Source organism: Alligator mississippiensis, chromosome 1 (assembly GCF_030867095.1).
Source record: "Alligator mississippiensis isolate rAllMis1 chromosome 1, rAllMis1, whole genome shotgun sequence".
Classification (NCBI taxonomy): domain Eukaryota; kingdom Metazoa; phylum Chordata; order Crocodylia; family Alligatoridae; genus Alligator; species Alligator mississippiensis.
The window spans coordinates 115,364,166-115,507,468 of record NC_081824.1 but is presented as its reverse complement, the minus strand read 5'-3'; the positions used below and the strand labels follow the sequence as shown (position 1 = coordinate 115,507,468).

At 43.8% G+C, this 143,303-nt stretch overlaps 5 protein-coding genes across 9 annotated transcripts in view; all 5 read left to right on the top strand.

Annotated features, from left to right (window-relative positions):
- Positions 1-15,169, top strand: part of SLC18B1 (solute carrier family 18 member B1) — a 23,636-nt gene extending 8,467 nt beyond the window's left edge. The window contains exons 5-14 of the mRNA XM_006270534.4: positions 91-238; positions 4,198-4,354; positions 5,556-5,692; positions 7,986-8,087; positions 9,393-9,484; positions 9,688-9,783; positions 10,608-10,682; positions 14,089-14,182; positions 14,281-14,330; positions 14,595-15,169. Coding sequence (XP_006270596.1) covers positions 91-238; positions 4,198-4,354; positions 5,556-5,692; positions 7,986-8,087; positions 9,393-9,484; positions 9,688-9,783; positions 10,608-10,682; positions 14,089-14,182; positions 14,281-14,330; positions 14,595-14,682 — 1,039 coding nt within the window. The 3' untranslated portion in view covers positions 14,683-15,169. The remainder of the gene's footprint in view (positions 1-90; positions 239-4,197; positions 4,355-5,555; positions 5,693-7,985; positions 8,088-9,392; positions 9,485-9,687; positions 9,784-10,607; positions 10,683-14,088; positions 14,183-14,280; positions 14,331-14,594) is intronic.
- Positions 15,170-24,464: 9,295 nt separating this feature from the next.
- Positions 24,465-35,499, top strand: LOC102560408 (pantetheinase-like). The gene is made up of 7 exons (XM_006270535.4): positions 24,465-24,764; positions 24,840-24,970; positions 29,118-29,310; positions 30,587-30,875; positions 31,890-32,263; positions 33,904-34,074; positions 34,393-35,499. The coding sequence occupies exons 1-7, from the start codon at positions 24,552-24,554 to the stop codon at positions 34,510-34,512; spliced, it is 1,491 nt and encodes a 496-aa protein (XP_006270597.2). The 5' UTR covers positions 24,465-24,551; the 3' UTR covers positions 34,513-35,499.
- A 14,363-nt stretch (positions 35,500-49,862) lies between these two features.
- Positions 49,863-69,302, top strand: LOC102558568 (pantetheinase-like). 2 transcript variants are annotated; one of them, XM_019479678.2, is made up of 7 exons: positions 49,863-50,348; positions 50,432-50,562; positions 53,136-53,328; positions 53,769-54,060; positions 59,572-59,885; positions 68,579-68,749; positions 69,028-69,302. In XM_019479678.2, exons 1-7 carry the CDS (start codon positions 50,136-50,138, stop codon positions 69,157-69,159), a joined length of 1,446 nt encoding a protein of 481 aa, XP_019335223.1. In that variant the 5' UTR covers positions 49,863-50,135; the 3' UTR covers positions 69,160-69,302. The 2 variants fall into 2 exon arrangements, with proteins under 2 accessions (XP_019335223.1, XP_006270589.2); XM_006270527.4 differs by having other exon boundaries at positions 59,572-59,945.
- Positions 69,303-77,628: 8,326 nt separating this feature from the next.
- On the top strand, positions 77,629-85,723 carry LOC102560855 (pantetheine hydrolase VNN2). The gene is made up of 7 exons (XM_006270536.4): positions 77,629-77,940; positions 78,014-78,144; positions 80,128-80,320; positions 81,371-81,662; positions 82,021-82,394; positions 83,097-83,267; positions 85,125-85,723. The coding sequence occupies exons 1-7, from the start codon at positions 77,728-77,730 to the stop codon at positions 85,242-85,244; spliced, it is 1,494 nt and encodes a 497-aa protein (XP_006270598.2). The 5' UTR covers positions 77,629-77,727; the 3' UTR covers positions 85,245-85,723.
- A 19,274-nt stretch (positions 85,724-104,997) lies between these two features.
- Positions 104,998-136,155, top strand: LOC106737303 (trace amine-associated receptor 1). Of its 4 annotated transcripts, XM_019479679.2 has the most exons (4): positions 104,998-105,699; positions 106,993-107,122; positions 108,290-108,439; positions 133,050-136,155. In XM_019479679.2, the coding sequence occupies exons 3-4, from the start codon at positions 108,409-108,411 to the stop codon at positions 134,177-134,179; spliced, it is 1,161 nt and encodes a 386-aa protein (XP_019335224.1). In that variant the 5' UTR covers positions 104,998-105,699; positions 106,993-107,122; positions 108,290-108,408; the 3' UTR covers positions 134,180-136,155. The 4 variants fall into 4 exon arrangements, 3 of the variants coding, with proteins under 3 accessions (XP_019335224.1, XP_059569135.1, XP_059569144.1); XR_009454989.1 differs by lacking the exon at positions 133,050-136,155 and adding an exon at positions 109,431-109,796 and having other exon boundaries at positions 104,998-107,122; XM_059713152.1 differs by having other exon boundaries at positions 104,998-107,122.
- The last annotated feature ends 7,148 nt before the right edge of the window (positions 136,156-143,303 follow it).

Genomic DNA, 143,303 nt, shown 5'->3' with positions numbered 1-143,303 from the left:
CACTTGTAATTGTGTGCTACAGCCACTAGACCATGCTGCCACAGATATTGAAGAGTCATGTTTTAAGGATTCTTTTGTTTACTCTTTCAGCATGCTGGACAAAGTGCCTGATGGACCAGTATTCATTGGTTTGTGTTTTTTGGTTAGAGCAGTGGACGCAATAGGTTTTGCTGCAGCAATGACGGCATCATTTTCTATCCTTGCAAATGCTTTTCCTAATAACATAGCTACGGTACTGGTATGTACAAAACTGGACATCATAGCAAATTATATCAAATAATCAGAGCAATGTGTAATCATACTTGCAGTCAGTATAAGCAGGATGGATAAAAACCTATTTTGTTACTGTTTTATTTATATAAATAGCAATTTTAACAAACCTGTTTTGAAATTGTTACCCCAATGTAAGTAGAGGCTTTAACAGAATCTATTGAAATAATTTTTAAAAAATTCAAGCACTGAGTGCTTACTGCTAAACTTTTAAAGCAAGTTGGACTAGTGAATTGATGGAAATCACTGGCTAATCCCTAGAATCAGAGTATATTCTAGTGCCAAGCTTCTACAGGGATATCCTCTTCAAGTGCAGAGAGAACATTTTTAATTTCTGTTAATTCAGTCAGTTCAGTTTCACTACTGATAAAATAAATAAATAAATAAATAAATAAATGGACAGGGGTTGGAAAGACAAAACGACTCTTCTTCCTCCTCAATCTATAAATAAAAATCAGATGCAAGGGGATGAGATCTACTACTTCTGAAATCTTGAAAGAGATGGTAACCAAAGACAACTAGCTCACTTTACTCATTAGAGTTGTATTTTGCTAAATTAGTTTAACATTTAAAATATTTTGGGTTTTTTTTCTTATCCGTTACACACTTTTTTACTTATTTTAGTTAATTATGACCCTAAAACACTGCTTTAGGGCATTTAAAATTGAAAATGGAAGTATAATTTGCTACTTTGGGTAGCCAAGAGGAAACTATGTTCACAACAGTAATTATATAGATTAAAGCGCAAATGCAAAATAAAATTAAAAAATTAAATCAAGATTTTCTGCTTTTCACTTGGATTTAAACCAATCCACCCTGGTGTAAATTGTCTACAAGCTTATCTATCTTAAACAAAACAATATATATGAAGGACTAGTTATGAGACCAGTGCAATAAAAATCATGCAGGTCTGGGTGTAGAACAATAACGATGCAAGTTTGAACTAATTTAGTAACACAAGAATATTAGGAAGAGCCAGGAAAGCAAAAACTCTTAGGAGTTGTATAGATTAATCTGTTTTTCATATATAATATAATATGTTGCGCTAATGGCCTTCTTCAAACCTGAATAGAATATTATCGGAAAGAAACTGAAATAGTTTTTTTTTTAAGGCAACCACATGAATCTGTTGATAAAAACTGAAGTAAATGACTGGAGAAAATAGTTTGTCTTGTTTTCCATCTTGTACTTTAACTAGTAGGGAACTAAGCCTCCTCCTCCTCTTTTTGAGGGGGAGGAGGGGAGGGGTGGAATGGGGTAGGGATGTTTTCTTTAGACCACATGGGTTCTCATGGGACTGATACAGATTACCTATACTGTTGGTCAGTTGCAGCTGTAGAAGATACAAAGTATCTTGCTTTAAAAGCAAGCCAACATCAATGGGACAAGGGATGTCAAAGTGAATATGGCTAGAGACCTGGAGTAGGATTTCACCTTGCAGTCTGAATTCAATAGTAAACTAAAAAATGATTAGATTATTTATTTTTAGGAAAGCCAAATAAGCTTAATTTAAAAAAAAAAAGAAAAAAATCAAATTTCTATCTTAGAAAAAGAAAACTGATATCCCTCTATATTCTGATATAACACTGTACTCCTCACTTCTAAGCACACAAATACTGCCCTCATCTTAAAAACCAAAAAACCAAAAAACCCAACCAAAGAAAAAACCCAAATAACAAAACAAAAGCCCAACCTTGGAGTTAGCTCAAAAGAGACGAAGTGGAAACTTAGTGACCCAAGTCTCCACTTAAGTTGCCAATATAACTTTGGCAAAGGATACATTGTGGGTGGATCCAGGATTTCCTAAAGTGGGTGAGGCATATTGCCCCTTAGACTACAAGGGGATGGGAGTGAGGCTTCACTGGAGCCCCTAGGTCAGCAGGGGACAATCAGGAGGAAACAGCCACACACAGGTGGGGGAACTGCCTTAGCAAACACTGCTGCAGCTATCCCCAGCTGACCTTGGGGTATGGGGCGGGGCGGTGGCTGTTCCTATTGCTGCCCTACTCCAGCCAGGGTCTGTGGGGAGTTGCTGCATGGTGTATTGGGCTTAGCCAGGGACAGTGGTAGTTGCATACAGTTTTTTCCTTTCCACACCTGTCCCTCTGCCCCCATTATCCTTTGTTGGCCAGGACCAGGAGCTGGGAAGAGAAACTGCGCTGCTGCTGCTGCTGTCCCCAGCTGAGTTAAGCTCCTTTTATGGCTGCTTCCTGTAGCACAAGGCAGGAGTTGGTTAGGAGTGGCTTGGGGCTCCCCCTGTGCCTGTATCAGCCAGGGACAGCAGTTCCTCCTTCTACACCCTGCTCCCAGTCACTGGGGGATACTTGTGTGGGAGGGGCAGGCATGGAGCAGGTGGTGGAAGAAGGAACTTGCTCATTGTTGTTGCTGTAGCCTACCGAGCCTGGCACCCTGTGCAGCCACAACTCGCAACTAGAGTGGGAAAGGAGCACCCGGATCAGCCAGGGACAGCCATACTGGCTGGGGGGCATGTCTGCACCCTTCCCGCACTTCTGCCCTGCATCTGTCCTGATGTGTGTATTTTTTTTTAAAGCCAATATTGTTATGCTGGTAAAAATCCTAATTTAGAGGTTGTTTTATCATTAAAAGGTGCCTTTTTAATATTATCTAATATTTATTCTTTAATACAGTAATATATACATTTAAAATAGTTATTCTCCTTCCTATATAGGGATAGCTGTCCCAGTAGAGTACCTCTGCTTTCACTCTGCTAGTATAGCAATATCAATTACAGCTTCTTGTGTACATTGTATACATCATCTACAACTTGCAAATACATATTGTCTTATTTTCCTTGGTAGTATCTTTGTCTAAGAAATTGTGACTAACATATTGTAACCAGAGGAGACCAGGTCTATGTAGGTTACTATCATTTTGATCTTGTTCTGCTCCCATGGGAGTAACCATATTATTCTGTCTCTATAATTTAATGGGCCAAATGTATCTGTGTTGTAACTTAGACTTTCTGTATTTACTCAATTCTAAGATGAAGATTTTCTCTACAGTTAAGTCCCTCATCTTAGAGTTGCATACAGGGGTGGTGTGGGGCCTGGCAGCTGCTGCGGCTCTGGCTCCAGCCCTTTCTTGGGGACAGGAGGAGCAGAGGGGGAAAGAGGTCTGGAGGCTCCTCCTGTCCCCAAGTTAAGGGGTGGGGTGGCAGGGGGGTAGGCATAAGCAGAGGAGGTAAGCTGCCTGACCTCCCCATACCACCTGCACACTCACTGTTTGTTCCTCTGCAGCAGTGGGAGGGATGAATTAAAGATGACCCTCCCATAATTAGATTCTATATGTGGAAAATTATAACAAATGTATACATTTTCCATGTATAGAATCTAATCATTGGGGGGGGGGATCATCTTAAATTTACAGTAGTTGGATATGTGCAGGGGATGAGCTGAACAATTCTATAGAAACCTTTTGGGCAACTTGTAAGAGCTAGTTTGGCAAATCAGAGCATGCTTCATGCTTCTCTCTGAGATTCTGATGCCATTTTATTCAGAAAATTTGTATTCAGAAAATTTAGTTATTTCACTCTTGGCTCTCAAATAGATGTACTAGGTAAAGAGGATAGCACTGTGGGTGTGCGGTACTACAGGAACCAGGCCTGTTAGGCAGCGAAGTGGCTAAGACTGAAAGCAAGAACCACATTTGGGCTACAGTGCAAGCTAAGAGGCTCAAATAGCTTTTTTCAGAGAATGTTCGTGTTCCCTTTGCTTCCTGGCCTTTAAGTCTCTTGTTGCTAGCTGTGATTTTACTCCAGTGACTAAGAATCTGTTTTCCCTCTAACCATGCTAACCACATTGAATTACTCCTGTTAGAAATAGTTTTCCTCATCACTGTTGTGTCTGAATTCTTCAACAAACCACAAACTGACACTTGTTCTCCTTTTTCTTTCCCCACTCTTTTTAGGGGAGCCTTGAAATTTTTTCAGGGCTTGGACTGGTGCTTGGCCCACCTCTAGGGGGGTTTTTGTATCAGTCCTTTGGCTATGAAATCCCTTTCATAGTGCTAGGATGTGTAGTGCTGATCCTGGTGCCTCTGAACATGTACATCTTACCAAAATACGGTAGGCCTCTCTTCCTCCTTGGGTCAGCGATTCAAGCTTAAGACAGGAAATTAAAGACATTTTCTATCCCTACAGCCTGATCAAGTTAGTGGCAAAAATCCAGCTGACTTCAATAGAGCAGGATCAGGCACTTGTTTGATGTAACTGAAAATAATGGATGTAGGTGACTTGAAATGAATCTAACTTTTTGTGTCTTGTATGCAAACAGTAGTGCTCTTGTATGAAAATGCACTTTCTCAGCATCATGTGTCTTAGCTTTAGCGTGTGTAAATGATTGGTTGGCTTTGCTCAGTATCAGCAAGGCTACTCTGAAGCATGTTGTTGTTGTAATTAAGAAATATATACCGTAGATAGCACATGAGTAACAAAACCTGGAAAAATCAGACCTGCGTTAAGGGAATGAGAGGTTCTTGGGTGCTGCAATACATGAACAAGAATTTGCTGCATTTTGAGGCCCAGGACTTTAGAGTCTGTGAATCAGTTTCATTAGATCAAGTCTCAGATGGCCCAGTTTTATGATGAAATGTTGCTTGACAGTAGTTTTATGTAACAATAACAGTCTGGTATTGAAAAAAGGTAATCTCCACATTGCCAGGGCATGACACTAATGACGCTTTCATTATTGCATAATGGTGGGCGGTAAGTTAACTATGACTAAATGTTCTAAGGCTCTGTAGAAAGTTCCTGAACGGAAGTGCTTGCTTTTGTATCCTGCTTACTGTGGTTAGTAACACTTTGACAGTTTGTCTGTCTTCAGATGATGTCCATATTTTGAACACAGTACAGATTATGTTGTATTCAGCTTTGGGTTTCTGTGACCTGGAAGTTTACTGAACCAGTGATATTGTTGGTGCCTGTAAGCAGTAGTCACACTGAACATTGTCTCACTGAGCCCAGTGAAACTGCACACACGTTTAAGTGTTGCAATATTAGAGATTCAGGTAGGAAAAAGTAAGCCTGGACTTTTGTTAATATGTCCAGTTTCCCTGGCTGGCTGGAAACCCCTGATCTTGACATTCTATGCAGAAATGACCCTCAAAGATTTTTCTTTTTTTTGCCTCCATTTGTTTCTGAAATATCAACTTTTATCAGAGTGGGAGGGCAAGTTCATTAAATCTGGGAAGAAAGAAAATGGGTCATGAGTATCTCCAATAATTTGAACTACCAAAAAAATATTCTTTATTTTCTTCTCTTGAGACAGATTCAGCCCCTAGCAAGGACTCATTCTGGAAGCTTATTCTTCTGCCAAAAGTTGTACTTCTGTGTCTTGCTATATTTTCATTAAGTGGATGCTTGGGTTTTCTGGATCCCACAATGTCACTGTTTGTTTCGGAGAAGGTGAGTCATCTTAATGTGCAAGATGAAATTGATTAATGACTTGACAAACTTGAAGTATTTGATTTTATGATATTCAGATTAAATGTCCTAATATATTCACTGCTCCTACTGCATAATGGGGGTGTGCGAAGCGAGCCATATTCAGTTTGGATTTGGATTCGGCAGGATTCGGATGGGGGACAGTAGTTCAATTAATTGATTCGGATCACTGTCCCAATTTGATTTGGCTGAATCTGAATCTGAAGATTTGATTCTGATATGGAGAATCAGTGATTCGGCCATAGACAGAGCTTTAAATGTTTTTTCTACATACCTCAAAGTACCAGGCGTGGCTTAATGAATGCTGCAGTGATGGGACAGATGGAGCATCCCACAGGAGCGTGGGGGGGACCCCTGTGTGCTTGGTGGTGGCTCCCCCTGAGCCCTCCAGCTCAGTGATTGGCCACAGGGTGACCCCGGGTGCCTCCCCAGACCCAGGAGGCACCAGTCATGGGGGGGGGGGATCCCCCTCGTGCTCCACAGTGAACCCAGAAGTGGACTGGAAGTGCTTCTGGTCCACTTCCAGATCCACTGCCGAGCGCGCTGGGGACCCCCCTGCACTCCTGTAGGACGCTCCATCCCCCCACCATCTCAGCATTCACAAGTCATGCGAGGTACGTGGAAAAAACATATAAAGCTGTGTCTATAGCCAAATCATCGAATCTCTCCAAATCTAATCAGAGGCTTTCTATTTGGTTTGGAGAAATTAATGGGTCTCCTGATTTGATTCAGATGTAGAGATTCAGCCACCAAATCTGGCCGAATCTCCTCCAAATTGAATTAGCAACCAAACATGTTCACAGCCTTACTGTGTAAGTATTCACTTAGCTTCATACTATATGGGTAACTCACTATTTAGGGTTGTCCTATATTACTGACTTGACATCACAGGCAGCTGACACCTATGAATATAGGGTCCTAGGTTCCCTTAAATGTGCTTTTTCCAGTTTACTAAGCTTTCAGTTATGTGAGCAAATCAAACTAACTTTCACACAGCAAGCAATTGTTGTACTCATGTACTTTATCTATCAGACAAAAGGAGTAACTCCTGTATCTGTGATTTAATGAAACTGATGCTTTTTGGATCCATATTCATTTTTAGCAAGACGAATGGCTTAAGGTGTTGCAAAACAAACAACAAAATCCACGTGTTAACAGATTTTAACTTCCCTAACATACAGAAACATTTTTTTGTGTCTGAGGTGTTTGAAATTAAAGTCTGTGTTAGTGTGTTGGATACATATTGACTTGACAACTCAGTTTTTGTACTATTTAATGACAAATGCTAATATTTATGTCTGGAGAGAGAACTTCCAGGGCCAAAATTACAAAACTGCTTTTGGTGGAGAGGCTTCTGCTATTTGTTCCCCTTTGTTTCAGTAGCACAGTGGCCACACGCTCACCTAGCATGAAGGTGATCAGGTTCAATTTGTTCTTCTTCCTGAGGAATTTTGAACCTGCAATTTGCCTCCATACATAATTCCTTGACCACCATGCTATGGTATATTCTTGGTTGGTGTGTTGTCAGTCTCTCCCCCATTCAAGAAGAGTGGAATGAGATCAATAAATATTTAGTAGAGCTAGATTAAGAGGTTGCTTCCAGTAGTACCCCCACCATCAGGCTGAGCAGTGTCATTCTTGCTCTCATGCCCTCTGTCTGAATGAATGTATTCCATGCAAAATGGAATGCCTCAGAATACTTTGTAGAGTGCTGGTTAGGGCTGGAGATCTTATTCAAAATCTACTCTACCTGGTTTTTAAAATGGGGATTTTAATCCTGGATTGGAAAGGGTAAGATTTAGGGTCCCTGCTACCTGGAGGTCCCTTTCAGTTCCTCTCTTGAAAATGCGTGCCGTTTTAGAATCTAAAAGGAATATATCAAAAGCAAGCAATGCTGTAACATCTACTTGGTTGGAAGTGATGAACTTTTGTCATGTATCATTAACTAACAGCAAAACTGAATATCAGATATAATTCTGGCACCACTTAAATACCAGCCTCAGTAATAGAGATTTCACACATGTGAGAGTTAGAGCTGGCAGCGTAATGGGCCAGAGGCAAATCTTGAACTGTGTTTGTCTTTGGAGTGGTAGAAGCTGAAGGGGAGAATGTGGCTTGGAGCTGATATCACATTACTGGAAAACATAATTTGGGCAGAAGTAAACAAATGCTAGACTTACCACAGTGATTTCTGCCAGTTAAACTAAAATGTGGTTCTTGTGGAATACTTTAACACTCTATGATGTTTTTACAGTTCAAATTACCAGCTGGCTATGTGGGATTAGTGTTCCTTGGCTTGGCACTATCCTACTCCTTGTCTTCACCATTACTTGGGGTCTTAAGTGATAAAATGCCGGTGAGTGTCATTGTTTGTTGCTTGGATTTATACCACATACATAGTGCTTCACAGCTTGCAAGGTAGTCTTTGCCAGAAGTGCATATGCAGTACTTTCCTACTAAACAACTAGCCACCTAAATAGTAGTTCCCAAGGACAAAAGAACAGGCTTCATAAGCTCAAGATGTATATTGTCACCTCTGTGGCAGAAAGCAAGTCGTGAGAGTGAGAGCCTTGAATGTCATTTCGGTAAACCTCACCATTGCACGCAGGCTTTGGAGCCACATCATTTTGTTGGTAGAACACAGGCTTCCTGTATCAAGCTTAAGATGCCTTCAATTTCCTGGTATTCCACCTCAAAGGCTCCCAGCGAAACCCCCTGTCCAACAATACTTGATTGGGTAGAGGTCACTGGCACAGAAATTGATAGATTCAGCACTGGCAAAACATTTATGGAGTCCCAGTCTTTCCCCACAAACTACTTCTGTAATAAACTCTTTTGAGGGGGGGGAGGTGGCGGGAGGGGAGGTGGGATTGAGGTAGCAAATTCTAAAATCTCATCTGGTAACTATAACAACTGCAGCATCTTATACTTGAAAGAGGCAATATTGTGGTACCATAACTACAGCTAACTGGCATGTATTAAGCTTATAATGACCTTTACTGTATTGTGACAAGGAAAGAATATTCACTGTGTCCAGGAAAATTATTCTAAATCTAGCTTCTTTTGGGAGAGGAGCAGGAAAGTTTCTGCAAAAAGAAATATTTCCAACTAAGACCTAGCTCCAAAAAAAATTATTATAATGGCATGGTAGCCATCAGGGGCAATTTTACACATGCAAGCATTGCAGCGCTGGGCACTATGAAAAGCGCCTGGCACTGTGTCACTTGCAGTTGTGTAAGTGGTGAAACGTGAGTCAGCATACAGAAAAAGGGGGCAGTGAGCTTTTTGAACTAAAACATCTTCTATGTGTTTTAGTTCAAAAGCATGCTACTGCCATTTTCTGCGTGCTGGTGTGCATTTCACCATTTATACAATTGCAAGCGACATGGTGCCATGCATGTCAGCTCACATGCAGAGCTCGATTATTTGAGTCTGCTCCGATGTGCCAGATCTCCATCATGTCCAGGCATGAAAATGTATGTGTATAAATGCCTGTAGGTGATATACCTGCCTATCTCGCTTACTTTTTTTCAGTTGCCAGAGTGTATGTAGATGATAGATAGATAGATTTAATATAAATCTATTATTTATAATCTATATTTGCATACGAGGTAACTTAAATTTGCCATTTTTAAGCGTTTTTTGCTTTTTTTCCTCTCAGCACCTAAGGAAATGGCTAATGGTCTTTGGTGGCTTACTGACAGCCGTGTGCTATTTCCTGTTAGGACCTGCTCCTGTCTTGCACATTGAAAGGTACACTTTGCTTGCTTTGTTTCTCTGAATTACTCTTCTTACCATATTTTCTTGCATACAACATACAGATGGCTTTGTCAGGAAATAATAATAGATGACTATTTTGGGAGTCCTAAATAATTGAACTAGGACTTTTATCTGGGGGAAGAGGGAAAGTAAACAGTTTTAATTTACTAAATCACTTTTAAATGCTTATTTGACAGTCAACTCTGGATGTTTGTTCTTATGCTGGTTTTGATTGGCTTTTCGCTTGGGATGACTGGTATCCCACTATTCCCTGAAGTAATCAGCTGTGCATAGTAAGTATTCCCATCTCCCACACCTTTCACTGTTACTGTTATGGGGAAGCTCTGCAAATTTAACACTTCTCAAAGGGAATGGTTACCAGCTGTCTTATTTGGTAACACTTTCAGAAGTACACAAGTCACACTGTCAAATGTGTTTGTGTGGTGTTTTGAAATAAATTACTTGAATGCCAGGGGAGGCCCTGAATCTCAAAAGCAGTTCTAAAAATATAACCCATTTTTAAAGGAATTTGGTAACATCACTGAGTTCCATCTGACTCTCATAGCAAGGCGCAATACTTGTATGACTAGTTCATATCCATAAGAAGGATAATGGCCAACAAATACCATTGGCTCTCTAGGTAACAGTGCACCAATAATTCTACCAACAGGAATCAAGATTACATACAGTGCAGTCTCACATGCCAATATCATAGTAGACTGAGATCCTCCTGGTTCAGTATCCAGGCAAAGGGGCACAAAGGGCCCCCCTCACTTTTAAAGTCCATTTCACTGCCAGCCCATCTGTTTCTGCTGTCCTATGTGCCTCATCGCAAAGCTAGGTATGACATGGGTAATCAAATATCATACGGTCAAAGGAGGCAACACTATTGCTGAGAATATCACTTCTGAAGCCCTAGAGGTAGCGCTGCCTTATCTTCTTCTGGGAGATGGTGCAAGGAGCCTTATAGGCATGGCTCCAGGATGTGAAGGGGCTTCTGTCTGCTGTAATGGGTACCCTTGTATTTTCCTATTGGAATAATACACCTATACAATTCAGCATTTAAAAGGCAATTGATTGCACTTCCTGCAAATAACCTGTGTCTATCTTTCTGCAGTGAGAATGGATTTGAAGAAGGGTTAAGTTTGTTAGGACTGGTATCGGGGCTCTTCAGTGCAGTGTGGTCACTAGGGTAGGTATGCAGTTACTCTCTATATGCTAGTAGTGTTATGCTTTTTCCATCTTATAATACTATTGCTGGCCTTTAAATGGCGACTAAAGAAAAACACCTAAATCTTTCCCTCGGACACTTTGGTAACAAGACTTTGAACCAAAGACACCAAAGTGCTGCCAGTAGTCATGGTCTGACTTGAGTCATTTCTCAGTCAAGGGGATTCTGAATACCATATTTACCCAAATCCAAGATGACTTTTAAGTTTAAGGCACCCCCCCCCCCCATATTAGATTTTGTACATGAAAAATTCAGAGTTCCTTATTATTTTCCATATGTAAGGCACGTCTATGCATATCTCTTTTAAGCAAGTTTAGCCTAAAACCACCATTTTTAAGGCACATTAAGGGCATGTGTCTACACATGCACGCCCTTAATGCGCCTTAAAAATGGCAATTTAAGGCTACGTGAGCCTAAATTTGATACTTGCATCAAGCAGGTATCAAATTTAGGCACGAATAGCTAAGTCTCATTAGCGTGCATGTAGATGTGGTAATGCGCAGTAACACTGTGTGCGTCAATGGATATACACTGTGTTAATGTGCATTAGCACATCTGGACATGCACTAATTCAACGTAGCTATTTGTTCCTAAATTTAATGTGCCTTAATGCACAATAGCGGGTCCACATGTAGACATGCGCCTATATTGCCTTCATGTACCTTAAGCAAAGGTGCATTAAATTTAGGCACACATAACTACACGTGTAGACACATCCATAGAATCTCATTATTGGAGGGTTATCTTTAAATGCTATTTAATAGGTATATTTTGGGCAGCTTGGGAAGCCCAAACACAGAGTTCCTCACTGGGATGCAACCACCGAGTAACTAGAAGCTGGAGGAAAATGAGGTTACCACTGCCAGGGCCATGCCCAACCTGCATACATTTGTCCTGTTGTTAATACTAGGTTTGGGCAGCAGTTTCCAGAGTTATAGCCTACCCAATTCATCAGCAATGGCACCTCACAGGATGAAAGGACATGCGTGCAAACACTTCTCCCATAGTGACTGGGATGCTGACTGTTCTGGTCAGTGTGGGTCATAATAAACGAAGTACTGCATTGCCCCTGAGCAAACCACTACTGTTTCTAGATGCACATTTATAGTAGCATAGGGACATAGCCAAGTGCCGAGTGCATAGGCCTGTGGTGACTTCTGGTCACCACTGTAGTCACAATTGCAATCGCATGCCTGCTGGCAGCAGCCACTTTTTATTGGCACTACCGTTGCTGTTGTACTGCATCTTTAGGTGACATATGTTGAAGAGAGGACTTGACACCTTTAGGGCCACAAAGTGAAATCCATAGCAGTTACGGACAGACATGTCCATATAGTTCGTTGCTAAAAGCAACCTCATAACCCTTTTGCAAATATTTTCTAACTCCTGGATTTACTGTTGGTACTGTGCCATATGTAGTATCGGCCTCTTGAAGGCTCAGATCAGGTGTAGTACCTGCTGGCAAGACTCATGATAAGTATCACTCAGTGCCATCACCCTCCTTCCCACCCCAGACTCTCTTTCTCTTTCCACCTGATCTATCTTGTTTCTGTGGTACAGTCTGTCAGCACCTTGATTGGAGCCCCTCGGCCTCAATTTAATACAAGCAGGATGTTTTATGCCTCTCCAAGCTTTAACAGTGAAATAACACTGAGTTCTCTCTCTCTCTCTCTCTCTCTCTCTCTCTCTCTCTCTCTCTCTCTCTCTGTGTTTATCATGCATTTCTTGTTCTCACGCAGTAGGATGCTATTTGTAATACCTTGGTGTATTAGGAGCTCTGCCTATGCGCTAGCATTCTGCTGTGCACAGTGGTGTTCTAACACAGAACAAAAATGTAATACCTGTTTCCAATAGCTTATCATCAAGGTACAAGATATAGCAGATGAATATAAACAGACAGGGGAGTACAAAGAAACTGAGACAATATGTGTATGGTAGGCAATGGTTGCAACATACCAGTAGACTAACTGTTGTCTAGGGTGTGTGTCAGGGAGATAAAACAGTTGAGGCACTTGAAGGATAATAACGAAGTGTGAGGTGTAGTTTGAATGTTTGTGGGGCCACCATGGGGGAAAGCTCCTTTGCTCTATGGAAAAGTCTAGTAAATAGCTGCTGGTATGGGCTGATCAGAGGCAGGAGTTGACTTATGGTACCAAACAAATAATAATGGATAAGCATGAAGGGCATTCCTTATTTGCAAAGGGAATGAGGAAGCCAGTGAAGGGATACAAACAAAATGGTGATAGGGTAGATGTTAGGCTAGGAAAGTGGCTTTTGTGGCAGCTTTCTAAATGTCTTTGAGCAGGGAAAGACTATTTGTGAAGACCAAAGGCAAAATATGTTGCGTTAACTGAGATAATGAGAGTCTGGACAAGACTTGTCTAGACAGGAAAGGCTATACCTCACAGGCGTTCAAAAAATCTCTACGAGATTTTTGTAGTATGTCCTGTGATGGCAAGGGATGAGGTAGGAATCAAAGTTGATGCTGAAGTTAAGAGTACTAAGTGATGGCCAGGATGCTCTGGTTGTCCTTGGTGGTGTGTGTTTAGAAAAGGAGGAAGGGAGGAGGACGCTTAACTGTCAAAGAAGAGACACATCAGAGATATTGGTTGAGATTTAAGTTGAGGCAGAAGGAGTTCGGTATGGTGTAAAGGGGTAAATGGTGGCTGAATTGGGTTTCTAGATGAATTACCAGAACTAAAGAATAGGGTTTGAGAGTAGAGTTGTATGCAAACTTCACAAAAATGTAGGGTTAGAGATGAGGAGGCTCTTTCAAAAGAAATGTTGAAGGAATGATTAGGGGTGAACCAGGAAAGGGTAGGCTTTCAGAAGGCAAGGGAAGCCATGATTTCTAGAAAAGCATGGCCTACTATCAAAGGAAGCTGTCTTGTCAAGGGGATGAGGCACTGGGGATATCAGCAAGAGGAACTTTAGTAGACCATTATGGATGGAAGTCAGATTGGAGTAGATTCTAAGATGGTGACTGACATAAACCTAAGAACCAGCTCCTGTACTGAGGTCTTAGTGCAGGCCCTGACAGCTTCTAGAGTGCCAGTGAATTTGGTGGGACTCTACGGATGCAGAAATCCAGAAGATCCAACTCAAAGGTAAACCCTTATGTACAGTAACTCTCTCAATGAAACATGACATCATCTCTGTTTAGGTGTTGAGTTTCCAAGGGAAGAACCTCTATTTAAACACCTTTTGTGCTGATGCATCACTTCTGATGTCTGCCAGGGGATGTCTCGGCAGTAAACAAGCTAGATATCTGATAATCGTGTTTTAGCTATTGATGAAAAATAACTGCAGTGCTTTTAATATTATTTTTTATGAAGTATTCATATTTTTTTCCTTTTGATATGTTCAGGTCTTTTGTAGGACCAACACTTGGTGGATTCCTCAATGACAAGCTGGGTTTTGAATGGGCTGCAACCATACAGGGAGGATGGCCATTACTGAGTGTAAGTGATCAAGTATTTTTGCTGGTTTTCTCTGCTGTGAGTGTAGAAACATATTACATTAATTAAAGTTTTAATAACTGATGGCTGTTTTCTTAAAGGGACTAGGAATTGGAATATTCTATATTCTTGAGACTTCGCAAAGAAAGAGGTACTGTGAAACTCTTATTATTGTCTTCCATTTTTCAAATCAGGTTTTATTTTGTCCCATTAAGAAAAATCAGGATTTCAGTTGTGCTCTTTTTTCAAAACTAGCTTAGTTGTGAAATAATTTCAAATATTTCTTGTGGCACAGACCAAACTTTGTTGTGTATGTGGGTTATTTATTTATTTATTTTTTACCTTTTAAAGGAACCATTTTAACATGCTTCTATTTTTCTCTCCTTCCTTCTCTTCTTCCCTGCCCAATAAACAGGTCTAACCTGCAAAATCCTCCTGATACAAATGAAGAAAGAGCTCATCTGTTGGGCAGTGAAACACAGCCAGAAATATTATTGGACTAGCTCTTACATTTGTGGCTAACCTAATGCTGAGACCAAGTGGGCTTAACATGGTATCAAACAATTCTAGTGGTGCTAAGGTGCATCTTCGCATAATAAATAGTGATTTGGTTTATTTTTAGCTGCGATACAACTACACAACTGAAGAAGCAATCATTTGACATTAAACACCAAATGCCTTTCTCTTCAACAGTCCTTCTGTGGACTGCTTGAATTTATAAATAACTGAGAGAGGTCACCCTGTTCAACTCTTCTTTGCACTGTACGCTGAAGATATATTAGGCACCTTGTAAAAAGCATGTGTTTCACAATGTTAAATTTATACCTGCCATGGACTGTTTCTGGACCCTCTGTCACTCCAGTTTTACTACGTTTTATTATAATTTTTTTAAAGAAAAAACTTTCAAAACTTCTTAACTGAGGAACTAAAATGTTGAAATAGCAAAGCTGTAAACACAATGCTCTTTTAAATAAAATAACTAATTTCTAAGTTATTGAGTTTTCTTGAGCCAAACAAGATTACGTACTCCCATTGCTGCCAGTGCTTGAAATCTCCAGAGCCTTCCTAACAAATAGGGAGTGGTCAGCAGTGACCAATCTTGGATGATGGGAGGATGAAATGTAAATGTTATGTTCCTATTTAGCTTGGAAACTATGTATGGTAGTGGGGTTTTTTGTTTTGTTTTGTTTTAAATACCTGGGCTGAATTTCCCTCTTGATGGAGGGAGAGTTTGTAGAATTGGGGCCTAGGTGCTCTGCTATTATTTAAAAGTTGCACAGCTTATGCCTACATCTAGTCCTACCTTGCCTCTTGAGAGCAGCTGGAAGCTTTCAAATGATAAACAAACCAATATTTCAGATTTCAAATTGAGTAGACTTTTGATTTCACGCTAAATTGAGGGCATTCCAAACTTGAGAATAATGAGCATCAAACTGAAGGAGCTCTCACTGAGATCGCCCTGCCAGCAGCTGCCCCCTGGCTTTTTAATATCATAGGATTTCTTAATCACCCCAGCATAACTGTCGTATTGAACGGAAAAGTCTCAGGTGTTGTCAGGATTGGGCATAAACAGTCTTGAGGAATATGGGGTTAAACAAGTACTTGAGCCTCTGGGGAATAACCAAGGAGTCAGTGGCTGCATCTACATGTACACTTTACTGCGGAGCTAATTAGTCAACTCTACAGTAAAGTGTCACCATCTACATGTACTGGTATTAGGGCGCAATAAACAAATTCTGCTGTAAAATAGTACTATTGGGGACAGTATTATCTTACGGTAAGGAAATTTATTGTACTGAAACACACATGTAGACAGTGATTGGGCAGGAGCCAAACTCCTGGCTGCCGCTTAGCCACACAGTTCTGCACTTTCAACACTCTTGTACTCCAGCCAGCCCCTCTGCCACATGATGCCACCACCTGGAGCCTGGGGCTGGCCCTGTGAGCCTCACCCTGGCAGCTGTCCTAGGCATATGTGTAGATGTTGCACCCAGGAGCAGTGTACTCCAGCTTAGAGTGCTCCACAGTTATCGCTTCACCTTAACTGCATGTGTAGATGCACCCAGTGTTATGTTCCTAATGTGTAGTGATGTCCATGTTTGTGGTCTAGGCCAAGCTAGAGGTCAGGAACTGGGGAGTTCAGAACACACAGTAGGGTAAGTTGGGAGTGAGGTACTGGGATCCAAGGCCAGGGCAAGGCAGGAACAAGGCATCAGGGTCTAAGGTTGGAGCACCTGTGGAGTGTGAGGCACCAAGCAGCAAAAACCCAAATGAATAGCTTGCACTTATACTATCTGTAGCCTATCTTGCAGGCAATGAGCTTAACCTTTGCAGCTAGTGCCACTTTGAGACCAGGTGGTGCTGCTGATGGCCCAGATTTTCTTTTAACAGTGTTCTTTCTCACTATGGATGCCTTCCAAGGGCCCTTGGGCCTGGCTTTTATGGATGTGCCAGGTACACATCTCTAGGTAAGAGGAATGAACACATTCCACGTGTATCCCAGACCAGGCTACTGGGCCTTATCTCTCCTAGCCTATAAAGTTTTAAGTTTTACCCCTTCTTTGCCTAGAGGAACCACATGCTTATTGTGCCCCTGGACTGTGCTTCTCTCTGGGAAGGGGTTTGCTACATCTAGTTTTGTAATGAACACTTGAAATATGGGTAGACCTTCATGATATCTGGGAATCCAGAGATTAAGTCATGGAGTTGAGCTGTTTGGTAGTGTGGAAAGGAACCAGCTTAGTCAATGGATGGACCAGTGGGATATTCTCAGTCAACAGCAGGTTTGGTCCCTAGTGAGAATACAGAAGTGGCCTGGCAACCTTGGTCAACCTACTTCTTGTAAGCTTCCTTAGCAGCTTGCAGATACTCCTTCAGTTCTTGTGCTGTACTTGGAGGGGGGTGTGTGTGTGAGTGTGTGTGTGAGAGAGAGAGAGAGAGAGAGAGACCAAGTCCATAGCTGCTGGAACCAAAGACATGGCTGGGACATCTGAGGTCTGGGTGTACGTGAAGGTGGGAACTGTAGGCAATAAAGAAAGGGCTCTGTTTCCTGGTGGCATGAAGGGTTTCTTTATAGATAATTTCTGCTATGGGCAGGAGATATACCTAGTTGTCCTGATGGTGATTTGTAAAGCAGTACAGATACTGCTCCAGGGTTTGGATAACCCATTTAGTCTCCCTATTTGTCTGTGGGTGATGTGTAGAGTGGGTCAGGAACCACATGTTTAGAGCAATTCCTTCCAGAACTGAGAGAGAAATTGGGCACCTCTACCAGAAATTACCTCTGCTAGTAGGTCATGAATCCAAACAATCTAATTTAAAAAAACCCTAAAATCTACACTCTTTCCTGAACTCTTAGCATGTTCTAAATGGCAATTAAGTATGTCCTTTGGGTTAATGAATTGATTATTACAATAATAGTGGTGTGTCCCTTAGAGCAGGATAATTCAGCTATGAATCCTCAGGACACTGTAATCCAAGACTATGATGAGATATGCAAGATTTTATGGGCCCCCAAGGGTCTAGCACTGGAAACATTTGTCCATGCACAGGTGTTACAGGACTTTGTACACTTAGCGTCTTGGTTCATTTGTGGCCACCAAAACTGATGGGAGATCTGACTCAGTGTCTTGGTACCAAAGTGCACAGTTGTAGCAGCATCATGACACTGTTGCAGAACTTCCATCCTTGGTTACTCTTCTGTGACCTACATGCCTATGGTACAAGAATTCATTGTGGATTTGGAAGTCTGACCAGGTGAGGGATCCTGGATTATGCAACTATTGTTGGTCATATTGATTTTGTGTACAGGTGCTGCAAATGGAGGTGGTGCTGTCCCCTATCCTGGAGGTCTTCAAGAGGAGGTTGGATAGATATATGGCTGGGGTAGTATGATCCCAACACTTGTTCCTGCCCAGGGCAGGGGGTCAGACTTGATGATCTGTTCAGGTCCCTTTTGACCCTAGAAACTATGAAACTATGAATGAAAATCACAGTTCATGGACATAAATTAGGGCAGTGGTTCTCAACCATTTTGGACTCAAGACACCAAAGCACCCCTCTATAACTTTTGTGAATTGAGTGGCACCCAATTTCAAAAACGAACTCATGGATTTCAGAGCTTATTTCCATGCAGAGGGGCCTGGCAGTGGGAACTGGAGATAGTCTAGGCAGGACAGGTTAAGAGAGCAGTTGAGGGCTGTGGGATAGGAGTGGAGGGGCCATGCTAACCTCTACTCAGGGCTCACTTCTCCCTTTAGCACCCTCAAATGGCTTCTCTTTTCTGGGGCATGCAGCCTCTGTCCTCTGACTAATCAATCTCTCTCCCTGGAGTCTTCTGTACTGCCCCCCACCCCGAGAGACTTGACAGTTCGTTCTCTGGGATCTCCTGTGCTAGCCCCATAATCAAATACTTAGTGCCTTCCCTTGGCTCCTGCCATGGTCCCCTTCTCACTATAGACATGCCTATGCGTTGGGGCTATACAAACTAAAATCAAACACATTCACACAATATAGGTTCTTAGTCCTCATTGCTTTATTATTTTCTTTTTAGCTAAGCATCCAGAAATAAAGTTCTAGAAGCAACTTTTTTGTGCAGGACCTTTATGCCTGTGTACAGAAAGCCTTTTGAAAATCTTGAGTGTAATTTTAAGAGGAATTAAGCGAGTCAAAAGGTTCTCTAGTCTTTAATGGGCTTGTGAGGCTGTGCCACGTGTTTGCTGATGCTTGGATGTTGACATTTTATCACTCATTATTTTCTGTAGTAAGTTTGAGTAGGGTGGGCTGCAAGTTTTCCATCAGAGCATATTTCCATTGGAGGAATGTTGATTTAATAAAAAATCAGTATTTAGAAGTAAATGCCAGTTTTGACAAGCCTTCAATAGAAACCAGGCAGGCAACAGAGATCAAGGTTCCCAGGTTTTCATTTTGGAGGCAACCAATGAGTGGGCCTGATACGTGGTTGAATAAATCCCAAATTCAGGTCTAGAAGGATTTTTTTCACCAAGTCAGATTGGCATGGACCATATCTGCCTTCCTCTGTAGCACAGAACATGGTCCTCTTCCTAAGGTAAAATATACTTGGATAATCCTAACTAATTTTCTGCTGCTGTGCTATCAAGATACTACCAATGCCCTTTTCTTCCCTGCTCTTTATTTTAGGTCAGCATTTCTCAAGCTACAGGATTCATAGTTGGGGGCTTGCAAGAGACTCCTGGGGCCCTCTAACCTTAGGGGGAGACATTTTAATTATAGCATCCATTGGTGGTGCTCCCATACTTCAGTTACTCTCATGCTGCACCCCCCCCCCCCCCTTCAGCTGCCATGACATACCTTCTGAAATTTAAATTCTCATTGCATGGGAAATTCCAAGGTATCCAGTCAATTCTCCCAGGCAGTCTTACAGATATGCTTGTATCCTGAATGTAGGGCAGTGCTATAAACCATGCACAAACTCTTTGCAGGGCTTCAGCTAGGGATAGGAGTTCAATACCAGCAATGTGAATTTCTGGGCAAATTGCTGTGCTGGAAAGTCTGGTGAGAAGAGGGAGCATACAGGCACTCCAGGCCCTTGGAAGGAGAGAAACAAAGTCACCTCAAAGTTGAGCTCTCTAACTAGGGGTGGCAGGCAGCTGTCTCTTTGCTCCCCCTACCCCTATGACAGAGAGGATGCCTGCAGCTGATGCCACATGGGTGAAGCTGGGGGAAGGGTGTGCTCCCTGCTCTCTCATCAGGTGAACTGGGGTTGTGTTCATAATTTGTCTCAGGGCAACAACTGGGGCTGTCAGGAACATGGAACAGCACCAGGGAACCTAGCTTATTAGTACCCTTTTAACAGGACTGGCTTCACTGGAAAGTTAGTTGCTATTTAAAAGGCATCAGGAAGCAAGGCTGTTTCCAGGGTTTCTGCAGGATGGGAAACGGCTCTGCTCACTGCTACCAACTTCCCAGGGACTGAGCTGATACAGCAACTGTGGTGAAACATGGAACCTGTGTGCCCTTGGCCAAGTCTTTAATCTCTGTGTCTCTTTCCCAGTTCTGAAATGGATATATTAGCACATTCCTGTCTCAATTGGTTAACTGTAATGCCCAGATATTATAGTAACAAGAGTCATACAACTTGTTAAATTAAGTGCCTATTTAAACATAGGTAGAAGCAGTGTCAAAAGAACCTAAAATCCAATGTTTGCAATAAGGCTGGTGTGAAGCCTAGGCTCTTAATTTCCTGGGTTTTGTGGTGGTTGACGCACATGGCTGATGCTGTATTTCTCCCATTATTACATGTCTGTTTGATTAGGATGAAAGCAAAACAACAGGGCAAATGAGATCTGCTGACCAGTAGGTGATGTATGTAATTAATCTTAAAGTAATCAGTACTTCAGTAATCCAATAATGATCAGGATTAATGGTCTGATTTTTCTCCATATTGAAAGAGCAGGGGAGGGAGGGGAAAGGGGGGGGGGAGGCGTGCAAACTATCTTCTTTTGCAACGAGGGCAGAACATGAAGCAACTGGTTTAAACTACAGGAAGGCAGATTTAGATTAAATGTCGGAGGAAAGAAAATTTACTGCCAAAAGAGTAGGACGATGGAACAAGATACCTTGGGAAGTTGTCAAATCTTCTTTCTTGGAGGTTTTCAAGAAGAGTTTAGATAAGCATTTGTCTGGGATAGCATAGGAATAGCTCTTGCATTTGTGAAGGGGTTGGATTAGGTTACTCTTCAGGTCCCTTCTGACTATGATTCCATTAAATTCTGTTTTTAGAACAGACTGAGCGGTCTCCTTTCTCTTCAGAATTTAGTGAACAGCATGCTGACTGATTTACTAAACAATCCTCCTGCAGTAACTGTGTCATTAGTATATATGACTGTAACGTAGACCTATCCAACCTGGCTTTAAGCCAGTGATTCTCAACCAGGGTGCCACAGCACCTTGAGATCCTCTCAAGGGTGAAGTGGGATGCCAGATTATTAGGTGTGCAAACATAACTTACATAATAAACCCAGAGATTTCAAATGGGACTAGTAGGCTAGGGACAGAACTTGCATATAAACATGTTTAAGTGATTAGAAACTAGTTTAAACCTGTAACAGGACAGAAATTCAGTGCACATAAAACACTTTCAAAATGCCTGAAACTGATTTAAAATAAACCTAGTTGCATGTAGCATCAGATTTAATTGATTTAGGTCAAACCATTTTATGGAACTTCTGTACCAGACTCCTTCCTGGTTTATGGTAACTCACAGTACCCCAGCATCCCAGCATGCTTTGCAGCCCTGGGCTGAGCTGGGCTGCGGCAGCAGGGCTGGCACTACCCATCTCCTCCCTAGTCAGAGCCCTATCAGTGCTCTAGCTGGCTGAGGAGGGGATGAGAGTGGGATGAGCGGTGGAGGGGAAGGTGTGGCCAGGTGCTGGTCCCAGGCCTGAGGTGAAGGGGGAGAGAGAGGGGCCTGCCAGTGTTGTTGCAGGCAGAAATAGAGGGGAGACAGGCCAGGGGGAGAAATGCCCCTGGAGGAATCCCAGCACTGCCTGTCTCTGCAGCAACAACGGGGAGAAAGCGAGGTATTTGGAAGTGGGCACCAGCCCCGGGGGCACCTGCTAAGTTGCTTCTCCTCCCACTGAGGCCATGCATGGGCCCAGGCCTGGCACAGGGTGGGTGTCCCCAGGGGAGGGGAAGGTAGTGGCGCAGGTCAGGAGGTGAGTGGGGATCCCCCTCCCTCAACCCATGCTGCCAACTCCACTGAGTCACTCTCACCCACCTTCAGGCAGCCCCGGCTACTGCCGGGAAAGTTCCCAGCGTGGGCCCACAGAGTTACCGGGTACTGCAGCTGCCTGATTGCAGCCTCCTTTTTCAGACAGCCTTGATAGCTGGGCCCACCCCTGTGAGCAGTGGCAGGGCTCAGTGTGGCCCGGAGCAGCAGTGGTAGGTCCCCCTGGAGGAGCCAGATGGCCCCCATGGTACTTGGGCCACCCTGCACCTGGCCACCTGGCAGCACACCTGGGTGCAGTGCCCAGAGCAGCAGCCAGGGCATTGCAAGCAAGGAAGTGGCCCTGCCAAGGCAAGGCCCAGGGAGACCCTGGGGCCACTTTCCTGTTTGCAATGACTTGGCTTCTGCCCCTGGGCCCTGCATGGCTGTTCCAGGCACTGTGCCCAGATGTGCTGCGCAGCTGGGGCAGCCCCATGGCAACGGCAGAGCTGCTGGGTGGCCAGGTGCAGGCTGGCCCAGGTTCCATGGGGGCTGGCTGGCTGGCTCCTCTTGGGGGTCCTGCCACTGCTATGCTCCTGGCCACACTGAGCCCTACTGCCTCCCTGCTTGCAATGCCCTGGCTGCTGCCCCTGGGCCCAGTGCGGCTGATCCAGGCACTGTGCCCAGGCATGCTGCTTTGCTGGGGCAGCCCTGTGGCTGGGGTGGAGCTGTTGGGAATCCAGGTGCAGGCTGGCTCAGGTGCCATGGGAGCCGGCTGGCTCCTTCTGGGGGACCTATCGGTGCTGCTGCTCCCAGCCACGCTGAGCCCTGCTGCTGCTCACAGTGGCTGACCCAGCTGCTGGATGGTCTGAAAGAGGAGGCTGTGATCAGGCAGCTGCAGTGCCTGGTAACTCTGTGGGCCCATGCCGGCAACTTCCCCAGCAGCATTTGCGGATCCCTGGAGTAGGTGAGAGTGACTCAGGTGGAGTTGGCAGTGCAGATTGGGGGAAGGGGTCCCCACTTGTCTCCTGATCAGTGCCACTACCTTTCCCTCCCCTGGGGTCACCTGCCCTGCAGGAGGCCTGGGCCCAGGCATGGCTCCAATGAGAGGAGAAGCTGCTTGGCAGGTGCCCCAGGGTCAAGTGCCTGCTTCTGAACCCCTAGTGTTCTCCCCACTGTTGTGTCACAGAGATCAGGAAGCTACCGCCCCCATGCCAGGCACTCTCAAAGAGACAGCAGGGTGTGTGTGTGATCCTCTGCTTCATGCAGTCCCTCATGCACGTCCCAGCATGGAGGTGACTGTCCCAGCAGCAAACAAGCCCCAGACATATCCTCCTCTTCTTTCTGCAGTAGAACAGAGGTCTGATACTCTGTTCTTGGAGGAGCACTGCAGGGGCTTCCTCTCCAGATCAGGTCACAGATTCCTAGAGGAGTAGGGCTGGCAGGGACCTGCAGGAGTCACATCTAGCCTAGCCCCTGCCTGAGGCAGGAGCATCCCTGTCCAGACCCGGTTCACACACATACTCTGAACTCCATGAGACAACCATCAGCCCTGACACAAGGCACCCCTGCCTCAGCTGCTCGATCAGTGAGTGGGGAAAAGCCAGGCACATCCTGGCTGGTGACCAGGGTGGGGTTTAAACCCCTTCCCAATTATATTCAGCCTGCCAGGGCCTGCCCCCGTCCCCCGGGTCATTTTCCTTCTAGCCTTGTGGCTGTTGCGGAAGAGAAAGGATGGTTTGCTAGTGCCCTCCTGCTTCTAGCCTGAGCCACTGCAGGCATGTGCCTGCATTTCTGGAATCAAAAGTGAATGTCTATTCACTTGCAATTTGGTTCAATCTATGCAGGTTAGACTAACCTGTAAAGATTGAATCAATTCAGGATCAGGCTTTTTGAATGTCTGTATTTAGCCATAGTGTTAAAAATATTCTGACCTGTTGTGGTCTTTTTAAGTTCTTTGCAACAGAAGAATTGCTCTATTATTTTTCTACAGTAAAAAACAAACAAGTGAAAACTAAGAGCTAGCACTTTCCTAGAGGTATCTCAAGGCTATCTAGGGTTGCCTCAAGACTATCCCAGGCTGTCTCAAGGCTAAAAAGATTGAAAACCACTTCTTTAAGCTAACAACCTCAGGTTGTGACTGCAGTTTAGCCACAGCACTATAGAGTTCAATGGCGCGGAGTGAAGCATGTATTTATCTTACATTACATTGCAGCCTGTCCTGTGACTGAAATGTAGATATACCCTGAGGTCAGAAGGTTTTAGTTTAGTATGTGTCAATAAGCAATAAGATAAATATGATAACTGGACCATGTTGTTGTTTTCCAGTTCTCCCCTCTTCGTTTTACTATTGTGAGCTTGACCAGCCTTGAATTCACAGCATTTTTTCTGCCTTGGATATGTTCTATTTCCAAATTTGCAGTGCTGTACCTTTGCTTGGCTTTAGCACAATTACTTGTTTGTGAGCAAAGTGACTCAGCTCCGGGATTTCTGCACTTCTATGTCCTTTCTGACCTAAGATTTTCTAGATGTGGCAATGGTTGCACAATATTGGCTTCCCGCAATAGGATACCTTGATTTAAAAGCAAATGGAAATTTCCAAAGTTTGTCAATCTATTTTCTTTTTTAAGCTTCTACCTTTGCCTGCACTTGCATACATTTCTGAGCACCCAAGAAGCTTCCAACATGGGCTGTTCCCCTCCTCATTTTTCTGCCATAGTTTTCATTCTGTCTGTCCTTAAGGCCTATGCTTTGGACAGCTACATCGCAGCTGTATATGAGCACTCTGTTATATTGTCTGAGGAAACCAACTTACCAGTTTCTCCTGAAGATGCTTTGGTGCTGATGAACAAAAATATGGATGTTTTGGAAATAGCCATCAAAGCAGCAGCCCAACAGGTATAGTCTGATTGTACTGTAATTAGAGGTATTTATTTTGGTGAAGATTGTTTAAACTTCATCTGTTTTTATTAGGGAGCACACATCATTGTGACCCCTGAAGATGGCATTTATGGCTGGGTCTTCACAAGGGAAACTATTTACCCCTACCTGGAGGATATTCCAGATCCACGGGTGAATTGGATTCCCTGTACTGATCCTGAAAGGTATTGCCTTTGCCACTGGAAAGAGGATTGGATTTGTTGGGGAAAAAAAAATCTTCATTCAGCAGTGTAGATCTATATTAGCACTGTAGGATAAATGCTAAATAGATATTATGAATTTATAATAAGTCATCTTTACTTCATCTATTCTTTTTCCCCTCTCCCTCTTGCAGTTTAGTCTAATTAAAATGTCTTGCTTATTTTATGTACTTATTGGGGTCAATATTTAAGAAAGAAATGAAGAAAAAAATAAGTATGATACTGAATTAGGCTCTATTTATTCAGTGTGTTCTATGCACATTCCAGCATGAAAATGAGGCATAAGAGATGCTAATTCCTAAAACAAGGGGAAACCTGCCCAGAAGTTGAAAATACACAAATTGTGGTATTTTTTTTTTTTAATTTGAACCTGATTTGAGCAATTACACATGATATAGTAAACTTCATAGTACTCTGAAAACATGCTTTGACTGCTACCTAATTGTTAAATGACAGCTCTTGTTATCATTTCTAAATAGATATTCTCAAGGTCACATTTCCTTTAATTGTTGGAAACATTAAATATATATTCTAAGAGGGGGAAATACACTTATTTGAATAAGTATTAGATTACAATTGAGGGAACACAGTCTGATGTAATTGTATAAGCTGTAGTACTAAAAACAAATCTTTAAAACTGAACTTTAATTTCTTTAGTGAAGGACTTCTGAACCCTGTGTGTATTTATGTTAGCTGCTTCTGTGTTTCATCAATGGTCAGTAAGATTTTTCCAAGCAAGGGAAGCTTGCCAATTTTTTTCCGTATAAATAAAAAAAAGATTTGTGAGATTTGAAATCATAATATTCTTCTTCAAAATTTATTTTTTTAAATCCTCAGACATTATATCTAACAGTATTTTAATACAGCAAGATTACTGGGATCTTGATAGATTTAATATATTTCATAGACATTAGGGCTGGAAGAGACCTATGATCCAGCCCCCTGCCCCAAGGGCAGGAAGTCAGCTAGGGTCAAAGGATCCCAGCAAAATAAGCATCCAAACACTTCTTAAAGGAGTCCAGAGTAGGTGCTTGCACCACCTCAGGAGGGATACTATTCCAGGTCCTGGGGGCTCGGACAGTAAAGAAGTTTTTCCTTATGTCCAGCCTAAAATGGTCTTAGAGGAGTTTGTGACCGTTGGTCCTTGTCATCCCTTGGGGCGCTCTGGTGAACAGGCGTTCCCACCAGTTCCTGATACACACCCCTGATGTACTTATAGGCTGCCACCAGATCACCCCTGAGCCTGCGCTTTTCCAGGCTGAAGAGTCCCATGGCTCTCAGCCTCTCTTCACATGGCCTGTTTTCCTGATCTCTGATCATGCGTGTGGCTCTCCTGTGGACTGAAAAGTAGTTATTTAATATTGATACCTGATAACAGTTGTGCTTTGAGTTCCTGAATGATAGTGTTAGACACTAGCTGTGTTAAAGTTCTGCCACTAGATGACACTAGAAGCACATTTTTGTTAATTCTTTTCATGTAACAAGGGTTTGTTCTCAGCAGGTGCATCTACACAAGATGCTATTGTGCAGTTGTTACTGCTCATTTATTTAGTACTTGTACTAGCAAATAATAAATGCACAGTAACTGGAGTTACTGCGTAGTAGTGCCAACGATTGTCTTTTAGATGACGTTACTGCACAGTAATAATCAGGGATCCTGGTTTTCCATGATTTACATGAAACACTACTAATGTATAGATATATATATATATATATATTAATGGTGTTTCATTTAAATCATGGAAAAATGTGGATTCGTGGTTACTTTTTTTAAACCAAAAATTAGGGATTTTTTTTAAATCAGAGAAAGCCAGGATCCCTGCTAATAATACTGCACAGTAGTGTATTGCCACCATCCATACTGTGATGCACTACTGTGCCATATATTTTGGCTACTGCACAGTCAGCGCCTCATGTAGATGTGCCCCGCATGTAGAAATGCAAGTTTCCTGTATCACTTGGTGGTAGATAAAGCATGAATTTAGCCATTCTAATCTCTGAAATCCACAACCATATTTATAGTGTTTATGAAATACATTTTTTTTCTTTTAATCACTGTGTTTGTTTGAGTAGTGATTGTCAAATAAGCACTGGAAGGAGACAAGGGATCCACTGAGGTCCCTGCCAAAATTTCTAATGCTTTCACTGGTGCCAAGGTTTTGTCCATGGTCCCTGCCTCAAAGAATTCACAATCTAGTGCAGGCACACTCAGGAGAGCTTCAGATGTTTTTGACTTGTATGTTTAGGCTCCAGTCGGTCATGTTAGTATGGGTTTCTAGAATAAATACTTGAGATATTTTGGACCTTTTTTTTTTTTAAGTTTCAGGAATCTCTTTTATGAAACAGATTTTATTTATAAAAACAAACAAAAAATCCAGAATGAAGTATATTTATGTATGACTAAGCAAAGAAAAACTAAATTAAGCTTAAGAGTCATATTAGTGTGAGGGCAGAAGAATCAGAATTGATAAGATTATCCCCCCCAAAAATCAGAAAGTCCAGAGTTTGTTTTTTAGAAAATGCATAAAACTTTGGGGATGTTAAAGTATGCTTGTGTGAAGCTTAATACTGGGCTGGAGAAATGTTCCTCATTAAAATAAAGGATGCCTGCTCAAAATGTTGTATTTTTTTTTCATTCCATCTGTAGGTATGTATGAATCCAAATTGATCAATGAACCTTGTTAGTGTGCCTTTATAATGTTAATATAAGGCTTCAATTAGGTAAACCCCCAGATTTCAAATATAAAAGAACCTGCATTTAAGGACAAAGGAGGTTTGATTTTTCTCATGCTTTTCTCTCTTCTCAGAGTTCTCTTAATACTTAATTTTGACATTTCCTAACTTATGAGCACCAGGCTTTATAATCTTCATTGCTCTTTTAATGCATTTTTTTATATAAACTGATCTCAGTGGGAGGAAGGGCTGGGTTTTAGTTAGTGAGAGGAAACTGGGTGAAGAAGAAAAGAGGAAAAGAGTGGGGATTGAGAGGAGGCCCTCCAGCTCTGTCAATTAGCATAATACATGGTGATGCAAGAATGACTGTTTTCCACAGTTCTCCAGGAACATAGAAATAAAAGGGTCCTCCTGGGCCATAAGATCTAGTCCCCTGGGTTTGTAGGCAACCATTTTTCCAGAAAGGTCCCCAACAGCATTCACTTAAGGTCCTCTCACATGTCCCAACCATAAAGCCTCCCTTAAAAAAGAAAACCCTACCATATAATAAAGATAAAGCTTAGGGGAAATATGGCACAAAATTTGTTAAGTAGGCTCAGAGGATCCTAGGAGATGGATCATGCTCTGTGCTACAGAGGGAAGCAAAAAATCCACGGTCTTTGCCAATTTGACTTGAGGGTAAAATTCCTCTCTGTTTTGACCCAATCTCATGAACAGAAACCTCCAGCCAGGTACCTGAGATGTTTTTAAAAAAACAAGTAGCACACCCCAGTGAACTCTTACCCCTAGCTGTGGCCAATGCTTCGGGGGAAGGAAAATGAGACACATTATACATGTGGTAATTATGCCTCCAAGGACACTTTGTCCTACCACATTAACCTTCTGTGAACTTGTCAAACTTCTTCTTGCAGCAACTGAAGTTCCTTGTCCCATCTGTTTTGTCTAGAAGACAACAAAACCTTCTAGCTTCTGATGTAAATAGCCCATAATTCATTTGTATCCATTCGATCTTAATGTTATTCTTTAATTTAAATATCTCTTCTCCCTCCCTTATAGTGGCATCCCAGATGTACTTTAAAAAGTAATAAAATTCCCTCTTCATTTCATTTTTGTTAGTTTAATCAAGTCAAGTTCTTTTGATCTCCTTTGAATATAACAAGTAAAGCTGTTTTGATTCCCTCGTGATATAGGTCCAAAATAAATAAACTAAACTAGAAAAAGTACAAAGAAGGACTAATTAGAAGATTGGGGAAATAGAGATGTTAAGTTATTAGACTTGTACACAATGTTCTAAGTGCCAGTAGTCTTATTTTTTGGCCTTTAGCTTGTCACCAAATACTCAGTCTTTTATTTCAACGTATTGATTGACTTAATCATTCTTCTGATACAAAATATTACATTTAGAATTTGTACTGACTTTTTCTTTTCTTACAATTAGATTTGGTCCTGCCCCAGTGCAAAAACGACTCAGCTGCATGGCGAGAAGCAACTCCATCTATGTGGTTGCTAATATTGGGGACAAGAAGCCCTGTAAATCCAGTGATCCCAAGTGTCCCAAAGATGGTCGCTATCAGTACAATACTGATGTTGTCTTTGATTCAGAAGGGAAGCTGGTGGCACGTTACCATAAGGTCAGAAATTACTTTGCAATGTTCAGTTCAATAATGGATTCCTTTCAATTGTACCCTAATTGTAAATATTATTTCACCATAGTTTTAGTGCCATGTAAAAGATCAGTGTTTAATGCTTCAAGAGAGCATAGGCAGTCACTCTTTTTTAATGTGGAAGTATGATGAAATGTGCTCTTCCCTTGTCACCGTGGTTGCACTTTACCTTTCAAAAGTTAACCTTCTACTTTCTTGTTTGAACTAGCTCTTCTTTCAATGAGCAACCACAAGTTGCTGCTTCTTCACAAACAAAGAAATGAAGGGCAGCCCAAGGTTGCCCACGAACTGTAGACAACATCTATTTGGATTCCTACTGTGCATACAAACGTACTAACTTTCTGACTGGTACGCTGATTTAACTTTTTAAAGTCAACTTAACTGCCAGAGTGTACACACGTGTGCAGTGGAGTTAATTTAAATGTGGTACAAGATAACACACCTTGAAGGTGTATTATCTTGAGTCACATTAGTTAGGTCAACTTCACTCACAAGATGGCTTCCACCATGTCAAGGAGCTGTATGTGTGTATAATCCGACGTGGCTTAACATACGTAGGCTTAGTTAAATTGAATTAGTTAAGTCGCCTTATTTTGACTTAGTACTTGTGTATGTACCTATAGGTAGTGAGCTAATCTTAAGCCTTGAATTCATCCCAGTATTAGTTCAGTGTAGACTGGGTGGACAGAAGCCTATTTTTGATGAAAAATCTGATACCTGCAAATGGGAATATTGGGGATATCAGAGCCCCTGACATCTAGTTATCAGAGTCAACAGCTACAAAACCTATGAATCTCTCTATAAAGGAAAGAGTTGATTGACTGCAGTATAACAGAATCCCTCTCACTGTACCCTCCCATCCAATTTAATATGTTGATGCCCTCAGATAGAAATAAAAGAGGAATAAGGATGGTGTGGGTGAGAACAAAGAGGACTGTGGAAAAAAGTTTCATACTTAGAGTCCCTAGCATGGTGGCATGAGGGAAATTTGGGGCAGACTGTTCCTGCAGTGGAGTAAGAATACGAGAAGGACTAACAGAACCCTGTCATGGGTTTTAGTCATATTTGACTTCTCCTGTGTCCTATATTTTGGCCTGACTTAAAATGGAATTTTAGAAGTGTAACAGAAAAGTAGACTCCATTCCCTATTTATATGACCATCTTTAAGTGTACTACATTCTAATTTATATGGCTCAATTTCCATCTTAATTTTTTTCTTTCCTTCCTTCTTTTCCATGAATAGTACAACTTGTTCGTTACTGAAACGTATTTTAATTATCCAGAGCCTGAGTATGTGACTTTCAACACGTCCTTTGGAAACTTTGGTGTTTTCACCTGTGCAGACATACTTTTCCATGATCCTGCTGTGGTCCTGGCAAGTAAATTACAGGTGGATACTGTGCTGTTCCCAACAGCTTGGGGGAATACTTTGCCACTTTTGTCAGCTATTCAATTTCACTCTGCCTGGGCTATGGGAATGCGTGTCAACTTTCTTTCAGCAAATACACGTAACTCCAGTGTAGATATGACAGGTAACTTATGATGAGTTAACTGATTAGGTACCTTAACTTTCTAAATTTTTGCAAGGAAGCAAGTGTTTGTAGTGTCATGGACTTAGTAATGAATACTGGTACTTACAATCAAGTTAAAATGTTAAACTTGAAAATTAAAATGTTTTACATTAATTTTAGACGTTTAAACCTTTGGATGGTTTTAAATAATTGATTCCCCTGAACTCTTATATTTGTGTTCCAGTTCAAGGCTGCATTGTTTTTTAGCGGTGTTATAATACTGTCTTGTTACTTTGAAGTAACAAATGATCATCTCCACTAGATGGAGACTCCGTGCTTATAAATACTTTTGATCAAGCTGCAATGGGTGATTTTCACACACTATCTGTTTGTATACATTGAGACAAACCTTTCTTTACACACTTTTTTGTTGGATTATTTTCCAGATATGCTAGAATTTATATCCATTGAAGTCTTGTATTATGTTTGTAATACATAAAGCAGTATTATAGAACATGAGCTGATATATCTGAAGAATGAAGTTTAGATTTGCAGAGTTGGTAAATAAAAATGAACTGGCATATCTTTCCCTTTCCAACTACAAGGCTTATCCAGGTCATTATTTTAGCATTACTGGGGAGAGAGAGCGAGCAATTCCAACAGTGTTAATACTAAACTTTTTATCACTGGGGCAAGTTATGCAATTTTGAACTGTTTGTACTTATTTCTAAAATAACATGGCATATTGTTTTAGGAGGATGGTATATTTTGTGGTATTTAATGTGTGGCTATTTTATTAATATCAGCATCAGAATGTAGCTAGCACCAATTTAGTGTCACAAAACTATTTTTGAGTTTGGTTCAGTTTTTATTGATTGTAATGACTAGTGGATTGAGTTTATTGTTTATAAAGGTGCTACTTTTATTTTTATTCCCATGTAGTTTAGTTTAATATTGTCAGAATATATCTTGCTGCTAAAGATGCAATCAAAAGTATAGAACAATTGATTGTTTTCTCCTACATGGCATTCACAGGGAGTGGTATATATGAACCAAATGGACCCATAGCATACCATTACAATACAGAAACAGAGAATGGTCATCTCCTTATTGCACAACTGAACTCACGGCCTCATCTGTCTCCCACCTACCCTCCTGCTGTCAATTGGAGCTCATATGCCACAAGCATAAAACACTTCTCACCAAGTGACCAAGACTTCACTGGAGTCGTTTACTATGATCTGTTTACCTTCATGGAGCTTACCAAGATTGAAGGAAATCATACCATTTGCCAGAAGAACCTTTGCTGCCATTTGAGCTACCGAATGGCGGAGAAGCGAGAGGATGAAGCTTATGTGCTAGGTGCATTTGATGGGCTCCACATTGTTGAAGGAGAATATTATTTGCAGGTAAATCTTTTTACTACTTATTTTTGGGATGGAGGGCTGCAGCATTCCTTCTTCATATACAGCTTCTTCACACCTATTCCAGGGGGTATGTAGGAACATCATCAAAGTGCTTTCCTAAAAGCAGTGTTTGAAAAATAAGAACTTACTTTCTTAAGAAGTCTTAACAGACTTTAGGATCTTGTTTCTCAGTTCTTCCTACAGTTTTGAAGTCATCTGAGGTCTGCAATGTCTTTGACACCCCAAGCACTAAGGGTGCTTATGTAAGTTTACATTTTTTGCTCAATCTGGCCTCTGAAAGTGCTCTACAGCTGTGACATAACATACGTTCACAGCTGTAGGGCACTTTTAAAATGGCCAATTGCATGAAAAAATAACCCTCACTAAATCAGCTACTTGCTGAAGGCATTCTAGAGCAGAGTGCATTAGGGAACTTCTGTTCAGGTTTCCTTGAGGGTTCATTTTTTGCATGCACAGGAGGAGAAAGTATCCTCTCTGTGCAGTGGGTGGAGAAGGGGAAGGTAGAACCTCACAGTCACCCATCCCAGCTACCCAGCTGAGGTATTGTGGGGAGCCAGGCCAGGCCTGCGAGGTAAGGGGGCTGTGCTCTACCGCCTGCCCCAAGCTCTAACTATGGCAAAGCCCAAATGGCAGCTGCATGCTGCTGCTGTCAAGAGGCTCAGCACAGGGATGGGAAAGGGAGACCCTCTTCCCCTGGTCCTGCCTGAGCCTCTTGAAAGGGGCAGTACACAGCTGCCAGCTTGGCTTTGTCGTGGCTGGAGCTGGGAGGGGCAGGGCTGGGAGGAGTGGTGGTCTGGCAGCCCCCTGGGAGGCTGCCGGATCACCCCTGCTTGCTGGCCAGGACCAGTGAAGGCAGGATCCAGGCCCCACAACCCAACATCTGTTGGGTGAAGGAAGCTCTAACTCAGGGCACTTTGTATAAAGTGCCGTGAGTTAAAGCACTTCCCCCAAATGTCTTGAGTTTGTCCCTATCCTTTGGGTTCAGAGAAGTTTGTGTTTGTAAAAAGCAACACATGCTGCTCTTCTAGAACACAGTTTAGCTTTAGTAGAACTACAGTTTGGCTTTTACCCTGAGCCTGTATGATGAATGAATGAATCTAGAGCTTGTTGACTTAGCATGTAGACTGAGTAATGTGGAAGAGCTGGTTTTGACGATAAATACTAGCACCATCTGAGATAAAGCTCATGATGAAGATCACAGGATCATTTATTTGTGATAACAGTATCAAAATAAAGAATCTAAAGCATGGATGTAATCAAGTTAGTCCTTGCCATTTGCTTGGTGCTGTGTAAACTTAAATGGCTCCTTGCAATATTACCTGTAAGGCAAACAAATATCCTTGTGTTTCTGGGAAACTAAAACAGAGCTGCAGGCCACAAACCATTCCAATAGCAGATGAACACTTGTGTATATGAAGGGTTATGAAGTGTGTATGTAACATTGTGGTACTGGGTGTAGAATTCTATTGTATTGCAAAGCTTCAGAGAATCTATAACTGGCTTAATTAAGTGTGTCTGTACTTTTCCCAAAAGCTTTGCAATGGAAGATTTTTCTGATTGCTTTCAAGGCTAGTTCTCAATTACTGTAAATTCCCTAGAATATACCCCTGTCTTCTTCACAGATATGCACACTGCTGAAGTGTAAGAGTACAGATTTAAAAACTTGTGGACAGCCAGTGGCTACTGCTCAGACCAGGTTTGAGGCGTTCTCCCTCAGTGGCACGTTTGGCACTAGTTATGTCTTTCCAGAAGTCTTGCTCAGTGGGGTTCAACTGGCACCAGGAGAGTTTCAGGTAAGAGGATGTCCTCAAACTGTTTAAATCTGATTTCATATGTGTCCTGTGTCCCTATTCTCAGAGAATGCGGGCCAGTACTATACAATTTTCTTTTAATTAGACATTTTGGGTGTATTAAACACCCTCTACTTTAGTAATTGGATCAACTGAGAGATGGCTGTTGCTGTGGCTTCCTTTTTATTCTTTACAGCAGGTGTGCCTTTTTCCAAGAAGGCAATTCAGCTGAAATACATTAATAATTTGTTGTTGCCTTTCACAATTCAGTATTACTGGAATGTTAATAGTCTTGTTTACCTTTCTTCTTTCTCTAACTAGAAATTAAGTGATGGACGTCTGGTAAGCCAGAATGGGACATCCAAGCCAGTCTTGACAGTGGCACTCTTTGGGAGGTGGTATGAGAGAGACCCACCACACCCACAACAGGCTTCCCCATAATGTCACTATTGATGCCTTCTTAGAATGTACATTTGCATAACACTGATGAATGTTAAGTACTATCATTATCTCTCCTTTTCTAAAATCTAACTGTAGTTTGCCTACATTGGTTTGCTGTCACGATTCCATTTCAATGCCACTGAATAAGTCAGTGTCCATCAGTCATTGTCTTCACTGGCTGATGGCCCCTCTCTGCTTGTGACAGGCCTGATCCTGCTACCATTTGGGTGAACTGAAAAATTTGATGCTTAAGGCTCATGCCCTATCTCAGCAGACATTGGCCCAAGCAATAAAATTTCCCTTTAGAGCCTGATTTCTTAATACTCCATATAATTTCTGTAGTAGTTGGAGTACATAATAGCATATCTGGGATTTTGTTAGGTACATATTAAACAAGTCTTTAGAAAAAAAAAAGTTTAGGTAAATAATTTATTAGATCAAGTATTAACATCTTTCACAAACACAGATTTGGAAAAGAACTATGTTAATATATTGCCAAATATACTAATATGACTTTCAAATAAGTGTGCCTTTTAGTAGGTTATCCCATTACATTAAATTGCAATTTAAAAAAGCTGAGTTTTCTGCATGAGGCATATTTTTCCTATGCATTGTATATTATGGGCACATTTTAAATGTGTGGGAAATGCCCTTTTTAACGAAATGGCAGTCATTGTGTCATGGATTTCAAAGAGTAATCTATGCCGAGGTTCTAGGTTCTATGTTTTAGGTTTTCATCCTGAATTCAGTTTATTATGGTATATGCTTAACTTGTTTGAATTAGTAGACTGACTAGATTCACTGAAAGCATTTGCATAAGTGTGTGCAAGATTGGGATGTAGTACTTAAATTATAGTGGAGTGCTATTAAACTAGGTGTTTTTGGATTAGATTACTTTGTTATGTAAGAACAAATATGGGTATGTGTAATTGTAATTCAGTATTGTTCTGAACATTTTGTTTTTAAATAAAATACTGCTTGATTCCATTTTTGTTTGTTTTATGGACATACCTAAGCAAATATTAAATATTGCAACTAGATATTGCATAAGATAAACTAAAATACAGTTTTATGCTTATGCATTGTCACTAAAATGTAACCATTCTACATAGGGTGACCTTATGTCCTGGTTTAGGTGGGATTTCAGAGGCTGGTCCTGGCCACCTGTTGAGAATTTATAATAGGTGTCCGAGAAATGCAGGGGCACTGGGTGCAGTCTGGCTGGTAGGTGGAATGGTATGGAGCACCTTACAGGTCTGCCCGGCACACATCTTCACCCCAAATGATATGTGAGAGCGCCAGAGGAGCAGGGGGTGAAGGCGTGGGGAGGGGAGCTGTCTCCCAGATTTCCTGGGTGATGTCAGGGATTTCTGGGATTTTCATACAGTCATCTTAATTCTAGATAATCTCAAGACAGCCATAGTAAAGGTAAAGGAAATACTTATTTTAACTCTGCTACTGTATGGAAATGCATGGTATATGAACAAGTCACATAACAGATAAAAGAATGGAGAGCATTAGCAGGAAAAATATCCTATTTGAAAGGATGAAATTCACAGAAATTTGACTCTACAACCTTTTAAGAAACTGGGAAGTAGCTTTAATAAAATTCTAGTGAGTAATGCACAAGAAAGGCTTCAGGTCTTGTGCTTGTGGGTAGCAAACCAAAATGTGATTCTTTTAATTCCCATGAATTTGGGTGCAGGGAAGGTTCTTGTCATGCTTTCTTTATGTCTGGAATGGTATTTAGATCAAAAAAGAGTTTTAGGGATAGATTATTTCCTTTTTTGTGCCTTGCTTGCTGGTTACCATGATACCCTTGGCCTGCAGAAAATGTTGTGTGCAAGAATGGGTAGATTTCACCTTTTTAAATTGTGTAACCATTCCTGTTAGCAACATTGGGCTGAGAGATGCCTTTCGGCAAATTGTGTGTCCATGTTTCTCTTCTGCAGTTCTTAAAAGGCTCTGGGGCAAGGTCAGGTTTTTCTGTTCTGTTTGACTTGGTCAGTACAAGTGGGAGATGCAAGAATGTAAGTAAACAAGACACTCGACTGATGTAGCAATAGTTTTCACAGTCAAGCCAAACTATATAACAAGGTGGAAATGGCTGAATAGACTAAATCACCAATAAATAAACCAATAAATGATTAATGTAAAGTTAAACAGAGAAAAATAAACTAATGATATCCAAAGCCAAAACTATTCATCACAAACAAAACTCACTAACTACAAAGTGTAATACACAGACACGCATACACACATATGAGTAAATGAACAGGGAAAAATGGCCACTCAAAAGAAGCAGGAGGTCTAAGGAAAACTTTCCAAGTACAACCAAGGGGGAAAATACTATCTACAGGCCCTGGGGTAGGGAACAAGTAGCAACAGCAGTAGTGATATATCTTCCCCCTGTTTTGTCCCCCCCCTGGACCTTCTTATTGCTCATTGGGTGCATGTACCTGTGCAATTAATTCAAAGCAATAAACCCTGACACACATCATTGTGTTTGCTGCAGTTCTGGGAACATTTGCACCTTGAGCTGGGTCGGAGTAGACCCAGCTAGTAGGGGGCCCAGGGGATCAGCCTGCCAGCCTGAGGCTGCTCTGAGCTAGCTCAACATGCTACAGAGGGGCTATTTGGGCATAGGTAGATTAACTCGCAGGCCAGCCCAGGCCCAGAGACCCCTGCCAATCAGGGCCTCTCAGAGGCCTGGAGGGCAGGCGCTGGGGGGTGGAAGAAGGGGGGCAGCTAGGCACAGACAAAACCAGCAGCCGGGCTGCACCAGGTCACACATGTGACACAGTGGGCCATGGCCACCAGGTACTGGGAGAGGAGCAGGGCACAACCATGCCAGAGCCCTAGGAACAGCTGGAGCTGCTGGTGGCAGGGAGTGGAGCCAGGCATGGTCTGTGGCTGGGACCTGTTGGTAGAGGGGTGACACCAATGCAGCCAGGTCCCTGGCCTGGTCTGGCCGCAATCCTGTATGTTGGCCAGGTACTGCTGCAGCTGGGGTGAGCAATGGCAGGGCAAGACGCCACCCCCAGAGCTCAGTCCATGCTGTACACACCCAGTGGGCAGTGGGTCCATTCCCCTAGCAATGTCCTGCCATGATGTTGTGTGGGTCCTGTGCGATTAGCCCTGGGCTCTGACTCCTGCAGAGACCTGTGGGAGGGGGGTAGCTGTGGCTCCTGCCCTGGGCCTGGGGAGCAGCATGTCCAACTCAGGCCACTTCCCACTGGGGATGGAGCATGCAGCTTCAGGGAAAGCCCAGGTCCTGCAGGACAGCACGGGTGGGTTGAGGAGAGGAGACCAGCACTGTAGCCTGGCAGGAAGGGCCTGATGGTGCCTGCAAGCTTTGGCAGGTGCAGCAGAGCAGCATGGAGGTTGCTCCAGGCTTGGCTCCATAGGCAACTGGTAGGAGCGACATGGCGGGGGTAGAGGGGGGCATATGCCCGTCCCCCCCCCCCCCCCGCCGGGTGGCTTCTCTGGGTTCTCGCCAGCCCCGTCTCCACTGCTGTGCTGCCAGCAGCTTCTGCAGATGCTCACCAGCCCGTCCCTGCCACCAATGCTTCCATCAGCTTCTGAGGGTGCTCGCCAGTCCCGTCCCCACTACCAATGCTGATGTTGGCTTCTGTGGGTGTACCCCCCCCCCCCAACTCAAGAGGCACCAGTTGCTCATGCTTGGTTATCTCCTCCTGCAGTGGTGGCAACCCAGGACCATCAGGGCAGGAGCTGCCTCAAAGCCAGCATAGCTTGGCCCCTGCTGCCCCATGTTCTGGGACTGTTCAAGCCCTTCCCCATTGGTCCAGTCTAACTCAGTTTCCAGGTGCCCCATCCCACTCCTATCGCACTTCCCTGTGTTGCTGCTGCATGTGCTCAGTCCTGCAGACTGACAGCAACAGTGGGACCTGTGTGAGTGGAATGGCCTGCACTGGTTACACCCTGGGACCAGCTGTGGCCCCCGCCCCTGGGGCAGCACATGGCTTCAAGTGGGGCTCATGGTGCCTCGTGCTCTGCTCCGGGAGCCCTTGCATGTCGCCCCATGCACTTTGCCACTCAGAAGCCTTTCCCCCCCCCCCCAAGTCACACCTCCCCATGTCCTAAAGTGGCATGGAAGTGGCTGGGGGGCCCCCTCCAATTTTCTGTTTGCCCAGGGCCCCAGTAAATCTTAATCTGCCACTGTGTTGGGCATAAGGGTGCTCCAGTGTGGGACTAACTCACAGGCAGACCCCCAACTGAAACACTGTTGTGCCCCAGTCATTCCCATCTCTGTCTACACGTGTTGTGGCAAAGTAATTTACTTCACTGCAGGATACTACTTGTCTATACAAGCAGCATCCTGTGGTGTAGCAAATTAGTTTACTCTGACCTAATAGCTTTGCACATGTAGATTCTGAAACATTTTCTGGGTGCATATATGTGTTCATTAATGCGCTGTAGTTACTGCGCATTAAGTTTAGTACTTGTATAACCAAATATTAAATCAATGTGCACTAACTAGTGCTACTGTTTAATAACCCCAGTACATAGCTTTTTAGTGATGCTAACTGCGCAGTAGCCTGATACTAATGCGCAATACATATTAGCAAGATTTTTGCCACATGCAATGTTGTTAGGCTACTGCACAGTGTCATTAAGCTACTGTGCAGTTAGTGTCTTGTGCAGACGCGCCCACTGAAGAGCTAATTAGGCAACTCCACATTAAATGTCTCATATAGATGTGCCTATTGAGACATGAACAGGGGAAGAACAGGAAGGGGTGGGCTTCCTCCTTATCAGGTCAAGGTCCTCTGAAGTTCTGTGGACTATAGGTGAAGGGCTAAAGAAGCAATACCTGCTGTTTTATTATTTAGGAGTACCACAGTGAGAGGCACAATTCGGGAAGTGTGTAGTTTCTCCTTCTGCTTTGAGACAAGTGAAGGAATAGAGCCAGGGCCTGTGTATGGGGCTGAGACTGTCATCTGGAGAGTTCTAGCTTGTGAGCTAAATATCTAAGTGACAAAACTTATGAGCTTTGGGGCTTGAAATCATTGGTGCTTGCACCTGATGGTTCCTAAAAGTTTTTGTGGCTGCCTCCCACAAGAAGACACCATCCCATTCACTGTCCCGTTGTGATTGCCACTTCTGCTCCTTCTGCTGGCAGTGTGTTCCATGTTCCCACTACTGTAGCTCCTCCTGCTGATCTGTGATGCTACTTAATTCATTGCCTTGACACTGCAGCTCTATCAGTATCTCACTGATGGCCTACTTCCTGCATGCCCTTTGTTGCAGCATCTTTTCTATCTGGGTTAAGGAGGGCCATCACAGATGAGCTCTTGCTTGGGATCCCAGCCTTAACACAGACTCTAAATAGCCCTTGAAGCCAGCCCAGTCATAGCTTCTAGAGTGGGCTTGCTCCTTGGTCTTTGGACTCTGAGGCCAGGCTTTTAGATCTCACTGGGCGCATCTACACAAGATGCTATATAGCTTGTCACAACGACAACATAGCATCTAAAAATAACCATGCGCTGACAGGACTGCTTTCTCATTTAGCACTGCTTTAGAAAGTACTAACTGTGCAGTACCAAATGCACAGTCAGGGGCACATGTAGAAGAACAGGAGGGGACTGGTTTCTCCATTATCAGGTCAATGCCCTTGCACCATGTAGTTATTCATGGCCTGCTTTGGCACAGCTCCTGGAGAGGGATTTTTACCTCTATAATGGGACAAAGTGCATCCAGAGTCACAGGCAACAAATCAGGCAGCCCATCTTAAACAAAACAGCATGTATTAACTGCAGTACAGCAGATGGAGTCCTTGTGCAACAGTGTTAGGTATAGACTCCTCTCACATCCTCTCAGCTGCACAAGGCTACACTGCAACTTTTATTGTAGCTCATATGCTCACCCTTGTTATTTTCTGAGATTATATTGTGACGGGCTAACTGGCAGTGACCTAGCCCAGGGGTTTTGAAAGGGCAAAAGATGATTGGAAGACTTGGGATTCCCTTTCCTCACCAATCTGGTAATGATTTGGTCCAGGGGTTTTGAAGGGGTAAAAGATGATTGGAGGACTTGGGATTCCCTTTCCTCACTAATCAGGCCCCAGAGACTCACCCTCCATGTCCCCTGATTGGCCTCTTGGGTCACCTGGAGGTGAATAAAAGAGACAGCGCAGCTGACTCGGGGGAGACCAGTGAGGGACCATGAGGAAGGAGCTTCAAAGAGCTGAGCCAGCAGGGCAGGAGCAGTTGCCCTAGAAGAGTCTGAAGGAGCGGGACCAGCAGCCAGCAGTTAGACCCTCAGCAGCATAGCGTGTGATTTCAGGAGAGGCTTCCTGCTGGGCTCCAAGATCACCTATGAGAGGTTGAAGCCAGCAGGAGAGGCTCCCTTGCTCCAGCAAGGATCTGAGCAGTAACCTGAGAGGTTCCCAGCTCAGCTTCCAGCTCCTCCAATCAGAGACCAGGCAGCTCAATGTGAGGCTTGGGCTCCAGGAAGGTCAAGACCGCTAGTAGTTTGGAGCAGTGGTACCAGTGGTGGCTGTGTAGCAGTGTTTTTTGCCTACTACGTGGGAGATCTGACTTCAAGTCCCAGTCAGGGTGACTTGGAGTGAGTGAGCTAACAAGAAGCAAATCTTCTTGCAGTGGAAAGGGGCCATTGTGTTTTCCCCCTTTCTCCCCCTCCAGGTACCTAGGCCCTATATTTCCTTGTCATTTGACATTTTGTATTTTGTGCCTTTTTACATTCCACCAACGAGTATTGTTTGCTCTGCTGTTTTATATCTTGTTAACCTTGTCTTTTGTCAAGGATTGTAAGTGTCTAACCTTTGTTGAATCCTGCCCCCTTGAGGCATTTTAGTGTCCAGTTGCCCCCCTGATTTATGCCTGTTATGTTCCTAGTATTGTTCCCTCATTAAAAGGTATATGGTTAAGTTCCCATTGGTGGTCTGGCTCTGCTCTATAGGGGGACGAGAGTCCCTACACCTCCCACAGCACTTGTGCACCTGCTCTGATCCCTTCAATTGGAGAGGGGGTGCCTCTTGGAGTACCACCCAGGTTACATTTTGGGGGCTCATCTGGGATTCCCGTGTAGTGGGTGCTAGAATATTATTCAAGCGCTCTGTACTCCTGTAGAGAGAGAGCTACCAGGAGACATGTCCAATGCCAACCAGTCTGCCGTACCCTCCGGGAGTGATGGGACTGTGTAGCAGGGAGTGGGGCAAACATCTGGTACTGAAGCTACCCTGGAATGGGTGAAGGTTTTCCAGCAGATTCTGCGGGAGATGACACGTTCCTCCAGTGACCAGGTGGCCCATAAGAGATGCTGGAGTTTCTCAGAACCCTTCCAGTCCCTGCAGGGGAGGAAGGATTTGACCCTTGGCTCTCCCATATTCAAGAGATTTTACTGACTTGGCAAATACTTGATGAGGATAAGTGATGCCATCTGCTGGAGGTCCTGAGGGAGCCTGCCTTTTGGGTTGTGAGGACTGCTAAACTCCAGAACCCTGCTATCACCACCCAGCAATGCATGCAGGTCCTTCAGGATGCTTTTGGCCAACCCACAGGGAGTCGGGGGGGGGGGGGGGGCGTACTATGAATTGCTGGGAACTTTCCAGTGCAAGGGCAAGACTCTTTCAGCGTATGTCCTTTGCTTAGAGCTGGTACTACAATGCCTGGTGACCCAAGGAGCACTTAGTGTCACTGACGCCAATCAGATACGGCTCTGGCAAATTCGTATTGGGGCATGGTATAGCTTGGATTTACTCTGGAACCTCAACTTAGTGGGGAGCAGGAGCATCCCACCTGACTTCAGTCACCTCCTCCAAGAGATTCATGAAGAGGAAGAGATATCCAGACTCCAAGAGACTGTGTGGGTCCCAGGGGATGTTTCCCCCTGGAGAGGACCCATGGGTCGGGTGCTAACTGTGGCTCCCCATGAGGACACCTTGTTGGGAGTGGAGGAGGAGCCTGTGGCTCCAGCACTAGCAGCTGCCATGTCCAGAACCACCCCCCTCCCCCAGGGGTCAACCCTCGCCCCGTCCTTGTGCCTCGGGAGGACCTCGGCCCCATACCCGCTCTAGGGCCCCAGGGTTCTGCTATAGATGTGGGGAGCCAGGGCACATGGCTCGGGAGTGCACTCAGCCTGAGAACCCTGGATTGGTATTTGAAAGGTTAAAAGGGTAGTGGGCAGCGGGAAACAGGGAAGGGACAGAGCAATGGAGTCGGCTCCACTCCAGACCCAGACAGACTCCCGCACATTACCCACAGTAAATTCACTGCCAAAGGGGCTAGTGGGACCCTGTGCAGAGGTCCCCGTGATGGTGAATGGTTGCCCATACTGGGCCATTCTAGACAGCGGGTCCCAGGTTACCATCCTATTTTAATCCTTCTATGAGGAACATCTGAGACACTTGCCTTTGCTTCCCCTTACGGGGCTGGGACTTTGTGGCTTAAGCCAGGAACAATATCCTTACAGGGGTTATGTGAATGTGAGGCTAAAATTCCCTGCTGAAATAGCTGGGATGGAGGAAGAAGTGTCAACCATTGCTCTAGTGTGCCCTGATCTGGGGTGGATGAAAGCGGCCACTCTCATTGTAGGGACCACCCCAGCCTTTTCCAGGTTCTTGCTCTCTGCTGTAAACAACATGCTGGCCCAGATTACCAACAACAGTTAACGATGCATGCCTTGTGCTCAGAGGCATATGACCAATGGGAGCATAGAGAGATGTGGGGTCACCCTGAGGTTGTGGGGACCCTGCACGTCTCTGGAGCAAAGCCCCAGCTAGTCCCTGCACAGGGCCAAAGTGCTTTGCAATTGGATTGAGAGGGATGACAAGAATAAGCTGCTGGTGGTGGAGACCCACCCTTGGCGGAGAGAGACCCGGTGCGCTCAGGGTCCCTGATGGTGTGATCGAGACAAAAAGGCTCAACCAAGACACGGTTACAGTGATAGTGGTTAACCCAACCTTGAAAGATATTGTGGTCCACTCTGGACAGAAGCTGGTCTTGATAAAGGAAGCTGAAGTGGTGAGCCCTGAGCAGGAGGGAAACCCCCCTCCAATTGACCCTTCGAGGTTCTTTTTCGGGAACTTCCCAGTGCCTGAAGCCTGTAAAGCTCAGCTCAGGGACAAACTCGGGGCTTGAGCCCATGTTTTCTCCCTGCATGATTGGGATGTGGGGGAGGCTAAGGGGGTGGAGCATCACATTCGTCTGAGCAACCCACGACCCTTTAGCGAAAGGTCTCAGCGCATTCCCCTTGCTGAGATGGGGGAAGTAAGATGTCATCTGCAGGAGCTCATGGACCACCGCATCATCACAGAATCTAAGAGCCCTTATGCCTCTCCCATTGTGATTGTGCAGAAGAAGAAAGGTCGACTCCATATGTGTATTGATTACCGGACTTTGAGTGCCTGGACCATCACTGATCAATACACTGTCCTGCGGGTGCAGGAGGCTTTGGACTGTTTAGTAGGGAGTACCCTTTAGTAGGGTTTTTGGTACTCGACCTCTGCAGCGGCTACTACCAGATACTTCTGCGGGAAGAGAACAAAGAGAAGACTGCTTTTATTTGCCCCTTGGGATTCTATCAGTTTGAGCAAATGCCCCAAGGGATCTCTGGGGCTCCCGCCACCTGCCAGCGACTAATGGAGAAGGTGGTTGGGGATATGCATATGACCCAAGTGCTGGTTTACTTAGATGATATTATTGTTTTTGGAAAGACCCTGGAGGAACATGAAGAATGGCTACTCCAGGTACTCCATCAGCTAGAAACCACTGGACTTAAGTTGGCCATTGATAAATGTAAGTTCTGCCAGGCCTCTGTGAAGTACGTAGGACATATTGTATCACAGGAAGGGGTCAGCACTGATCCAGAGAAAGTAAGTGCTGTGACCACCTGGCCTCAACCCAAGAACTTTAGGGAATTGAAAAGGTTCCTGGGATTTGTGGGTTTCTATCAGCGATTCGTTAAAGACTATGCTACAATAACTGGAACTTTAAATGCCCTGACTCTCGGACACCAGGTGAGAAGGTCACCCCACAAGAAGGGTGAAACAATGGCTTAAATGGGCTTCCTGGGACACGAAGCCCCATAGAGCCTTTTGGTCCATGTTGGGACTCACGGTTTGAAGATGCCTTCCAGGAGGGGATCTGGCAGTTGACTCAGGCACCTGTGCTGGCATATGCTGATCCCAACCGCCCTTTTATTTTGCACACGGATGCTAGCCTGTCAGGACTGGGGCCTGTACTGTACCAGGAACATGATGGACACTGGCGACCAGTGGCTTTTGCCAGCAGGGGATTGTCACCCAGCGAGACGAGCTACCTGGTACATAAGCTTGAATTCCTGGCCCTCAAGTGGGCCGTCACTGAGAAATTCCAGGACTATCTGTATGGGACTACCTTCCAGGTGTGGACAGACAATAATCCCCTTACCTGTGTGCTCACCAGCGCTAAGTTGGATGCGACCGGCCAACATTGGATCTCAGCACTAGCCAAATACACCTTCAGCCTGCACTATTAAGCAGGACGAAAGAACGTGGATGCTGATGCCCTGTCTCGACAACTCCCCAGCAACCCCGGGAGTGTTTGGAGCCCCGAGACAGTGAAGACCATTTGCGACCTGCAGATACAAGACCCTGTGGGGATGAGGGAAAGTACTGTTTGCATGGCTGAGGTGTTGGGGTTGCCCCCTGAGGGGATCCCACAGGCCTGGGTTCAGTATTCCACACTGACTTCCTCTTTGTTGCCCCAGATCATGGCTACAGAATGGTGGACAGCGCAAGAATAGGACCCAGATGTGTGAGAGGTGCTGCGTGCCCAGAGATCAGGGAATACCCGCCCTGTGACCCTTAATAATGCTACCCCAGCAGCCGACCTCCTGTTCAGAGAGTGGCCTTCCAACAGGAGATTGGCTTCACTTGTTTGATGGAGTGCTGCATCGGGAGGTGCAGGATCGAGAAGGACGGAAATATTGGCAGCTGGTCCTCCCTCAGAAGTATAAGGCCCTTGCGTTATGGGCCTTGCATGATGACTTTGGGCACATGGGGGTGGACCCTGACGCTAGCCTGTGAGTAGTTCTTTTGGCCCAAAATGGCTGAAGATGTAAGGACTAAATGCTCAAACTGTGATTGCTGTGTGCGGAGGAAGACCCTGCCTGCTCGAACTGCCTATCTACACACCATCCAGAGTTCAAAACCCATGGAGCTCGTGTGCACGGATTTCCTAGCCATTTAAGGGGAGGGGCACCAAAAGGGGAATGTGCTGGTTGTGATGGACCGCTTCACCTGATATGCCCAGGCCTTCCCTACGCGAGATCAAACAGCAAGAACGGTTGCTGAAGCACTGCAGGAAAAGTACTTCTCTGTGTTTGGGCTGCCTGCAAGAATCCACTCCAATCAGGGGCAAGATTTTGAGAGCCAGTTGTTGCGTGAAGTTTTGACAGTGGCTGGCATACAAAAATCGAGGACTATACCCTACCACCCCCAAGGGGATCCCCAACCTGAGCGCTTCAATCGCACTCTCTTGAACATGCTGGGTACCCTCCAGCAGGAACAGAAGGCTGCATGGAGCCAGCATATCGCATACCTGGTGCATGCCGACAGCTCCAATAGGAATGTTGCAACGGGGGTCAGTCCGTATTTATTTGTGTTCGGGAGGGAGCCCTGGTTATGCATAGATTTGTGCTTTGGGGTAGAACGAGTCTACCAACAACATTTGACTCATGTTCAATATGCACAACAGCTTCAGGACCATTTCCGTCCTGCATACTGACTGGCAGCTGAAACTGCTGGAAGAAACCAGCAATGCCATAAGTGGCTTTATGATGCTCAAGTGCGTGAGCAAGGGTTACAAGAAGGGGACCAGGGTGCTGCTGCGAAACCTGGGGCTAACTGGGAGACATAAAATCGCTGATCGGTGGCAGGCTGAACCCTATACACTGGTGCAACAACTGGGAGACCTCCCAGTATACGAAATCTCCCCTGAGTCTGGACCGGGTTGAAGTCACGTGGTCCACCGGAACCTCCTGCTGCTTCTCCACCCGAGAAAGAGCAGCGAGAAGAGAGGCCTAGGTCTCTTACAATATAAATATTTTTAAAATGCTGACTATATAAGTTGCAGCCCCATCATCACTGACTGCTGAGAAATTCCTCTAGAAATCCTCTGAGGAAACTGGGAGAGATGAATACCTTGAAGGTTGCTCCAGTAGGCAGTCAAGTAGCTGCTTCCTCTGATCCCTCAGGTCTATCCTTCTGTCCATCTGTCACTCTGTCAATCACAGCCACTAGTTCATCTGTGGGCTTAAGGAGCATAAGTGATGCAAGCATCATTGAGCACCTCATCAAAGTTCACATAACAGTAGCCGGATGCTTGATGATTCCCAGGCCTTAAGCATGATTTATATTCCTGAACTTTGCTTTTAAAAGACAATTGTATTTTTCATATGTTAGTCTACCCTAGGTTATTTTGAGACCCTGTCAACTCTATGGACTTGGATTATAGACCAATTCAGTGCCCTTCCTTATCATCTTACAAATTATATTTTTAATTTTCATTCTGAGGGCAGCTGTTACAGTGGCATTTTAATTAACCAGTCTTCTGAGGTTTAGGACTGTCACTGAATGGTACTTCAGAAGATCTCCTTTCACCTGAGCAGTCAGTTTTTACACTTACTAGTGTAGCAGGCCTTTCCTGCTTTCTTTGCACTTTTTAGCACAACAAATGGGTTTACTCGAGTATGAAATCTTCCCCTGGCCCATTTTGCTTTATCAACTCTTCCTTTGGTGACTTCATAATTGCACTCACTCAATTTTTGTGTATTTCCCTTAAGATTTTTTATTTATGTTTCTATTTGTTCTGCAGTGTGGCACATGCCTATTGCCCTTTCTAGTGTCATATTTGTCTCTCTCAGTAATCAATCACAGACTTGTTACGTTTAACTGTTAGCTGCACCAGAGGCTCAGGCTTCAGTAGAATGACTAGGATTAACTCCTAAATTCCCCTTCCAGAACTAAGAGTTACCTGACTGAACTGAGTGAACAGAACAAACAAAGACCTTTGTACCGAGCAAGATAGCATTGCAACGTGCTTACTTTAAAGGATCACATGTAACATGGTAGAAATCAAGTTGATAGTGGCCGTGTCCACACGAGACATTAACTGTATAGTTGTTATTGCACCAAAAAGGTGACAAACACCTTGTGATACTACTGCACAGTAGCCTAATACTACTGTGCAGTGGTGTCACATAACGGTTGTTGTTACGCAGCGCTACTGCTCAGTAGTATTGGGCTATGGTGCAGTCAACGTCTCATGTAGACACCGCCAGTGGAAATTAATTAACTGAAACGTGGTTATATTTGTAATTGCTATCTTAGCCTGTATGGTGTTAGTGTGATTCAATCATGTTATGACTGGCAAGAAAGCAAAATGTAAAGGGTTTTTGAACCCAAAAGCTTGCTTAATAACTATTCTCCAACCATTTGGGTTGGTCTAATAAAAGATATCAAATTCACCCAAGGAACCTTGTCTGCCAAATACCCAATATGCACCCAAAAAAATGAAATTAATCTATCCCTGCTTTAGTCTCTGCTACCAACAGTCTGATTAGTTGTCTGATGGTGATTAAAGGCTATTCCGGTAAAATAAAATCATGGCTTCTGCTTCCTGTGTTAAAAATTATGACCCAGGTTATGCTGGCTACAGCAGCTGCATCCCAGGGTAATCTGGCCTGTTATGAGAGTCTCTTGAGTGTTTCACCTTCATTGGCACTGACTTTTAGATTCAAGTCTGTGGCAAACTCCTCTACTGTTTCTCCTCCCTCCTGGGCTCTTATCCTGAATGTGTACCTTTCATAACTGATATTTTTTCTAGGAGCATGATAACCCTTAAAGATGTCCTTATTTTTGGATGTGATTCCTTCCTTTCTCCTTTCCCTGCTGCATGAAAGGCATTATATTTATTCACTCAGTGCATCTTTGCCTGAAACTTGTTAAGAGCAGAGCAAGCTTTTACTCTTGCTCTAATTTATCTAGGTTGTAGCTTTCATGTGCAGCTCAAATTGCTATGTGAACCTGTTCCATGATATCTTCTATACCCTTTGATGCACAGGTATAGCAGGCCAAATCCTAAAACTTGAATCCTGCTAAATTAAATTATGTCTCTGGCCCATATGGACAGGAGGGTTAGGTTAAATTAGGCTGACCAGCAGTGTTGGCATCCCTTAGACACCGCCAGGTGGGAACCTGACCTGACTTTCAATGGTGTATTAGAAACAAAAAGAAACAAGATTAGGGGTAGAAAATATAAAGAAATGTACGAAGAACAACAGGGGAATGAAAATAAAAAGGGAAAAGATGATAATAACAAGGTGGGTAAACAATGAGAAACTCATACAACAATGATGCAGCAATACTTTATCAGATATCAACAACTAATGAACGGCAATCAGCTCAAACTGGTCAGAATAACAGCAATGTCAAAACAGTAGCAATGCAAAGGTCAAAATTGGTTAATCAGTCCAAGAAGTTCAGAAGAACCAAACAGGTTGGGGGGCAGTTAGATCACCAGATGCTGGACCTCTAAGCAAAGCTGCTTCTCAACCTCCACAGGGAGTTAAAAGATCACTCATACCACAGTCTCACAGAACCAAACGCAGCCAGGCACAGTTTTCTCTTTCTCAGATAGCTTCAGACAGCACAGCCTCTCACTTTTACACACACCACTCAACAACCCAAACCATTCAAACACTTCAGGAGCACCAAACTGCAGGTTTTATTCATTCAAATCATACCACTTTCTCCAACCAATCAAGCCTGGGTAAAGGGCTGTTAATCACCATTAATCATGCATTTACCAATCAGTCTCACTCTTATTAGACCCATTCACTTGCCACACAAGCTCACCTTTACCTAGAATCTAATCATATATTTCCCACCTAACACTCTGACTTATCTGCACATGCCGATGCTGTCTAACAAGGTCAGTGGGTCAGGTTCCAAGTACCAGGCTTTTGCTGGTAACTGTAACTGCGCATGCTCAACTTTAATTGTGACCTCAACTAACTATTAGCAAGCTGGCACAAAACCTTCCACTGCTACACAGGGACTGTGGTGTGTTTACTTGCATCTCTAAGAATCATTTTGCATTACATCTCCAGCACACTGTGCCTTCTCCTCCTTCAACTATGGAGTATCTTTAAAGATGAGTCACATGGTGAAAACACTAACTATGCACAGATATGAGCTGTATGTATTAATGCTGCTTTGAAGAAAAGTCAGGCAACCTTTGTCCTGTTTTGCAACACAAGGCAGTGTAAGCTAGCCCAACCCCCAGGTTTCCCTTCGAGATGCCACACTTCCTGAACACACTCCATTTCCAGGAGAATTTGCTCTATGGCACAGTGACTTAGACATGCACTATCTGCAGCTCTTCATTTTCACCTTTGGCACTGTAGGCTGTTTGTAAACAGGACACAGTTTGATCTTTGCAGTTTATTTGAAATTGCTACTATACAATTTGCTAGGCGTGGCAATTTTGAATCATTTGGCATTCCACAGAAGACTGACTTGATTTAAAAGCTAAGGGACTTTCCAAACTTTGCCTTCTGTGCTTGCGTTCATTTTCAACAACTACAAAGCTTCAGTCATGGTCTGTCTCTATCCTTATGTTTCCATTATTGCTTCTCTTCTCTCTGCCTTGAAGTTCTGTGCCTCTGACAGCTATGTTGCAGCAGTGTATGAGCACGTTGTTATATTGCCAGACCACACTGACATTCCTGTTTCTCCTGAAGAGGCTTTGGTGCTGATGAACAGAAATATGGATGTTTTGCAAACAGCCATCAAAGCAGCAGCACAGCAGGTATTGTCCTGTGATTATGCTGTAATTATAGGTCATCCTGATTTTGTTGACAGCTGTTTTTTATATTAGTCTCTTCCTGTTAGGGAGCACATATCATTGTAACTCCTGAAGATGCTATTTATGGCTGGAATTTCAAAAGAGAAACCATTTACCCCTTTCTGGAAGATATCCCAGATCCACAGGTGAACTGGATTCCATGCACAGCCCCTGAAAGGTATGACTTATGTAGTGTGGTAAGTAGATTTTAAATCATGGGTAATGGCTCCCAAAGAACTGGACTAATGAAAAGTGCAAAAGATCAGGCAGGTCTTTTCAATTCAAGAGTTTTGTACACAGCAGTTAAATATCCTAATGGATAACATTTCCTGATCAACTGAACAGGAAATTCAGATGGAAACAAATGCTTAATAAATCAGGTGTCATGTCAGTGCTTAATCAATGACTGATCCCATGGGTACCTGTCACAGGACCTCTTCCCCAACTCACCTGCAATGTCTTGATATAATTAAATTCTCTAAGTAGGGGTTCAGTGGTATAGATGGATATGTTCCCTCTAAGGGTACTCATGGTTTGGATGTGGTTGATGTTGGGGCTCCACCTCTCTTACACCCCTGCCATGCACCACCCACTGATGTTGAGGCTTTATGATATTGTACTGGAGCTTCAGCCTTTTTGGTTCCACTCAGCAGTGATCAACTTATGACCGTTCTTCTAGTGCTTTGTGGATTGCTGCTGGCATCTGAAGGAGTTTACAAGGCCCTCTCTTGGCCATTCATTTACTCCCTGCTTCTCTTGGCACTATGCCTGAAGCTGGCCCTGACTAGAGGGACCAGGGATACACTAGCCCAATTAAGTTATTCAAATTATGAATAAAGAAAATAGCTTCCTGTATGGAGGAGTTATCTACAAATGGGCTCAGCATTGCCCCTTTTAATTTATATTATTTTTCTTCCCTAGTTCAGGGGATCACCCCTGAGCTGGACTGGAGCATCCCCTTCTGCCTCTGCCTAGTGGGGCCTTCCTGCCCCTTGCTAGCAGGGCCCTCATTGTCTGAGCACCTCACTGCCTCAGTGCACCAAGGCATCTTCCACCCCCTGACCTCCATTGGCCTGGTGGCAGCCTCATCCCCTCTCTACGGCACTCCCAGTACCTTTTAAACTTCCATGGCAGTGCCTCTGGCTGACATCTTCAGTCAGGCGCTACCTAGTTTGGTTGAGATGGTGCTTATAAACCGGCATGGCAGCACTGCATGTTGCCTCAGCTCCAGCTCTCCCTGGTCTCCTGGTAAGCTTTTCTCTCTCCTCTCTGCCTGGCTCGTTCAGGGTCAGCTGGGGCTTCCAGGGTCCTCAGGAGTTTTGTACGGGCTCCCCATCACACCAGGTATTTAGCAAGATGGACTTCTTAGTTTGATTACTATGCACTGCTTGTTGAAAAGTCTTGAGGCAACGTTACCATAAGTGCTTGAAGAAGTTTGCCTGTCACGATTTGCCACCTTTATAATCCATTCTCCTTCTTGTGTAGTACTTTGAATAAAGGAGATGATCAGGCATTTTGTGCCAAAATAATTTTCGTCAGAAATTGTTGATATTAAATCTTTTTCTTTTTTGGGAGGGAGGGTAGTGAGTATGTACAATTTTTGGTGAGGCTGAAATTTCTGGTCAAAATGAGAGACAGACCAGTGTCCCGTTACTTAGGGGTTAAAACAGTCATGGGCCTGTGCATGACCAAAGCTTAACATGTTGTCTGATGCAAAACCTGAACCATTGAAGCTAAGTTTGGCTCCCATCAGTGGGCTTTTGGTAATTATGGTCTATTGTTTTTCACTTCAAGAAGCACTGTGTGCATCCCAATTGGAACACAGGTTTTGAAATCTTAGTTTTCCACAAAATGGGAAAATCCTTTCCTGCTTAGCTCTGACTGTTAGTATTACTTATCAGTGTGTGCTCATAAGATACTCCCACGTGGTCATCATAGGCCTTGGTGGGAGAGATGTAAAGAATGTCAGAAGGCTGTAACAAATTGAATTAAAACATTAGGATTTTTTGTGTTACTTTAGTACCCATAGGCCACAGCAATCATTGAAGAGAGCAAGCTTTACTCTTAGATTCCTTCCCATAAGTAGAAAAAACATCAGGGAGTGGGGAGTCAAGACCCATTTATTTGTATTAAATGTTTATTCTGTAGTACTAGAGGCACAGTGGCAAAATAGAATGCCATTAGTGTTCTTGAATTTAAGCATTGTTTTGGATCGGAGCTGAAAACTGATGTCAGTGATCCTAGTTCTAAAGCGGTGTTTGGTTATTTGGGCTGGGAAGTCATTGAAGTCTAGATGTGAATGCTAGCTAACCCAATATCTTGTTTGCTTTTGGCCAAGGAAGACTGGTATGTCAATAGGCCATCTGACTGACTGTAATAAATCCAGTTCAATTTTGGGCCATACTTCTAAGGTCTCTACGAATACATGGGAAGAACTAGACTGTTCCAAGTTATTCAAAATGTATTGCTGAAATTCTGCATTGGATAGATGAGGGGAGACATGTGATGAACTGCACTCCAGGGACTTGGACACAGGCTTGAGGAGTCTGCCTGCCCTGCTCCAGTCATAGGATAAGAAAATAAATATTTTCTTTTGGGATTTTTCTTAATACATGCTACACTTAATTCCAAGTTTTCATGGAAATGTGAACTTGTAGACCTACCTCATTCCTTTTACATTCTGAAGTTCTGTTTCGATTCTCAGTTATTTTCTTTATTTCCCATTTTTCCTTTTCTCCAAAAATGGACTAGATTTGGTCCTGCCCCTGTGCAGGAAAGGCTCAGCTGCATGGCAAGGAACAACTCCATCTATGTGGTTGCCAGTATTGGGGACAAGAAGGCCTGCAATTCCAGTGTTCCCCAGTGCCCCAGAGATGGTCACTATCAGTACAATACTGATGTTGTCTTTGATTCAGAAGGGAAGCTGGTGGCACGATACCATAAGGTAAGAAATAGCCTTGCCCAAGTCAGTCACTGAAATTTTTTTTCTCAACTCCTTAATCTCTAACTCTAATTCTGGCGTACCTGAACCATATGAATGTCTGATAGCTGGGTATGCACATGCCTGAGTGCTTTCTTTCTCATGCTTGCTTTTCTGTTAATTTTTTTTAATTACTTCCTCATGGCACAAGGTTTTTTGTGGGTGATCTATTTTCTTGAACCAACTGCATGTTTTGGGGAGATTTAGACAAGCTTTTGAGTGCAAGGCACTCTTCTTCTGCAGTTTGGCCAATAAAAGATGTCATCCACAAAAACCTTTGCTTCTCATATATCTGGCTACGACACCCCTGCAACACTACTAAAAATATCTTTACCAGGTTATAGGATATTTCCAGGCAATGGTACTAGCAGCCTTTAATGACTTTCCTTTCAATTTTTAAATAGTATAACCTCTTTATGATGGAAAAGCAGTTTGATTACCCCAAAGAGCCAGAGGTGGTCACATTTGACACCCCGTTTGGAAAATTTGGCATATTCACATGCTTCGACATACTTTTCCATGACCCAGCTGTGATCCTAGTGAGCAAGTTACAAGTGGATACTGTGCTGTTCCCAACTGCCTGGATGAACGTTCTACCACATTTAACTGCTATTGAATTCCACTCCGCCTGGGCGATGGGTATGCAGGTCAACTTCCTTGCAGCTAATACACATAACACCAGCATGGAGATGACAGGTAAGTGCATGGTGAGATACCTCCTTGGGTCTGGGATTCTAATTGTGTAGATTATTATGTGTAGAGTTATATATTTCTTCTGGAGTCAGAGTTGTGGTTCACTGTCTCCTACCCCTTACGTGGCCTCATCCCTAGTTTGCAGAGTGACTGCAGAGCAAACACACAGAGATCATTTTGATTTTCCCCTTCATTGCTTCCTTTGTTCCTTTTGCAGTGTCTCTGGTGTTGCCCTAAGAATGAGGGGATATCTATCTGGTTCTCCTCCCAAATGGCGAGAGAGCAAACAGCAGGATCGATATCACCTTAAAGTGTGCTTCAGTTTTCTCCAAACAAGAACCTATTTATCTCTTCCAAATGAGGACTCGGTTATCTATTTCCTGCAAACAAGGAACCAGTTATTTCCTCCCAATGAGGACCCAGTTAACTGTTTAATAAATCAGTTTTATTGAGTCCTATAAAGTATTAACTCCAACCATGCATATAGATATAATCTTAGCAAGCAAGTAATTGCATATTATCAGTCCTAATAACACAACTTGAGAGGTCGCCAAGCATCTCCGAGTGGGCTCTGGTTCTTTGAAAGGACAGGAAATGTCTTCAGTTCTCAGGCATTGTTAGGGGGAGGGGGAGGGAAGGAGAGAGAGGAAGGGAAAAGGGGGATAATATTTATAGTCCTTTAGTCAAGTAGCTTCCAATTAGGCCAATTTTTCTGCTTTTCCTCAACAACTTGGGGTTTGTTTTCACTTTATCATTGTTTTTCTCTTCTTGGTACCAGGAGCCATTTACTTCAAATATGGGTGGAATACACTGTAACAAACCTTTTTTTTATCCATAACAAGCATTTTTATCATCAGACTCTTACAGAAAAACAAGCTGCATCAGACCCTTTTCTCTATAGAGAGAAGGTCATACAATCGCATAAGTTCAGTTCAGTTAAGAGTGCATTCATGGCTGCAGCCACCCCTGTCACCCATAACCTCCCTCACAGCATCACTGCCGCAACCCACCCCCAGCATAGCATGGCCACCACACCAGGAAGAGCTTGGCACAGCCCTGGCCCTAGCCCACAGTGGCAGCCCACCCTGCCTGTGCAGATCAGGGTATGCATCCACCATGCCTTCCAGGGTGCATGTAGCAGCAGAAGCCACTCCCCCATGTGGGCCTCGATCTACCCCCTCCACACTCCTTCTCCACAACAGACTTACCTGCTGTGCTGGGCAGTGCTCCACAAGCAGCCAGGCTTCTCCAGGCTGTGGCTGTGTGTCTGTATGCACCCCATTTCACAGATTCATAGATTCATAGATTGTTAGGAGTTGGAAGGGACCTTGTAGATCATTGGGTCCAGTCCCGCTGCACTAGACAGGAAAAGAAAAGTGAGGTCAAGTGACCCTAGCGAGGTGACTGTCCAGTATCCTTTTGAAGATTTCCAGGGTAGGTGATTGCACAACCACTGGAGGGAGTTTATTCCAGTTTGGACACCCTGACTATGAAGGAGTTTTTCCTGCAATTAAGCCTGAAGCAGCCTTCCAGGAGTTTGTATCTATTGTTCCTGGTCTTCCCCAGGGGTACCCTGGTGAACAACTGTTCACCGAGTTCTTGATGTACTCCCCTGATGTAGCGGTAAGCCACTACCAAGACCCCTCTCAGCCTTCTCTTCTGTAGGCTGAAGAGGCCCAAGTCCCTCAGCTTCTCCTTGTATGGCTTGTCTTGCAAGTCCCTGATCATATGGGTGGCTCTTCTCTGGACCCTCTCAAGTTTTTCTACATCCTTGTTGAAGTGCAGTGTCCAGAACTGGTTGCCAGCTGTGGTCTCACCAGTGCAGAGTACAGTGGGAGTATCACTTCCTTAGTTTTGCATGAGATGCAACCGTTAATGCATGCCAGCATGTTGTTTGCCCTGCTGGCCACAGCATTGCACTGCCGGCTCATGTTCATGCAATGGTCAATCACTAGCTCCAGGTCTCTTTCAGCTGTGGTACAAGTCAAATTGTTGCCACTGAACTTGTAAGTATGTTGGGGATTATTTCTCCCCAGATGGAGTGCCTTACACTTCTGAGTGCTGAACTTCAGCTGGTTCTGGTCCACCCAACTCTCCAGCCTGTCCAGGTCTGCCTGTATCTGCAACCTATCCTTTGTGAATTTTTTCTCAAGGACATCATGGGATACTAGATCAAAATATTTCTGGAAGTCTAGGTATATAATGTTGACCTTCTCTCCCATGTCCAGGTGGCCAGAGACCTGTTCATAGAAGGAGATGAGATTGGTAAGACAATTCCTACCTGCAATGAAGCCATGCTGGCTGTCGTTCAGAATCTTACCCTCAATGAGCATATTGCACATAGATTCTTTAATGAGTTTTTCCAGGATTTTCCCTAGGATGGAGGTTAGGCTGACTGGCCTATAGTTGCCTGGGTTCTCCCCCTTCCCCTTCATGAAGATGGGCACAAAGTTGACCCTCTTCCAATCCTCAGGGATCTCCCTTGTGTGCCATGATTTCTGAAAGAGTTTTGCCAGGGGTTCTGCAATGACCTCAGCCAGCTCCATCAACACTTTCAGGTGAAGTCCATCTGGTCCTGCTGATTTATAAATGTCTAGCTTTTCTAGTTGATTTTCACCAGCTCAGCATCCACAGTGGGAAGGCTATCATTCCCACCATGCCACCCGTGATACTTATCTTGCTTTTTTTTCCCCTTGGTTGGTGAAATACCAAAGCAAAGTGGGCATTCAGGAGTTCAGTTTTTTCCTGAGTGTCCAGTACTAGGTGTCCCTAGGTGTTAGGTAGAGGCCCCAAACTTCCATTTGTTTTCCTTCTGCTCCCTACATACCTAAGGAAGGACTTCTTATTGTCCTTGACTCCCTTGGCTACCTTAAACTCAGTTGCCACCTTAGCTTTCCTAATCATTTCTCTACAAGTATGGACCACTGTAGTGTAGTCTTCCTTGAGGACTGTCCCTAGCTTCCACTGTATGTACGCCTCTTTTTTCTTTTTCAAGAGGACCGTGATGTCCCTGTTGAGCCAAGGAGGGCTTGCCAGCTCTTCTGCTACTTTTCCTCTTCATGGGAACAGTTTTCTTTTGTGCTTCGGGGATCGTGTCCCTGTAGAACGACCACTCTTCATGCACCCCGTTTGCCTTCCATCCCTGGTCCTGTTTCGCCTCCCCTACTAATGCCCTAAGCCTGTTAAAGTCAGCATTTTTGAAGTCCAGGACTTCAATCCTGCTAGTTGATTTGTCAGCCTTGCAGCAGACAGTGAACCTGATGAGCTCATGGTCACTGTTACCCAAGCTACCCTCAATGTTCAAGACACACACAAGATCATCTCCTTTGGCCAAGACCACATCTAGTACCTCTGGTTGGGCCTTGCACTTCCTAGACTAGAAAAAGCTCCTTAATTACAGTTAAGAAGCTACATGACTGATCTGACCTGGCCAAGCGTTCCTCCCATTCTATGTCCAGGTAATTGAAGTCACCCATGACAACCAAGTCCCTTGCATGCATGGCCTCTGTCAGTTCTTGAGAGAACTCCAGATCAAGCTCCTCCCCTTGGTTTGGTGTCCTGTAGTAAATGACCACAGTTAGGTCTCTCTCATCTTGCTCCGCTCCCTCCAGCAAAGCTTGACCCAGAGCATTTCAACCTGCTTATTTTTGGAGCCAATGTCAGCCTCCAGAGAGGTGTACTGCTCACTCCCATGCAGAGCTACCCCTCTGCCTTTTCTCCCTGCTCAGTCCCTTCTGTGCAGGGTGTAACCCTCTATGGCTATGCTCAAATCATACAAGAAGTCCCACTAGGTCTCCATGATCCCTACCAGGTCATATTGCCCATTAGAGAGCGAGAGGGCTAGCACCTCCTGCTTGTTCCCCATGCTCCTGGAATTGGTGTACAGGCAGCTGAGGCCCCCAACTGACACCCTAATTTTCCTGAGATGCTGTGGGAAAACTGTTCCATTAGCATTTTCAAAAACAGTTATCTTAGTGTCCTCCATGCGGGAGCTTTCCTGTGTGCCAGTCCCCAGTCATGCTCCACTTTTCATTCTATGAAACCCCTCCCCACAGTGGCGATGCATAGGGGCTGCACAGGGGTGCACAAGCACTCCCTGATAGGCAGCACTCCCCACTTAGGTGACTGGCAGGGGGGCAGGTGGGAGTGCCGGTGCCCCCGCTGTGAGCACTGGCTGGGGAGTGGGGGCACCAGGTGAAGTGCCACTGGCACTTCTAGGAGTGCTTGTGCTTCCTGGCCAGAATGATCAGCTGTGGGGGGACCTGACTGGCTGCTGGGGGGGCATGTGCCCCCCAACTCAGGTGACACCAATCACCCATGCCTCCCCACCTGCTGCAGCTGCCCAGAGCCTGTGCCTGGGCTGCTCCGTAGCCCTCTCCACTGCCATCACTGCACCATGTTTGTGGAGGCTAAGTCCCATTAGCCTCAGCATTCTGCCACCTATGCTGAGGGTAATGATTCCCCCCGCACTCCCAGCTGCATTGGCTTGGCTGATAGATGCAAGCAGGACACAGGGCTATGGAAAAGGGGCCTTGCTGCCTTAATTCTGTGACAACCTGGGGGTGGGGTGGGGTCGGCCCCACACTTGCCCGGAGTAGATGAGTGCAGGCCAGGGCTAGCCTGCCCACCCTGCAAGTGGGAGTTAGAGGGAGAGCCACAAAGATACCTCGGGTGTTGGGGGACTGCAACCTAACTTGAGTTGGGAGGAGATTTGGTACAGAAGTTTGATAGACCAGACTAACCTAAACCAATTAAATCTGATACTACTTTCATCCAGGTCTATCTTAGACCAGGTTCTGCCATTTTTAAGCTGGTCTATGCACACTGAACTTCTGTTCTGTTACAGGGTTCAACCAGTTTCTAATCTCTTATACCATTTTATGTGTAATGTCTGTACCTAGCCATAGTCTCTCCCGTGTTAGGCATGCTAAATCACCTGAGTAGAGGGCTCCACAAAATTATATAAATATGCCATGGAACCCCCTCTGCTCATATGTTTGCAGGACTAGTACCTCTTTTTGAATTGTCTGTATCTAGTCAATCACTAATTTCCATCCTCTCAAAGATTTTTGAACTGATGTAAAACCAGTCTAGTCCCACTCCTACTCATTCCTATACTTCCACAAGTATGGCCCTCTAGCTGTTCAGAACTGGTGACTGGTCCTTTGGGGCTCATGTTCATCTTAATTTAAAGCAAACCTCAACCTACTCTCTTCTGTGTAAGGGCCAGAAGAATAAGGGAACCAAATCTGATTCCTCGACAACACCCCACACTGTTCTGCTGTGTTGAGCAGATCTTAGCCCCAACAGGAAATCCAGCCCACTTTCTCTGCAGAGACACTAGGCAACTTATACACCTACTAGGAAAAGTAAAAAAAATGAGTCAAGTTCATAAAGCAAAGTTTTTATTATAGTATTGTATATAAAGGTAATAGAATAATATAGGGGGGAGTTGGGGGGAATGAATAGGACAATACAAAATATGGCTCTGCAAATTCTGTTTCTAATTACTAGGAAGTGGAATTTATGCACCAGATGGACCCAGAGCATTTCATTACAATATGGAAACAGACGATGGTCACCTCCTAGTTGCAGAATTGGATTCACGTCCTCGTCTCTCTGCCACCCACCCTGCTACTGTCAATTGGAGTTCATATGCCACAAGCATCAAACGATTCTCCAGTGATGAACATGACTTTCCAGGAGTCATTTTCTTTGATCCCTTCACCTTCACTGAGCTCACCACACCTGAAGGAAATTGCACAGTTTGCCAAAAAGACCTCTGCTGCCATTTGAGCTACCGAATGGCAGAGAAACGCAAAGATGAGGTATATGTGCTAGGTGCTTTTGATGGGCTTCATGTGATTGAAGGAAAATACTATTTGCAGGTAATACTTCTTTCTTGGGGACTGTGGAACATCATATTATTTTTAAGAAGCATCCTTAGAGAAAGTTGTTTTTAGTAGCTTGGTGGGAGGCAAAAAGGACATTGGTGGCGTCTTACATTTTCCTCCCCAACTCTGTTTGGGAGTGGTGAGTTGCTGCTGAAATTTCTGATGAATTGACTTCCCCCTTGTGACAAAAAGATTAATTTTGAAACAGCCTTGAGTACAAATGCAGAGTTTGTTTGAGAGAAGAGTTTTGTCTTTTCTGGACAAGAATTCAGTAGAACCTGGATTTATCATCTAGAAATCATCTTCTTAGCTCAGAAGTATTTGTTGAGTTAGGAATGAGCCACTCAGATCCTTCTCTGATGACCTGGAGTTCTGGTGTACTCCTATGCAGCTAACTGGAGAAATACTGCTCTTTCAAATAAAATCCACAGCAAGCAACTGGAGCATCAACTACAGCATCATTATCAATTAACTCTTCTATATATTAATAAAAGGGCCTATGTGTGTGTCAGTGCCATAACTCCAAGGCCATGATACCTAGAGACCTGAAACTTTGCATGCGTACTAAGAGGATGCATACCTGGGGGTATGCACGTGGGTGCTATTTTTTTATTTGGCTCAAAAAAATTTCACCCATCTTTTAATCTATACTGCATAACCCCCTGTGACAGGTCAGCCCCAGGAAGCAGAATAAATTTGTATGTGCAAACCATTCTTTAGCAAAGCTCAAAGATCCTGGCCAGGGTCAACTGTTACAGCTGGAGAAGGCTCCACATTTAGGAGTATTCCCCTAAGGACTGTGGTTGGGACTGGTTAACAGGACCTGGGAGCACCTGCAGGAGGAGTGAGGGCTTAAGAAAGGTGCAGGGAGAAAACTGTACTGGACCTTCTCAGGGACTGATTAGGAGGTTGTGAGAGGCATTCCCTATAAGGCAATCCACAAGAAGCAAACTTGCCAAAAATCAACTTGCAAAAGCTGCAGCTAGAGCAGCTGAGACTCCAGAGCAGCAAGTTGTAAGATGACAAACAAACAGAGCAGCAATGGCTGCATCCAGAGCAACTGAGACTCCTGCACAGCAGGTTACAAGACAAGAAACAAACAGAGCAGCAATGGCTACAGCCAGGATGGAAAAAGAAAACTCTGCATTGTTCTATAATCCAGCCTTAGATTATGCTTCTGATCCATTAGTTGCAATTAGCTCAATGGTGACTTCTTGCAGCCAGTGCTTTGCAATGAGATGGAAAGGAGAAGCTCCAGGGATATGCTGCAACATTGGCAAGGTCCAACTGCCCCAAATGAATAATTCTTCTGAGCTCCTTTACACATTGTTGACAGGCAACACTCCAGATACACATCATTTCCAAAACAACATTCAAAGATATAACTCATGCTTCCAAACAACATCTTTTGGCACCACAAAGACATGAGAGAATCTGGCTACATGCACACATTTAAAGTGCAGGGCCAGGTTTATGATCGGATTGGCAGTCTGATACCATTCCTAAATGAAGAGCCCAAATTGCTGCAGATCTACTTCATGGGTGACAATACAAAGCAGGCTGAGCAGCGTTACAACAATGTCATTTGTTGCAAGACATGCTCCAAAAGGAAAACAACTATGTTCACAGTTTCAAGTGTGCCATGGAGAAGATGACTTCAGAGTACAATGTTGTCATTCAAGCAGACAAAACTGCTGGTGAGCATGAGTGGCTTCATTGCACCCACAACATTAGAAGTAGCTGTCATTCTGGCTGGTGAGCAACATGGCAATCGAGACATTGTGTTGGAACTCAGGAACAACTCCCTCCAAAGAATTGCTGATACACACCAATCATATGATGCACTTCAGTATCCACTAATTTTCCGGCAGGGTGATGATGGCTACCATTTTGAACTGAGACAAACAAACCCAGCAACAGGGCTGCCAACTCAAAAGAAGATTTCTGCCATGGACTTTTATGCCTGCAGGATGATGCTGTGAGCTAGAAGTTTCAATCACATCTTGTGATGCAAAGATCTCTTCCACCAATTTGCTGTGGACACGTATGCCAAAACTGAAGCAGAAAGGTTGAGATTCATTCAAATGAACCAAAAGAAACTTTGAGTTAAAAACTATATTCACCTCAGGGATGCCATGAACAATGATGGAGATGCTGCCAATGTTGGCCAATTGGTCATCTTGCCTTCCAGTTTCACAGGTGGGCCTCGCTACATGCATGAGCGTGCTCAGGATGCCACGACATATGTGCAAAACTATGGCCACCCTGATCTCTTCATTACCTTCACCTCCAACCCAGCTTGGGCAGAAGTGGCTAATGAACTGATGCCAGGCCAAAAACCACAGGATTGGCATGATTTGCTGGCAAGAGTATTCTGACAAAAAGTGAAGGCATTGATGAATCTCATCAACAAGGGAAAGATTTTTGGAGCCATTCAGTGCTACATGTACACAACTGAGCTGCAAAAGCGTGGCCTGCCACATGCCCACATTCTGCTGTGGCTTCAGGATGAACTTCATGTCCACAGAGTGGATTACATCATCAGCGATGAACTTCCAGATCCAGAAATTGATCCACTTCTGTTCAGCATTGTCATAACACAGATGGTGTGTGGTCCCTGTGGAAGCATCAATCCAAACTCACCATGCATGAAAGATAATAAATGCACAAATAGGTTCCCACATGATCTTCTGAAAGAGACAGACTGGACAAGATGGATACTCACTATATCATTGGAGAAAACCAGAAAGCGGTGGATTCACAACAACCATCAAAGTTCATAGTTCTGAGGTTCAAGTGGACAACAGATGGATTTTTCCATACTGTCCACTCCTCTCATGACTCTTCAATGCACACATCAATGCTGAGTACTGCCACTCTGTGAAATCGATCAAATATGTCTGCAAGTATGTCAACAAAGGATCTGACATGGCTGTGTTTGGCTTCACAAGGGATGAGACTGTGCATGATGAGGTTTGGCAATATGAATTGGGGAGATGCATCAGCACCAGTGAAGTCATCTGGAGGATCCTGAACTTCCCAATTCATGAGTGACATCCCACAGTGCTTCATCTCTCACTGGGGTTGTAGAAAGGCAGCAGCAAGGTGCCAGACTTCCATGCGTAGACCCTGAGATGGTGCAGAGTCACTTGGAAGAACTGGATGCCTTTAAGTCGGCAGGCCCGGATGAGCTCCATCCAAGGGTGCTGAAGGCACTGGCCGACATCATTGCAGAGCCACTGGTGGGAATATTTGAACTCTCGTGGCGCACGGGCCAAGTCCCGGAGGACTGGAAAAGGGCCAATGTGGTCCCCATTTTCAAAAAGGGGAGGAAGGAGGACCCGGGCAACTATAGGCCAGTGAGTCTCACCTCCATCCTTGGCAAAGTCTTTGAAAAAATTATCAAGGCTCACATTTGTGAGAGCCCGGCAGGACAAATTATGCTGAGGGGAAATCAGCACAGGTTCGTGGCAGGCAGATCGTGCCTGACCAATCTAGTCTCTTTTTATGACCAGGTTACAAAACGCCTGGACACAGGAGGAGGGGTGGATGTCGTATACTTAGACTTCAGGAAGGCCTTCGATACGGTATCCCACCCCATACTGGTGAACAAGTTAAGAGGCTGTGACTTGGATGACTACACAGTTCGGTAGGTGGCGAATTGGCTGGAGGGTCGCACCCAGAAAGTCGTGGTGGATGGGTCGGCTTTGACCTGGAAGGGTGTGGGCAGTGGGGTCCTGCAGGGCTCGGTCTTTGGACCGATACTCTTTAATGTCTTCATCAGTGACTTGGACGAGGGAGTCAAATGTACTCTGTCCAAGTCTGCAGATGACACAAAGCTATGGGGAGATGTAGATACGCTGGAGGGCAGGGAACAGCTGCAAACAGATCTGGACAGGTTGGACAAGTGGGCAGAAAACAACAGAATGCAGTTCAACAAGGAGAAATGCAAAGTGCTGCACCTAGGGAGGAAAAATGTCCAGCACATCTACAGCCTAGGAAATGACCTGCTGGGTGGCACGGAAGTGGAAAGGGATCTTGGAGTCCTAGTGGACTCCAAGATGAACATGAGCCGGCAGTGTGACGAAGCCATCAAAAAAGCCAATGGCACTTTATCGTGCATCAGCAGATGCATGACAAATAGGTCCAAGGAGGTGATACTTCCCCTCTATCGGGCGCTGGTCAGACCGCAGTTGGAGTACTGCGTGCAATTCTGGGCGCCGCAATTCAAGAGGGATGCGGATAACCTGGAGAGGGTCCAGAGAAGGGCCACTCGTATGGTTAAGGGCCTGCAGTCCAAGCCCTACGAGGAGAGACTAGAGAACCTGGACCTTTTCAGCCTCCGCAAGAGAAGGTTGAGAGGCGACCTTGTGGCCGCCTATAAGTTCATCACGGGGGCACAGAAGGGAATTGGTGAGTATTTATTCACCAAGGTGCCCCCGGGGGTTACAAGAAATAATGGCCACAAGCTAGCAGAGAGCAGATTTAGATTGGACATTAGGAAGAACTTCTTCACAGTTCGAGTGGCCAAGGTCTGGAACGGGCTCCCAAGGGAGGTGGTGCTCTCCCCTACCCTGGGGGTCTTCAAGAGGAGGTTAGATGAGCATCTAGCTGGGGTCATCTAGACCCAGCACTCTTTCCTGCTTATGCAGGGGGTCGGACTCGATGATCTATTGAGGTCCCTTCCGATCCTAACATCTATGAATCTCAGTGTGCAACTTGAGCATGGCCAAAGAGTGTACTTCACTGAGGAAAATGCACATGAGCACACCCAAGTTCCACAAGACACAATTCTCACTGCTTTCTTCAATCTCTGCAGGGATGATGAACTCACTTAGACACTGTTGTATCATCAGGTACCCATACCATCAGGTACTACATATAGAATGTTGGCACCAAAGAGTCGGCCTGCCGCAAATCAGGACAAAATATGCCAGACCAGCCAGACATCAAAGCCAGTGATGCACTTGGCCATGTGTACACTGTGAATCCAAACAATTTTGAATGCTTTTACCTGAGACTGCTTCTGCATGAGGTCACAGGTCCAACATGATTTGAGGACTTGGGAACAGTGGATGCTACAATCTGTGAAACTTACAAAGAGGCTTGCCAGCTCAGAGGACTCATGGAGGACAATACACACTGGAACAGCACATTGGAAGAGGCAGCTGCAACTCAGTCACCATGGATGCTGTTTGCCATCATGCTGCAGACATGTGCCATGTCAAATCCTTAGCAACTATGGGACAACCACAAGGAAAATCTGGCACAGGATATTTTGCATCCAGCATGAGTGCAAAATCCAAACCTTGAACTGGACTACAGTGATGACATCTTCAATCAAGCTCTCATTATCACTGAGGACAAGATCAAGGCTTTGGATGGCTCTGACCTCAAAACTTGTGGCCTTCCTGCCCCACAACGAGACAATGATAATGAGCTCATAAATTACATTTTCAGGAAGACCAACTACAACATTGACCAGATTACTAAATACATACAAGATAATGAGCCAAGTCTGCAAGAGAAGCTTTCAACAAGATTACTCAAGCAGTTTTCAATGACAGTGGTGGCATCTTCTTTCTGGATGCTCCAGGTGGAACTGGGAAAACTTTTCTCCTTGATATTCTTTTGGCCAAAATCCAGTCCTTGCAGTGGCATCATCAGGCATTGCTGCCACACTGTTGACAGGAGGAAGAACAGCTCATTCAGCCTTCCAGTTGCCCTTAAATCTGGCAAGTGCAGAGGCACCAACCTGCAACATTGCTGGGGCACTGGCAAAGCAAAGGTCCTGCACGAGTGTCAGCTCATTGTCTGGGATAAGTGCACAATGTCTCACAAAGCTGCTTTAGAGGCTTTTGATCGCACCCTCCAAGATCTTCGACATAATGACAAAACAATGGGAGGAGTGACTGGTGTTGGCTAGGGATTTTCGACAGACACTGCCAGTCATTCCACATGGAACCAAAGCTGATGCCGAAAAAGGCAGTTTTTCCAAATGTTGCACATCACTTCCATAACCACAAGTGGCTATGCCAAAAAGCCATCCTGGCATCACAAAATGATGTGGTCAATACCATAAACAAAGACTTTCTTTCTCAATTGCCTGGCACTGTGCAAAAATACAAGTCAGTGGACACTGTCCCAGACACCTATGAGGCAGTTAACTATACAACAGAATTTCTCAAGTCTCTCGAACCACCAGGTGTGCCTTCACACAATCTGGAGCTCAAGATTGGTGCACCCATCATTCTTCTCAGGAATCTGGACCCATCAGCACTCTGCAATGGAACACAATTGGCTGTCAAGAAGCTCATGTCACATGTCATTGAAGCCACCATCATGACTGGCTATGCAGCGAGACAGAAAGTCTTCATTCCATGCATTCCAATCATTCCCTCTGACCTGCCATTTCAATTTAAATAGCTCCCATTCCTGATCTGCCTCAGTTTTGCCATGGACATCAACAAGGCACAGGGACAATCACTCAAAGTTGTTGGCCTCAACCTGTGAAGCCCATGCTTTTCTCATGGCCAACTCTATGTTGGTTGTTCCAGAGTTGGCAATGGCAAAAAACTTTTCATCTTGGCACCAGATGACAAAACATGCAACATTGTCTATCCTGAAGCTCTACACAGATAAAAAAGTGTCAAACACCGTCATAAACTGGGATAGAAAAATGTGATGTGAAATACTCAGTGCTATGCTAAAGCCTTACGAAGTAAATAAATAATTCTACCTTACAATTCAGTTGTTTAATACATTTAAATGTTCAACTTCTATAGGCTTTTGGTATGACCAAAAACTTACAGTGTCAAGCTGTATCACACAAGTAAAATAAGGTACAAAACTAAACACATACACACAGTTTATTACTAGAGGCAAATAAGATAGAATGAAAATTTTTTATTTATAAAACATTAAAATTTGATTACTGCAACCCATTCAAAGCCAGGTACTTTGGCTAGTATGTAATATAATATAGCCAAGTTTTACTAACAATGTCTTACTGTGTTGATAAAACTTGAGGAAAGCAATTATTTACTATCAAGTGCTATCTGTCTGGAGGAGTTAGTTTGCTTAAAGCCATGTCATGTAGCAGGGAACATCCTTTGTATTTTTATCAAAGTCACTGAATGTGCAAATAGTCTATTTACTTTCTTCTACCTGCCAATATTCATTTCCCATACCAGTGGGTGCAAAGTATCATTTAACTTTGGATTCCATTTATACATTTATAAATGTATACATTTATAAATTTGTAGTCCATTTATAAATGTATACATTTATAAATCTCTAATAAAATTCACGTCCTTTTTAGTTCACATGATACATTTATTTTTATTCATGCGAAAGTCACCCAGTGAACAAGACTGTGAACCGAAGTTGTGTATTATTCCACTAAACAGGGCATCATAGTTCATGTTTCCTCCCATTGCCTTCCAATGTACACTGACCTTGACCTGAAGGTTGTATGTCTGTGAATGAAAGGATAACTTATTTTCCATACTCATTCCAAACTCTTTGCTGCGGCTGTCACACAAACAGGTCAATTGTGGCAATGTCTTTATTGTGTGGATGTTACTGGCTCCGAATTTCCCATAGATCTCCAGAAATACACCAAGTGATTTTGTCATTAAGGGCCGTATTATCTTCTAATAGACACTTGGGTGCCTACAGGCTAAGAGGACTTGGGTGCCTAAGTGCAATTGTGTCCCACCCTACTCAAGTCCCTGAAAAATAGCTAAAGCAGATGAATGGATCCTCTTCTTCCTCTGCGTGAGTGGATCTTCTTCCTCCTCTCTGCTTTTTGTGACTCAATCTGAAGGATTAGATGAAGGTATGTTATTGAAATACATGCATTAATGAATTTTCCAGGACTTAAACAGGGTGGAATGGAATTGCACTTAGGTACCTAAAGCCACTCAGATGCCTAATAGGTTGCTCAGAACCCGGCCTTCAGAGCCTGTAAAGGATACCAAAACTCTACTGAGACAGGAGAGTGTGCTATATCTCCTTTACTTACGTGCTTGAGTCCTTTGTCAATGAACCCATCTTAATTTTCCACATAAAAAACTCTCTGCTACAGCGTGGAAGGGGAAGAGTTGTAGAAGTCGTCTTGAGAGAGAAACTAAAAAGGGGGTGGAGGAATTGAATCATGTGAGGATGGAATGGGACAAATGGGGAGAGAAAACAGGAGCAGAAGTCCCTGATGGGTAGGCAGCTGAATCTGGAGAGACCAAAAAAACCATAGCCAATTTCTCCTTGCTAGCTGGCCGAAGGGAGTTGCTGTCTTTGTGTACTGAGATGAGGAAAGGGCAGAGGAGCAGAGAGAACTATTTAGGCTGGAAATTAGCAGGAGGTTCCTAAATGTTAGAGCAATGACATCTGGAACGGCTTTCCAGTTGAGATAGTGGGGACAAACAAGCTAACCAGTTTTAGGATGTTGCTTAATACTTTGTGAGGTGATTTATGATAGCATGGGACTGAACTTGGTGACTCAGAAGGCCCCTCTCACTCCTATGAAGTTGTTTTGTTTTGAAGAAAATAAAGTCTTGTTTTGCTAGTAAAAGCACAGCTCTCTTTTTACATTAAATTTCTCCTAAAATCTCTTCCCTTCCCCATAGATATGCACGCTGGTGAAATGTAAGAACTCGGACTTGAAAACTTGTGGGCAGCCAGTGGCTACTGCTCAGACAAGGTTTGAGGCATTTTCCCTCAGTGGCACATTTGGCACTAAATATGTCTTTCCGGAGGTTTTGCTCAGTGGGGTTCAATTGGCACCAGGAAAATTTCAGGTATGGAAATTTGCTTCTGTCTGCCTTTTCTTGGGCCTGGTAGTAGAGCAGAACAAGTCATTGCAACCAAGTCAAAGCAAAGCTGAGGAAAACTTGCTAGTGGTGGGAAGTCAGATGTATATGGTGCCCTTTTAGGAAGAGATTAGGCTTGTATGTCGTAGTCCTAAAACACCTAGTATTAAACTGTGTCCTCTAAATGCTTAAAGTTTAAATCCTAAATGCATGTCTCTTGTATCTGCTGATAATATTAACAGTGTTTTTTTAACTTCTTTAATTAGGTGTTAAGTGATGGGCGTTTGGTTAGTCATCATGGAATATCTGAACCAGTCATCACAGTGACACTTTTTGGGAGGTGGTATGAAAAGGATCCCCCACAACCACAGCAAGCTTCCCTATATGGCTATATTTGAGGCTATCTACCATTACAGTCTTGTCAGAATATGTTTCTCTCTTAATGCTTTAACCATTGCTATATTGCTTGATTCCTATCATGGAAACTTCTAATTGTGTTTTGTTTGATAAATAAAACATTATATTTCTTTGCTATAATGTACTATCAAATAAGTCAGCTATCCCAATCATTGTTAACGTTGATCTTTTATCAGTTTTAAATGCCTATGCCTTTAGCTCACTTATCTGAAATTTGTTTTTCCTAACATCCAAGAAGTTAGACAAGCTTTTGAATGCCTGATGAAGAATACCTTGCATTCAAAGCTTGTCTAACTTTATTCCAACCATGCAGTTGGTCCAATAAAATATATCACCCCAAAATATCCTTGCTTTTAGCATACATTTTATAATTTTAGATAATTCTGCAACTAGTAGGGGAAAAAAAAAACTTAGTGTGTTATTTCTGTATAAGATGCAAGGACATAATGCCAGACTCATGCAGTCAGTTAAGCTAATCAACTAGTACACAAGCGCAGTTCTGTAAAGCACATCTATCAGGATGCTTGAGATTTTTGTCCTGTCTACTTGTCAGGAGTGTAATTCCATGGGCATAGAAATCAAGACATTTTGATAAATCAGCATATATTATCTAAACCAGTCATCCCAGGTAGGGACATATGTAATGTTTGTAGGAACCTCATCAGCCTTTAAAACTCCCTAAACATTTGGGTACAGGTGACGCACAGCAATAAGCCACTATTTATCATCCTGAAAAAGGATCATTGATAAAAGACAAACAATTTTGAAGTGTGTCACTGTTAAGTGTGCCATGTTATATTTGTGCCCTCTAGTGTAATAAAGGTGGTCAGGCTCCAGTCCCACCTCTGTTACTGAAAACCCTGCTCACTGGCTGAATCAGCCTTGGTCGCCACATCCAGATGAGCATGGACATGCAGTATGTGGTGCTGCAGACCCATCTGCAGCACCACGCACTGCATGTGCAAGTGTTCTCCCTTTGCTACCTTGCAGTGTGGCGGGTTATTTTGAGCCTGGGGTCAAAAACACCCACACAGAAAAAAGTGGGGCAGTGCACGTAGTGGCATGCAATGCCCAAAACCAGAGCCTGGCTAGCTGGAGCCATGCTGCAGCTGCCAGCCAGGCTTCCTGCTGCCAAGAGCACTATGGTGCAGCTATCCGAGGCCCCAGGACCCTTGGTAAGGCTGCTGGGCTAGCACAGTTGCTAGTCTCAGACTCCCTTATCCCACCCAGGGTGACCTGCTGAGTGCCAGAGTGTGCATGGCATGGGCATTCCCCGGCTACAAGTAGCAGCAGTGCAAGGTATGCTGCTGCTACTTGTCCCTGGGGAAAGAAATGCTCCCAGTCATCTGGAGGTGCCCAGAATGTCCAAGGATCATCTACCTCTGATTTAGTCCCAATAGACTGACTGCTCTGCCAAGTCAGTGTCACTCAGTGATTTAGCTCAGCTTTGAAGTCAGATCAGTGGTGCTGCTGCCACCCTTGATGGTACAAAGGAATGGAACATGGAATCATTTCTTCCAACACGGAGTCATTTCTTCACCATTTTCTGCAACCAGTTCAGTTGGTTCTTGCCAGAAAGCCAGCTCTCTCTTGCTGCTGTGGATCCTACTAGGCCTCTTCAGAGGCTCAGAGTTCTGCTGTACTATTGGACCAACCACATCACACTGTGGAGGTGGTTTTGCTTCACCAAAATGGCCGAACCCATCATGGTTGTCATTCAGATTTTTCTATACAAAGCATAGGGACTTCCGATTGGCAGCCTTGTGTCTTTAATACCCAGTCTTGTGCTTTTATGCTGACTCCATACCCAGGACATATTTAATAGAGTGAGGCTAGATACTTATTATCACATACACACTAAGGGTTCCTGTACATAGATTTCATAGATTTCATAGACATTAGGGCTGGAAGGGACCTCCTAACAGCTCGGGTCCGGTCCCCTGCCCAAGGTGCAGAAAGTTAGGTAGGGTCAAAGGATCCCAGCAAGATAGGCATACAAATGTTTCTTGAAAGTGTCCAAAGTAGGTGCTTGCATCACCTCTGGGGGGAGTCTATTCCAGGCCTTGGGGGCTCAGACAATAAAGATGTTTTTCCTTATGTCCAGCTTAAAACAGCCTTGCAGGAGTTTGTGACCGTTGGACCTTGTCATCCCTTGGGGTGCTCTGGTGAACAGGCATTCCCCTGGATCCTAATTCACACCCCTGATGTACTTATAGGCTGCCACCAAGTCAATCCTGAGCCTACGCTTCTCCAGGCTGAAGAGTCCCATGGCTCACAGCCTCTCATCATAAGGCCTGTTCTCTTGCCCTCTGATCACGCGCATGGCTCTCCTCTGGACTCTCTCAAGCTTCTCCACATCCTTCTTGAATTGTAGAGGCTAGAATTGGATGCAGCACTCCAGCTGCAGCCTAACCAAGGCCGAGTACAGCGGGAGGATAACATGTGTGAGGAAGCTGCTCACTTGTAATTACAGTGCATTGGAGCAGATTCAATTAATCGAGTCTGCTGGAGCATAGCAATCACCATGCTCCAGCCAGCCTCCACATCTTGTGTATCAGTGTCCCTGCACTTCAAAATAGCGGTGGGGGAGCTTTATCTAAAATTCACTGAGCAAGCTTTAGTTCAAGCCCCCCCCCCCACCATTCTGAAGCACAGGGACATTGATAAATGAGATGCTGTGGTGCTTTAATTAAAGCAGCTCTTGGAGAAGCTCTAATTCAAGCACTGCCCCCTCCCACCACCAGAACACATATAAAAGCACCCTAAGCCTTAAGGAAAATAAATTATAATGAAAACTTAGATGGTAGAATTATAGGGAAATTAATTTGACCATAGTTGGTGGTTTCCCTTCCCTCCAATAGAATGGGAAGAAAGTTTTAAGTCTTCTGGTCAAGGGCTTATTTTTTTTGCCCAACTTTTGGTATTTATTTGGACCCAGAAATTTGGTTCTGACCTCTATTGCAGTATCCATTTTAAGACAAATACATTCCAAATATACAAGACCAATTTATATCAGAAAAAGATACCCCAGATATATTACAAATGTACTCCATATATATTTCTTTAGAACAGCTAATAAAAGTTAACATAGTTTTTAATAAGCTGGGCACTAAAAAACTTGTTTGTCATCAAGAAACAACTTTTGTCAAGGAGGCAAACAGATAAAGAATCTATAAGTTCTCGCATTAACATACCAGCCCTCTGTATGAGAGAGTGACAAAAACCCAGGTGCTCCCAGAGATATATTCTGGGTTTGTGTAAGCTTATTTGTCCTCACTCTCTCAAATGGGTATGTCCACGTTACTCATTTGTCTAGAAAACACAATTTATCACAGGCACTTCAGTCAAATAACAGAAAATGGTTTATTACACGGAAAGAAAAAGTGATCAAATGTTTTGACTACAGACTATGGTCAGACAAAACTAATAAAATCTTCACCCTGTGTTTGGACTACCATCCAGACCTCATAAAATGTCTATGGAAATTCCCCGGGGGTCAACCTCCCCTCAATCACAGATAGCTCCCTCCACCAGGGACCTCCCATCCATGTCTCCTCACAGCAAGCCTCTTCTAGCTATCGCTCCCTCTAGAACTTTCATTTTTTAAGCTGACACCCCCCACCTGTCGGCTTAAAAATGGTATTTAAAGGGGTTTTTTTGGAAATTGGCTTATAGGTATATGTATATGCATTAGAGTGGTTTAAGATGGACAGCCTGGATTAACTGATTTCTAAAAAACTTGGGTCTCACACATAATGTTTCTCATAGCCCTGGAAGCAGACAGGTTGTCTAACACAACAAGACCAACAAGGCTGGGAACCAAGGGATTAGGTACCATATTGCCCATAACACAAGATAAGTGGCACCAGCTAACAAGGCACCAGAGCAGGCAGGGACGGGGCTGAGTCCTGGTTTTGGGGGAACAGAACAAATTAGGAGAAGGCCCGGAAAGACAAAGTTAATATGTGTGCACAAGAGGGGCTTGGAATCTGTTGATGACACAGTACGTGGACTATGACAACCACAGAGCGGGACCAACCAGAGATAGCTGCGGATGAAGAGTCATCAGGAGTCATCAAAAGGGAAGTAGAATATGAAATTAGAAACTTGAGAGTAACAAAAGAATACCTCCCTTTCTCCCATCCCTCCTCCCTCCCTCCTTGGTCCCTTCCATACCTCCTTCTCCTCCCTGAGAGGGGTCCCCATCCCCACCCCTAGAGAAGGGTCCCTGAGGCCACCATGGAGGGCATATGACTAGCAGCCCGTCTCATGTACTCCACTGGAGTGGGGAGTGGGCCTTGGCATCCCACCTCCAGGTTGCTGGTATGCTGACATCTGACACAAAAGAGAGTGCCTCAGAGTGAAGACTGCATCCTGACCAGATGCACTTTAACTCTGATGACAGCCCTAGGATTTGGCAGATATATAAAATTGTTTCATTGTTTGTATTGCTTCTTTTCTGTTATCACTGTGTATCAGTAAATTTGCCTATTATCAATAGAAAGGTCATGGCTGGTCTGAGGGTGGGCCCCCACTCCCTGCTTCCAAAACAAGGTGTCTGGATCCTAAATCCAGACCCAACACCACCATCCTACTTTCAAGGGAGCCGGAGAATCCTCTCCCGTGTCTGCCTATGGGGCGATGGCAGAGAAGTATGTTTAAAACCAGTGGTATTATTTAATGCCTCCTTCAGGAGAAAATACATAAAAAATGGAGTTCTGGAATGTATGGAACACAAGGGAGACAGGTTGTCACAAACAGGAACAGAATCATGCATCCACCTTTGTGCTTTTTAACACAGTAGAGGTGTAACTTGATGCATTGGCTGTACTTGAACAATTGCACAAATGTCAGTAGGCTGCAGAGATGGGATAGTGAGAGCAGGGTAACTCTTGTATTTCAGTTTCCCCAGACTTTCTAATAGGACTCTGCTGCCTGTGTAGAGATGCAGCATTTTGGATTAATCTCTCTGTGTGTTATTAGCAGGGATCCAGGTTTTGCATTTCCCACGGAAAAACGGAAAGAAATGTGGATTTTCCCTTTAACCGAGAAAAACATTGATTTTTTTATTTTAACAGAGAAACGCTCAGATTTCCCCCTTTTGTGAAGGGCTGTCTGCAGACATGCAGAGTTCCAGCCTGCAAGGGGCTGGGGGAGAGCAGGAGAAGGGCGGTCAGGCAGGGGATGCCACGTGCATGTATATGCACATGGCTACCAGGCAGCCTGGAAAGCAGCTCCCACAGGTAAGTCTGGCAGGCTGGGGTGAGGGGAAATTGAGGCCTGCACAAGAATGGAGGGAGGGAGGGAGGGAGCTGGGCAGGGCTGGAGCTGGGCAGAGCTCAGGCTGCTGCTGCTGCTCAGCCCAGGCAGTATGTGGAGCTTGGGGTCCAGGACCAAAATGTGCGGCCACAGGGCCCCAGCAGAGACTGGGATGGGGCCACAGGCAACTCATCCATGGGGTGGGGGGTGGGGCTGGCTCCCCCCTGTTGCACAGACTCCCAGGAGGGCAGGGGGGCATGTGCCCCCCAGATCTGTTCACAGGATGGATACAGCTGCTTACTACAGGTTTGGGCTTTTTGCTCTGCTGCCCCTGGGGCACAGCAGGTGGGACCTGGTGTGGCCGGGCAGAGCCGGGCCAGGCAGGGAAGCTTGTTGCTGCTGTGAGCCCTGTGCTGCCTTGAGAAGGTGCCACTTGCTGGGCTGGCAGCACTGGGGGTGGCAGCACAGAAGTGGACCTCTTGCTGCTTCTGGGCAGTCAGGGGGCACTTCACCAGGGCAGCGTGGAGCTTGCAGCGGCAAGGATCTTCCCCACCTGACCCCACTCTATCCAGCTGTGCCAGGTCCTTCCCACTGGGCCATGGAGGGGGAAGGCAGCAGGGTAGGGAACCCAAGCCCACAGTGGGCAGCCTGCATCTACCCCCATCTATGGGCTCCACTCCAGCCATGCCTCCTGGAGCCAGGGGGAAGGGGGAGCCAGGCTCCACATTCCACTCTGCTGCAGCAGCCACTGCCACCCATGGGCAGCAGCTAGGGCTCAGGCACTGCTGTGGGGCCACGGGGCTGTGGACCCAAGTCTCTGGCCCCATAGCCCTAGCAGCTGGGGGGGCCCTCCATCAGGGCTGGGAGGTGGGGAGGGGCTGTGGATGCGGCGTGAAGAGCACCATCAGGGCTGTGAGGCTATGGGTAAGGAGTGAGGGGCCTGGACCTGCATACTGGTGAGCTAAGGGGCCAGGAGGAGCTCTGATTTTCCACAATAAAAAACCCAAAGTCAAAACCAAGATTTATAGGGACTTTGAATGTATTTTATTATAGTGATTGAAGCACTGTTAATCTTCCAAATTGCTTTAAAGTTGTAACTATATCAATAAAACATTGTGTTTAATTGATATATATATATAGCGGTATTTCATTTTAATTGTGGATTTAGGGTTTTTAAATGAGAGAATTTGTGATTTTTAAACAGAGAAAACCACAATCCCTCATTATAAGAGCAGATGCATATACTGTAACTTAGAGAGAAGGACTGACTCAGCTGTAGCTTTAATAGCCCAGGATAGCTTTGGGCTGCCTTAATCTGGTGCATGAAGAATTAGTCCAATGAGTTGCAGAAGGGTCAGAAGAGTGCAAAGAGGGGATTTATATCATGACTCTTTGCAGTCCCATCAGTGTCTATTTGCTTCACTAGTTATATGTTTTCTCTGAGAGGCATCTCATGATTTTTTTTCTCCTAATCTAAAACAAAGGTAATTCTGACCATGTACTTTAGAGTTTATTTTTCTTTAGGGGAAAATAATAGCAGCATATAACTATGACAATATCTGGACTTCCCTTGGGGTGATAAAGAGATTCAAGCCCTTTCCTCAATATCTTGCTGTGTATCCTTGGGGCTCCACTGGGTTTATCTTATGAGAGGCTCATTTCCCCCCAGCAAATCTTGGTCCCACCAGCAACCTGAGTAGACCCTACAGCTTATGGAATGAGAACCCTGTAAACTCTTGGGGGTTTCCTGAGGTTGTAAAAACAGGACTGCTATTCACATAGGAATGGAGAGACTGCTTCTACCAGCTACCTCCAAATCACTCTTATCAGAGGACAAACTTAAAGATAAAAACCAAAATAGTCTCACTGCATAAAACTGAAAAAAGAGTTGTTCGGTTTAGAAATAAGTATACAGCAATTCAACAAAACTCCTTTTCTGCTCTCTTCCAACTTAGAGCTGCCTCCAGATGGTCTCTTCGCTTCAAATGGCTATCAGCCCCAGTCATTTCTGGGGTGATATTTTTAGCCTCTCTGCTGGGTTCCCTCACCTCCTTTCATCCTAAAAATCTAGGTGTGTCTGATCCTCCCAGAGACTCCCACCCAAATTCCATGGTTTATTTATCTCTTCCTCCTTTCTGCATTCACTTCCCTGAAATTTTGTTCATGTTCAGCTGAGGATCTCCTCCCAGAGTTTCCAAACCACTTAATACATATGCTAATTAAGTTCCCATAGTTATGGACTCAGCTATCATTAAGTGGCAATGCCTTGGGCACAGACACAAGTGCAGTTCCCTGCTGTAACTGAGAACAATTTGTAGGAAGCATTCTAAGTTACAAGGATCCCCTGGATCAAACAGAAGTTCATTGTTGTTTCCAGTGGGGAGGGGAATCTAACTGCTGGCTGCTAGCCTGCAGCCAGTTTCCCCAGGCAATGGCCCCTCCTCTCTCCTAGTCTGTGCTGTGAAGTGCTGTGGAAGCCCCCCACCCCAGGGGCCTCCAGTACTCCCACCTCACCCTCCAGGAGGGGATAAAAAACCCCAGACTGAAATCCCTCCACTCCCTTTCCTCCTTTCCATTCCGAAAACAGCAACAGGCTGGGAGGCAGGGCAGACACAAGTTACTCTGTTTTGAAACATCTTCATCTGAACCATCATACAACGGGTTTCCTCATTTTCACCTGATTGGTCATTTTGTAATTGGTCTGCAGCCATGCGCTTGTGTTTGGTCACTACTATAGACCGCTTTCTGGGGCCAGATCAGGCAAAAATTGTCACTTCTATCTGTGCCCAACGTCTCACACCACAGCATTAACAAAAAGACAATTTGTTGATTAGGTTTCCCTCAATCACTACAACGCAAATTTTATATTGAAAACTATATTTCATACAAACATGCAATGATAAAAATGAACACAGCTAGTTATTAGTTGTTGACTGAAACCAAATATAATGGTTGTTAACCCAGCTTGGGAGGATACCTGGTTTGCTATTTCTGTTATGTTGCTGGGTTTCTAGCTCTGATTAAATTGAAGTACTTGCTACCTTAGGTTTATTTTTGTCTTGTAAATTCCTTGTTATACTTTTGGGCTGTGGCACTCTAGTTATGTAATGTTATAGTCTCACCTCACAGTATTGTGTTGTAATCTTGTTGAGTAACGCTGGGTTTTCACATGATGATGATGCAAGTCATTTTGATAGACAGTGGCTTTCAAAGTAAACCAATAATAACTTCAGCACCTGAACTCTCTAGATTCCAGCTCTCAGTTTTTCAATGACTTTCCAGCTTCAGCTATGATGTCCCTCCAGCCATATCTATATGCTATGATTTCTACACTCTCAGTTCTTCAGGTGTTTGCATCGGACACATACACTGCAGCAGTGTATGAGCATGCTGTTATTCTGCCAGATGTCACTGACAAGCCTGTGTCTCTTGATGAAGCTTTGGTACTGATGAACAGAAATATAGATGTTTTGGAAGTAGCCATCAAAGAAGCTGCCCAGCAGGTATTGCCTATTGACTCCCTGGGTTATTTTCTTGACAGCGATAGCAAGTGTTTAATTTAGCCTGTTTTGCCAGGGGGCACACATCATCGTGACTCCAGAAGACAGTGTTTATGGCTGGAACTTCACAAGGGAAGCCCTTTACCCTTACCTGGAAGATATCCCAGATCCACAGGTGAACTGGATTCCATGTACCGATCCCCAAAGGTATGATTTACATTGTGTCCACAGCTTTAACATGCTGCAATGATCTTGACAGAAATGGTCTAGTAACAAAAGCAAAATACTTCCCAGGTCTTTCTGCATTCAGCCCTATAATTTTTATATACAGCTATTAAATAGCCCAAATATATCCCATCTCCACACCAACTAAAAGGGAAATCCAGGTAAAAATAATTGCTTTATAAATCAGATGCACCAAACTCCTTAGTAAGGCAATAATATGAAACACTGGCTGCCGAAAGGTCTTGAGATAACCTGACTCTTAACTTGTACCCAAGGAACAGAGTGGAGAAGCTTCAGGCTTGATTTGCCACGTTCTGTTTTTTTGCTTTCTAATTTTTTCTTTTTTCCCCATTTACCTTATTGCCTCAATTGTGTTATGTGAAGATACTGTGTGACATAAGCTAAAGGCTGATCCTCCCCTACATGGGAGGCTTTCACTTAAACACATTTGATTTCAAAGAATTGCTATTTTCAGCCTTCATCTGGACTATGATTTTTGTTGTTATAAGGAGAGGTTTTAAATGGTTTACCAGCAGGTGGCACCCTGATGATATGCTTTGACTTTTGTTTCCATCACTAGGACTATTGTACTTTTCTTCTATTCTGGTATTGTCTGAAGCATGAATTCCACAGTTCTGAAGGGTGTAAATTGTGTGACCTCTTGCTTCAAACTGCTAATGCTGCCCTTGTCAAGTTTATCTGTTAGTAATATGGCTGCTTTGAACAGCAGGTGATAGAACCACATGGATGTAAGATTATTTGAAAATGGACTAAAATTTGACCTTTCAGAAAATATTTTAACTTTTATTATGCTATTACATGTCTATATTATTAGTCAGCTCTGGCCACATTAATAAACTTCCTTTCTTCCTTCCAGATCTCTCCTAGGCAGACATACATTTATTTAATTTAGGGAGAAATTGTGCTTCTCTCTTTTTTTAAAAGGTTCTGCTTAACTCAGATATAGGGGTCTGCAAGATAACTGAACATGCACAGAGATTCTGCTGCTATCTCACACAGCAACACAAATTAAGCTGTTATTTGCCAAATTACCAGCAGCCTAGTGGCTCACTGGGGAATCCAATTTGTGATGGACAAGAGTCAAGGCCAGTAGAAAGAGACAAGAATTGTTCTTGTGCCACTGTAGTTCTATTGTATGTTAGTACTGGGGGAGGGAATGTGGTTATTTGATTCTCTGTCTGCTCTTCTGAAATTCTGTCCTTTTTAGCCTACGTGAAGAATTTGGTATCCCCCTTTGCATCTGAAAAATGAACCCGCTTAATATTTCTAAGAGTTGGGGAAAAACTATTTAAAATATGAACAATTAGAAGTCTTTTTTCAAACTAGAGAGAGTAAGGGTTTTATATTATAGTAAGGGCAAAGCAGACACGAGGCTTAAATCAGCCAAGTGAGTCTTTGGGAAGTTAAGGTGTGTACAGAAGTGCTCCATGCATGTTTTACAGCACTGTAATTTAGAGCACTTTTTATAGCAGTATAAAGTTACAGCACTCTTAAACATTGCACTGGGAACAGGCACCACATCTGCCAAGCGGCGAGGCAGCAGCTTGCAAAGCCCATGGGATACTGGTGGAATCACCAGAAATTTGACCAGCATACAGAAGTTATTTGAAGTGCTGTAGGTTGCTAAACTGCTGCAAAATACAGAGTTTCAAATTTAATATCTCATTTAACAGGGATTAATTTAAAAAGCTGTAACCATTTCTAAAGTGCTGTAAAGCTGTGCACTTCTGTTAAGGCATAGCAATAAAGTGCTTTAATTGGTGAAAGAAATACCATCTGTACACCCCTTAATTATTATCATTAAGTTCCATTTGATCAATCCTGTTTGTATCACTTGGGGGGTTTTCATCCATTGAAATAATAATGTCAAGTCTATTTCATCCTCATTCATATTCTTAATTTGTTTTGATCCTGTTGGTTTTCCTTTCACCACTTACAAACTAGATTTGCTCCTGCACCAGTACAAGAAAGACTCAGCTGTTTGGCAAGGAACAACTCCATCTATGTAGTGGCAAATATGGGGGACAAGAAACCCTGTAATTGCAGTGATCCCAAGTGCCCCAGAGACGGTCATTATCAGTACAATACTAATGTTGTCTTTGATTCACAAGGGAAGTTGGTGGCACGTTATCACAAGGTAATGAATGCTTTTATTACCATTTCTATTTTAGCAGGTAATTAACTGATTCCTTTTCATCATGATGTTGTTGGGTGACTGGTCCGAGGGATTGAACAGGGAGAAAGATACTAGTGGAGGGTTCTCAACTCTTGAATTTGCTTTTCTTGGATACCTAGACCTAGAGTTCACTCTCATTACAAGCTCCCTCATCATTTTGGCTGTTTCTTGGTGATGGCTCACACTTCCTTTAAAAAAAAATCTTATTAGCTAAATTTGGGAATGAGCCTCTTACTTAGTCAGTTCTGAGGCAAGGAACATTCTGAGACTTGCATAGAGCAGAACAAGGTCTCTTTCCATGTCTTGGACTGCTATCTCAATACAATTATGTATTAATAATACTTGTGTAATTTTCAAGACCTGTACCTGTGCTCAGAAAATGAGAAGAACCCTTGTAAAACTGGAAATTAAATTAGACCTCTTTCTCAGCTCTTCTTCAATCTGTCAAATATCTCTAATGCCGTGAATGTATAACTAGTATCACGAGCAACTGGTGCCACCTTAGTCAGGGGGGGCATGTGCCCCCCCACAACCAGTCAGTGACCAGGGGGGGTCCCCCTGCAGCCAATCTCTCTGACCAGGGGTGGGGGTTCCACTGTGGCCAATCTCTCTGCAGCCAGTCTCTCCAATTGGGGGGACGTGGCCAATCTCAACAGACAGGAAGTGGCCACAGCACTCCTGGAAGTGGCTGCAAGCTCCCTTTCCCCGGCTGGCACTCTTGGGCGGGGGGGGCACCGGCACTCCCACCTGCCCCACCCACCGCCTGTTGCCTAAGCAGGGAGCGTGGCCTGTCAGGGCGTGCACCAGCGCTCTCAGGGTGTGAACATGCACCCCTGTGCACCCCCTACATGTTGCCACTGACTAATGTACTTAGTCACGTTTTATTGGCATAAGCCAGCAGTTCAATAGCTTATAGTTCAGGGATGATTTTTTCACAGTTTTATAAATTTGCTGTAAGCAATCATTGACATATCTTAATTTATATATTTTTTTTTTTTTTTTTTTTACCAGTATAATCTATTTAGGTCAGAAACACAGTTTGATTACCCTAAAGAGCCAGAAATGGTCACCTTCAACACATCTTTTGGAAACTTTGGCATTTTCACTTGCTTCGACATCCTTTTCCATGACCCAGCTGTTGTCCTAGTGAAAAAATTACATGTAGATACTGTGTTGTTTCCAACAGCTTGGATGAATGTTCTGCCATTTTTGTCTGCTATTGAAATCCACTCAGCTTGGGCTATGGGGATTGGTGTCAACCTTCTAGCATCTAACACACACAATACCCTTATGGCTATGACAGGTAATTTGCAATTTGGGGGGGGGGGGGGGGCATGATGATTTATCTTTAATCTCTAATTCTGTTCTGAAATAGATATTAATTCCAAACAAGGACAATCTTACCTAATCAGATCAGGGGTTCTATATTTCTCTTCAAAGGTATATGTTTTTCTCCTATGTTCTCTTTGGCAAAGTCCTTTCTAGTTTTGCTAAAAAGCTGATTGTTTTTAATTTATGGATTTAATTTGCTTTTACTCCAAACAATGAAATGCTTTTATAGTTGTAATGGTTGTATAGTTGTAATAGTTGTAATCCATCTCTCTCACAGATACGATATGACCACTCAGCTGGTTGAAAGGCATCCTATTTGTCATTCACAGGCAGTGGTATCTATGCACCAGATGGGCCCAGAGCATATCATTATGACATGGAAACAGAGAACGGTCATCTCCTAACTACACAATTGAGCTCACACCCTCATCTTTCTCCCACCTATCCTGCTGCTGTCAATTGGAGCTCATATGCTACAAGCATCAAACAATTCCATGTAGATAAAAATACTTTTATGGGAGCTGTTCGCAGCGATAACTTCACCTTCACTGAACTCATTACTATAGCAGGAAATCATACAGTTTGCCAGAAAGACCTTTGCTGTCATTTGATCTATAGAATGGTAGAGAAGAGAGAAGATGAAGTTTATGTACTGGGTGCATTTGATGGACTTCATGGCTCTGTTATAAAATATTACTGGCAGGTAATTTGCCTCTATGGCTGTGTAAGAGGCTTGTGGCCACAGGGGTGGCTGTGATGTCCCCTGGTAGCTGTGTGGCTCCTGCCTGGCTCTGACTCTCATATCACTTTCCCTCAATTGCTTTCCTGCCTCACCTTGTTCTTATTGAAAGCTGGGTAAGGGAGGCTGCTCATGGGCCTTAGAGTGAGACTTAATCTGAATTATTCCCACACTGGATGTCTCCTGGACCCACTAATCTAAATCCTGCCCTCAGGCCTGATAGCTCCCTCTTGGCCTACTTATGCCCTTTGCTTGTGTAATACATGTACAGTGAAGTCTCTGAGCTCACTGGCTTGTCTGCACAACTCCTGATGGAGCTGCTGTTTCAGTGCAGTTCCAGAGCCTAGGGGGGAAAAGCTGCCATTGGCATTCAACCCTGACCTGCTTCCCTGCCACCAAATTTTGCAGCAGAGGAAAAGGAGGGAGAAAGCAGTGGCCACCCCTTGGGTTCTAGAATCAGCTTTTCGGCAACAGCCCTGACTGAAGCCAGGCTAAGAAGCAAGCTAACTCAGAAACCAATGAGCTCAGAGATGTGTGGTTGCACCGCCTCCACCCTTCTAGCTCCTCCTCCAGGACACACCCATGCAAAGAAAGCTTTTCTTGGAAGTAAATCCCTGGCTTTTGTTCACTCCAGGTTCTGTAAGAGTTCTGTTCTCTTTCCCACAGATATGCACACTCCTGAAGTGTAAAACAATGGATTTAAAAACTTGTGGACAGCCAGTAACAACTACCCAGACCAGGTTTGAGGCATTCTCCCTCAGTGGGACATTTGGGACTAAGTACGTGTTTCCAGAAGTCTTGCTCAGCGGGGTTCGACTAGCACCAGGAGAATTTCAGGTAGGGAGATATTCTTGAGCTGCTTTGAGCTAACTTATCTGTACCCTGGCATGGGAATGGAAATTGATATTGAATGAAGTTAAAGAAAAGCCAAGTCCAACTTTGAACTACAGACCCTGTCTTAGGAAAGCAGCGAAGTATGCATGTAAGCCAAATCCTATTTCACTTAACTTGCCCAAACAACAGTTATCCAGCTCTCTGATTGTATTTTGGCATTGACACCCAGTTTAGACTCATATCCACATGAATACAGACATGCTTTTCCTCTGACATTGAATATCCACAAGTGGATTTTTGTCTGGCTACAATTTTATGAACTATGCTCACCCATACACATGTATGGAGCCACCTATCTTCCTGCACACAGTGAAGCCTACTGTGCATGATTAGTTGCTGGGTGGATGCTCCCCATCAGATATAAAGCCATAGTATAAAACAAAACAGAAAAAAAACCCCAAAACTCCCCAAACAATGTTGTTAAGATGAAGCACTCCTGTTGACTGAGATACTGTCAGCACTGACCATAGGAAAGTTTGGCTGAAAGGGGCCTCAAGAGGTCATCTAGCCACCCTGTTCAAGACAGGATCATCTCTGATTAAACCGTCTTTCCCAAGTATCTCTCTCTCCCACTGTTGAAAATGTCTAGGCATGGAGATTCCACAACTTTTCTAAGTAGTCTGTTCCAATTCTTGACCACCCTCATAGAAAAGTTTTCCTAAATTCTAACCTCAATTTCCCTTAAAGTTTGAGGCCATTGCTCCTAGTCCTGTCCCCAACAGCCACAGAAACATGATTTATGGGGAAAGGTTGAGACACCTTTCAGCCTTTCCCTATAAGTCATGTTTCCTAGGCCTCTGATCATTTTTGTTGTTCTCCAAAGGTGATCATTGCACTATTCTTTCTCTTTTTTCTGGTTAGTATAGCCTAAGTTTTAAAATGATTTTATTTTCCTCAGCTTTCATGTCCCCTATCAGAAAAACATTTTAAGAGGGGCTGGATTTTAAGAAGCAGTGTCTCAAACTGAGTTTCTGAAAAACAGACATCTACAAACCCTAGTTGTTATTGAAAATTTAGTTCTATAAGGAATATCTTGGTCAGTGCAAGAGCTGACTGTATTTTCTCATCTGTTTAGTGCTGGAACACAATGTTTGCCTTTAAATAAAAATATACTGTATCAAGGACTAAAAAAGTTCTCCCAGTATTTTCAAGGTCAAAGTAACAATCATAGATATGTGACTCCTCACTTAATGAGGTTTATGAGCTGCAGCTATTGTGCTATTACCATTCCAGTCTGTACAACAAACAAGTTTCAGAAGCTTCAGGACCTAGTGAGATTTTATTACTTAGTATAGTGGAATGTTTTGAAAATTATGATTGAGATCCTTTAGAGATCGTGGATCTTTTTGCTAATCTGTCCTCAGAACTTTGAATGGAGCCTTCTAAAATATTGCCAGTGTAGCAGTCTATTCATCTAGGCATTTATACAGCTCAATTCACCATGCAATGAAAGCACCCCAAGAAAACTGAAAAGGAACTCATTTCCCTTTCCTGTGGAACTGGAGAAGAGATTCTAGAGACCTGGCTCATAAACGTATAGGAAGGCTATAACAGAGGTGGAAATCAAACCCCAGATATTTTGAACCCATTCAGTGATTCAACGACAGAGGTATCCTGACAAGTTAAAATCATAAGTGAACAAGAGGGATTTGACTTGTGTGTCGTTTTTCCATGACTACCTTAAGAGAAATAGCTGCATCAAAATATTTAATATTTAATTTATAACTGTGCCTCTTTTATATGTCATGTAATATTACTGCTCCATTAAAAGTGTATTTGGATCATTTTCTTTTTAACTAGGTATTAAATGATGGATGTTTGAAAAATAATAATGGCCCAGCTAAGCTAATCCTAACTGTGACACTGTTTGGGAGGTATTATGAAAAGGATCCACCACACCCACTACGGAACTCCCCATAATGTCATTACTGAGATTTGACACCACTGCCATCATCAAATGAAACTTTTTTCCTAATGCATCCTGTCCTTAAGAAAATGGTAGAAATGTTTTGATTGCTATCCCAGAGAAGAAAGTAGTTCAATTAAAAAAAAATTCTTATTTGTGAGCATTTATTTCTATTATCCTATATACAAAATGCATGCTTGAGACTGCTGGCAGTGTTCTTACATTGTACCAAAAGCACATGAACACACAATGAAAAAAAATGTGACTGGGGATAAACGAGAATAAATTAAGCAAGCCAGAACTGAAAAGACTTATTGACATTTGTTCGATAATTAGTAGGTTTATCTTTCTCATATCAGGGTAAACTTTCCTAAAATATCCATGCTATAAGAATCAGAATTTGCTTATTAAAACATCTGAGTGAGGGTTAATGAAACCGGGTCTTCTGGGAATTAATTAACTCTTAAATAAACATTTATTTCATTCAGGAGCAGATTTTCTGTCCTGTTCCATTTTGTCATCACTGGTCAGCCAGTACTAACTGAGCACAAACCCTATTGTGCCTCTTCTGCCAAAGGGCTACGTATTATGAGACTAGCAAAATGCCCATCATGAATGATGGGAGGTGCGGGGATGGAAACTAGCATCTGGCCTTGTGCCCTCCTGCCACTGCTCCGGGTCTAGCCTTGCTCCCCACCACTCCTGCTGCCACTCTGGATCCTGCCCCGCTCCCCTCCACCGCTGCTGCTCTGGGATTTGCCTTGCTTCCCCCCACCCCCATTGCTGCTTCAGGTCTTGCCCTGCTCCCCCTGTCCTCCCACTGCCTCTCTGGGTCATGTCCTGCTTCCTCTGGGTCCAGCCCTTCTCCACTCCCCCTTCCCACTACTCTGTATGCAAGGGAGCATGACTAATGGCTGCGCAGGAGTGGGGTAACACGTAACCACAGGGTGTGGCACACAAAGCAGCCATGGCACGGGGAGTACCCAACAGCTGCGTGGCAGGGGAAGTGGCCCCGGGGTGTGGTGCAGGGTACATGCAGGGGGGGTGGCACACAGCTGCAGAGCGTAGCGTGGGGAGCAGCCCTGGGGCATGGTGCATGGGGGGGCGTGCAAGCCATGCCTGTTGCACAGGTGGTCCTCCCCCCACCCCACAGCAGGGAGCACAGCCTGGCCTCACCCATGTCCACCCCTGCCTCTGCCTCCGCCTGTTTGTCTCTCCATCTGTAAGGCTCCGAGCGCATACCTGCAGTTGGTCTGGCGCGTTACAGACAGACAGACACGCCGCTGGAAGTGGTAAGGCTTTTATTATATTAGAATAATTCTGTGCACATGACTGGTTGGTTCCTGCACCCCCTGTCTCGAGGCGCAGAATGGAAAAAGGTGGTGGTAAGACAGCAGTGCAATCCAATATTTCCCAGTTATTTAGAACATATGGTATTCAGGGGACTGGTGTAAGTATTTTATGTGATATTATTTTATGGTGTCAAGGACAAAACTGTCATTAGACATAGAAAAGGGGTTAACATTTGATATTTCTGAAAAGTCCTATTTGGTTATTAAGTGTCATCCTCACGTATTTGCTCAAAAGGCAGCACAAGGGTGAGAGGGGATGGAATGAGGACCAGAAGAAGAAAAGATTAGGGCTTGCTGGCTAGAGGTGGTTTGGGGAGGGGGGTGGTGTGAAGGGATCTTGCTGAAAGTATTAGAAAAGAACTCTCAAGACTTGTCCATCAGGAGTTGTAGAAGCCCAAGCTCCATGGAACAAGGTGGGTAAAAGCATATTCAGAGGATGATATATCCTGTGGTTTCTGGGAAGGAAGTCTGACCTTGGCTCTTCAATGACACTTTCCTGTAGTTGAAAGGGTAATGACAGGACTTCTAGAAGCACTATAAATGAGTTCACTCCTGGGTTGTTTAGGGTATGTTAAGGGGCAGAGAAGATCTGAACTTATAACAGAGGCTACTGACCAACATTCAGACCACTTTAACTTGGATCTGGACAAGTGTTCAGGTCCATCAGTAAAAAGTTCTAGGAAACTCTTATGACTAAGGAACTAGGTCAAGAATAGGGGCATACAGGAGTTCCAGCCTCCTGGATGGAGAGCTACGCAGATGCCTCAAAGCTCATCTTTCCAAACAGAGGGCACTAGGCGGCTGCTCCTTGTGCCTTCTCCCCTATGGATAAATATCCCTCCTCCACTGTGGGATATTTGAGAACCTAGGGGCCCTCGTCTTGCTATATGTCACTAAACAGGCATTATATAGGGCATTAGAAGACAGCAAAGTTGCTGTTTGAAACAGCTAAACATTTGTGGAAGAAACACCACATGTTTTCCTCCACAAATTGCCCATACATTTGGTTTTTGCACCCCCAAAAAGGCATTTTTCCAGCACAAATGTAACACCTCTCCATGACCATTGTTATAGGACCTAGAGTGGACTCCAGAGAATCAAGGAGGTTTAACTACCTGGAAAAAATGCAGAAAAATTTCCACTAAAGTCATTCAAATATTTATACTTTGTTTTCTTTCTAGGAGAAGCAACAAGTTATGTTGGTCTTTGGCAAAAATAAACCAATAATAACACTGCTTCCTTTGAGGAGGAAGGATGACTGATTTTCTGAGAGAGCTTGCATTTGTATACTCTGTACTGGAACTGAGGGAAAAAGGTCAAATGAAAATATGAAAAATTAGGTAGTCTGCATCTATGTTACTCTGCCCATTTTCTAAAAGCTGCTCCAGATGGTGTTCTAATGAACCAAAAAGTGAGGAAAATTTACTACAACCTTTCCTGAGATGGAATAGTTTGCTCTTCACATGTCAATATTTCTTCCTGACACCCTGAATATTTGCCAAAGCAAACAAAATCCACCTGTCCACGATGTGTCTGATCACATAGAAAGAGCGGCAACGCTTTGCAAAAAGTCCTTAATAGATTTTATTGATGCAGGGCTAAATGTTCGAATGAAGTAATAAAAGCTGATAACATTAAAAAATGTGATTCAAAACATTGTTGACTTAGCTAAGCGTGGTCATAAATTTGGGGGTATTTTGCTTCTCTGAGTATAATGCATAAGTATAATCACCTGCAGTACATTTTATTGCCCCCAACTTATTGGACACTTTCACAGCAGGCCTTCCTTATATCATGAGCAAAAATAAATTTCTTGAGGATCATAATAGAATTTCTTAAAAGAAAAAGCACTACAGCTACTGTCTTTTTATATCCTTTTTATATAATGTGACAACATAGAATGTCTCTATTTCAAATGTATATATTATTCAAATGTTCTGTTTTTGTGCAGTGCTACATACATCAGGATGCTGATCGATGACTAGAACTCCTTCGTCTTCCCTAATAAAACAAAATTATTGATAATAGCTTTCATAGATTTCATAGACATTAGGGCTGGAAGGGACCTCGGAAGATCATCGAGTCCAGCCCCCCGCCCAAAGGGCAGGAAGTCAGCTGGGGTCATAGGATCCCAGCAAGATAAGCATCCAGTTTCATCTTGAAGGTGTTCAATGAAGGCGCTTGAACAACCTCCAGTGGCAGGCTGTTCCAGACCTTGGGGGCTCGGACAGTAAAGAAATTCTTCCTTATGTCCAGCCTGAAACGATCTTGTAGTAGTTTGTGACCGTTCGACCTCGTCATCCCTTGGGGCGCTCTGGTGAACAAACGTTCCCCCAGATACTGGTGGTCACCCCTGATAAACTTGTAGGTGGCCATCAGATCACCCCTGAGCCTGTGCTTTTCCAGGCTAAAGAGCCCCAGGGCTCTCAACCTGTCATCGTAGGGTCTGCTTCCCTGACCTCTGATCATGCGCGTGGCTCTTCTCTGGACTCTCTCAAGCTTCTCCACATCCTTTTTGAATTGTGGAGCCCAAAACGACGCAGTACTCCAGCTGCGGCCTCACTAAGGCCGAGTACAGGGGGAGAATGACGTCCCGGGATTTGCTTGAGAAGCATCTACGGATGCAAGCCAGCGTTTTGGTTGCTTTACTAGCCGCAGCATCACATTGCAGGCTCATGTTCATCTTGTGGTCAGTGATGACCCCCAAGTCTCTTTCTTCCATAGTGCTAACCAACATAGCACTGCCGAGCCTATAAGGATGCTGTGGGTTTTTTTTCCCAAGGTGGAGAACCTTGCATTTATCGGCGTTGAACACCATCAGATTCTCATCCGCCCACTTGCTGAGCCTGTCCACGTCAGCCTGGATCATCTGCCTGTCTTCTGGTGTGGATGCTTTGCCCCAAAGTTTGGTGTCATCGGTGAACTTGGTCAGTCCGCTTCTGATTCCAGTGTCCACATCATTAATGAAGATGTTGAACAGTATGGGTCCAAGGACAGAGCCCTGGGGGACCCCACTGGTCACAGGACACCACGATGAGTGACTTCCATCAATTACTACCCTCTGGGTCCGACCCCGGAGCCAATTTTCCAGCCAGTGGATCGTGGAGGACCCAAGGCGACAATTGGCCAGTTTCTCCAAGAGACGATTATGGGACACCAGATCGTCTCTTGGAGAAACTCTTGGAGAAGCTCTTATGACAAAGCTTCTTGCTAGTCTGGGATGACTGGTAGTAAATTGTGTGGCTGTACTTCAGATATATCCCTCATTTAGGATTCTGATTTAAATAGGTATGATCTCAAAAGCCTGGACATATCAGTCAGCCAGACCTCCAGATTCTGAAGTACCTATGCCTTCTGGGGCTAACCTCACCTGTTCTTGCCTTGCATTCAATATTTACAAATCTTTAAAATATTCTAGAAGTTTGGATTCACTGAGTTAGGATTCTGGTAGAATTGTTGAGAACAACTGATTTGTTGGTGTAATTGCCAAACCAAAAACTTGAGGAAAAATTTAGTTCAGAATAAATCAAACTTAAAAATGGTCACTTTTTCTCCACTGAAACAAAAATAAAAACTAAAAATAATTGCTTATTTGTTTACTTGTTATTTATTTCCAACATTGGGCAACTCCTTTGTAGTGTGGTCGGTGTCTGGCAATCCTGTGCTGCAGGGATTTTGTTGATCATCTGTAGGGAATATATTTTCCTCTCCTAAGTACTACCGGCTTCTGTTTTTAATTCTTTTTCCTTCTTTTCTTTTTTTCCTTTCTCTGAAGCATTGGGATGTCAGCCACCACTAAGGCTGGAAATTTTTGGCTGGTGTGTTTAGATGTTCCTGCCAGTACTTAGAAAACTCAGAGGTTGCTGGCTGGAGTCTTGTTTTCCTCAGTCATATTAATCACCAAAGTTGGGGACTAGAAGAAAATTTTCACTTGGTTCATTGGCAAGGATCTAGTGTGGAGGGGGGCATTAATTCTCTGTTACATAGGCATGGACCATTTCCTAGGATTTTCTGAGTATATGTTAACCAGCTTGTTATCATAGTGGCAGGACATTCACAGTGCCCTCATTTCCCCTGCGTTTAGCTATGGCATGTTATACAGTGCTCTTCATGTTTCTAGCATTCAGCCAGTTGTGTATGAGGTCTTGAACTGAACAGAAGGGACAAGGTTCAGTGGTCCAGGAGGTTCCCTCCAGTCCCTTGTTCCTATGTTTAGCATAACTAGGCTGGGGTGAGCTAGGTACCAGCACCAGTTGCCACCTATGAGGGGAAGCCAGACTCCTCCCACCTGGAGTCTTTGCCATAGCAGGGGTAAATCTGCTCTGTCCTTGCCCAGCCAGAAGAGCCAAGGAGTGAAGCACCACACCAAGGTGTGTATCTAGGGTTTGGGGAGTGAGGGGGGCAAACAGAATTGTGCTGCTTCTCCCTCAAGCCTTTGCCAGAGCAGGCACAGCCCTGCACCCAGCATATGTGTATCTGACAGAGGGGAGCAAATAGTAGGGCATCAGGCACAACTCCCAGGGAGCCCAGCCATGGTGCTGCTGCCACTGGTTCTGCGGCTGCTACAGCAGCAGCTATGGCAGCAGTAGCCCAGGCAGGTATGACATCCCTTCCACTTCTCTACACCACCCACCCTCCCCTTGTATACTATAGTTGGCATACCCTCAGTGAGCTTGCTACACTTCTTATGCCTTTGATGTTTAGTTTTATGCTGTGCTCCATTTTGTATTGAGCACTTGAAAGAAAAAAGCAAAGCTGATAAAGAACTGATATTGACAGAGGGATGGGGAGAGGTGGTTTCCCTACTATACCATATCCCAGTGGTTACCGCACATTCTCTATGGGCGTGTCTACACAAGACACTTTACTTCATAGTAGACTAACCTACTGTGCAGTAAAGCATCAGTCTACATGTGCAGGACATTCACTGCACAGTAATTTAGGCTACTGTGCAGTTAGCTACTGCACTAGATTAACTGTGCAGTAGTTACTGTGCAGTACCACACTTATACACATTGACTTGGAGCTAATTTCCTCCTGATCAGCCTAGGCAGGAGGGGGCTACAGGAAATGTGGGGCTCTCTGGCCTCAGTCCTGGTGATGCTCAGCTCCTGGCTCCCCCTTTAAGAAGCTGGGAACTGATCAGTGCTAGAACTGGGAAGCTCTCTTCCCCCCATCCTGGCTCCCGGGCAGAGCTCTCCTGGCCCTGTGCACATCAGGACACACAGCTGCCAGTGAACCAGGAGCTGTCCTGGGTGAGGGACAGCTGCCAGTGAGCCTCCTGTCAAGTAGCACCCACAACCTAGCAGGAATTGTCCCACAAGTGGAGCAGCTACTGGTGAGACCCACACCCCCACACTCAGAAGGGGACTGCTTGCCAGCTGCTGTCCCATTTGCAGGACAGTTTCTGGCCAGCCCCCTGCCAAGCAGAGGGGCATAAGCCTCACCAGCGGCTGCCTTGCTTGAGTTGCCTTGCTTCCCAGCCCCCTCCCTCCCCTTTGGAGCAGCTCTGCATGGTGCAGAGATGAAAACTCAGGAGAGTGAGCATGAGCTGGAGTTCCCAGCTCCATGCCACACAGCTGCTCCAGAGAGGGAGGTAGGGTTGTGTTCCCAGCCTCTGCTTGCATTCTGGAGCTCCCAGCTCCATGCTGGGAACTGGATGTGGGGCAGAGAGCTCCCCAGTCCTGGCTCTGATTGGTTCCTAGCTCCTGGGGAAAGCCAGGAGCTGAGCAGTGTCAGGATCAGGGCCAAAGAACATCCTGTCCCCTGTGCCCCCTTGCTGTCTAGCCTGACTGGGAGCAAATCTGCTCCCACTCAGCATCTACAAGTGTGGTACAAGTGTAGTACTGGGAAGTAACTAAGATCACAGCCTAATTTACTGCAGAGTAAATGCTCTGCACATATAGACAGTGATGGTATGCTGCGCAGTAGATTAGTCTACTGTGGAGTAAAGCATCTCATGTAGACATGCCAAGCCTAAAGCACATTAATAGGATATGTCGATGAGTCCTATAAGTAGGAAACTTGCATCCTACTCCTTCCTCTGTCCATGGGGATATACCCATGAAAATTCAATCCTAAAAAAATTTTCTTCAGCTGAAATGGTTAGAAAAATTCAGGTCAAACTTCTGAATAGCTTTGGGTTGACAGAAATGGCATTTTCTATCACTGGAGACTGGTGCCTCCTGACTCGGGGGGGGGGGGGGCAACAGCGGACAATCGCATATTGGGAGGGGAGGGGAAAGGGGGATGTTTGTGGCAGCCTCTGACCTCTTCTTGCAGAGCACTGAGCCACCAGTCAAGGGTAGAATATATATATATATATGTATATATTTTTTTTTTTTTAAATGGTAGAGTGGTGTTTGGCAAGCATCTGCATGTGATGGTGGTCCTGGTATAGGCAAGGAGAGTGGCAAGCCTCTGCAGGTGTCCTGGGTCTTCGGCTAATGGGTTTGTGGCTGCCTCCGGCCTCATCTTGCACAGCACTAGGTCATCTGACAAGGTTTTCATATTTTTAATTTTTTGAAGTGGTGGGGTGGTGTTTCTCATGTGGGCGTGGTCCTGGTGTAGACAGGGAGTGCAGCAAGACTCTGCATGTGTCCTGGCTCTGTGGCTAAAGGGTTTGTGGCTGCCCCTGACCTCTTCTTGCAGGGCAGTGGGCCCTCTGTCAAGGGTTTGTATTTTTTTTTTTTTAAATGGTGGGGTGGTGTTAGCAAAGGTATGCATGTGAGTGTGGTCCTGGTACAGACAAGGACTGTGGAAAATCTTTGCATATGTGCTAGCTCTGTGGCTTAGGGGATTCTCCCTGGTGGCTCCCAAAACCAAGAGATGTAAGTTTAATACTGGCTGAGGTTCCTACACCTAACATGTGCAGGGGAATGCAAAAAAAAAATTATTTTTTCCCACCATGACATATGAAAAGTGCAGGCCTCAGCATGGCATGCCGAACCCCAAAGGGGATTGGCATGCCACACCAAGGCCCAGATTTCGGCCCGTGCTTCATTCAGAGCACTCAGAGTGTCTGTGAGGAAGGGGAAGTTGGTGGGGCCAAAACAGCTTTTGTTCTTTTTGAATTTTGGGGCAGCCAGGGTAGTTGTGGCCCAAGCACAAAGCAACCAGCAGTCCTGGAGGCTTTTGCTGCATCTCTTGGGCTGTGCATGATGCTGGGAGGGAAAAGAGAGGTTTGTGGCTGCCTATGGCCTCCTGTTCCAGGGCACAGGGCCATCAGTCAAGCGTTTATTTATTTATTTATTTAAAGTTTGTGGTGTTGGTGGGAAAACCTATATATGTTAGTGTGGTCATCTGGTAGGGAGGAACTTGGAAAGGTTTAGAAGCTGCCCTTGAGGTCTGGTGTTGTGGTGTGTTTTCTGTGTTCTGCACCAGGAGATTGTGATCCCAAGGCTGGGTGTCGGGACCCAGGGCAGCCGGCCAGCAGCTCTCCCTGACTCTCACCCGGACAGATAAGGGTCCGGGGCCTTAGAAGGCCGTCAGGTGGGTATTTGTGATGCATGGAGTAGAATTAATTAGGCGGACGCTTATCGGTTGTAAAGCAAGATTGTTTACTCACGTCAAGGTGGTGTAAGACGGAGGTCAGAGATAGTTAGTTACAGCTTAGAGATGGTCGTTCAGTCATTCTGTAGATATATATATATATATGGGCCGGCGGTCGGCTTATCGGGCATGCGGGGCAAGGGTACGCCAGGGAGGTCGCGGCAGGAAGACGCTGACAACTGATCAAATTGTCAGATTTACTCCAAGGTGTGGGCAGAGTTGTCTTTGACTTTGCGAAAAATGTAAGCTGGTTTTGTTTGTATGATAGCCAATTGTTTTTTGCCACGTCATAAATCTAATTAGAATCGCCAATTATCTAGCAGTCTTTGCTAGGGTGTTATTTTTATAGGGTTATTCCTTGTTTTCTTTGACCAATTATAATGATTTATATAAAGCAAAGGCGGCAAAAGTTTTTATCTCTGTTAGTGGAGCAGCAATAAATTTTTTTTTGACATGCGCAGAAAAAAGCGGTTACTATCATTACTGTTAACCCTTAGTTAACCTAGTGTAGAAAAAACTGTTTTAAATGGTTATTACTTGTTTGTGACATGGGCACTACTTAATTTGGTTGTGACATGCCCCCTTGCCCATGGCACAGCAAGTAACATCATGTTTATGTATAGACCATTTTGTTTATCATTGTTAGTGTTTGGCAAGCGGGTGTATATAAAAGCAAAAAGCACGGTTAAATTTGTTTTGAGATATTGTAAAATCTAACAGCTAAAACACACAAATATAGCAATTGATAACAAAAGCATAATGAAGGGTATTAATAAGTTGAGGAACCATGATCACGTGTCTCACCCAAACCAACGGAAGAGGTCTGATAGCCAACCTTGGCCTATATCCGAGAGTCGGTTTGGCGTTTTTTGTAATTTTTTTTATTTTTTTGTTTAAGACTGTTGAAACATATCAACCTTGTTATGTATCACAATTTGGTTTTTTTTTTTAACGATTTGATACTTTTTGTTTTCTATCCACCTACGACATATAATAAGCCTTCACATTTGTTTTTTGTGGGTTTTTGTGTTTTAGTTAAGAAACTAAACTAAAAAGGCAAAAATTTTTTTTTCTCTCTCATTCAATGTTTTTGTCTACACTCGACCTTTCTGCGACATCCCCCAAAACTTTAGATTATTAATGTTGTTTTTTTTAATAATTTAGAGCTTTCCATTCAAAACATTATGACTTGGCTTTACTGCGTAAAGTCTCGAACAGGCTTGAAAACAAAACAAAACAAAACAAAACAAAACAAAACAAATATGTATAAGATCATTAACAGGAAAAGAAAACCATAAAATGAATCGTTAGTTGTGTCTTTGGCCTATAATGACAGAAGGTTTAGGACCGAGTTGGAGGTTTTGAAGTCAGCTCTGTTCGCCGAGAAATCTGTTGGTAACTGCAGGAATAGAGCGACGACCCTGTTTGTGACATATGAGCAGGCAGCCATTGTGGCGTCGACCCGGGTGTGTTGCAGGTTGGTGCTTGGTGATTTTTGCGATCGGGTAGTTATAGATTGCTGCTTTGTCTTCGCTGGGCCTGTAAGGGGACAAAACAGACGAACAGACAAACAAACAAAGAAAAGGGTGCCCATATTCGGTGAACAGCATGGCGGTGAGTTAGCCAGTTGTGATGAGCTATGATGAGCGACCAGGTTTGATCGCCTTTTAGGAGCACAGAGTAGGAGCCAGGATATTGCTCGGGTTTGTAGATGACTTCCTTGTGTACTCGCGGATGTGGTTGACGATGGTGTGGTGTCTACGGGTGAGCTTCGGCTTCTATGGTTGGGGCTTTTGAAGCGCTAGTTTATAGATGCCCCCTTCAAGTAGTTGTTTGTTGGGGCAGGCTGCGGTGTTATCCGGAGTGTGCTGTTAGGCGTGGGTGTCTCCGGGGCCCAGACCAGTTGGCGGGATCGGTCGAGATTGGTAGCCTAGTATATGTGTCAGTTGTCATTGTCCCGCATCTCCTAGGACGTGTAGCCGTTGTTTGGTAAGCGTGAAGTGGTTTAGGAGGAACCCAAACATGGCTCTTTCCTCTGGTGTCCTCTGGGGTGGCAGTCTTGATTCTTTTCGTGAGTTGAATTGGGAATGTCTTGGCTTTTGATGTTCGACTGGATATGCAGTAAGATAGCTTAGGGCAACGGCTGAGTTTGTGGTTGTTGACTTTATAAGGGCTTGTAGTCGTGGAAGTTGACTTAAAAGATTTTCTGTTGGCTGAGTAATGAGCAGGTTGAGGAGAAGGCGAAGGTTGATGGTATCCTCTTCTCCATAAATCTCCATGTATGTTTTGATGACGTTAAGGGTGGTGGTGGTGGTTGTACCCTCTGGGTTGGTTATTTGTTTGGTTATTGTTATAGGATGAGCGGCAGCTGTAGTTGTTATTGTGTCTGATGAGAGGATCGGATTTTCGCTCGTTGTCTCCTCCCTGTGGGATGGAGGTGGGGCCGTTGGGAGCGACGTCATCTCCTGGGGCGGGGTAGCTGGGTGGAGTTTCGCCTGTTTTTTTGTGGCTCCGCCCTTCTTTTTTAGGTCCTCCGGGCAGCTCATATTTTTTAGAGTGTCATTTTTTGGTGGCAACGGAGGGTTTTGGCACGCTGCCATCTCCGCAGCAGCTTTGCTGACTGTAGCTAATTGGGTTTTTAAGTTTGTATTTTTACGCAGTAGGAGTGACACTACGTTAATCATCTTTTTTTTGTCCCACTCGGAGCTTTTTTACTCCTTTCCGACTCCCTCCTCTCCTCTCAGCGAGAAGTAGCCGCTGACGCACCCTGTCTCCGCTCCGCTCGCTTGGTGATAAGCGATGTGGGCCCATAATTTATCTGCTTTATCTACGCGGCGCCCCCCACTACACCAGGGGCAGTTCTTAATTAATTTTTATTTTATCACATTTTCTCTTGATCCTGTTCGTGACGCCATGTCGGGACCCAGGGCAGCCGGCCAGCAGCTCTCCCTGACTCCCACCCAGGCAGATAAGGGTCCGGGGCCTTAGAAGGCCATCAGGCAGGTACTTGTGACACGTGGAGTGGAATTAATTAGGCGGACGCTTATCGGTTGCAAAGCGAGATTGTTTACTCACGTCAAGGTGGTGTAAGACGGAGGTCAGAGATAGTTAGTTACAGCTTAAAGATGGTCGTTCAGTCGTTCTGCAGATATATATATATATACGGGCCGGCGGTCAGCTTATCGGGCATGCGGGGCAAGGGTACGCCAGGGAGGTTGCGGCGGGAAGACGCTGACAACTGATCAAATTGTCAGATTTACTCCAAGGTGTGGGCAGAGTTGTCTTCGACTTTGCGAAAAATGTAAGCGGGTTTTGTTTGTATGATAGCCAATTGTTTTTTGCCACGTCATAAATCTAATTAGAATTGCCAATTATCTAGCAGTCTTTGCTAGGGTGTTATTTTCACAGGGTTACTCCTTGTTTTCTTTGACCAATTATAATGATTTATATAAAGCAAAGAAGGCAAAAGTTTTTATCTCTGTTAGTGACTCAGCAATAAATTTCTTTTTGACATGCGCAGAAAAAAGTGGTTACTATCATTATTGTTAACCCTTAGTTAACCTAGTGCAGAAAAAAACTGTTTTAAATGGTTATTACTTGTTTGTGACATGGGCACTACTTAATTTGGTTGTGACACTGGGTAAAAGCCCTGTCCCTCCCCCTGTCCTCCTAGATGCTGAATTTTTATTTTCCACCACGACACATGCAAGCTGCCATGGGCCGCAGAACCAATTGGACTAGTGGCAAGGCTCTGGGATGCAAAAGTGCAGGCCTCTATGTGGCATGCTGAACCCCCATGCCATGCTGAGGCCCAGATTTTGGCTCGTGCTTCATTTGGAGCACTCAGAGTGTCTGTGAGGAAGGGCAAGTTGGTGGGGCCAAAACGGCCTCTTTTGTTCTTTTTGAATTTTGGGGCAACCAGGGCAGTTGTGGCCCAAGCACAAAGCAGCCAGCAGTCCTGGAGGCTTTTGTTGCATCTTTTGGGCTGAGCATGATGCTGGGAGGGAAAAGAGAGAGGTTTGTGGGTGCCTATGGCCTCCTGTTCCAGGGCACAGGGCCATCAGTCAAGGATTTAAAAATGTGCTACATACAGGTGGTACCAAGGTAAGTGACAGGGGCCAGGGCAGACTTAGGAAAAAGGGGGCATCACAGGCTCCTACTGGAGGCCTCAAATGCCTCTACACAAATGCTCAAAACATGGGGAATAAGCAGGAGGAACTCACCCTCTTTCTAGCTAGCAAAAACCCAGACCTAGTGGGGCTCACAGAAACCTGGTGGGATTCTACCCATGACTCCACGACTGGGCAGTGGACATCCAGGGATACAGGCTGTACAGACTTGACAGAGCAGGGAAAAGAGTGCCGGGGTGTAGCGCTATACATCAAAGAGCAATACATGTCCTCAATGATCAAGATGGGGCAGAGGAAGGACAAAATGAGGCGCTCTGGGTAAGAATGCAAGGTGGGCATGGGGAAAGGGACTTGATAGTGGGTGTCTACTAGAGACCGCCTCACTGGGGGACAAGCTGGACCTGGAATTCTCAGGTTAGCTCATGGAGGCAGTAAAGTTAAGGGATGTGGTTGTTATGGGTGACCTATACTACCCAGACATCTGCTGGGAGGGGCAGTCAGCCAGGTCCGACAGCTCACATAGGTTCCTAGCCAGGATACAGGACCTCCACCTGACCCAAGAGGTTCATAATCCTACCAAGGGAAATGTTGGACTTGGTCCTTGCCACAGGCAACGACCTGCTGCCCTCAGTCTGCAGGTACTGGACCACCTGAGTTACAGTGATCATCGCCTGCTGGAATTGACTATCCAGTGCAGGGTGGTGAAAGCAAGCAGCAAGGCAGAGGTCCTCAACTTCAGGAGGGATGACTTCTGTAAGCTAAGACAGTTAGTAGGAGAGGCATTGGGGTCTTGGAGCTTCAATGAGATGGGAGTCCAAGACGGGTGGTTGTTCCTCAAGAAGATGATCCTCCAAGCTCAAGGGGAGTCAGTCCCAACGAGCATCAAGAGAGGCAGGAGTGCTAAGAAGCCCCCATGGCTCAGCAAAGGCATCCAGGGATGCCTGAGGGCAAAAAAGTAGGCGTACAAACAGTGGAAGCAAGGGGCTATCACCAAGGAGGATAACATCTCTGTTGCTCAGGACTGAAAGGAGGCAGTTAGGAAGGCCAAGGCTGAGCTGCAGCTAGGGCTAAGGACCAGAATTAAGGATAATAAAAACTCCTTTTTCAAATACATAGGAAGTATAAAGAAGGCACTGGGTAACATGGGGCCCCTACAGGATGGGCTTGGCAATCTGGTGATTGTGGCAAATCAAAAAGCTGACCTCTTTAATGAATTATTTGCCTCCATATTCCTGAACAGGGACCCACTAGAACTGCAGATGGACCCAGCGGAGGCACCGCCATGCCTAGGGTCAGGGACAACTTAGTTAGGGAACTTTTGGAGGGGCTGGATGTGTTTAAATCAGTAGGTCTAGAAGCTCTTTACCTGAGGGTGCTGAGGGAATTGGTGGGGGTCATATTGGGGCCCCTAGCACAGCTATATGAGCATTCATGGGACACTAACCAGGTACCAGAGGATTGGAAAAGGGCCAATGTGGTCCCCATTTATGAAAAGGGGAGAAAGGAGGACCCAAGCAATTATAGGCCAGTCAGTCTTACCTCAGTCCTTGGGAAGACCTTTGAGAAAATCACCAAGGAGCACATCTGCAAGGGCCCAGCAGGGGAAGTAATGTTCAGGGGCAACCAACATGGGTTCATTGAAGGCAGGTCCTTCCTGACTAACCTGGTTTCTTTTTATGATCAGTTCACAAAGTCCCTGGACGAGTGAGTTGGGGTAGATGTCATCTTCCTGGACTTTAAGAAGACCTTTGACACAGTTTCCCACCACATTCTCTTAAAAAAGCTTGGTGACTGAGTCATTGATGCCTACACAGTCAGATGGGTGGCAAACTGGCTAGATGGTCACACCCAGAGAGTGGTTGTGGATGGGTCATTTTTGACCTGGAGGGATGTGGGCAATGGAGTCCCCCAGGGCTTGGTCCTGCGGCCTGTACTGTTCAACATCTTTATCAATAATCTGGATGTGGGTGTGGAATGCATGCTGTCCAAATTCGCTGATGACACCAAGTTGCAGGGCAAGGTGGGCACGCTGGAGGGGAGGGACAGAATCCAGCTTGATCTAGACAGGTTACAGAGGTGGGCGGATGAGAATAGAATGGAATTCAACACAGACAAGTGCAAGGTACTGCATCTAGGGAGAAGGAACCAGCAACACATGTATAGGCTGGGGAACACCCTTCTTGTCAACATGTTGGCAGAAAGGGATCTTGGAGTCATTGTTGACTCCAGGATGGACATGAGCCGCCAATGCAAGGAAGCGGTCAGTAAGGCTAACCACACTTTGTTGTGCGTCTACAGATGCATCACAAGTAGGTCCAGGGAAGTGATCCTTCCCTTCTATGCAGCATTGGTCAGGCCGCAGTTGGAGTACTGCACCCAGTTCTGGGCGCTGCACCTCAAGAGGGATGTGGCTAGCATTGAGAGGGTCCAGAGGAGGGCCACTCACATGGTCAAGGAGCAGCGGGGGAGGCCCTATGAAGAGAGGCTAAAGGGCCTGAACCTATTCAGCCTTCACAAGAGAACGCTGAGAGAGGATCTGGTGGCCATTTACAAACTCACCAGTGAGGGCCAATGAGAATTCAGGGAGGCTCTGTTCCCCTGGACATCACCCAGGGTTACTAGGAATAACGGCCACAAATTGTTAGAGAGAAGGTGCAGGCTGGACATCAGGAGACATTACTTTACAGTTAGGGCTGCCAGGCTCTGGAATGGGCTCCCAAGTGAGGTGGTACTCTCTCGTACCTTGGGGGTCTTCAAGAGAAGGCTAGAAAGATATTTGGCTGGGGTGATATGATCGTGGCGCCTATTCCTGCCCAGGGCAGGGGGTCGGACCTGATGATCTGTTTAGGTCCCTTCTGACCCTAAGCACTATGAAACTATGAAACTATTGAGGATTTCAGAGCACTTGACTTGGTATAAAAAGTCAGAATGCTAAAGACTATCCTGAACACTCAAGGAACTTGCCAAATACAGGTAGTGGAGAACACTGCATCATGTTCCATATTGTTGGCAGAATTTGAGCATGTTCCCTTTCCTGAATCTGAGGATTGGTTCACTTCTCAGTAAATAGAAATATAACTTTGTGAATATGTGTAAATACATCTGTGTGCATGTGTAGGTCTTCAGTCTGTAACCAAAGAATCAAGCTACACCAACATCTGACTGAAAATGTAGCGGGGTTTACTTTCCCCAACACCACCTGGTTAGTGAGTTGCTATTTCCCTTTTTGTTGCTGCAGGTTTCATGCTGCACTGCTTTGTAATACATAATGTAAACAATCTGGGAACTCACATAGCAATGCCCTAATAATTCACCCATAGAAACCTATTGTTTCTTTAAAAAAAATCAAGCTTGCACAAGTAGAAATCAAACACATCTGAAACTGGGACGTAAGACAGGAAGAGCTAGATTTTAACATGGTTATTAAGGGAAACTGGCCAGACTTTCTTCTAATTAGATTAGGAAATCACTGGCAGGTATGGATAAGAACACTAGGGCAGTGCATTTCCTAACAGATGTCATTCATACATATTTCAGAAACATCACATGGCATTATGTTTAATGGTTAGAATGATAAAGCAGAAAGCTTAAATTAAATCTCTCTATTCTATAGCAAAATACACATGGTCTTAACATTTTTCTGACACCATAGTTCAATGAATCATAGAATCATAGAAAATTAGGGCTGGAAGGGACCTCAGGAGGTCATCTAGTACAACCCCCTGCTCAAAGTTGGGCGATCCCCAACTAGGTCGCTGTCTACCCTGGGCTTAAAAGAACAGAGATTGTACAACTTCTTTGGGGCACCTGTTCCAGTGCTTTACAACCCTCTCCATGAGAAAGTTTTTCCTAATATCTAACCTAAACTTTCCTTGCTGTAACCGAGGTTCCCTCCGAGGTGCATGCGTGTGCGGCTGCCGCGCACTAACTTATTAATGCTGCACACCTGCCCGGAGAGGAGCTGAGCACGGAGTGCACTGGGGCTGGTGCAGGACTCTTACCAGAGGTAAGCCTAAGGCAAGATGGGGGCTGGGGCTTGGGGCTGGTGCCAGGGAACTGCTCCACTTCCTAGCCCTGATGCCATATGTCTCCTCGCTTCCTGAGGTGAGGTGAGGTGAGGGTGGAGGCTGGGGGCTGGCACGGGCTCCGGCTGCAGCCTGCAGCAGTGGCAGCTGCCCTGCCCAGAAGCTGTGCACACTGGCTGTGCCCACTGGCGAGTGTGGCAGCATATCACACTGTACTGGGGAATGGGCTCAGCTTGGCCCCATGTGGAGCATAGCAGGGGAAGCTGGAGGGCAGGCCAGATGCAATTAATTGGGTGCCTGCCTGTGGGCTGCATTAATTTGTCTGGCAGGTTGGATTCAGCCTGTGGGCCATATTTTGTCCACCCCTGAGGTAGGACTTGGGGTCCCCTTCTTTGGTTGTGTGCAGACTCCTATTCTCCCCAGGGGTCCCTGGCCCTGGTAAGGCTCCTCTCCATCCATCCCAGTCCCCTGGGGTCTCTAACCCCAGACAAAGCTGCTCACCCTCCACTACAGTACCAGGCCAGGGTCCCTGGCCCTTATAGGGCTCTACGCAGGGTGCCCCTCAGGCACCTGTGGTTTCTGAAGTGGCATGCACCGAAAGGGGGAGGCGGGACCGAAGTGGTGCACTCATGGACCGAAGCGGTGTGCTCACAGACCGCTACACCTTAGAGGGAACATTGGTTGCAACTTGAGACCATTGCTCCTTGTTTTATCATCTGGCACCACTGAGGACAGTCCAGCTCCATCCTGTTTGGACCACCCTTCAGGTAGTTGAAGGCTGCTATTAAATCCCCTCTCAGTCTCCTTTTCTCTAGACTAAAAAAGCCCAGTTCCCTCAGCCTCTCCTCAGAAGTTATGTGCCACAACCCCCTCACTATTTTTGCTGCTCTCTGCTGAGCTCTCTCCAATTTGTCTACATCCTTTCTGTATTGCGGGGGTCCAAAATTGGACACAGTACTCCAGATGTGGCCTCACCAGGCCAAAATAGAGGGGAAGAATCACTTCTGATCTCCTAGCAACACTTCTACTATTACAGCCCAGTATGCCACTAACCTTCTTGGCAATAAGCAAACACTGTTGGCTCATATTCAGCTTATTGTCACTGTAACCCTCAAATCCTTTCCTTCAGAGTTGCTGCTTAGCTAGTCAGCCCCCAGCCTGTACAGGTGCATGGGGTTGTTCTATCCTAAGTGCAGAACTTTGCACTTGTCCTTACTGAACCACATGAGATTTCTTTTGGTCCAGTCCTCCAATTTGTCACCTTAATGCGCTGTAGGCTAAGTTGCATTAAGTTTAGGCAACTTAGCTTACAGCGCATTAAGGTGATTTAGGCATGTATTTACATGTGGACCCCTTAAGGCACCTTAACGTAACTCACTGGGTGAACACATTGGCAACCTGCCCTGGCAGGCTGGACCACATATGCAGCCTGCCCTGGACAGCCCATGGAAGCCCATGGCAGTGTACCTGGGCAGTGCATCCCAGCACCAGCCAAGGAGTGGAAGCCTCCAGTCCCCCCGGACACCATCAGCCTGGCCCTGGCCCTGGCTCTAACCCCCTCCCCGTGTTCCTGCCACCCCAATGTCAGCTGACAGTGGGTCAGAGCCAAGCCTGAGGGTGCCATGCTGTGCCAGGTGCCACCAAGAAGAAGATGTGGTGAATGCTGTTCCACAAGGCACAGATGCTGGGGCTGCTGTGGTGGTTATGGCAGCAGCAGTTCCTGTTGGTGTGCTGACCCACTTGTGACTAAATCGGCAGAGGAGGCAGAAGGCATGAGGGCTCCTGTTGAAGCAGAAGGGAAAGGTCCCCCCATGATTCCCTGTCAGGGAAGGGGGCAGCGCAGTGAGGACTTTGCTAGTGGCTCCCCTGCACCTCTCCTTCAGGGAGGGTTTGCTAGCTGGGCAATGCAGGGGTGGGGTGCCTCACTGACCACCCACGATTCAGGTGCCTTTAGAAGTCTGCACTACGGCTCCTATTTGGGACACCAGGCAGGCTGGGACTGCATCTGCCCCCAGCACCCAGCACAGATTTCCCTGCTCCACCCACCTCCATCCTGGGCAAGCGCCTGGCCTCTGTCAGCCACTGCCCATATGAGAGGTGGCGTGAACTCCTGGGGACTTTGTTCAGCTCAGCCCAGGCAAGCTGCATGCAATACGGGTTGGGGCTCAGGTCTCTCCTTGGCCCACCTGATCCAAGGCCAGTCCCCACTTGCATTGCACCCAGCCTGCCAGAACTGTGCAGAGCAGAGCCCCTAGGAGATTATGCTGCCTCTCTCAATGACAGTGTCCAGCAGGGAAGCTGGGTGCTTGCCTGGGACAAAGGTGGATGAAGCAGGGGAAGCCATGCTGGGCACTGGGAGCAGATACAGTTTCAGCCTACCTGCTGTCACAGGAGGGACAAAACTTCTAAAGAAACCTGAATCCTGGGCAAGCAGTGAGGTGTTCCACCCCTGCTGGGCTGCATTACCACCCCAAGGGAGAGATGCAGGCCACTGGCAAAGTCCCTGCCTGCACTGCCCCCTTCCTCTGAAGGGAGTCATGGGGGGTCCTTTCCCTTGTGCTTTGACAAGAGCCCTCATGCCTCCTGCCCTTTCTGCCAACTTAGTCCTAAGTCATACCACTGCTGCCAGAACCGCTGCTCCAGCTCCAGCACCTGCACCTTGCAGAACACCACCCATAGCATCTTCTTCTTAGCAGTGCCTGGTGGCAATGAGAGGCCCTGCGGGCTTGGCTCAGGCCCATTCAATCACATAGACAATGTCAAGTTGCCTTAAGGTGTCTACATGTGGGTTAAGGTGCCTTAACTAATCACACCTAAATTTGATACCTGCTTTATGCAGGTATCAAATTTAGGCATGATTAGCCTAAAATTGCCATTTTTAAGGCTAATTACATTAAGGGTATACACATGCAGACCTTCACCCTTAGCACCTTAAAAATGGCTAATGAACCTTAAATTACCATGTGTAGATGTGCCCTCTGAATCCTATCCCTACCCTCCACTTTATACTGATTGCCAACTAGGCATTAAACCATGGATTACTACCATTTGAGCCTGACGATTCAGCCAGTTTTCTATCCACTTTACAATCCATTCATCATCCTGTACTTGCTTAGCTTGCTTATGAAAATTTTGTGGGAGAACATATCAAAAGCTTTACTGAAGTCAAGGTATACCACATCCGCTGCTCCCCCTCATATCCACAGAATCAGTCATCTTGTCATAGAAGGCTATCAGGTTGGTGAGGCATGTCTTACCCTTGGTAAATCCATGATGACTGTTCCTAATCACCTTCCTCTCCTCTAAGTGCTTAAAAATGTATTTCTTCAGGCCTGCTTTATGAATTTTCCAGGGACGGCAGTAAGGCTGACTGGTCTGTAATTCCCTGGATCCTCCTTCTTTATGGAAGCAGTAAGTATAGGGCACATTTTGTAGCCCTAGTTCTTGGGGGAACATAGGATTGTATCCCACAGTTTTCTCTTTAAAAGACAACCATCTCAGCAACAAACTGGGTAGAATATAATGCACTCTTTTACTATACAACCCTGATGTATTTTCAAAGGAGGTCCATCCACCTAGTTCTTGTCTCCCTTCCTGAATCAGTCTCTGAGTCTACACATTTCCAGGTCTCTTCCACACCTCAGCTCCTTTTCAGATCTTTCTTCTTCTACCATCTCTGATAACCTCCCTGGCTACCGCTCCCTATATCCCTGTTCATCCATCCAGTCCTACTTTTCCTCCCCCTAACTCTCAGTTACACTTGTTTCTTCTTATTTCTCCATAGTATTGCCAGACTTCCAATCTAATTCTTTCTTATCACTTTGAATCAGATTTTGTTCCTGCTGCATTCAGATCAGATGGCTGTTTCCTTTAGCCTGCCTTTGAGACAGCAGGGCCATCAGGAAGAGCACAGTAAAGACAGATTGATCAGTTCTAGTTGTCTGACCTCAGCCCTAACCCAAAGCAGATCAAAGCAGCCATTACAGGGAAAGTCTCCCTGAGATCCCATGGCCTGAACTGGCACATGGTCATTTACTTATGGGGATGGTTCACGCACAGTGAGGTCAGCACTAAGAGCTTGGAGAGGATGGATCATGCTCAGAGGGAACAGAGAGCATTGCAGTATATTTAGTGAGTATGTGTGAATAGAATCTTTCAAAGACCAAGAATAACTTGGTCAAATTCAGGCAGATTTTCAATGGGGATTACAAAAGGCACATCCAGGGCACAAAGGCCACCACCTCTTCCTAATTTCAGGTCCCTATCACAAGCTTCAGATGTGTAAGAGCACTGAAACATCACCAGAATTTTCAAAAAACAAGATGTTTTTACCACCCTGGCTCTCAAAAATAGCCAAATCATTTGGGATGAAATTGTTCAAAAATACTTATCCTGAAGCATCAACAATTTCAGCCCAAACAGTTAAGTTCCAGCAAAATGATAAGTAACGGAAACAGGATCAGTAATAGGATGTGTCAGGTTACCTTTATAAGAAGTGGTGTTACTAGCCCTGCCCCTGATTTGCTCATAATAAACATTTGTGTTTCCCTAGCATGGATATTGCCATGAGCCTGGCTCTGATTTAACACAAAGGCATTTATCTTTCCCTGAGTTGTTTGCCCGGCTCAGGAATGATTTATTACCTGCTTATCTTCTCTGAATATTAAGTGTTTACGTCACCCTAATGTAAGATTTTTCCAACAGGCTGTAAGCGAAAGTCAGACTCAAGTGTGTAACAGCTGAAATAGTGGGATACACATGGAATAGATCGCTAAAGCATCGTAACCACAGGCTGCTTTGACTTTTATGAGGAACTGACTACTGAGAGAGTACGGTAAGCTTCCGAGTCATACACGTTACTTAGAAAAGAACTTTAAAGCAGTATGTTCTTCATTAAATACTTAAAAAGTTGTGTCACTAATTCTGCTGGATTTTACATAATGAAGTACTGTAGGCGGCAAAAAGATCTTCATAATGCCATTCAATTATAGCAACGAACAGAACAACATAGGGAATGAGCAAAACTCTGTTTGCAGGAGGCCATCATTTCTAAAACCTTTGCCATAGATTATATATTCTTATTTCTTACTGTTTTCCCAGGTTTTATCTTTGTATATGAAGGATATTCCAAAGCAAGGGACACCAATGAACATCTGCTAACTGCTTTCAATCCAACAATCCCTAAACACCCATTCACCTCAGTGAAAGTTATCAGCAATCCGAGTTTCAATATTTTATTGGATACACAAGTCTGTTTTGTACACATAAATGTGCAAATGGCAGATTGTAAATGGGACAAGTGTGTGAAAATAATTGCTCACTATCAATCTCACCACTGTAATTTAGATAATTTACCAATATGTATTGAAAGTCATACAAAAAATTAGAACTCTTGGTTCCAAAATGATACCTTTTATTAGATCAACTGGAAAATCACAAAAAAATTATCCTTTTTCTTCATTGCAAGAAAATTTTATTTTGATTTCCCAGTTAGTCTAATAAAAGGTATCATTTTGGAACCAAGAGTTCTAGTTTTTTGTATGTCTTCTTGTCTCAGACCAACACGGCTACCACGTACACCCCTATTAAAAGTCATGAAGACTGCTCCTACTCTTACTGAATCACTAGGAATTCTAGCATCAGTTTTGGTGGGAGGGGCCCTTTATTGATGAGTGAAGCTAACAAAATGCACTCTTACACCCCATACAAGAGCTACTGATTTTTTAGGAACTTTACCCCAGGGAAGATAAGGAGATTAAACTCTATATTCTGACATCATTCAGTTGGTGTTGCCTTTTTGCTGGAGTGGGGGTGGGTGATTTTTTGTGTGTGCTCCTTTTATGTTTAAAACTCTTATTTCATTGTACTTTGAGAAAGGCTTGACTTTTCTATATTTTGAAGATGTGCTATCACATTGCTACATACAATGCTTTCAGGAAAAAACAGTACAAAATACCACTTTGGTATGCACTTAGCTATGTTTGACTCTTCCTGCTTGCAGAAAGAGCACTGTTTACACTACAGAATACAGTATATGCTGTGGGAAAAATAGGTGTCAGTCACTTCCTTCATTCTTCTGTTATCCTGGCTTAAATCTGGAATAATTGCAAATGAACCACAATGGAATTGTTTCAGCTTTGCACCAATACAGGTTAGTTCAGTTTTTGGCATGTCTTCTTATTTTACCCTTACAGCTAAACCATTCTTTTGAGTAATACTGTCTAGATCTGAATCTAAGGCACTTTAACAGTAATATTTCCTAATATTAAATCATATGAATATGTCCAAGGAGTATTCTTTTAGTACAGTTCCTTTTCCTTCTGAGCATTGTAGATAAGGGTGGGTAAACTTCATGGATGTTTAAGTTTTGCAAACCTCCCAGCTTACTTGGAGACCTTTTCAAAGTTTATAAAGTTCAGTTGTTGTTTTGTTTCCTGTTTCTTGCTATTTGAAATGTGTTTTTTTTTCTTCTAGGAGGGATTAAATTCTAAGACTGAATTCTAGCTAAAAGGAAGTGTGTGCTTTGTATATGGCAATGATTATCAACCAGGGTATAGTGGCACCCCAGGGTTCTGAGAAATCCTTTTAAGGGTGCTTTGGGGTGCTGTGCAGTATTAGCACAGTTGTGTGTGCCATCACCTGTATATGATTCACAAGACACATCCAGATTTCAATTAGGAATCAACAGCATCAAAAATATTCTGACCTGTAGTCTTTCTGGGTTCTTGGCAACAGAAGAATTACTCTTTTTCAGTAGTCAAAATGAACGAAAGCTAGGAGTTGACATTTCCTGAGGGCTGCCTTGAATCAAAAAGGTATACCTTGAGTCTGGAACATCTGGGAACTACTGGTATAATGGATAAAAGTGCCTTTTCCCCAACCCAGGTGGACTTGTACAAACAGTACCCTACACAGAACATATTGTACTAATGTAGTATGAAGTCAGTGGATTTTCAACAAGGATTAGTTTTCTTTTTGCATTTTAACTTTTCTTGTTTCCCTGCCTTGTTTTATTTTCATATACCTACATTTGGTTTCAAGCTATGATATTGAGTACAGTATTTCAGTGAGTTTGAAATTAGGCCAAAGGTTTTCCATTTCTTGATGTGCTGTTTTCCATTAAGATTATCTTTTTTCCACAGGCGTGAATTCCAGGTGTTTTATGTGATCCAGCATACTCCAGACATTAGTGTCTTTTTTTAACTTTTTTGTTGCTGATGCATTTCCTTTTCAAAACTCTGAGGATTTAATAATGACTCAACAAATATAAATTTAACAGTGAAGAAAGAAATTACTATGACCAAACCAATACACTTTTATTTCAAGATTATAGTGCTATGATGCATGATTTCCAAAATTTAAGATAATTGTCTCCACCAACTTTTGAGCAGGTATTGTTTGTAAGCTTAAGTATTCATCTTCACACTTGCTCTTTAAATGTTAGTAGTAAGAATATCAATATGAATCTGAATGATTAAAAACATCATGAAAATATATTCTCTTTTCTTTATTTCCCTTAGAGCAAATAAAATCCCACTTGAGCCTAATGCCACTCTGATATTTTTGTAGCAGAGAAACAGGAAACACAGTAGAGCAATAGAAAGCATTCCCATGTGGAGCCCAGGAATTCCTTGGGAAAGTCTGCTATATTCTTGGATCCTTTCTCAAGCTGAAATTCTGTTTACATTCTGAAGCTGGCAGACAAATGATACCAGCCAGGGTTGCCAAAAATATCAAACTAATTGGAAATGTTAATAAAAAACTAAGCATTTGGGAGAAATGCACTTCGTTTGACACAGTGGAGAAAAATAATGCTGCATTCAATGTTCAGGGAGAGGAACAAGCAAATTTGGCTTTTTACCATTACTTATTTTTCACTTTTTTTGTTCTTGATGAAGTTCCTGAAAAGCTCCAGTTTCTGATGAAGTTTAAGGCAACCTCACAATTACTCTAATTTGCACCAGCTGCCAGCTACTCCAGGATTCAATTTAATTCAAATCCATGAAGATTGCTGGGCTGTTACAATATCCTGCCCAACCCCCTTCCTTCCATGGGTGCCCATGAGGAAACAGTCAATTCTCATGTTACATACCACTCAATGGGTACATCTACATGTACATTAATACACTTTTCCTAATGCACATTAAATTTAGTACTTCCAGTGTGGGTACCCATATACATTGGGCATTACATTGACTGGTATGTTCCCTCCTTTACCAGGACAGTCCAAATTTCAGATTCTTAGAATTGATGTTTAACAAGGAGAAATCAAACTACTCTTGTGTAGCTAATTCTAAACAGCTTGCAGTGTACTGTTGTGGCTGAGGTGGTAATTTGAGGGCACAGCCTGCCATTGGTTATCTGTCCTAATTCATAAGACACCCAGTGGGCACATCTACACATGCCCTTAACTGTGCAGTTGGCACTGTGTTGCTGAAGCAAGTGCAGTCCCAGTGGTACATGGGTTGTTTCCGACCTTACATCACTATAGCAACGAGCTATGGTGATGTAGCTTGTTGCTACAATAAAGTTTCAGTGGCATCACAATTAGTGCCCACGGACACTGTCACCACAGCAATGAGCTACATCTCTGTAGGTCGTTGCTATGGCAATGTAGCATTTCATGTAGACACACCCACTATGTATGAAGAATGATTCTTTAAATTAGTACCTTGACCATAAGTACAGTACCTTGATCATGAAAGCATAATGTATTAAACTTTAAACTATTTAGATCATCTATACAAAATTACCTTGATGGGTTTAGGATAATAGCATATACATTCTGAAAAACTGAAAGTTGGAATATCTTGGTCATTGATGGAAGATACTGCTTAGAAGTGGAATGGGAAAGCATTTTACAAAGCACTACAGACTCCTATTCTCTCAACCCCATTGCTGAAACAGGACGTTACTGGTAGTTTGGTAAATGCCTTTTATATAATACCAATCTTCCTTTGTTGTTTGCTATTCCTTGACTGTGCAAACAGACAAGTGAATCCCTCTGATTGTCTTACATAAACTGATAAAGATAGCTCCCACGTGTTGGTTGGTTAATGGCTGGTTTCCAATGGCTCTTTTAAGGAAGAATAGGAATTATAAGAATCATAGGAAAGTAGGGGTGGAATGGACCTCATGAGGTAATTTAGTCCAGCCCCCTACTCAAGGCAGACCATTTCTTTTGTCTATCCAGGTCATTCTGGATCATAGCCCTATCCTCCAGAGTATCGGCAACTCCACCCTGTGGCAGAAATGCCACCGTCGGTGCCCCTCTCCAGAGACCTGTCTCTGCCAGCCTGAGAGGCTGGTGTTGAATCCCTCAGGGCGGGGATCTCCCACCTTGTCTACATGACAAAAGCCTGGTGCCTGAATGCTCTGGTCACCTGGGCAGAGGGGGGGGAAAGGCCTGGCCCTGCGCACGGGTCCAGGTAGCCAAGGATGCTTGGTAGATTGGTTGGCTTGTGGCCAGTATTGGCAGCCTCAATTGGACCAGGCTGCTGAGGTCAGAGAGGTTATTTAAGGGCCCGAGCCAGAAAGAAGGGCAGCCATTAGCTATGCGGTCATCCAGGTGAATCTGAAACTGGCTCTCTCCTCATCACCGCATGCTCCAAGAGTGACCTGCCTCCAGAGGAAAACTCCAGCCACCTCTGGATGATGCGTGTGAGTAAGTTACTCGAGATCCGATTAGATATTTAGCTTACAGTAATTCAGATGCGTTTTTAAACGGCTACCTCAGCCACTGTAGTTTGCTCTATGGGATCCCTTTGATATTCCTCTAATATTTCTATGATATTGTTCTACCTTTTACCCTGTTTCCACCCTACCCCCTGTAATCAATAAAGTTCTCCTTTGTGACCGGTGTGGGAGACTTATTGAGGGGTGGGTCTAAATTATGCCTAGGAGGGCCTTTAGGTCTGCAGACTAAGGGAGACTTTCCTAATAAGCCCCTGACTTGGGGAAGTGCCCCAAGTGCTTGTATTGGGTCTAGGACCCATTGGACGATCAGGCCTATGTTCTCCAAGGTGTGCAGAGGTGCAGAGCCAGAATTAAGTCCAGAGCCTTGGATGGTGGCAGCGGGAACCCCAGGCTAGCGGATGTGCTCCAGGGAAGGGGTCAGCCGGACGTGAGGCACCCCAAGGGAGGCACTCGGAGCTTGGAAGGTGGTTGGGTGCAGGGAGGTGGGTGACTCAACGCAGGTTCGCCCCCTACTGGCCCGCCACACACTCAACTTGGTGTTAGCCACAAATTTGCTAAGAGTGCACTAAATGCCATCATCTAAATCATTAATGAAGATATTAAACAATCCTTGACCCTAATTGGAACACTGGTAAACCCCACTTGAAACTCCTCCCAACAAGACATTGAGCCATTGATGACTACTTGAGACTGTCATAGAAGACATTGTCAAAAACCTTGGTAAAGTCAAGGTATATCAAATCCATTGCTCTACTCTCATCTGCAGAGGATAATCATCTTATCAGAGAAGGAAATCAGGTTGGTCAGGCATGATTTGCTCTTAGTGAATCAATGCTGGCTCTTCCTGATCACCTTGTTCTCACCTAGGTGCTTCACAATAGATTTCTTGAGGACCTGCTTCATGAATTTTGTAGATACTGATGTCAGGTTGACAGGCCTGTAATTCCCCAGATCTCTTTTCTTTTTTAAAGATGGGCACTACATTTGCCCTTTTCCTGTCATCTAGGACTAGTCTCACCCCATCTCCACAAGTCTGCAAAGAGGATAGATAGTGAATGGCTCTGAAATGTCTCATCTTCCAGTAAACATCAGTGATAAATACACCAAGTAGGAAGACAGAAATATACACCATAGTGATAACCATCTGGTAAATTATACATCCACAGTGTACTTTATACATTATACATCTCATGAGACTTTGACCTCTTTACTTGAACTTTGCCCACTACACCATCTTTGTCAAGACTCTTCCTCACATTCCTAAACTCATGAGGAGGTCCATACAGTAGGTGTTAAGACAGTAAAAATACTAATAAAAGTCTGCTTTCAGAGAAATCACTCCTAGAAGAGGAACAATATATTGTTGTGTTGCAAGCCAGTATCTGGAGGTAATGTTCAGATTCAAAAACCTTCAGTGAATAAGAGAATAAGAGTGTAACTACTGGCAGTACTCCTTATAATTGATTGCTGTTACTTAGGCAGCTGCCTTAGAGGACCAATTAAGACCAGCTTTCCATCATCCTAAATCCATCCTCCTTGCCTTAGATTATGTTGGGACCCAGCAGAATGGTGAGCAGCAGAGGTGGTACAATATCTAGCTGACTGCTGCCACTGAAGCAGATGATTCATGAAGGGATCTTCATATCTTTTCCTTTCAGTATTATATGCCAAGTGGGAGGTGGCAGAGGTATAAAGAGGCAACTAGGATGTGTGTGTATCTACCTGAAGAACTGTCTCATGGCTATGACTTATTATCTGCAAAATGTAACTTTTTTGTAAAATATGTGAATCAAGATGGTAAGATACCAAGTGGGAAGTCCACAGAAGTATTTAAATGCTTAAATCTAGGAGATGGTACTGTGAATCCCAGGTGGATGGAAACCTGCCTCTCTTCTTTATATTTCCTACTGGTCAGATTAGGTGGTCCCTCCTCAATTTGTTTTCTTCTATGAATCTCAGCCTTACAGGCCTAACTCGCCTTGCATACTTGGAAGAGTATTTGGGATTGTGCTCTTCACTGGTCAGAAGGGTACTGAAAAAACAGGCATTTTAATATGATGCATTTCAATCCCTAAACCTCTTTGGATTTAGCTTTACAAGTATGAAAAAGATATTCAGTATTCATGTAGTTGACTATGCGCATAAACATAAAATAGTGCCTCAGTGGATCCATATTCATGGTGGGTGTTCTGCTACAAATAGTACTTTATTCAAGTAATTGAATAATAAAATACAATTAGTTCCCTTTATCCAAAGGACTTAATGCATTACATTGCATTTGGCAAAATCAGATTATGCTCGTAATGGCTACCACATGGCTACATTAGTAGGAGCATTGCCAGCGGATTGAGGGAAGTGATTCTCTCCTCTATTCAGCACTGGTGAGGTAACATCTGGAGTAGTGTGTCCAGTTTTGGGCCTCCCATTACAGAAAGGATATGGACAACTGGAGAGAGTCCAGTGGAGGACAACAAAAATTGTTAGAGGACTGAGGCACATGACTTCTGAGGAGAGGCTGCAGGAACTGGGCTTATTTTGTCTGGAGAAAACTAAGGGGGGGGATTTAATCACATCCTTCATTTACCTGAAGGGGGGTTCCAAAGAGGATGGAGCTAGACTGTTCTCAGTGGTGGCAGATGACAGAACAAGGAGCAACAGTCTCAAGTTGCAGCAAAGGGAATTTAGGTTCGATATTAGGAAAAACTTTCTCATGGGGAGGCTAGTAAAGCACTAGGACAGGTTATTCAGAGAGGTTGTGGAATCTCCACCCATGGAGGTTTTTAAGACCTGGCTAGACAAAGCCTTGGCTGGGATGGTATAGTTGGAGATGGTTCTGCTGTGAGCAGACAGTTGGACTAGATGACCTCCTGAAACCCCGTCCAACCCTAATTTTCTATGATTCTCTGATATATCACTAATATTCAACCCAATGTTATACCCTCAGCATTAGAAAAATCATGATTTTAAAGAAATACCATGTCATTTCTGTTGGGGGGGGGGGGGAGTCAGGAAATATTGCTTCTTGATAGTGCATGCTTTACCTTCCATAGTAGTGGTAGTTGTTTACATTAAATAGGTTTCTAGTAGCTTTATTTTGCAAATAGCTATTAATTGATTAGACTGTTGGATTAAAGCTGTTTGTTCAGGAGAGTAATCAGAGGTAGCTTGGTAAATGTACATCATGTCACTCTTTGTACACAATGAGCCGTTTCAAAGAAATCTTTCAAGCTATTGTGAGCTCCTCGTATTTATTTATTTTGTTACCTTTTTAGAAGCTTGCAGAAAGGGAACTACATATATGTTTTTGTTCTGCTCTTAGATAATCTTGCACTGCAGGTAATCTGACCATAATGCTTAATTAAACAAGTAAACCTACTTCAAATGAATTCAATATCCCTATAAATCCTACTTTTTAAGCAAATACCAGTGTCAGAGTCATACTCCGGTTCTGAAGTGGCTGACAAAATAAATGGTTCAAAAGATTATTAATGCTGGCAACTGTTTCCAAGCTATAATGGCTAAGGATTTTATTAATTAAGAAGCTAGGTTGTCAAGCAGTAATCTAATGGGATTTTATAGGCCTCTTTGGTTGTGTGGTAGGGACCTGCTCACTTAAAAATTTGCTCTCTGATAGCTGTCATGATGGCCGAGAAAAGGTATGGCTGTTGGGTGAGGGAGACTTGGACTGTAAAAATGCTCCTAGAACAAGCAGACAGCAAACAAAAAGCAAGAGCAGATGTCCTTTCTATGGGTAGAGAGAAAGGTAGGAAAGAAGCAAATAAAAAAGCTAAACCAAAAATCTGTTCCATGTTTTCATAGATCTGTTTAAGCCAAAATGCCTTTGTGTATTCATGTAAGGAAAATGGTCTTGCGTCTTAAAATCTTCTAAGATCTGCAACCTTTAGTTAACGTATTGTGAGGTTGTCTCATGTGCTTTGGTTTGTTAGTGGTGGACCTCACGTGCCTAATTTCTGTTAACTATTTTTAAAGGATTTGCTCTTTTATTTTCTTTTAAAAGGACACATTAAAATAAAAATTTTCACTATGGTATCATTTTCATGGTAGGTCAAATTTTAGTACTTTGCAAAGTATAATACTGAGTTTATTAACTTTTTATAAAAGGAAGAAAACAAATGCACGTGACCAAAATTATGTTTTCTGATTCACTTTTTAAAAAGTTTGATTACATTTTAAAAAAGTTTTAATGTATATAAAAAAGTTAGACACATCTGACCCTTTTATATACCACTTTTAAAATGTTAGTAATTTATAATAACTTTACTGATACTAAAACAGTTGCAATTATTTCAATGTATACACTTAAAAAAGGTAAATTATTTATTTTTAAAAATCTTATAGATCAAGATCAGTTTATGAAAATCAGACTTGCTTCAGTTTTAATACTGTCTCCTTCCTATATTGGGTAAAGAAATAATAAAAAAAAGAAATATTAAACTAAGGAAAGAAGTATGTGGGGAAAAAAGCTAGAAACAAGGTATGAGAGAATATTTTTAATTAAAGGAAGGAAGAGGAAAGATGTAGACTTCAGGAGAGAGGAAAGCAAAGAGGAAAGAAGCCAGCAGGATCCCAAACTCTAATACATACATTCAGATACTTCAGGAAAGAACTCCAGGTTTCTGAATTTTTATCTTGGACTCTTCTATTACAGTACACAATTCTTTCTCAAGTGGTTAGGCTTACCACATCTATGCCTTAACTTCAACTCTTTGATATATTTAGAGTATTTGCTTGTGTAAAACCAGTTATCTTCCAAGTCATAATTTTAATATGTATTTAGCTTCTATTTAATAGCCATCAGGCTTAAAATCAAAATTAGCTTTAATTGAATTGTATATGATCAGAACAAATAATTAGGCAATTTAAGTCTGCACAGACCAAAGTACTCCAGGTCATATGGGTTTCATTAGTGCCTCCTAAATCCCAGTGTCACCATTTGTCTTTTTAGTGGCACTTACTTTAAAAATCAGATTACACCATAATTATAATTAGCCAAATCCTCCACCCAAGATTTAAAAAGAGTCACATAGGTTAAAATTCACTATTTTTCACAGTAATGTTATTTTCTTACAAATTAAAAGCAAATTTGTACCTTGCAAGAATGTGAAAACTAGTTGAACTTACTCTTAAAATGCTCTTATAAAACAGTAACACATACAAAGAAAATGGAAGTATAAATCACTGGAAAGTAATTTGCATCCTCAGATAAACAGCAGAGCTGAACCAATACCAGGAAAACATTTTTGTGAATATCTATTTGAATTATTCATTGTTTGTTCCTCTTTTGTTTCTGTTTTCTGCAAATGTTTTGCTAATGTTGACAGAAAAAGTGATTTTTAAGTGAATATGGCAGAATATTTATAGAAATTATTTATACATAAGTACTTGAGTCTTTTCAGAAGAAAATTATTCTAAGCATTAGAGGGCACATCTACACGAGACCTTTTATTACGCAGTAGAGCTAATTACTGCACAGTAGGTGTCCGCATCTATACATAATTGGCTCTAATCTCAAGTATGTTTTCTACCAGCAAATGCAAGTAGCAAATTTATTTGAGTTTACTTACTGCACAGTAGCACACGTGTAGACACCTCAGCAGGAGCATTTACTCCCAGTCAGCTGGGCAGCACGGTATGGGAGATTGTTCTTTGCTCCCAGGAGCTGCTTGATGCTGGGATGGGCTCCACCACTGGAGCTTGGGTGGGAACAATATCCCCCTCCCCAACATATCCCCCTCCCGCTCTGTGATCATGGGGTTGGGAGATCCCTATCTCCCACCCTGAGTCCCCTGGTCACGGGGCCCAAGCTGGGAGATCCTCCCAGGTGGGAGATAAGGATTTCTCAGCCCAGGTCCTGTAATTGTGGAGCATGGACTGGGACCTTCCTGCTGCCAGAGCAGGGGGACATTGTCCTCACCCGGGCTTCAGTGGAGGAGCCTGCCCTAGCAGCAGGCAGTTCCCAGGGGCCAGAAACAGTGTCCCAGCCACAATGGGAAACAGCTCGAGTGTAAACTCCCAGATTATATGCATGTATAGACACACCCAGCATCATCTAAGGTGCAGGTAGAAGTGACAATTTTGCCTGAATTGGCCCCTAAAGGTGCTCTACAGCTGTGACTAAACACAAGTGCGTGGCTGCAGAGCACTTTAAAAGTGTCTAATCTCAAAACAATTTGAACTCTCATTAAATGAGGGTTCAGATAAAGGTGCTCCAAAGAGGAGTGTCTTCATTAAATTTTGTCTGCAGGTGCTGGGAGTAGGGCTCAGCTGATGCAGCCTAACCCTGCTCCCAGCACTGTTTTCAGAAGGGGGGAGGGAGGGGAAGGGAGAGAAGGAGTTGTTTCTGGGGCATGTAGTCAACACTGAAGGGTGGAAAAGGTGGATTGGGGCCCCCCAAGGTGGGGGGCCCCAATTGACCCCCCACTCCAGCACGGCTGGGGAAACCCCAAAATGGACCTCCCTCCCCTGCCTTATACCCCTCCTATTCTGAGATAGAATGGGAGCTGGGAGAATGGGGGCAGAGCTCAGGGAAGAGGGTACAGAGATGCAACCTCTCTTCCTGGATCAGCTTCAAATTGGAGCTCAGTCCTCCACTCTCCCAACCCAACAAGTAATGTCTTTTGAATCAGGAGGATCAGTTTAACTCATGGCACTTTCTGTGCACCATAAGTTAGCCCTGGGAGCTTCATTTCTGTCTGTGCCTCTAATTAATAGAAGCAATTGAACATGACCCTCATGTCCAAAGAAAATAACTTTAATTTCAAAACTCAAATAATTGCAACTAACTGCTCACTGATAAATTAAAGATTAAGATTTATTCACAGAAACTACTCAGTGAGGAATTTATGCTTCCACATGAGAAAAGACTAAATAGGCTAGGGTTTTTCAGCTTAGAAAATATATGCTTGAGGAGGGACATGATAGAGGTTTACAAAATAGTAGATGGTGTAGAGAAAGTAAATAGAGATTTATTATTTATGCTCACTCACAATACTAGAACTAGGTGACATAAAATGAAGCTATAGGGTAGTAGGCTTAAAACTAACAAAGTTTCATACAGCAGGTAAATAACTTGTGGAACTCACCACTGCAAGTAGTTGTGGAGGCTGGTTGCTTAATGCAGTTTGAAAGGGGATTAGACCAATTCTGGGAAGAAAGGTCTATCAGTAAGTATTGAATATGGCAGATATGCATGAAGCCTCTGAATCAGAACTTCCTCAGCCTCTGAATGATGGAAGCTACAATAGGAGACAAGCAGGGACTCTCCCAGCATCTGCTCTCTGCCACTCTGAGAGGCAAAATACTGGGCTTGATGGACGTATCCAGTAAATGTCATTTCTTATATTATTATATAATGTAAAATGGTAAAGAAATCTAAGGCAATGGCAGCAAGTTAACTCATATTTCTTGAGTAAAAATGAGGTGAATTTTGTGAAGTGATTATTTCTTCTAAATTATTTAACCCAGGATTGCTAAACTTCTGTCCAGCGGGCTAGATCTGGCACATGGAGCCATGTGATCTGTCCTATGGGGCTCCCAAAAGGTCCATAAAGTTGGTGGGGGATGCAGTAGCAATTAACGCTGCTATCTCTCTTCTACAGTCAAATTTCCAAGCTTTGCGAGCTAGATGGCATGGTCCTGCACACACGGGGTGATAGGGTCCATATTGTGCATTCATTTAACCAAGCCACCTCCTAGTAATATAAATACTGGAGCTATTTTTAAGGACTAAACTGACATACTAATCATATAAAATAAGTATTTTTTTAATATAAAGAATATAAGGATATGCCATAAAATTTAAATACTGCCTCTGGGCAAAAAAGAATCAAAGTGCATGTTTTCACTTAGGGCTTGATCAAGTAAGGTACAGAGTCTTTGGTTTTGCAAGAATGTTACATTTCACAGGATCATCAGTACCTGGTCATCAATATTTTTGGGAGTTCCATAGGCCTACTAAACTGCAAATGCTAATGAGTAGTCACACTGACTTTGGTGATAGCTTGCCCTCAGTATTAGTCAGGTATTGAAATAAATCAAAATGAAAGTACCAGTTCATCTTAAATAATTGTTGAATCTAGTCTTATAACTTGTCTAGTAACAAGGTACCTGCTAGGGTACCCTCTTAATGGATGAGTAAAGAAAAAATATGTATTGGCAAGCATGATACCCACAGTCTGGTGTTCTCCGCCCTGTAAGGATGTCCTGGCTGAGTGTGCACTGTGCCAGGTTTTTTTTTCTGTGGGTTTTTTTGACTCCTGGATATCCAGAGGTAAAAAAAAAAAAACTGCAGGAAAAAACCCCAGAGCAACATGCACTCAGCCAGCATGGACTGCTGAAAAGCGGAGCCAGGCCACCCAGAGCCACGTTCCCCTGCCAGCCAGGCTCCATGCAGCAGAATCACTGCATGTGCAGCCCTAGGAGGCCTCCAGGACCCCAGGTAAGGCTACTAGGGCCAGCCCAGTGCTGGTCCTAGCCTCCCCTACCCCACCCAGGGCAACTTGCCACGCACTAAAGCATGCGTGGCATGGATATTCTCCAGAAAGAAGTAGCAGCAGCACAATGTGCCCCGCCACTACTTGTTCCCAGGGAACCAAATGTCCACACACAGCTGGACATGCTCACTGGGAGCAAATTTACTCCCAATGGGAGCAATTCAGAGCAGGGCTACTCCTGTCCCACCTTTGCACAGCTGTTTCCTGGGACTGGGAAAGTGTCCTCTCCCTTGCAACTGTTTTCTAGCCCCTTTCCCCAATTGGCTTATGGGGCAGCTGTCAGTGCCCCACAAGCCAATTGGGGTGGGAAATTCTGCCCAGCCAGGAGCTGGCCAGGAGGTGCCCCACCGGTGGGGTAGGAAGCAGCAAGCCCCCAGCTGGGTAAGGAATCCCAGCTGGGCAGAAAATCTGCCCCTGTCTGGGTGTGACAGTTCCAGGTCATTCCTCTGCTGGGCAGGGATTCCTGACCCAGCTGGGGGCTCTCTGGCAGCTGCCCCACCTGCAGGAGGCCCAAGCTGGGTGGGAATCCCTCACCCAGCTGAGGGCCTGCTGGCAGCTGCTATACAAATGGGACAGCTGCTGGTGAGCCCCCAGCTAAGCTGGGAAGCAGAGAGCTCATACTGCTCAGCTCCTGGTTCCTGTGGGAAGTAAGGAGCCACACAGTGCCAGAACAGGGGAGTGGGCACAAAGAGAATGCCAGGACCGGGCCCCCTGCTTGTGTAGCTTACCTGGAGCAACAAGTCTGCTTCCAATCAGCATCTGCTTGAGTATACTGCACAGTTAATCTAGTAGCTCTATTTACAGGTACTAGCTAACTGCTCAGTAGACTAATTTACTGCCCAGTAAAGAGTCTCATGTAGACATGTCAAGTTTGAAACAAAGTGCTATATTCTAGTAAAGAAATTAAAAGTGTGGCAAATGTTGTTTCTGAGATTTAGCTTCTGCTTGTAGGCTGTGAAGAATATGAAGAACAAATTATACGTGAATAAGTATTTTTTTAATAAGCATAGCATATAGATTTTAGAATTATATTTTGGTTTGTAATTCGTAAGTTTATAGACTTTCACTAATTCCTGAGAAAAGCACCTTTGTCCCTTAATGTTTAAAATTAAATATTTACACATTCTAATAGCGTGATGAGCTAAAGAGAGATGTGCTTTAGTATATTCGTTTGTAGAATAAACAGCATCTAATTGCAATGTTCTGGGTTTTCAGAGGTTATTATTGTTAGTATAAAGGAGCATAGAGTATACATTAACTAAAACAATATTTACATAATAATTATGTATAAAAAATGAACCACTAGCATTGAAATTAATCAAAATTTGAGAGAAAAAATAGCTGTTTAAAGCAGCAGTGAATACTTTTAAAAAAACAGGCTAAAGTTCACATCATTATTAATGTTAGACTTTTTCCCTGTATTTTATTTTTGGGCAGAGCTGATGAGGAATTTTCCAACCAACTCGATTTTGTCAGAAAATGCAAGTTTGTTAAAGCTGAACCATTTTGTGCAAACATCTCAGTTTTGCCAGACTTTTGCCCAAAGAGAGATAGAATTTTTTGTTTAAGCCCAGTAGCATGGTTGCATCCTGCTTTTCGACTGGACTGCACCATGCGAGCCTCGGTGAACTTTTTAAAGTCCCTAAAATAGGTGAAAATCCTCCCTTCCTGTACAAGGCATGCCCCCTACTCATCCCTTCTCCCATCTGCCTTTCCCCACTATCCCAGGGACAGGGAAGCACCAGAGCTGTTCCCGCCTGCTATTAGGGGGCTGGGCTAAGCTGGGGATGGGGACAATGGCCACAGGGATGAATGGGGTGTGCCTTCCTTGTGCCTGCTCTAGAAACTCTCTAGCTGCCCTGTTGCCACTGTCCCTGTCCCAGCTGAGCCCAGCCCCTGCTCAGTCTGCATGGCTCTGGAGCTTTCTCCACCCCTGAAGCGTGGGAGGCAGCACCAGCAGTAGGCAGGCTGTTCAGGAGAAGGGTGGGGAAGAGAAAGGGAAGGGGCATGCCTCTGAGCAGGAAGGGAAAGGAATTTTTACCTGCTTTAAGGACTTAAAAAAGAGCACAGAGGTTCCCATGACATGGTCTGCCTGCACTAGTGGGTGGGGAGTAAAGGGTACAGCCACCCCTGCAGTGCAGGTTGCTGCTCCCACACCTGCCTTTAGGAAACCCTGGTTCTGCCCCTGTTTGAGCCCCACCTGCTATATCTAGCAGCTAGTGCTTCAGGCTCTTCAGGGACCTCGGCTTTCCAGCTCCCTGGCAGCTGTACTATAGACTGTCTAGGAGCCTGGGACTCCTGGAGTTCCAAACTTCCCACCTGGACACAAAGAGCTAGAAACCATGGATGCTCCAGCTCTAAATAGGGCTCAGCTTCTGGATCCCAGGCTCCACAACAGGAATCCTGGAAGCCTGGGAGTCCCATCTCCAGTTAGACCTCAGCTCCTGGTTCTGCAGCATGGATCCCAGGGGTTCAGAAAAACCCCAACCTAGGCCAGGGTACATAGAGTGCCAGTTTTCCCTGATGTACAGTCTGGGAGCTCCAGCTTGTCTGGAAGGTCTTGTGGCTTCTGTGTTCCCTGCTGCAGAAGAAATCAACATCGTCTTTCATTTGAGAATTTTCCAATGAACTCCATTTCATTAAAAGAGTCCCACCATTACGAATGTCCCAAATGGAACCAGTGCTCACAGGACTTTTAGGCTCCGTGTACCAGGGAAGAGCACTCTTCAGGCTGCCCTCATACCCTCATGCTTCAGGAGCAGTCTGGGATGTTTTGGGCATCAGGGGGCACCCCAGGAACTCTTTTGCCATGAAGCAAGGTACATACAGTTCAATTTTAACAAAAGAAAACATTCTCAGAAATTACTTTCCATTTAAGGAGTTTGCTTGTTTTGTGAACTTGATTGAAACAGAGTGAACAGTTTTTGGATGCTATACAGAATAGAAATGCCAGTTTTCTACTTTTTGATATTTTTCTGTATTTGTGCATGTGACAGTTTGCGAGGTGATCAGGTGCTGTGAAGTGTAAGATATCTCCTCCCACGTTGGATGTCCTAAATATATTTTGAAGTGGTTGAGACTGTCAGTGTTTCTTTGTGGATTAAGGTACCAGCCATTTTTGGGCAGAGAGTGAATGAGAATGATTTTGTAGTCCCAGCATTCAGCTGGGAGACCCAGGTGCCAATGTATGCACCAAAGAAGGTTTAAAGCAGATGGTGCTAAAGGTTGTGGAGCTTCAGTAGAAGGCACTGAGAAGGATCTCCTCCACAGTCCCAAATACTCTATAGCTGTGCTGCTCAGCACTGTTAAAATGGAAGTGTTTCTGGGGTTTAGGCAACAAGTTTTGAGGATCTAAATTTTGGTAGTAGGTGCCTAAAGTGACCCTAAAGTGGTATAAGTTACACTTATACTTCTTTGGAGATCATGCTTCCTGCCCTTGATGACTTTCACTACCTCTAGTCCCATTTCATAATGCCACAGCTAATATCAGAGGATATACTCCCACTGTAGTACCCTTGTTAAATGCAAGAACTGCTTTATAAACAAGGGGGACTGCTGAAAGGGCAGTTTTATGAGGGGTCCCAACTCTGCTAATATTCAGGATACAGGATAATCTTATCTGTTCACCAGGCATTTGATAAAGTGATTGTGAACGAAATGTGAAAAAGGTTTGTTGTCTGTCACCAACACTTGTTTTTTCTTTTCTTTTAAAAAAGTTTTGGAGGCTATTGTACAGTCTTTGTATAATTACAACGTGATTCCTAAAAATTGGTACGGAAGGTTTTGTCTTCCTGTGCATCCCTGGTTTTGTTTCATACTTTTACAAGGGCTTTTGCCAAATACGTTGTTGGCATACTTGCTAGAATGAAAACTATTATAAGCCAGAAATGTTCCCAGAATGGAAGACAAATATTATTTAATTTTATGAATAATTTGTTAGCTAGCTGCTTTTTAAAACCGTCTTAGTTGTTATGAAAAAGAATTCCTTTTGGTAACTGAAATACACTGCCTTCTTTTTAACGTACATTGCTGTAATTGGTAGCTAAATTATAATTTAATTTTCATCCTCCAAAGCCCTGATGTCTGGTAGAAAAGAACATTAAAAGAAGCTTTGCTACAAAAGTTGTCATCATGTAATTTATTTCTAGTACAAGCTACATCTGTATAAACCATTCATGGACCTTCCATTTTCTTAAGTAATGGAAGAGGCTCTGCATAGGGCCCCTTTCTTTACTTAACTTCCATTTCTGAAGAGGTTAGAAGGATTGGGTGTCTTACACTGTTTAGGACACCAAGGACAAAATCAAAACCCTATAGGGCTGTGTAGTGCAGGTTCTGACAGTAGCAGAACCCTCGTGGACACTGGAGAATCGCAGTGAAATAATGCTCGTTTAGAAAGGGTCAACCCATTTTCTCCCCAGTGCTTCACTGCTGGTACTTATTAACAGCAGTGTAACTAAAGTGAGGTGACTGAGGTAGCTGCCCCCGGCACTGAATTAGGATGGGGATGGAAACATTTCAGCTGTTGTTGCAGGCACATGATCACACTAGTAGTATGGCAGTAGTTTGAACTTGCCACTGCCTCCATGCATCCCGCTGCCCCAGGCATCTGGTTGATTTGTTATGCCTCTGCTTACTACTGCAAAGGGTAGAAAGGCCTTAGCTATGACTTTACCCTACATAGGTAGTACAGTCTCTGAGTTGATAAGCAATTATAACTGTACTAGTAAGCATCAGCCTTAGCATTTTGAATGTAACTAGCTCAGTATTGTCTGATTCCACCGCTGGGTTTGCTAGGGACAGAAAGGACTCCTGAAAGAGCAAGTGTATGCTGGTATACACCTGGAGCTGCACTAAAGAGGTTACACTATAGCTATTTTGATCAGTAATGTATGTGAACGGAGCATGATATGCTTCACTGTGGAGCTGCCCAGCACATTCCCACAGTAGCACATGTTTACCTGACACATCTCATCCTTATATTCATCTGCATAGGAGAGTAAGAAAAATCCTTAGATGACATTCTAAGCCCATTCACTCCAAATATAATAGTCTCATAAAGCTAAAATACATATAGCTTTATCAAACTCCATGAGGCTCAGCTGATTTATGTCAGCTGAAGATCTGACTTCATATTTCTATGTCCACTGACATGCTCTGAAGGTATTTATTAATGGCAAATATTTCTTAACAGATGTTAATGAAAACCAAATAATAATATCCCTTTCTCTGACATTTTACATCAATTAATTTTATAAAGTACCACAGTGCATAAGGCATGCTATATGTGTGTGTGTGTGTGTGTGTGTGTGTGTGTGTGTGTGAGAAAATAAAAATTACAAAACAGCACAGTCATGCTGATTTGTCAGCAATGAAATGCATTTCTCATATGAAAGTTCTGGTTTGGGTGATTATTGTAAGCCAAGGTCTAAACTGATTATACATCTGAATTCAGGATACTCATAGCACCATCTCCCGGGATGCTAAGAATACTTGGAAATTAAAGATTTTACTGAAGAGAAGCTGGCCTGCTGGCAGTGGAAGTCATTTTCTTGCACAAGCAGTACAAGAGAATATGTCAGATACAGAAATAGAATAGAAAAAATGAGGCAGTATAGTTTATAGGAATACAGTAAAGTCACATAGTATTATAATCAAACTCTATCAATTTTTTGCCAATTCATCCCACTCTATGATTCCGTAAATCAGTTAACAGAATTTCTACCACCTATAGTCTGTCCTGCAGTGACTTAGAAACATGATATACATATACAGCTCTTATGTGACTTCTCAATGTCTTGCTTAATTACAATAAATCACATTTGTCTTCCACTATTTCAGGAGAAGGCATCTAAAGAAAGCCAGAATAGCAAATGGTTATTGCAATTAACCATTACTAAGTAGATTAGCTGAAAATCCATGCCAGCTTGTCACTTAGAACCTGTTGGATTAATTAACTGTCAAGACATTATTGGTTTTGTGGAGAGAGATGAACTGTAGAGAACAATCACAAAGGAACAAGAGAGAACAAGAAGGAAGAAATACAACACATTAAATAAATAGGCAACTAGTCAATTACAAAAGGAAACATTGCTTATATAGATGCAACATATACAGGGAACTTTTAAAGCATTTTATATTCCTGTTGGCTCAGAAGAAAAAACAACTGGGTATGGTATTATAGTTACGTGCAGAACCTAAAAAGCAATAAAAACTGTTTTGAAGCAATATTTTTTTTCCTAGAAGATTATTATAGGGATGGTTAGTTGAGTTTGTAGATCAACCTTCTTGAAGATATCCCTTTAAACAAGTGCCCAAACTTTCTTCCGTAAGGACACTGGACTACAAATTAAAGAAAAGCTAAATCCCTTAGTAGTTACTGTTAGTGTTAACAGCAATCTTTATGCATGACACTTGAGCAAGGCAAGACCACTGAAGTTCAGAGCCACAAAGGTACTTAGGTGCTTTAACTCTCATTATCCTAAGCACCTAAATGCCCATGATGACCTGGGCTGCAATTCATCATAGAACATGTTGGGGTTTTTTTAAAACAAGTTATCTCTAAATCTAAAATAAATTCTCTCTTCTATAAAGCTACTGTAAAATGCTAGGTGGTTTCTTCTAGTGTCATTATGCCATGTTCTGTCTACATGATTTAGAGTGCCATTTTCACTACATCAAATTAAAAACAAGTCTACAGGAACATGGAGTAATTCATACCAGTCACCACTACTTTATTTTGACATTGTATCTGAATCAGGAAGAATAACAAGATTTAAAAGGAAATAATTTAATTAAGTGAATTGAATTATTGACAGTTGACCTAGTTTAAGCAAGGCCATTTTAATAGCATTATAGAGTCATAGAAAATGAAAGTTGGAAGGAACCTCAAGAGGTCATCTCATTCAATCCCCTGCTCAAAGGACCATCCCAGTCAACACTTTGTCTAGCCAACTCTTAAACACCACCAAGGATGGAGATTCCACAAACATTCTGGGCAGCCTGTTCCAGTGCTTTACTATCCTCCTAGTGAGAAAGTTTTTCCTAATATCTAACCTAAACTTCCCTTGATGCAGCCTGAATTATATTTAAGGTATACTTATATTGTTACACACATACGAAAATGTGTAAATCAAATATACATTATATATTTGTAAAAATGTACAAATGTGCACACTTTGTGCTTGGTTCGGTGTCTAATTAGAAGTGGGTGCATTTACTCAAGAAGTTTACTGTGCAGTTGACTAACTGTGCATTAAATGTCTCAGTGTCTCCATGTACACCCCTACTAGGGGGTAGGAAACTAATAACCTCCACAGCAGGGTAGTATGTGTAAATACAAGTACTACCCTGCTGCAGATTTTTTTTTTTGTGAATAGCAGTGCGTGTGTAAACACTGACCCAGCTGGCTGGGGCATGAAGGTACTTCATTGTGGGGCTTGCCTGCACCGAAGCACCCTTGTGTCCCAGCCAGCTCCTCTGCAGCATATCGAGCCCGCTTGGAGCAGCCTTTTTACATTTTGATTCTTCTAGTTGACCCTGTATAAACTCCTTTGCTAGGCACATCAATGTAATGTCTGAGCACCTTTCAGAATTACAGTGAAGGAAATATTAAAGAAACAGAGTAGAAGGTATTGAGGTTTGAGATGTCCCAAGATGTTAGGGGAGTTCATTTCCTAGACTTAACCAAGAAAACTGTCTATTGCACAGATAAATCTTAGTTGTATAGTTCCACTGGGCAAGAGGAATTATGCTATCAGCCAAAGTCTTTCCGTGGAAGATTTAAATAGTCTTTTGACTAGCATGAACCTAGGTTGCAGAATACATTGAAGATAATGACTTGATATGACTGATTTTGTCTTGACTTGAAATTCCATATGAAGCAAGTGCTCAGTGAGAGGAGATAACCTGCATTGTTGAGGATATATGCTTTAGTGCTGTCTGCTAGTTGGAATTTCTTATGCTGTACTATTGCACTGAAGTAGTTCAGCTAAGAGGTAAAAAGGGCATAAATAACTGAAGCCAGTTCATCAACTACTAGGATGTGACAGTCTGTTAGCCAAATGGAGATGATAAGAAATGGTACTCTCATGTTCTCCTATGTCAGAGTCTAGCATCATTAAGGATGCAAGGTGTATTCCTATAGTTAAGTACTGAAATGACCATTTGAGAATATGTACCTTGAACCAGATGAGAACACACCGTGTCTATAAACACTTCAAAAGGCTTTTCTCTACTCACCAGCACCGACTGGATCTTTTTAATCCACAACTTAATTCTTTCCAGAAATATTATACTTTTCCATGTGTAAGCCTGATCCTTCCAACTGCTGCGTGTTAGATTCCTGAATTCACATGGAGTCTCACTGAAGTCCATGGGATTCTACCTATGCAGAACTGGGTCATATACCAATAATACATAGTTCTTACATAGTGTTTAATAGATGTTAACATGTTCCACAAAGAAGGTAAGGGATCATTTTTCTTCATTTCACAGATATGGAAATTAAAGTACACAGAGAAAAGCAGCTTGTCCAGCATTACTTAGCAGACCAGTGACAGAGATGGAAACAGAACTCAATCTCTGAATTTAAAACTATAGAGACACTACATTTATTCATGGAAAGCAGAATACTGTTTCCCTACGTGTATCTGAATATTAGTTTTCCAGCTTCACATGTAAGCATTTAGCACTGTGGACATGTAAGCACACATACATGTAGACTGAGTATGAACAGTAGGTTACATGCTGGCCCTGCATATACCCAGCTACATATACCTGAAGCAGGGTGGGGAGCTCTTTCATGGTTTAACTAGAGTAACTGAGTGGTTAGGGCACTTGCTCAGGAAGCAGGAGACCCAGGTTCCCAGTCCCCTGTCTGAGAAGCAGTTTAAACTTTCATGTTTCTGACTCTCCAGCATACTGCTCTAACAACCACACCACAGGCTAAGCATTTTCCAAAGCCCTGAGCAGCACACCTTGTGAAGATGTATCAGTGCTCTTTGCATGTAATAGCATTGGATAAAATTAATGGAGAGCAGTGAAATAGGGAGGTTTATACCCCACTGGGAGCAACAGCCTGGGCTAGAATCCATGTCCTTTCCCATTCAGGGTAGCTGGCATTTCTGAACCTCACACTTTCCCATTTGTTCTCTTCCACCTGGCCCCACATATCTCCCTCTTATGGTTGCCAGGGGTCCCATTTTCTTTCTCCTTCCCTGGTGTCGACACCCGCTAGTTGAGAGTTTCTGGTTGGCTACATTTTTGTGATTTATACACATTTATGCATGTCTTTAGTGGGTTATGGAATAGAGAAAATCCCACACAATTTACTGATTTGTTTTGATGCACTGGCTGGGGGAGTAGTTAGTTGATTGCACGATTTCACAACGGTTACACACTTAATTCATACAACACAATTTTATTTTAAAATTATTTGCTACGTATATAACACTGCTTAGCTTTAAGAAACACCACAAACATTAAGAAGACAATAATTACATATATCAGAAACAATGCTCCGAATGCACTTCCTTCCCAAACAATGCTATAAGAATTAGTATTACAAAAACAACTACAATTACAACTAAAAGTTAAATTTGAATCAATACTATTATTTTTCATAATTTACTTACAATCCTAGAATTCCGAGAAGCCAAACACCTAAATATGGTTTCATTCCTCAGTAGTACAATTTAATGGGTTGGCCTCAGTAGTACGGTTCAATGGGCTCGCCTCAGCAATACAATTCAATAGGTTGGCCTCAATACTGATAGGACTAAGTCCCCTTCTTTCAGTCCCTTTCGGGCGCTCTGCAGCTTCAGCGTGAACTAAGAGACTCATGGTCACGGAGAGGGTGGTTCAGGTGATCAGTCTGATCCGGCCTACACTTGCGATTCTTCCTTCGTTGTTCTGCAAGTGAAGTCACCTCCAAATTGGGACAGTAAGTTACAGTTTTTATTGAGTGAGCTGCTGTCTTGGGCCACTCCTACTCAAACCTGTCATTACCCCCAAATTTGGGCTCGGATCTTACTCAGCAGATTCTTTTGCTTAGTAATTAGTTTCTTTTGTTAATCATTTTAATTTCTTTGGGGAGCTTCCATACCACTGCAAGTGACCTTTTCTTACCAATCTGGTCAAAAGGCTCTAGGGTTTGATCTCTCGGAACTCAGGATATTTGCTAAAAAGATCATTGTTAGGTTCTCTTTGTAAAAGACTTCTAAAGATAAAATTCAAAAGTTAAAACTTTGAGCAAAGTTAAGACCTTTTGCACGTAGTCCAAAACAATGAGCTAGATAAGGAGATAGATCTTATCTTCTTCCTGAAACTGGCTAATGGGCAACCATTACAAACATTCAAACTATTTCATTCAATATGACAATGCATTCAGAATGATGGCCAGAAATGTAAGAAAATGCAATTCCCTTTCATTTATGCACACAGGGAAACAGAATTCTGGCCTGAGTGTTCAAAGGCCTGGCAGGTACTACATACAGAGATGCTAACATATCTTTAAAACAAAATACAAAGATCTCTGTACAATGTTTAGGCGGTATTACAGAAACATATTATAGGTCTTCTAACATTAAAATAGCCAAGGAAATGTAAGTGGAAATGTACTTTACTACCTGCCTCCTCCTACTCCTATGCCTCCTCCTATTATGCCTGCCTACTATTGCCTCCTATGCACAGTGAGGCCATTGTATTGCTTGTCCCACAGAGACCAAAGGAAATGGGAAATGGGACACAGACCCACACATGGGTGACTGGTGCCTCCTGATTCAGGGGGAGCACCAGATTGCCGATGTGGGGGGGAGGGGAGGGACAGTTTCCACCAGCACTTTTGCCAGCACTTCTGGTTTTGCGGTTGGCGCTTCCAGGGTCTGCATGGCTGATCTCAGGGGGTGCACATGCACCTGTGTGCACCCTCTATGTGTCACCAATGCCCACACACTTTCTAAGCCTGCCCACTGAGGGAGCCTATACATGAGCATGGAGGCTGCTCCAACGTGTTGGAATTCCAGCGTATTAGAGCAGACTTTAATTAAAGTACCTCCCACCCCAATCCCACAGCACATGTAAAAGTACCCTGGGTGTGTTTACACATGTATTAAAGAGCTTTTTCTACTGTGCATTACTATATTACCATGGCTTTTTACACACCACTTTAATGAGCAGTGTCAGAGCAGAGCTTAGTGGTTGAGTGCCTCGGCACAGTGGAACTTTCTAGCACAAGGCACGGTGAGATTTTGTACGAGGGAATTTCTCGGCACGGTGGAGAACCCCGGCGTGGAAAGGTTCCCGCCACTCATATGCAAATTCACACATTACTATTGACCGGTTCTAAATTATTCCTATGTAGCGACTAGCAATTGGCTCGCTAGCCGTATAAAAGGTTGGAGCAGTTTCCGCCCAAGTTAGAGAACTCCGCGCCCATCTCGGAGTGAACGTGGCAGACTGATCAACCGCTGACGACTCCCCGTCGCCGACCGACCCCAACGTACCCCCGTGCCCTGCATGCTTGTATCAAAGATATCTCATCGAATCAGAGCTCCTTGGTTAAACTGTAACTGAAGTTTGAAGTTAACCTTCTTCCTACACTGTACATCTCAACAGTGTAAGTAAAGCCATCTTTGTCTGAACCAGTACGCGTTTGTGCCTAATTCTACTCCAGCGGTCGAAAGTACCCATCTGTACGTGCCGGGTATGTGGCCACAACCCAGCCGACCCTTTCCCGGATCCCCCTCAGCCCCCACAAGCAGTACTATAGGCTATTGCACATTAAAGTGCACATGTAGACACACCCACTGTTTCTAAGGCTGGATAATTCTAGATAGATTGCCTCCTGCTCCCATTCACGTTAGCAGCCCAAATAATACCAAGAATCCTGGAAAGCATTGTCATCATTGCAGCCAATAAAAATTAAGATAAAGAGAGAACAGGACTACGGACATAAAAAGGAAGTGAAATTAGTAATGTTTTCACTTTGCAGGTTGTAGGCTATTTATCAACAGTTCTGAATCTCCTTGAAGACTCTTCTTGCTCTCCAGGTATTGCCAGCTGCATGGTTGTGCAATCCAGTTAGAATTCTAGACCTTTGATTTATGTCTCAGGGAAACAACGGTCAAGTGGGCTGAAGAATCTAAAGTAAATGATTTTAAAGAGGAGTGTGATTGCTGTAAGACAGTGACTTTATTTTAGAAATATAAGAAAAGGTACAATTCAGAAAAGATCTTTTTAAAGAATGAAAACTGGTGAGCAACACATGCCTCTTCACTATTGTAAACAAGGATCTATATACAATAAAACACCTTCCCTAATGCAGCTTTGTGACGCTACTGCTTTAATAAAGAGATAAGGATAAGCAAGGACTTTTATGATGTTGAAATAGGTAGGACATGATATAGCCAAAGAAGGTTCTTAGTTCAAGAGTCTAATTATAAAAGTATATTTCTGTTTAATCCTTTCCAATGATTTAAGGAACTAATAATAATTAATTTCATAAATGTTCCAGTAGATGATTTTATGTTTTCCTTTCTTTTCTCTCTGTAGTTACCCTGGCTGGATGCACAGCAGAGGAAAGCATAAACAACTCTAAATGTATTTCAGCTTTAGGACAGAAGGCGCCCGTGCAATATCCTGTGTACTTAAGTGGGTCTGAGCTCTCAGGAAGGATGCAGTTTTGCTGTGAATCTGTAAATGGCTCTTGCATAAAGAGCAGCTGGTCAAACAGCATTCGCATTTCCATGTATATCCTCATGGTGTGGATCATTCTTGCCACTGTAGCTGGAAACCTGACTGTTATCATCTCAATATCACACTTCAAGCAGCTCCATACACCTACAAATTTCCTGATCCTTTCCATGGCCGCTGTTGATTTCTCGTTGGGATGTTTCGTCATGCCTTACAGCATGGTGCGCTCTGTTGAACACTGCTGGTACTTTGGAGAACTCTTCTGCAAAATCCATACTAGCACTGATATCATGTTGAGTACGGCCTCCATTTTCCATCTCTCCTTCATTTCTGTTGATCGCTACTATGCTGTGTGTGACCCACTGAGATACAAGTCGAAGATAAATACTTTCATCATACTGGTCATGATCTTCATTAGTTGGACCATCCCTGCTATTTTTGCCTTCGTCATGATCTTTCTGGAGCTAAACGTAAGAGGAGCCGAAGAGATTTTCTATAATCACATCCATTGCGTAGGAGGCTGCTTTGTCTTTTTTAGTGAAACATCAGGTGTGATAGCCTCCATGTTTTCCTTCTATATCCCTGGATTTGTTATGTTATGTGTCTATGGGAAAATATATGCCATAGCAAAGAGGCAGGCAAGATCCATTAAAGATACAAGTAGCCAAACTCAGATCCGACTTGAAATGAAGCACCACATTTCACGAAGCAGAGAAAGAAAAGCCGCAAAAACCTTAGGCATAGTGATGGGAGTTTTTCTTTTATGTTGGACTCCATTTTTTTTCTGTACTGCCACCGATCCCTTCATGAATTATGTCACACCTCCTGTTCTCATAGATGCATTGGTTTGGTTTGGTTACTTGAATTCTACATTTAACCCAATAGTTTATGCCTTTTTTTACACATGGTTTCGCAGGGCACTAAAAATGATTCTACTGGGTAAAATTTTTCAAAAGGACTCTTCCAGAACTCAATTATTTTCAGAGTAATGCACGTAGAACTGTTGGACCATTCTCTGTTGTTTGGAGATCGTATTTATGAAAGCAAGAGCTAACAGTGAAGGAGTTGACAAATGCTTGCTTACTCACTTGTCAAATCTGTTCAGGTAGCCAACCATAGTACCTGAAACCTTTTCCCACTACTGCCTGGAACTTGCACCAAATGAACCTTGGTTCTTTTGTTATATTCATGAAAGACTGGTTTAATGTTTACAGTGTGCTGAGCTCTATACTATACACTTTAGACAAAGTTTGCAATGTAAAAAAACCTTATATCAGTGTATGTGGAGGTATATCATTCTAATGCAAGAAACAGTGGAACAAGAGAAACAAATAAATAAAACATTTATTTGTTTTACTGGTGCAAATACATTTTAATATCTGTATGAATCTTCTGCCCTGTAAGGAATGTGCAAAATGGGTTTCCTGTTGGATCTACAAATGGATTTGAAGTGATGACCTAAAGCAGGAGTTGTTAACCAAGGGTACGCGTATCCCCAGGGGTACTTGAGAAGGCCCCTAGGGGGTACATGCGGGTGGGTGGGGATGAAGCACTACCGCACATCATCCTATGCTGCCATGCAGGTGCCACCTGCCTGACCAGACACAGGAGACAGGGAAAGCTTGCACGTGGTGGCTGCTGCTGCTCCGCATTCAGCCTTGCAACACCCCCTTCCCCCCCACCTTGCTCCGTATTTGGCCACGGGGGGTACACTGCTCTGCGTCCAGCCACCAGGGGTACACTGATCCAAAAAGGTTGAAAACCCCTGACCTAAAGAATGAGGGGGTCTGGTTTAAAGCAATCCCTCTTTCAATGCTTATTTACATTTAATGAGGTTAGCATTGAAGATTGCATGTCAAAAAGTATAAAAACGGTAAGTGACCCTTTCATGCAACAAATTCAGAAGGAACATTGAACAGCAAGGGACTGGCACTAAAAATGTTTCTGGGGGAGTTGTTCAGTGTGAAACCTCCCCCTCTCCCCTTCTGCTTGTACCTGCCAAAGACTGGGTGATCCCAGTATGGGGAAAGTGTGGGAAGCAGCTGCTGCTCCAGTCCCCTGTTCCTTAGGGGACAGGAGCAGTGGGACCAAAGCTCCCCACCCACCCCTCACTCCAGGGACCCCAGTCTGAGGAAAGGATGGGAAGCAAAGAACGGTTGCTCCTCTGCTTGGCTCCTGGTCTCAGGAAGGCATGGGGAACATTTTTCCACTGCTTGATTTTTTCCAACCCTTGGGAAGGCAGGGGAAGCATTTCACTACCACTAAACTCCTGTTGGTCCCCTGAAGGACTCAAGCAGCAGGAAAGTGTACAGATATTTATCCTGCTAGGAGAAACTTTCCCAGGAGTGACATCTACTGGACTGAAGATGGGTTATTTTTCTCCCAGAACTACCATTTTTGTTCTGGGAGAAAATCTGTGAATGACTTTATGCTTATGGTTTATACTATGAGAGCTATGATTCTCCTGGTAGAAACTAAATGCCTGTATGTGGCATAAAACATTTGTCAATCAAAATATTTTGTTAGCTTTTACAGTATGACATTGTTATGTTAAAATTAATGTTCTATCAAACTGTAATAGAATAATACCTTTGGTTTGATCCTGCAAATAATATCAGAAATTGTACTTGCTACTGGGGGGAGTAATGGAGAGGTGCCAGTGAACTATATGTTGTAGGAAGAGCTCTGCTAAGTATAAATGTATAAAGGATTGGATCCTGCTTCCTTTTGGTTGGGAAAAATACATGTGCCATTTGTCAGATCTTGTCTGTTTTTGTACAATTAGCAAAAAGAGAATAAATATTAGCTGTTAGTGTTTCCCTGGGAAATGAAAATAATGCTACATTTCAATAGACCAAAATACCAATATCCCCTATTGCCTCTTTTAATATATTGTTGTTTCATTGCCATTTTGTAAATCTGTATTCTCCCAAGCTAACTAAAAATAAACCATGGCTGAAATATACATTATAGTTGGCCGAATATGCTATTGACGTTTTTAATCATCCATGATGCTTATGCTTTGTACTAGGAAGTAACAATCAGATAACACTCTGGTAAATTAACTGATAATTAAAGAATTAAGAATCTTTTCCTTTTCCTTCTTTGTTCCTTCTCTGTCATTCCCTTCTTCTGCTCCCCCATACCCCATATAGTATGTACTCAATGCAGGAAGGGAAAGGTCTCATGTCACCATATTCTCTTGAATGATCATACAGCAAGCACCATGATATGACCTGTGGAAGACACCTAGAAAATTTGTAAGACATTAGTGGAGCTTTTTACAAAACATAGAAGTTCTGAAGGCAGTTAATAGCAGAGCTTTTTCCACTGCCAATTACCTAGTACCAAAGTTTCTTTCAGATCATGTTCTCCAAAATGGACCATAAAGTCACCATTACCTGGTTATCTTGTGAATCCTTCTTTGAGACCAACATGAAGCCTTGAGAATACCGCCAACCAAGAGACTGGTTAGATAGCAAGGTAATTTTTATTAATTTATTAGTATAGATTATGGTTGGTTTAAATATTATGACTGAGTAGAAGTCATCTTTCTGAGTTCGTAACTGGCCTCTGTAAATCTTTTTTACTACTTGACTAAGACTTCTTCTTCATTCCTTCTTATAGCTAATACCTGAATGTTGAATGTTGTCTTTTCCCCATGGTTTACCAAAGAGACACTGTGCTCACTGTGCCTGACTGTTGTAGTGCTTTGAGTTCAATTGTATTGGTTCTAGTGGTGTAGCAGAACCAGGCCCCAGGGGCAGCAGCTCTTCTGGGTACCCTCCCTTTCTACCTCACCTGCCATGTTTTGATGGAACTTTAAAGATGTTTAGGGAGGCTGCTCCAGGATCCCAGAGTGAGCTGTGGTTCACTTTAGCTATCTGGTACTTCCCATACCCAGCTGGCCTCAGTCTTGCCCCTCAACTACTAAATTATGGCCCTCCAGTGCCTCAGGGCACCAGTTGCTTTATGGGTTATATCTGTCCTCCTTCCTCCCTTTTTTGAAAATGGGAACCACATTGGCCCTTTTCCAGTCCTCTGGCACAATACCAGAGCACCATGAGTGCTCGTAAAGCCATGCCAGGGGTCCCGCAATCACCTCTGCTAATTCCCTCAGCATTCTGGGGTGGAGATCATCAGGACCAGCTGATTTAAATACTTCCAGTCCCTCCAGAAGTTCCCTGACTAGATCCTCACTGACCCTAGGCCTGGGTGTGCCTCCCCTGGGGCCTACGGGGGTCCTGGTGGGGGGGCGGGCATGACCCAGTCCCTGCTTAGAAAAATGGAGGCAAAGTTTAGAACTGGAGCAGATAGGGGTGCCATGAGACTGGGAGTTTCATTCCAACAGGCAGCTGGATTGGGTTGGTTTGATTTGATTTGGCTTGCAAGACCTTGGTTATGGTTAGTGTTAGTGTTTAGGACAACAGGGATCCTCTGTAGGTTTTGTGTTGGGTATGGTGGGAACCCCTAGGCTAGGGTTAGATTTGGGGCCAGTTGGGGCTACTTAGGTTAGGATTAGAATTGGAGTTGGTGGGGTACCTGGTCTAGGGCTTCAGGTTGAGGTTAGTGAGGGTACTCAGTCTGTGAGTACAGTAGGGATCCTTGGTCTATAGGTAGGAACGAAAACCATAGGCTCACCAGGCTAGAGTTAGAAATCTGGCTGGAAATATGGTGATGGTCCCCCATGCTAGTCTTAGCAACAGGATCTGTAGGAGTCGTGGGTAAATTTAGGACTTGTGTTGGTAGGGATCTCATGGCTAGGGATATGGTTAAGGTTAGGGCCAATAGGGGTCCCCAGCCTAGGATTTGGTTGTGATAGGGGTTACTGGATTAAGTTTAGTGTTGGGATCAATAGGCTAGAGTTAGGGTTGGGGGTCATTCCTAGGCTATGGTAAAGCTATATTTAGAGTTGGACTCTGTAGGGCTACCTGGACTATGTTTAGGATTGAAGCTCATAGGTCTGGCCTGGCACCTCGTTTAGGGTCAGAGGTCAAAGGGGACCCTGATTCAGAATAGGTTTGGGTTTGGTAGGGCCTTCCAAACTAGTGTGAGGACTATAGCTGGGCCTGGGGCTAAAATTAGGGATGGGTCTAGTGAGGGCCTCCTTGCTAGCATTAGTTGCTTTGGAACTACTTAAGAAGACATAGTAGCCAATATTCATCTGATAAAACTGTAGCAATGGTGAGACTACAAAGGATGTACCTTCCAAACTAATTATCTTGGTCTAGCAGTAAGCAGTCCTCAGGCATCAACTGCTGACAGGCAACATCCCCAGATGAGGCTGGATACTGGGGGAACTATCTAAGCAGTTAAAAGCAGAAGATGCATTTTGGTTTTCAATTTAATAGACCCTATTTCAGTTTAGGGCCAGAATGGTGAAGAGAGAAAGGGTATACAATCTGGCTTTCTGAACGGCAACCATGAAGACAAAATATGTTGTAGTGGTGATATGCTTTACCAAATCATCAAGAGCTGTCATGCTAACAGCTCCATCTAATGTGAATGTAAATAGCAACAGTGTTAACTTCCAGCCACAGGCATGACAGGGTAATACTTCTCACACCAGCTACAGCAGATGTCAGTGTTGACAGTCTCAGTAATGTCTGTGAATGTTAACTGCCTGGAGGAAGACTACAAGACAAAGTATTTCCAAACAACTTATGGCCCTCACCAGACCTAGAGGGTAGATTTCCTTCTTCATACTAACTCCTTACTAGAACAGGAACTAGTTTTTGTGCGTCATGAAGCTCAGAAAGTTTCAGAAATAACTTTTTTCTCTTGTGCCTGTTTAGTTAAGTTTGCAGTTTCCCAAAGATCCTTTTTGCCTCCTGTTTGCCTTCTCTGCAGTCCCTTAAGGCACAGAAACTTTAATGAAGTCCTGTACTATTTTCCTTCATTATTTCTAATCACTGCCACCATGAAGGATTTTTTTTCCCCATTATGACGGAGGCATGAAAAAGGATGTGTTAATGAGGCCCCAGGGTCTGTATTTGAACCCAGTAGTTGGACATACTAAAAGAACATGATGAAAATATTTTGCACTGTTGTCCAGTCAAATTATGGCTTAAATTTAGCCAAGCAGAATGTAAGCAAGTGCATCTTCAAAGTGTCATCCTGCAAATGAAGTGCAAAGGGTATTGTTAAATGTGTTGTCAACACATATAATTACTGACCTTACTAAACATTTCCCAAAAGGCCATCTTTTTCAAAACAAATTGGCCTCCAAAGGATGATATCATATGTTTTAACTTTCCCAAAAACTTCTTTAAATAATTACTCTGGACTTTGTCACTAGAGAAGCACCTTGCCTTGTTACGTTTGCTCATTTTGCCACCAGTGAAGTCAGTGGCAATGAACTTGTTGATTCAAAGTCTGTAACTTTGCTTTGCTTTTAAACTTGTGCAATTCCTGAACTCTGAGACAAAACTGCAGGCCAATGGAAGACTATTCTGAGAAGTTAGAATTAAAAAAAAGTAATGGAAGATTATGGTTGAAAAAAATAAGGTCTCAATCAGGAAACTGTAAAAGGCAAAGATAGTTCCTAAGATACATTGCATATCCTATACATTTGATCCTGTTCTTAAATAAATAACAAGCAGTATTTTAAAGCTTAAGAGAGAAAAGAAGAGAAAAAAATACTAAGTATATATTCTAATTTCCTTTGGTTGTCTATGTGACAGTTTTTTAATCATCTACGTGGTATTTTTGATACTTACATGCAGGTAGAAATTCTATTTCCTGGCAGTATGAACACCCAAGTGGATACATGTGCAGTACACAAAGACTGAGCATGTGTAGTGGGCTATGCACATACAGTAGACCCCCGATTTACGTGAGTATTGTGTTCCGCAGGAATTTTGTGTAAGTTGAATTTGTGTAAGTCAGGACGACTTTCCCCATAGGAAATAATAGAATAGTAAGGGGTTGTGTACCCCAGACATACCTTAGTCATAGCTTTTTTCCCCCTTTTACTTGGTGGAATCATCTTTAGGAAGCACGTCTAGCATTTCACCTATGCATCTTGAGATGCTGTTACCACAATGGTGGCACAGCTCCGCTTGATTCCGCCTGCAAATCTGGTGAGGCGTTCATGTAAGTGTGCATGTATATATGCAAATCTTGCAAGTGTTTGTGTATACACGTGAATGACGTGCATCTCGAGGGGCATTTTCTAGTCTGGACCCTAATAAAAAATCACATAAACGCAAGACACGCATAAGTCAGAATCGCGTAAATCGGGGGTCTACTGTATGGAACTATGCGTGTGCACCCCATGTGGATGTGTACCAGTACCTAAGGCCCTCAAATGTAGGTAGCCAGATTCTTCCACTGTTTTAATCCCAGTAGCTGAGCTAGTAGCTAGGGTAATTGCCTGGGAAGCTGAAGACTTAGATTCCAGGCCCCTGTTGCCCTGAGGCGGTATGGACCTGCATCTTTCTGACTTCTTAGCACAGCTCTCTAACCATGCTATTTTCCAGAACTCCTTTCTAAATCTGCCTCCATGGGTAGCTAGATATATGGAGCTATGAGGAAGCAAGTAAGCCACAGATTCTATGACTTCATGAGATGGCTTTGGGCCTGAAAGAGGTGAGGAGGCCTGTGTTCTAGCCTGGAGCCTGGCACTGCGCTCCATCCATTTTATTTAATGAATATTAAATGCAGGTGGTGGTGGCCCTGCTTTCAAAGGAACACTGGAGATGAGCTAAATTAATGCCTGACCTATGGTTAATGGCTAACCTCAGAAATCAAAGGTGTAGGCTCAAAACCTTTCTGTTTGTGGAGGAAGGCGGGAAGCCCTAGAACTTGAGTTTCTAGCTTCCTAGACAGCTGCTTCTAAATATTCAGCTACTGGAGCTAAAACAGGGAAGGACCTTCCTCCCTCTCTGTTACTGGTATTATATTTGAAGGGAAGAAGTGCGGGGACAATCTAGCTATCTCTCAGTTGTACCCATGTATGGAAGTAGGTCACTATGTCTCTGTCCAATACTTTGTTTCTAGGATTTGTGTTGAGGCATGCACATACTTAGCTGTCTACACATTCAGGGTTATGTGCTTGAGAAGCAAAATCTCTACATGTGCATATGTGCCCAAAATGCCACTTATATAACTAAAACTTACTATTTAGGTGACCAAAGGAAATGGCAGCATAGATGCTTAGAAATATAGACCAGTTTAACAACTTATCCTTTTCACAGTTATGTGTCCATTTTAGGGTTTCTAGAATGCTTATCACTCCAGTATCTAAGACCTTATCTACATTACACATTTCTACTGACATAGACACTTGAGCAAAGGTGTGAAAAGATCATGTCCCATAACCAATGTAGCTATGATCGCAAAACTCTTGGTGTGGGCATAGTTCTGGCAGAAGGTAGTTCCTCCTTTTCAGGGGAGCTGATGAAGCTTTTTTTTAAAAAAGGACTGCAGACTCTAGAGGCCCTTGGCTGCCTCCATTATTTTCATCCATTCATGTCTGTTGTGCATCAGCCACGTTTCATTCCTACAGGCCTGACACTACATCATATAAAACATCTGACTTTTGGTCATCCCAGTGGCCTTCTCCCCTCTAGCACTCTGAGGATTGCTTTCTTTTGTGTCCAGATAACTTCTGTAGCCCTGGGGGGTCAGGCCAACTCTCAGGATCTCAATATTGTGCTGTTAGACAGGAGGGTGTGACACAATGTCAAATTGGTTCCCTTGCACCCCCCCACACACACGCATGCACACACAATGGCAGCAGGGGTTAGAGAGGCTTGATGCAGGGGCTGAAGTCTGCTGAAGTCCAGGAGGAGAGAGAGAGACAGAGAGAGAGAAAGAGTCCAAATTGTAGGAGGAGGTGTGCAGGTAATATCTTCCTATCCAGGCTGGAAAGGGGTCCTTGTCCAGTAGGTGTTGTCCAGAGAGGGGTTGCCGGCAAGGCCTCTGGGTGGATAGGTGGTGTGGCATGGTGCTGGTCCAGATGGAGAGGGCGTCCCCACTGGGTCTGTCTTCACTGCCCCTTGTTATAGGGGCAGACTTTGTGTGAACCTAGTGACAGGAGGCATGCCCAGGCAAGAGTCAGCCCCTGGCGTACTGAACACGTGTGCTCCATGCAGGGATGTACAGTTTCGGGTGTCTGTAATGGTGACAGTTGCTGGTTTTGCAGGGTCCTTTGTCTTTCAAATGCTGGTCTTGTCTCTGTTCCTGGGTGAGGTATGTGGTTCCTGGGTGAATCAATGCGAGGTGATGGCCCAATCATTACAGGCCATTCAGTAGAGGCCTGCTACCATTGTATTTCAATAATTCCCAATCACACTCATTCATCGGGGAACCAATTTACATGGAAGGGGTACGTGACTCATACAGCTGCAACATAGGATGCCCAGGCAGAGGACAGAAGATAGAGGCTTGACATATAAAATGGAAACATGACATGACTTTGGTTCACTTACAAACGCAGGCCTAAACCACACAATATCCATATGAAACAATAAAAATCAATACAAAAATGATAATAATACATATACAACAGTAAAAATCAATACAAACCCAATAATAATACAATTTGAAATGGTGGATATCCAAAACCAAATCTTGCTACCAAAGTAAAAATGTTTAAAGCTTATCCTAAGTCTGAGCTCACTTATACTTATCTATAGGGAATAGAGAGGGAGAGAAAAAGTCAGAAATGGTTGGGGAAGGGGAGGGAATGCATTTTAAAATAAATAAAAAAAAAAAGAAAAACTGGGGGTTTTGCTACACTTCCATTGTTTCAACATGACCTAGCCACTGTAGTCATTGTGCTCTAATTTACTGTAATAGAGATATACAATTAATGCAACTCATTAGGTTCTTATGCAGCATTTTTGTGTAATGGGATCATACTGTGCACCAAAGATTTTTAGTAAAATTTTCCTTTCAAAACAATCTAGTAGTATCTCACTCCTTGTGAGAGAACCCAGGCCTGACTGCCATAAGAAATACATGGTCTGATTATGGTTTTATAAACTTTAAGCTGAGTTTTCCTTGGGATAAACTTGGGTGACAGGAGCTTGTGCAGTGCAAAATAGGTTCCATTTCCTGCTTCTTGTATTCCTTTATTTTTTTCCTTAATCATACAATCATAGAAAA

Excerpts from the sequence above, each read along its gene's own strand:
- LOC106737303 (XM_019479679.2), top strand. The coding sequence starts at position 108,409 with ATGGAATTGTTTCAGCTTTGCACCAATACAG. Across the intron at positions 108,440-133,049 it reads TCAGCTTTGCACCAATACAG|TTACCCTGGCTGGATGCACA; the intron begins GTTAGTTCAGTT and ends TTCTCTCTGTAG.
- LOC102560408 (XM_006270535.4), top strand. The coding sequence starts at position 24,552 with ATGGGCTGTTCCCCTCCTCATTTTTCTGCCATAGTTTTCATTCTGTCT. Across the intron at positions 24,765-24,839 it reads TCAAAGCAGCAGCCCAACAG|GGAGCACACATCATTGTGAC; the intron begins GTATAGTCTGAT and ends TGTTTTTATTAG. Across the intron at positions 34,075-34,392 it reads TGGCACCAGGAGAGTTTCAG|AAATTAAGTGATGGACGTCT; the intron begins GTAAGAGGATGT and ends TTCTCTAACTAG.
- LOC102560855 (XM_006270536.4), top strand. The coding sequence starts at position 77,728 with ATGATGTCCCTCCAGCCATATCTATATGCTATGATTTCTACACTCTCA. Across the intron at positions 82,395-83,096 it reads TTATAAAATATTACTGGCAG|ATATGCACACTCCTGAAGTG; the intron begins GTAATTTGCCTC and ends TCTTTCCCACAG. Across the intron at positions 83,268-85,124 it reads TAGCACCAGGAGAATTTCAG|GTATTAAATGATGGATGTTT; the intron begins GTAGGGAGATAT and ends CTTTTTAACTAG.
- LOC102558568 (XM_006270527.4), top strand. The coding sequence starts at position 50,136 with ATGGTCTGTCTCTATCCTTATGTTTCCATTATTGCTTCTCTTCTCTCT. Across the intron at positions 53,329-53,768 it reads TGGTGGCACGATACCATAAG|TATAACCTCTTTATGATGGA; the intron begins GTAAGAAATAGC and ends ATTTTTAAATAG. Across the intron at positions 68,750-69,027 it reads TGGCACCAGGAAAATTTCAG|GTGTTAAGTGATGGGCGTTT; the intron begins GTATGGAAATTT and ends TTCTTTAATTAG.